Source organism: Ahaetulla prasina, chromosome 4, assembly GCF_028640845.1.
Source record: "Ahaetulla prasina isolate Xishuangbanna chromosome 4, ASM2864084v1, whole genome shotgun sequence".
Lineage (NCBI taxonomy): Eukaryota > Metazoa > Chordata > Lepidosauria > Squamata > Colubridae > Ahaetulla > Ahaetulla prasina.
This window is the reverse complement of record NC_080542.1, coordinates 150,008,179-150,122,734: the sequence shown is the minus strand read 5'-3', so window position 1 is coordinate 150,122,734 and position 114,556 is coordinate 150,008,179. Positions and strand designations below refer to the sequence as shown.

General features: G+C 46.2%; 3 protein-coding genes across 6 annotated transcripts; 2 read left to right on the top strand and 1 right to left on the bottom strand.

The window, feature by feature from the left end:
- Window positions 1-26,284: 26,284 nt before the first annotated feature.
- LOC131196502 (uncharacterized) lies at window positions 26,285-88,559 on the top strand. 4 transcript variants are annotated; one of them, XM_058179286.1, is made up of 6 exons: window positions 26,285-26,421; window positions 51,907-52,026; window positions 55,409-55,540; window positions 80,912-84,132; window positions 86,161-86,215; window positions 86,343-88,559. In XM_058179286.1, the coding sequence occupies exons 3-6, from the start codon at window positions 55,444-55,446 to the stop codon at window positions 86,963-86,965; spliced, it is 3,996 nt and encodes a 1,331-aa protein (XP_058035269.1). In that variant the 5' UTR covers window positions 26,285-26,421; window positions 51,907-52,026; window positions 55,409-55,443; the 3' UTR covers window positions 86,966-88,559. The 4 variants fall into 4 exon arrangements, with proteins under 4 accessions (XP_058035269.1, XP_058035270.1, XP_058035267.1 ...); XM_058179284.1 differs by having other exon boundaries at window positions 26,297-26,421; window positions 51,774-52,026; XM_058179285.1 differs by lacking the exon at window positions 51,907-52,026 and having other exon boundaries at window positions 26,297-26,421.
- Window positions 35,879-38,058, top strand: LOC131196543 (GTPase IMAP family member 9-like). The gene is made up of 3 exons (XM_058179401.1): window positions 35,879-35,983; window positions 36,608-36,662; window positions 36,787-38,058. Exons 1-3 carry the CDS (start codon window positions 35,966-35,968, stop codon window positions 37,389-37,391), a joined length of 678 nt encoding a protein of 225 aa, XP_058035384.1. The 5' UTR covers window positions 35,879-35,965; the 3' UTR covers window positions 37,392-38,058.
- A 9,818-nt stretch (window positions 88,560-98,377) lies between the features above and the next one.
- Window positions 98,378-105,119, bottom strand: LOC131196528 (uncharacterized). Its single transcript, XM_058179372.1, has 3 exons — window positions 103,694-105,119; window positions 101,627-101,666; window positions 98,378-100,314 (listed from the first exon to the last, which is right to left on the bottom strand). The coding sequence occupies exon 1, from the start codon at window positions 105,080-105,082 to the stop codon at window positions 104,054-104,056; it is 1,029 nt and encodes a 342-aa protein (XP_058035355.1). The 5' UTR covers window positions 105,083-105,119; the 3' UTR covers window positions 98,378-100,314; window positions 101,627-101,666; window positions 103,694-104,053.
- Between the last annotated feature and the right edge of the window lie 9,437 nt (window positions 105,120-114,556).

Below are 114,556 nucleotides of genomic sequence, written 5' to 3'. Positions count from 1 at the left end.
TCACCAATGGAGATTAAATGAGAAGGGAAACGTCTTCAAGGAAAAACAATCTAGGTGCATTTTGAAAAACAGCAACTTTGGGAGAACTAACAACTGTAACATCTCAAAATGAGAAGCAGATGGATGCAGGAACTGTTCATAACAAATCTCGCCACAACACTAATTGAAATTGCACTTTCAAACATAAGGAACACGTAATTAGTGACCGAGTAGCCCTTAAACCAGGTTTTGTGTTTCAATGCTGGACAGCTTAATGCTGTAAGTGGATTCTATTAAAAACAAAACAAACTGAAAGCATGGAAGGACAATATAAAGAACATAATGTAGTTACCATGTAATCAGATATCTCCCACTTTGCTCGGGAGACCAGCCATAATGTATCACAAGAGTTTATGCTCTTTGCTTCTTCTGGGTCTTTTCAATTTAAAGAAAGCCAAAGAAGGGATACACTGTTGCTGCTTTCTAGCCCCATCTAGTGGCCAGAGGGACAATGTGCCTTAACATACAATCTTCACATACGGTTGTTGTCCTCTAGCCCCATCTAGTGGCCGGAGAGACAAAATATCAAGTATATTGTTTGAAGCTGACTCAACCCATTTTACCCGTCAGGCTGCGCTCTCAAACCAAGTATGTGCTGGGAAGCCAGGCTCCATTTCCTTTAGCATTTCAGGAAGGCAGGAGCACGAAGAAGAATCCATCTTAAACTGCAGCATCATGCGGTCATCCAAGGACAAATCCACGTCCCACACACAGAGCATCCCTGGTCAGATTTAAATTGCTTGTATTTATTAATTGTTCTGTTCAGCACTAACTTAATTCTGCCTATCTTGTACTTGGTTCTTATTGTATGTATCCCTATTTTCCTCCTTTTCACCGTATCTTGTTCTCCTAATAAGGCATTCAGATCTACAGACAAAGTCTGTTTTATTGGAGGATAGGTGGGTTTAGCTTCATGTCGAGCTGCACGTAGATTAACGTGTAGTGAGGAAAGAATAGGTGGGTGTTTCCTTTATGGTCAGGGTGTCCTGTCTGACGGTGGTCTTCAGCCCCCGGCTGTGGATCAATACCGGTCTGCAGCCTATTAACAGCTGGTCCGCACAAGTGAGCAAAGTTTCATCTGTGCATCTGCAGGAACTAGAGAGCGTCCATCCTCCTACCCCGTCTCCCCTGGTCCATGGAAAAATTCTCTTCTATGAAGATGGTCCCTGGTGCACAAAAGATCAGGGACTGCTGCTGTCTGCTCTCTGTGATTTTTCTCATGATGTTCCTGCTGTTTTGGTTTACTGAACGGTGCTCCTGGTTGCCTCTCTTATTTACCAACAAGATAAGCGGTGTGGCTCAGGCTGTAAGATAGCCTGTTATTAAACACAGCTGCCTGCAATTACTGCAGGCTCGAGTCCCACCAGGCCCAAGGTTGACTCAGCATCCATCCTTTATAAGGTAGGTAAAATGAGGACCCAGATTGTTGGGGGGGCAATAAATTGACTTTGTAAATATACAAATAGAATGAGACTATTGCCTTACACACTGTAAGCCGCCCTGAGTCTTCGGAGAAGAGCGGGATATAAATGTAAATAATAATAAAAAAAAAGATATTCATTTACACAAAACCATGTTCAGTGTCAGTGTCTCTGACTCCATTTGGACGCTGGTGGCGCAATTCCCCAACAGAAATCCCCTTCCTCGAACTCTTTACAGGAGCGGTCTTTGAACCCAATGGCCTTTTCTTGGAACTGCTTTTGGTGTTGGATACGGGGGGAAGAAACCTGGGGAAGGGGCTCCAGGAAGGGGCACAACTCATAGAGACATCGGTCAGTCACGGCCTCCTACGGATTGTTCTCGTCTCTTGCAGGTCAGTAGAAGAGTCAGCGACACGCAGGAACCGAGCAAGGCCCTGGAAGACGACGCCAAAGAGATAGCAGTCCTGGGCCGCCCCTTCCAGCTGGGGATGCTTTACGGCTGTCATCCCAGGTGGGAGCTGGAGGAAAGGTTGATGGGTCTCGGGAGGAACGGCAGGAAGGAGATGGGCACTGCCAGAGATGTGCAGGCTCAGGCCAGGGACAGAGTTGAGCTCCTGGGCACATGGCCTATGTTAAGTTCGGGAAGTAACGAGGCTAGAGACCAGGGTAGTGACAACAGCTCTTTAATATATGGTGAACCCAGCAACAAGCTGGGGAAAAACAACCCTTTATATACTGTTTGACCGGCGGCTTCAACCAATCAGCAACGTGCTTGTTTCCCGCCAAAACATTTAAAGATACATAACACTCCTCCCCTCCCAGAAAACACTTTACCACTATTTACATATTATTTACATGTTATTTTTCGACGTAGTCACGCAAATAACCTGGGCGTCTCCTAATTCTTTCGGACCTGCGCGGTTCAGTCCTGGGTGGTGTTTTGAGCTGGTCGGAGGGGCTGTTTTCTCCTCCCAGCTCTTCCTCTAGGCCATCGGGCCCTGGATTATCTGCAGACTCTTTTTCTTGGCCATCCGGCCCTGGATTACTTTTTGAATTTTCCCTGCTGTTTCCATCGGGAACCTGATGGCGTCGCTGGACCTCCGGGACCTCAGCTAAGTCTTGCGCCTCCCCCGGGTTATGGTCAGCTGTGGAATCAAATAATGAGTGATCATGATCTGTCTCATTTAGCTCGGGTCGTTCAGCTAGTCGTTTCCTTATCTGATCTATGTGACGCCTCCATACTCGGTTGTCTTTTAACTCAACTAAGTATGATTTTGGACCGGTTGCTTTTATGATTTGCCCTGCTAGCCAACTTGGGCCGTCCCCATAGTTGCGGGCCCATACTCGGTCGCCTATGCCCATTTCTCTCATTCTTTCTAGTTCCCCCTTGTAACCCTCTGGTGTGTAATGGGGATTCAAACGGTCAAGTGGGCACCGGAGTTTCCGTCCCATCAATAATTCGGCTGGGCTTCTGCCTGTAGCCATGCTTGGGGTTCTATGCTGAACGGCCAGAAAGAAATCTATCTTTGTTTGCCAGTCACCTGGCTTGAGCCTGGACAATGCCTCCTTAGCGCTCCGGACGGAACGCTCTGCAAGGCCATTCGACGCAGGGTGGAAAGGCGCAGAGAGGGCATGTCGGATGCCCTCCTCTGCCAAGTATTCCTCAAACTGGGCTGCCGTGAATTGCGGGCCGTTGTCGGATACCAGCGTGTCAGGCAAACCGTGGGTTGCGAATAGGTGGCGCAGGGCTGCGATTACTGCCTCGGCTGTCGTGGATTTCATGAGTATGATCTCCAACCATTTAGAGAAAGCGTCGACAACCACTAGGAAAGTTTGGCCGTGGAAAGGGCCAGCGAAATCAATGTGGATTCTCGACCAGGGCCCTTGCGGTTTTTCCCATTCCCTGACTGGGGCCGTTGGGGGTAGAGGTCTGGACTCTTGGCAAGCCTGGCATTTTCCTACCCTCTCAGCAATCTCTGCGTCCATGAGTGGCCACCACACATAGCTTCTTGCTAGCCCCTTCATCCTTACGATCCCTGGGTGACCCTCGTGGAGGAGGTCCAATACCCTTCCCCTCAATTTCTCCGGGATTACCACTCGATCACCCCATAGCAGGCACCCCCCTTGAGCCGAGAGCTCCTCACGTTTTTTTACAAATTCCTTAAACCGTGCCCGCAGCGGCCACCCTCTTTGTACCCAACCGAGTACAGTCCTTAGCATAATGTCCCGGTATGATGCCCGAGCCACTTCCTTAGATGTGACTGGGCCAGAGTCCAAAGAGTCAATCAGCAGGATGGGCGTCCCCGGAGTGGGGTCTTCGATCGCCCCTGGCAGTGGGCATCTGCTTAACGCGTCCGCATGCCCCACTTCTTTTCCCGGTCGATGCTGCAACTTGTATGAATAAGCGGCTAGGAAAATAGTCCATCGGGTCAATCGTGGCGAAAGTGCCACAGGCGTTGGGCGGTCGCCTGCCAGTATTCCTAACAGCGGTCTGTGGTCAGTCACAATTTCAAAGTCTCGCCCAAAAACATATTCGTGAAATTTTTTTACCCCTGACACAATTGCTAGCGCTTCCTTATCTAACTGGCTATAGTTCCTCTCTGTGGAGGACATCGTTCTGGAGTAGAAGGCTATAGGGGCTTCTGTGCCGTTTGGAAGTCTGTGGCTGAGCACAGCCCCCACCCCGTAAGGGGATGCATCGCAAACCAGCACTAAGGGCAATGAGCTATGATATTGGATGAGCAGGCTATCGCTCGAGAGCAGGTTTTTTACTGCTTCGAAAGCCCTACTTTCTGACTTTCCCCAAGACCAAACAGTATTTTTTCCTAGAAGCTTATGCAGCGGTTCAGCAACGGTCGCTTTGTTTTTTAAAAAAACCGCGTAAAAATTCACTAGCCCCAGGAATGCCTGTAGCTCTGTTTTGTTTTTGGGCGCTGGAGCCTTTCTGATTGCCTTGACCTTGCTCTCAGTGGGGTGAATTCCTTTCTTGTCTATTCGGTAGCCCAAGAATTCGACGGATTCTACCCCTATCTGGCATTTGTTCACTTTAACCTTTAGTCCGGCTGACCGGAAAATGCCCAGAACCTTTCTCAACCGCTCCCCCAATTCCTCTACGTTTTCGGCTGATATCAATACATCATCGAAGTAGGGAACTACCCCTGGGAGCCCTTGCAGAAGTCGTTCCATTAAGTTTTGGAACAGCCCCGGTGCCACACTCACCCCAAATTGTAATCGGGTACACTTGAATGCACCCCTGTGAGTTACAATCGTTTGGGCTTCGGCTGTGTTGGCGTCTACGGGCAGTTGCTGGTAGGCTTGGGCCAAGTCTAACTTTGCAAAGACTTGCCCTTGCCCCAAAGAGTGCAGCAAGTGTTGCACCACAGGAACCGGGTAAGCGCTTTTCTGTAAGGCTTTGTTTAGCGTCGCCTTGTAGTCAGCGCAGATTCTGATTGACCCATCTGGTTTTACTGGGGTGACGATTGGCGTCTCCCACTTTGCGTGATCGACTGGCACCAAAATCCCCTGATTTATGAGCTTATCTAGCTCCTTGTCAATTTTAGGTTTGAGGGCAAAAGGAACTCTCCTTGCCTTTAACCTAATGGGGGCTACCTGGGGGTCTAAATTGAAGGAAATAGGGGTCCCCTTGTACTTGCCCAGGCAGTCCTTGAAGACATCTTCGAACTCATTCATGAGTATGTCTTTCAGGTTACAGTCACTTCTGTAGATGCCAGTCACGCCCATGCCCAGTGCGCGAAACCAGTCTAGTCCCAACAAGCTAGGTAGGGTCCCCTCGACGATCGTGATGGGCAGGGTCTTCTTGTGTGGTCCGTACTCGACTCGGACAGAGGTGGTCCCTCGAACAGGGATTCGATTCCCTTGGTAGTCGTGGACTCGTAGCCGTTGAGTTTGCAGGTGGCGCTTCGCGACTGATGGCAGTGACTTCGCCAAAGTGTCCCAGTACATGATGGTGATTGCTGACCCGGTGTCCACTTCGAGTCGGCACCGTACTCCTTCTATTTTGGGTTTGGTGAAGATCTTCTTCTCCACTCGGGTTGAGGCGCGGCCTATGACCACAGTCGTTTGGTTCGAATCCGCGCCTTTTTTGTTTGAGCCAATCGCGGGTCGCCTTGCCGATCCCGCCTGATTGGCCGATTTGAATTTTCGGGAAGGTTGGGGAGCTCGACAGACTTGAGCTAGGTGCCCTTCTTCTCGCACCGCCGACATGTTGCGTCCTTAAACTTGCAGCGTTGGCGCTGGTGTTGACTTCCGCAACTTCCGCATTCGTCCCGGTCCTCTTTGCCGCTTTCGGTTCGGCAGACCCTTCCTCATCCTCTCCGCCGGATTCGGTCTGGATCTCTTCTTGGTGCACCGGGGTTGACTTTGTGCTCGCCTTTGGTGTGAGAGGCTTTGCAATGTCTCCGCCGCTTGGGTGGACATTTCATGCACTCTGGCTTCGCCCAGGCGCTTGCCAGCGCCAGATTGCTTTTCGATAGCAGCCGCCTCCTCAATCGCATGTCTCAACCCCTGATGAGTTGCTCCAGCAGCACCTCGCCCAGGTCTCGTACCCACAGTCTTTGGAGGCTTTCCGCAGGGCGGCCATGTAGTCGCCGATGGATTCGCCTTCTAGCTGTCGGCGCTCTCCAAATTCAAAACGCCGCACGTATTTGGACGGCGTTGGCGCGAAATGGTTTTTTAGCAGGGTTTGCAGAGTTTGCCACGATACTGATTGTATCGGCGTTGGCTCTGCCAGGGCTTCCGCGATGTCGATGACCTCGGGACCGCAGTGGCTCAAGAAGTATGCCCTTTTGCGGTTGTCTGGAACTCCTTGCAGTTCGTTGGCTTCTAGAAAGCTTTCGAAACGGGTCATATACGTTCCCCATTTCTCTCTAGCCGGGTCAAACGGTGCGGGCGGAGTGTAACTGGCCATCTCCGCTTTTCTGCCCTGTGTTTGCTGGGTTCGGTTCTTTCGTGCGTCAGCTCGGTTCTGGTGCTCCTTAGCCTCGAGATCCCATCCTCGTCGCCAGTGTTAAGTTCAGGAAGTAACGAGGCTAGAGACCAGGGTAGTGACAACAGCTCTTTAATATATGGTGAACCCAGCAACAAGCTGGGGAAAAACAACCCTTTATATACTGTTTGACCGGCGGCTTCAACCAATCAGCAACGTGCTTGTTTCCTGCCTTTATGGTCAGTGTGTCCTGTCTGACGGTGGTCTTCAGCCCCCGGCTGTGGATCAATACCGGCCTGCAGCCTATTAACAGCTGGTCCGCACAAGTGAGCAAAGTTTCATCTGTGCATCTGCAGGAACTAGAGAGCGTCCATCCTCCTACCCCGTCTCCCCTGGTCCATGGAAAAATTGTCTTCTATGAAGATGGTCCCTGGTGCACAAAAGATCAGGGACTGCTGCTGTCTGCTCTCTGTGATTTTCCTCATGATGTTCCTGCTGTTTTGGTTTACTGAACGGTGCTCCTGGTTGCCTCTCTTATTTACCAACAAGATAAGCGGTGTAGCTCAGGCTGTAAGATAGCCTGTTATTAAACACAGCTGCCTGCAATTACTGCAGGCTCGAGTCCCACCAGGCCCAAGGTTGACTCAGCATCCATCCTTTATAAGGTAGGTAAAATGAGGACCCAGATTGTTGGGGGGGGCAATAAATTGACTTTGTAAATATACAAATAGAATGAGACTATTGCCTTACACAATGTAAGCCGCCCTGAGTCTTCGGAGAAGAGCGGGATATAAATGTAAATAATAATAATAAAAAGATATTCATTTACACAAAACCATGTTCAGTGTCAGTGTCTCTGACTCCATTTGGACGCTGGTGGCGCAATTCCCCAACAGAAATCCCCTTCCTCGAACTCTTTACAGGAGTGGTCTTTGAACCCAATGGCCTTTTCTTGGAACTGCTTTTGGTGTTGGATACGGGGGGAAGAAACCTGGGAAGGGGCCCAGGAAGGGCACAACTCATAAAGAGATAGCAGTCCCTTCCAGCTGGGGATGCTTTACGGCTGTCATCCCAGGTGGGAGCTGGAGGAAAGCTTGATGGGTCTTGGGAGGAAAGGCAGGAAGGAGATGGGCACTGCCAGAGATGGGCAGGCTCAGGCCAGGGACAGAATTGAGCTCCTGGGCACATGGCCTACTAGTAGCAGTTAAAATGTGTATCCATCCCTTGGCCAGGCACACAGCAGGCCCAGCCTTGCCTGCCAATCAGAGGGTCGGTTTCCAAACCAAAGTCTGTGAAATGATTTGGAAAATGGTATAAAAAAAGGAGAATCCAGAGGGCTGGAGTGGGAGGTGTAATTCTCAGGTTATGGTCTTGGTGCTTTTCTCAGGGGGGGAAAGGCCTGGAGAGAGAAGAAGCCTCTGAATCCCTGATGAAAGACATGGCTTCTCCAGGGATCTTGGACATCTTTCTGGAAACCAAGAGGTTCATAGAAATTCCCTTTCCTCTCTACTCTGTCAAAAGCCTTTCGACTTTGCAGTATTTTGCAAAATGGGAAGGAAGCTTCTCTGGTGATGACCAGACAGAACAAATGAGGGAACCCTCCAGGGGAAATGATGCCTTCCTTGTCCCATCTCTCTGGAGGTCCTCTATCCAGCTGCAGGTGTTTGGAAGATGGTCTTCAATTTATGACCTTATTCTTGTGTTTCTTGCAGGAGTCACCCTTTGGGATTACAGCTCTCTTCAGAAGGACCTGACCATCAAGCCTCAGCCCAAGACAGAATCTGAAATCATTGCATCCGACAGCATAGATGATAAGGCTTCTGCCCTGGACATCTCAGCCTCCCTCAAGGCCAGTTTCCTGGGAGGGTTGGTTGAAGTGGGGGGGGGGGTTCGGCCAAGTATCTTCGTGACAAAAAGAAGTCCAAGCAACAGGCCAGAGTCACCCTTCAATACAAAACCACCACCAAGTATGAACAGCTGACCATGAGCCACTTAGGAATCCAGAATGTCTCTTACCCAGCAGTCTTTGAGCAGGGCACAGCCACCCATGTGGTCACTGCCATCCTCTACGGAGCCCAGGATTTCTTTGTCTTTGACCGAAAAGTTTCTTCAACGGAGTCGGTGAAAGATATTCAAGGAAGTCTCCAGCTTACAGTCAAGAAGCTGATATCCATCACGGGAGAAGCAGAGCTCAAACTGACTGAGGAGGAGAAAGAGAATGCTCTGAGGTTTAGTTGCAAGTTCCACGGAGACTTTTCTTTGGACAAAAATCCAGTCACTTTCCAAGATGCCATGAAAGTTTATGAAACTCTCCCAAAATTGTTAGGGGAACATGGGGAGAAGGCTGTTCCTATGATGGTCTGGCTCTACCCACTGACCAAACTGGACACCAGAGCAGCTAAACTGGTCCGTGAGATCAGCCTAACATTGATCTTTGATGCTGAAAAGATCTTGGAGGAACTCAACAAAATCCAGATGCAAAGCAACGATCTAGCCAAGAATCCCATGGCTGAGACCTTCCCTGAGATCAAGAGGAAGATCCAGCAGCTCAAGCATCTGTGCAACAACACAGGCAGATTTTCCAGAAACAGCTGGCCAGAGTGTTGCCTTCCATCCGGGGAGGACGAAAGGAGGAAGGGACCCTGGGGGACATCTTGATGTCCGTCAACCAGTCACCTTTCAGCAGCCAAAGACTCCATGAATTTCTGGACAGCAAGAAAAAAGAAATTAACTTTATCAAATCTTATCTGACTATTCTAAATAATATAGAAGTTATCTCATCTCAGAACCAACTGGAAGAAATAGTTCTGAACCCTCAGAATGTATATGTGGTCTCTTTTATATTCACCTCTTTATGTAAAAAGGAGCCATTTCTTTTGAGCTTACAGGACCGGCTTCAGAAACAATTCTTGCAAGAATCAGTGAAGTCCACAAGGTCCACTCCTGGACAGAAGGAAGACACGGCCTGGTTTGAGGACAAGGGGTGGACCCGCAATGCTCGCCAAGCTGCCAAATCCATCAAAGACTTTCTCAGTGTCAATCAATCCAATGAGAAGGTCCGCTTTGTTGTGGCCTCACTGCCAGATGTGGACAATCCAGGAGCCTCAATATACCTTTATGAAGATGGAGAACTGGTCAGCAAGAACTTTGAGTTGCCCTCAAAACCTCTCCCTTTCCTGATTCCTGAACTCAGACACGACAGCATTCAGCTGAAGTTTCAACCAGCTGAATATGGAAACACTACAATCTCCAACTATGTGGTAGAGTTTAAGACTGCAGGGGAGGAACATTGGCAAACCATGAGGACAGAGGACACCAGGGAGACGTTCCTGTTGAAAGATCTGCCTCCAAACACGGAGTACCAGTTCCAGTATGCTGCTTGTTGCAAGCTTGTATTTAGTAAATCCAGTGACCTGAGCCCACCCATAAAGACCCTTCCCACCAGCCCTCCTGAGAAATTAAGAATGCATCATCTTCTGTCATCTCTGTGGCCTGGATGAGCCCCAGCATCATTGCCTCAGGAGTTGTGGTCAAGGAGTACAAGGTGGAGTACAGAACGATGGAAGTTGAATACGGAAATGGCCAATGGACTGAAAAAAGAACTGGGAGAAAAACAGAGTTTTTCAGCATTGAAGACCTTAAGTCCCAGACGGCATACAGAATACTGGTGTTGGCCATGTGTGATAACGGAGCTCTGGGTGTCCCCAGTGAGGAGATGAAGGTCTCCAAAACACTGGAGGAAGAAACTGCAGACAATGTAACCCACCAATTCCTTCAGGAAAGCTCCCTGGTGGAGTACAGACAGCCATTAGTGTTTGCCCTTCCTCTGCAGAAAGTCCCATCAGATGCCTCCACCTCTTCTCTCGTGTATCAGCTTGGAAAGCAGAATCCAGAAGTGCCCAACAAAGTGATCCTGATGATGGGAGCAACACTGTCTGGGAAAACCGCTCTGATCAATGGGATGATCAGTTATATCCTGGGTGTCCAGTGGGCAGATAATTTCAGATTCAAACTCATTCATGAAACCTCCCAGAAATGTGAAGCTGGAAGCAGGACGTCTGAAGTCAGAGCCTATGTGGTGAACAATCAGAAGGGCTTCCGAATTCCCTATTCTCTCACTATCATTGACACTCCAGGATTTGGAGGCACAAGAGAGCAAGACAAACTGGTTGAGGAGCAACTCCTGGAGTTTTTCTCCACCCCAGGGGGCATTGACCATGTGGATGCCATCTGCTTGGTGGCCCAGGCCTTCCTTGCCCATTCAACTCACATCCAAAAACGTGTCTTGATTCCATGCTCTCCATGTTGGGAAAAGACCTGAAGGAAAACATCCAACTCCTCATCACCTTTGCTGATGTGGGGACCCTACCTGTCCTGGAGGCCCTCAAGGAGGCTCACCTGCCATGTGCTCAGGATGAGTCGGGAATCCCTCTGCACTTCAGATTCAATCATTTGCTCCCCAAGAAAATGGAGGAAGTCCTAATGTGCTGCTGAAATGTTCTGGAAAATGGGCACCAAGAGCATGAAGGATTTCTTTGACTCATTAAAGATGGTGGAGACCAAAAGTTTAACCTTGACCATGAAGGTCCTCAAGGAACGTCAGGAGCTGGAAGCTGCTCTTAGAAGACCTCCCCCACCTAAAGTTGAGCAAGTGCACCATGCATAATATGACATGCATTCATATTAGGGGACCCCTTGGAAACAGGAGAAAAGCTCTTACAAGAAATAGAAAAAATTGGAACTATAACAGGCCTGAAAATAAATAAAAACAAAACAAAGATAATTACAAAGAACCTCATGAAAAAACAGGATAAGAAATTAGAGGAGAAACCAGGAATTATCAAAAAGGTAAAGTACCTGGGCTTACAGCAAAAATATCTTCAATAAAGGAAGACAATTACTCTAAATTATTGCAACAAATTCAAAAAGACTTAGAAAATTGGGCAAAACTACAAATTTCATTGATTGGGAGAATCACCACGATAAAGATAAACTATAAAATTGGGGAAAATATTTTTTGACAAATTGAATAAAATTATTAGTAAATTTATTTGGCTAGGGAAAACCCCCCGAATCAAATTTAAAATGTTACAAGATGACAGAAGTAAGCGTGGATTGGGGAAATATATCACCAGGCTGCAGTATTGTCATGGCTTAGAGAATGGATAAACTTGAAGAATGGAAGAATTTTAACAATAGAGGGCCACGACTTGCAAAAAGGTTGGCAAACCTTTATCTGGGATGGAAAAGACAAAGCCCATAAATATTTCCAGAGGCATCAAGTGAGAGAAGTACTATTAGAAACCTGGACAAAAATTAAAAGGAATTTCTATCCAAAAATTCCAAGATGGATGTTGACAATGGAAGCCTTGGTCTACCCTAACTTAATTGACCTGAATAAAATAGTAACATACAAGGAACTGTTAGATAGATTAGGGAATTTGAAATCTAGACAAAAATTATTAGAAGAAGGAATCAAAATTGACTGGTGGCCCTATTTACAAATTCAAACAAAATACAAAAAAGACAGTAGTATATGGATTCCAAACTGACCAACAGGAAATGGATAAAATATTAACTGGGTCTGAAGAGAAAATAATTACCAAAATATATAAATGCCTCCTTCAGTTTAAAATGGAGGAGGAAACGATGATAATTTGGGCAATTTTTGGGAGGTATAATATTGAGTTAGAGGATTGGGAAAAATTATGGAGAACAAATTATAAGATGACATTGTTGGCCGCCTACAAAGAAAATACTTACAAAAGTTTTATAAGGTGGCATTTACCCCAGTGAGATTGGCCAAGATATCCCAGAAAAATACACTGTATTGCTGGAAATGCAACTATCAACATGAGACATACTTGCACATGTGGTGGACATGTCCCAGTGCAAAAACATATTGGTTAAAAGTCCAAAATTGGATAGAGGAAATGACAGGGGGAAAAATTGCTATTAAACCCGAATTATTTTTATTGGGAAACAAAAGATTAGAAAAGAAATTTACTACCTCATATTACATATAATTGCGGCCGCCAGAATTTCATTTCAACAAAATTGGAAGCAAAAATTTGCTCCATCAAACTCGATGATAATTAAATAGGTGCTAGAATGTGCAGAAGCAGATAAATTAACAGGGAAATAAAAGACCGAGAGGAAACGATATATTACGAAACATGAGAAAGAATCTAAAATTAGTTTAGTTTAGTTTAGTTTAATTTGATTTCTATACCGCCCTTCTCCCCAAGGACTCAGGGCGGTTTACAGCCAGATAAAACACAATTATACATATAACATAAAAGTTTAAAAAACCTGTTAAAAAACTAATTCAATTTGGCCGAGTTAAGACTTAAAAACAATAATAAAAGTACAATAAAACCCCTATTAAAATTACTATTACTTCAAGCCAGCCCTGCGCGGTAAAACAAAAACGTCTTCAACTCGCGATGAAAGGTCCGGAGGTCAGGGAGTTGTCGTAACCCTGGAGGCAGCTCATTCCAGAGGGCAGGTGCCCCCACAGAAAAGGCCCTCCCCCTGGGGGTCGCCAGTCGACATTGTTTGACGGACGGCACCCTGAGGAGGCCCTCCCTATGGGAACGCACAGGTCGATGGAAGGCTATTTGTGGCAGCAGGCGGTCCTGTAAATAACCCAGTCCTATGCCATGGAGCGCTTTAAAGATGGTAACCAACACCTTGAATTGCACCCGGAAGACCACAGGAAGCCAGTGCAGCTTGTGCAGGAAGGGTGTTATATGGGAGCCTCGAGTTGCTCCCTCTATTACCCGCGCAGCCGTGTTCTGGACCAACTGGAGCCTCCGGGTGCTCTTCAAGGGGAGCCCCATGTAGAGAGCATTGCAGTAGTCCAGGCGGGAAGTGACGAGGGCATGAGTGACCGTGCATAGGGAATCCCAGTCTAGAAAGGGGCGCAACTGGCATATCAGGCATACCTGATTAAAAGCTCCCCTGGAGACGGTCGTCATATGTTCTGGAAAGGACAACCGTCCATCCAGGAGGATGCCTAAGTTGCAAACCCTCTCCATTGGGGCCAATGACTCGCCCCCAACAGTCAGCGATGGCATCAGCTGGCTGTACCAGGATGCCGGCATCCACAGCCACTCAGTCTTGGAAGGGTTGAGTCGAAGCCTGTTCTTCCCCATCCAAACCCACATGGCCTCCAGACTCCGGGACATCACTTCAACGACTTCGTTGGGGTGGTTAGGGGTGGAAATGTACAGCTGAGTATCATCAGCATACAGATGGTATTGCACCCCAAAACCACAAATGATCTCGCCCAGCGGCTTTATATAGATGTTGAACAGGAGAGGCAAGAGAACCGACCCCTGTGGCACCCCACAAATGAGGTGCCTTACGGTCGATCTCTGCCCTCCTGCCAACACCATCTGCGACCGGTCAGAGCGATAGGAGGAGAACCACCGAAAAACGGTGCCCCCCACTCCTAAACCCCCCAGCCATCGCAGCAAGATACCATGGTTGATGGTATCAAAAGCCGCTGAGAGATCTAATAGGACCAGGGCAGAGGAAGAGCCCCTGTCCCGAGCCCTCCAGAGATCATCTACCAACGCGACCAAAGCCGTCTTCGTGCTGTACCCAGGCCTGAAACCAGACTGGAACGGGTCTAGATAGACAGTTTCATCCAGGTACTGGGGGAGCTGTCGTGCCACCACACTCTAAACAACCTTCGCCACAAAACAAAGGTTGGAGACCGGACGATAGTTCACTAAAACAGGGAGGGCTTCTTGAGGAGGGGCCTCACCACCACCTCTTTCGGAGCGGTAGGGACGACACCCTCAGTCAAAGAAGCATTGACAATTCCCTGGAGCCAGCCTCGTGTAACCTGCTGTGTGGCCAGTACCAACCAGGAGGGACACGGGTCCAATAAATATGTGGTCGCATTCAGCCTCCCCAGTATCTTGTCCATGTCCTCGGGAGCCACAGTATTGAAGTCTTCCCAGATAATGTCATCAAGACTTACCTCTGTCATCCTGTCCGAATCTACCCAATTTGAGTCCAAACCATCCCGGATCTGAGCGATTTTATCATGCAGATATTGTCCCAAATCCTCAGCACGCCCTTGCAAGGGGTCATCCCGCGGTTCCTGATGAAGGAGGGAGTGGGTTACCCTAAACAGGGCGGCTGGGCGATTATCTGCCGATGCAATAAGAGCGGAAACATAATCACGTTTTGCCGCTCTTATCGCCACTAGATAAGTCTGAATATAAGACCTTACTAGTGTTCGGTCGGATTCAGAACGGCTGGCCCTCCATCCACTCTCTAGGCGTCTTTTCCGGCATTTCATCTCTCTCAGCTCCTCAGAGAACCAAGGAGCCAGTCAAGATCGATGCCGGGTCAGAGGCCACAAAGGCACGACACGGTCCAAAGCCCCAGCCGCCGCCCTTTCCCAGGTGGCGACTAGTTCTTCAGCCGAGCTGTGGGCTAGATCCTCAGGAAATGGCCCAAGCTCCATCAGAAACTTCTCTGATCCACCACTGTTGGACAGAACCAACGAATCGGTCCCGTTCCCTGCGGTGTTGCATGGTGGTACGGAAGTCGAGTCGAAGGAGCAAATGATCTGACCATGACAGGGGTTCAATAACTAAATCCCCTAATTCTAGATCATTCAGCCACTGCCCAGAGACAAAAATCAGATCCAGCATGCTTCCCCCAATGTGAGTGGGGCCATTAACTAACTGGGTCAGGTCCATGGCCGTCATGGAAGCCATGAACTCCCGAGCTGCCGTTGATGCTTCACCGATCGACGGCAGGTTGAAATCCCCCATAACCATAAGTCTGGGGATATCAACCGCCATCCCGGCTATCACATCTAACAGCTCAGGCAGAGCTGCTGTCAGGCAGCAAGGAGCCAGGTACATAATCAGCAAGCCCACCTGCATCCTCTGACCCACTTCACATAGAGAGACTCACAACCGGTTATCTGTGGTACAGTGGCCTCCCTCGGATCCAGACTCTCCTTAATAATAACCGCCACCTCCCCACCCCTACCTTGGGCCCTCGGCTGGTGAAATGCTCGGAAACCCGGTGGGCACATTTCCACAAGGGGCACCCCCCCCTTCCGTGCCTAACCAAGTCTCCGAAATGCCCATCAGGTCCGCACCCCCCTCTTGTATAAGATCAAAAATAAGGGGGGCTTTATTCACCATGGACCTGGCATTACACAGCCTCAGCCAAAGGTCCAGGCTCTGGGGATTCCAGCCACTCGGGGAACGAGGGAAGTCAGAAGGACCGGAGTGCGTGATTGCTCGCAAACAGCGGGTGCGCACTCCCCGAACAAGATGAGGGCCCCTGCTTCCGCCATATCTGCCCCTCCCAATTACCGTGCCAATGGAACAGCCCCCATAGAATTTAGATCCAGCCTCCTCCTTCGCCTCCGAACCTAATACAGCTATGCCTCGAGCCCTCGCAGGGGCTGGCCCTCTCCCTGACAGGTTTCCCCCAACACCCATCCTTACCCTCCCACCTTTTAAAAACCCTTTATTTAAAAAGCCCCGAAGACTCTTCTTTGCCGCATGCCACCTCTCGGGATTCCACAATCAGTCATCGAGGTAGGCCCTCGATAAAGTGGATGGCCACATCTGCGAGAAGGGGGAATCTCGCAGACCAAGGAGTTCCGCTGCCGAATACATGTGATTTGAAGAATGGCGAGTGTTCTCATCCCAGCCAATCCAGATGGTAAATCTCCCATTAGGAACAAAGTTAGATGACATTCAATCCAAGGCCTAAATCGGCAAGTCACACCCACTCGGCTTCAGAGCGGCCCCAAGGGGAAAAGATATCACCAACGCCACCAACGCCAACGCTGCCTCAAGAGCGCCGCCGCCGCCAAAAGACGTTGCCGCCGCCATCGCTGCAGCTGCCACCCAGTCCAGCCATTCGGGTCTCCGGGAGGCCCCCTCCATAGAGGAGGGGGGCTTCTTGGGGCTCCAAAAGGGCGGGGGACATCACCGCCGCTGCCACCACCGCAGGAACAGCGCCGCCATCACCAGGAATGTCGGGGATATAACCACCGCCGCCAGATGACACCACCGCCGCCGCTGTGGCCACACCCCCGAACCCCTGAGAGGGTTCCTCAAGGGCTCCGTGAAACTCCCTCCTAGGGGGGGAGATACCGCCGTCGCCGCCGCTGCCGCCACCTCCTCCTCCGCCACTGGAAAGCAACACCGCCGTCGTTGCCAGGAACGCAGGGAACACCTCCCCCGTGGCCATCAAACGGCCCCACCAACAGAGTCACAGCTTCCCTCGACTTCCCTCGACCTCGTTCGTTGCCAGCCCTGCTCTCCCCGACTGGCGAGTTGTTCAACTAGTCGGGCAGGGGGACCAAAAGAATTGAAACAGTCTCCCCCCGTTCGGGCTGGCCAGAAAAGGACCACCATTCCCCTTCACTCTCACAAACGCAGCGCCATCTTGAGCATGCGCTGTTGATTCACATATAAATGTATAAACATAAGAGAAGATATTATAGAGAAATGAAATAGATAATGTGTAATGGATAGCTATAAAATGTAATGAATATAGAAATTAGTTAGCAATATATAAAATGTATACGTATATAGTTTTGTTAAAAGATTAAATGGATGTTATTAAAGATGCCGGTAGCGGAAAGCTGCAAAAATGTAACAATGATTTTGACTCCCTCAGGCTAATTTCTCTATCTTTCCCTCAGGCTAATTTCTCTACCTTTCCTCAGGCTAATTTCTATCTTTCCCTCAGGCTAATTTCTCTATCTTTCCCTCAGGCTAATTTCTCTGTCTTTCCCTCAGGCTAATTTCTCTGTCTTTCCTCAGGCTAATTTCTCTGTCTTTCCCTCAGGCTAATTTCTCTATCTTTCCCTCAGGCTAATTTCTCTACCTTTCCCTCAGGCTAATTTCTCTATCTTTCCCTCAGGCTAATTTCTCTATCTTTCCCTCAGGCTAATTTCTCTGTCTTTCCCTCAGGCTAATTTCTCTGTCTTTCCCTCAGGCTAATTTCTCTACCTTTCCCTCAGGCTAATTTCTCTATCTTTCCCTCAGGCTAATTTCTCTATCTTTCCCTCAGGCTAATTTCTCTACCTTTCCCTCAGGCTAATTTCTCTATCTTTCCCTCAGGTCTCTTTGTCCATCTTTCCCTTAGGTCTCTGTCTATCTTTCCCTCAGGCTAATTTCTCTACCTTTCCTTCAGGTTTGCCCCACCCAAGGCCTCCTCTGACCCAGTGAGTTACCTCATGTTCCCTCTCCTGGGGTTGCCACAATTGATCCCTTCCGCCATCATGCTGTGCCAGGTCACTTTCCTTATGAAGATGTAGCGAGCTGTCCCCTCTCCATCCTCCGTGCCGCTGTTTGTTGGGGATCATTATGGCAATGGTCAGATAATTCTGTTTTGCATCAGCCATATAATCTCTTAGATAAGCAACATAAACTTGTAGATGTAAATTCTTCTAAGAATTGGATCATGTACAAGAAAAAGTAGCAAGCAGACAAAGTCACCATTGTATGTGTATTTCTGCATACCCTGTTCCAACCACATAACCATAACTGTGATGTTTCCATGTCTCGCTACATTTGAACATTCTGTAGAAATGTATCCACACCTGCTGTTGCAAACTGCTCAGAAACGCTAATCACAGAGCCTGTCCGGGTAACACCGGACATGATAAGAAAACTGCTTTGCACACATAAAATATTCATCCTGCTCAGCTGTGCTTGCAACCATATTGCCACAATATGCATATCCAACCCAATGTGTCAATTTATGTGTGGTTAATCAGGATCACATGCTTGCCTTCTGAAGCTCTGTAACCCACCCCTAAACAATAAAAGAGTTTGTCTCGGGCTAGCTCGGGGCTCGCTCACCCCGAGGAGAATTGGACTCCGTGTCTTCATTCTCACTCCGTCCGGCGCGGGGACTGCCCGGACCCTCTCATGGCGAGCCCGCTGGCCGCAAGAAAAGCCACAGCTGTTTCTTTGCCGGCTTGCAATCTTGGTGCAAAAAGCCTTTGCAAGCCAATCAGGCTCTGGGGCAGCGAAACCACATTGCTTCAAGCCTGCCATAGGCTTGCAAACAAACGCTTTTCGTGCCAAGACTTGAAGCTTGTTTATCTTGAACTATAGTACTTTAGGCCTCTATTCTCTGCAAACCTAGGCCTGCAGGAAATCTATGGCAAAAGGCTTAGAAAATGCATTTTGCCACGGATCTCATGCAGGTCTTGATTTGCAGACAACAGAGGCCTAAAGTATTTACTTGTGTAAGGTTCACTTATTAATATGTCTAAGCTCATAACTGCCAATCAAGAGACTTAAACAGAGGCTTGAGTAAAATAGCATTTAATCCTGATCAGGTTCAAATGGATAGTCGTTCCAAACACATAGATGATACATGCAAGAAAGGAAGCTACCAAGCTCATGAGAGAAAGCAATGTCCTCTTATACCCAAAAGGTCATAAATTCCCTCGCATCCTGGACATAAACTGTTTCAACTCCTACCCTCAAAACGACGCTATAGAGCACTGCACACCAGAACAACTAGACACAAGAACAGTTTTTTCCCGAAGGCCATCACTCTGCTAAACAAATAATTCCCTCAACACTGTCAGACTATTTACTGAATCTGCACTACTATTAATCGTTTCATAGTTCCCATCACCAATCTCTTTCCACTTATGACTGTATGACTATAACTTGTTGCTGGCAATCCTTATGATTTATATTGATATATTGATCATCAATTGTGTTGTAAATGTTGTACCTTGATGAACGTATCTTTTCTTTTATGTACACTGAGAGCATATGCACCAAGACAAATTCCTTGTGTGTCCAATCACACTTGGCCAATAAAAAATTCTATTCTATTCTATTCTATTCTAATTCTCAACTCTGGCATCTGCATATTCTGGAATCTGGTTTGTATATTCCCATAGTAAAAGTCAGTGAATGTAATCTAACTCCAGATTTACATCCCTCTGCCTTGTTTATCTTTTCCTCCTTTGTCTTCTAAATTAGCCACTTGATGCCCTGGAGGATGACATACATGTTCTCAGCCAGAGTGGGGTGGGGAGAGATCAAATGATGGGCTCTGATCAAATGATGGGATCTCTCCTGACAATTGCCAGACACTTTCGAGATGAGGTCCCAATAACAATTCAGGAATTTACTCAATGTGACCTCAACACTCCAGGACGCCAGCATGTCTGTCTTACAGCTTCAAAGGCACAAGACATCTATTGCTTTGCCCTGATCAAGATTTGTAGTCCATATGTTTTGAAGTGAAGAAGTTGTAAATTGCATGACATTTTTTTTCTGAAACCAAATTGTTTATTAGAGAGTAGGTTGGTTGTTTCTAGAGGGAGGGTAATGGATTGGTTGATGATAGATTCCATTACTTTGCAGGTGACACAACAAAGAGAGATAGGTCTGTAATTTTCAACTAGGCTGGGGTCTCTTTTTTGAAGATAGGGATGACCATGGCAAGTGACCAAAGTTTGGGAAGGGAACTGGTCGTGAAAGCTTTTTCAAAGATTATGCATAGGGGTTCTGCTATATTAGTGGAAATCTTTTTTAAGAAGTATGCACATAGTCCTTCTAGTCCAATAGATAGGGATGGTTTCAGTCTGTGAAGGGCCTTTTCAACATTATCTTCTGTGAAATCTATGTGTGTTAGGTTGCTGCACTCATGTTGGTACGATTGGGGAATGTTGGGTATAAGTCATTAGTGTTAACAAAGACTGTGCCAAAGAATGTGTTGAAGAGGTTTGCTTTAACTGTTTCATCATTATATTCTTTGTCATTTGAATCTTTTAGTGGTGGGATGGATCTCGAGTCTTTAAGTTTGTTGTTCTCAACAATTGAGATGACAGAGAGAAAGAGAATGAGAGAGAGAGAAAGAGAGAGTAGGAGAGAGAGAGAAAGAAAGGGGGAGAGAGAAAGAGAGAGGAGGGGTGGGAGAGAGAATGAGACAGAGAGAGAGAATGAGAGCACCGCCTTCTTGGAAGAAATGCGGGGGTGGGGCTGAGGGGGGATGTCTTGCATTTAGTATCGACCCCCCCCACCTCAATTTCGTGATGGCACAGCAGGCAGCAGTCCTTTCCGGCATGCCTTGTTTCACTGGAGCACTCTGCCTCCTCCTGCTTCTGCCCGCCTCCTCCTCCTCTTCTTCCTCCCGGAATCCCTGGGCTGCTTATTCAGCTGAAGGGAAAACTCAAAGGGTGCTCTGCCACCTGGCTTGCCCGCCTCCCTGGGTATGTCGCCCGGGGGGGGAGCCACTCTCTTTGCAGCTCTTGCTTGAAGCCGCCTGGCTCTGAAAGGGATGCACAGAGAATAAGAATCAGAGAGAGATAGAGAAAGAGTGGGGGGAGAGACAAAGAGAGTGAAGGAGAGAGGGAGAAGAAAGAGAGAGAGGAAGAGGGAGAGAGAGAGAAAGAGGTGGAGAGAGAAAGAGAATGAGAGAGAAAGAGGGGGAGAGAGAGAGTGTGGGAGAGAGAGTGGGGAGAGAGAGTGGGGAGAAAGAGAGAGAGAGGGAGAGAGATGAGAGAAAAGAGGGGAGAGAAAGTGGGGAGAGAGAGATGGGAGAGAGAGAGAGAGAGAGAGAGAGAGAGAGGGAGAGAGAGATGAGAGAGAAAGAGGGGAGGGGAGAAAGAGTGGGGAGAGAAAGAGGGGAGAGAAAGAGAGGAGAGAGAGAGGAGAGAGAGAAAGAGAGAAAGAGGGGGGGGACAGATAAAGAGATGAGGGAATGAGTGGGAGAGAGAGAAAGAGGGGGGTGAGAGAATGAGAGAATGAGAGAGAAAGAGTGGAAGAGAGAGGGAAGGGGGGAGAAAGAGAGAGGAGAGAGAGGGAGAGATGAGAGAGAAAGAGGGGAGAGAGAAAGTGGGGAGAGAGAGATGGGAGAGGGAGAGAAAGAGAGGGAGAGAGAGAAAAAAGGGGGGAGAGAGAGATGAGAGAGAAAGTGAGTGGGAGAAGAGAGAGAGGGGGAGAAAGAGAGAAAGAGAAAGAGAGAGGGAGAGGGAGAGAGAAAGAGAAAGAGAGAAAGAGGGGGGGGACAGATAAAGAGATGAGGGAATGAGTGGGAGAGAGAGAAAGAGGGGGGTGAGAGAATGAGAGAATGAGAGAGAAAGAGTGGAAGAGAGAGGGAAGGGGGGAGAAAGAGAGAAAGGGAGAGGAGGGACAGTGCCTGAAGGACCCCTTCCCGTCACTAGGAGTCTAGGCATTTCACCAAGTGGCACGCTGGATTCGTATTAGTGATCCCCGGAATTTAAAATTATGAACTTGGTGGTCCCTGAGGTCAAAAGGTAGGGGACCCCTGCCCTATAGTGTCGTTTTGAGGATAGAAGTTGAAACAATTTATGTCCAGGATGTGAGGGATCTGCAGATATTTTCACAGCCCTGTTTTTGGCTTGTCCAGTATACAGGTCCTCAGTGGAAGGCAATTGTTTTTTCTGCAGTTCTAATTATCTGTGGACGTCTGTGTCTGTCTTGTTGGGTTGCGGAACCAAACCAGTCAGTTATAGAGGTCCAGGTGACAGACTCAATCATTCCTCTGTAGAACTGGATCAGCAGCTCCTTGGGCAGTTTGAGCTTTCTGAGTTGGCACAGAAAGAACATTCTTTGTTGTCCTTTTTTGACAATGTTTGTGATGTTAGGTGTCCATTTTAAGTCTTGAGATATGATAGAACCTAGAATACTTGAAAGTTTTATTTTTTATTTATTTATTTATTTTGTCACACAGCATATATAAGCATAAGCATGAAATAACTATACAATATATGAGCATATATATAAGCATGAGTATGTAATAACTATATTAATTGGATATAACGAAAAGAAACAATAGGACAGGAACTGTAGGCACGCTTGTGCTACTGTGTTGTCTAGTATTGTAAGAGGTGGTAGTATAGGAGGGTTTCTCCTACAATTGACCCTCATTTCTACAGTTTTGAGTGTGTTTGGTTCAAGATTGTTCCGGTCACACTACAAGGCTATTGTTCAACCTCCCATCGATATGCAGATTTGTCGTCATCTCGAAGGAGACCAATCACTGTTGTATCATCTGCAAACACCTGTACTTCAACAGGGGGATCTTTTAAGATGCAGTCATTGGTATACAGAGAGAAGAAAAGTGGAGAGAGCACACAGCCCTGGCGGGTGGGGGCTGTGCTAATTGTGCAGGGATCTGATGTGATTTTGCTTAGCTTCACCTGCTGCTTCCTGGCTGTTAAGTTTTGTTAGTATTCCTGTTTGTCTAGGAGTTGACTAGGTTTTGCCTTGGTGGGAGACGGACCTGTTTTTAACAATTCCATCAAAGGGAGCGCAACCTCAGCAAAGGATGGGATGAATTGTCTGTAAAAATTTGCAAATCCCAGGAAGCTTTGAAGTTGCTTACGTGTTCGTGGGAGTTGCCAGTCTAGCACAGCCTTCACCTTCCCCAGGTCCATTTTGATAGAATAGAATAGAATAGAATAGAATAGAATAGAATAGAATAGAATAGAATAGAATAGAATAGAATAGAATTTTTTATTGGCCAAGTGTGATTGGACACACAAGGAATTTGTCTTTGGTGCATATGCTCTTAGTGTACATAAAAGAAAAGATACCTTCATTAAGATAGCCCAGGTAGTCTAAGGACTCCTTATGGAACTCGCATTTTGACAGCTTTGCATAAAGTTTGGCTGCTTGGAGTTTTTTCAGCACTTGTTTGACTAGCTTGACGTGTTCGTCCATATTTTAGCTGAATATAAGAGTGTCATTCAGGTAAACTAAGACTCCCTTATACAGGTGTTCATGTAGCATCTCATTTATCAGCTGCATAGATACTGCAGGGGCCCATTGAAGCCCAAAAGGTATGACTCGGAATTGGAAGCTGCCAAGCAGGCAGTTAAACACCATTTTCCATTCATCTCTCTCCTTTATGCGGATGTGGTAGTCGGCTTCCCTTAGATCTAGCTTGGTGAAGATTTTGCCTTTTGATAAGTGGCTCAGCTAGTCCTTCATTAGGGGTAGGTGTTTTGTATGCAAATTGCATTGACATAGCAAAAACCCACACATAATCTCAGCCCCCCATTTTTCTTCTCTTTAAACAATACGGGGGCGGCCACTCTCAGTTTCGCTGGCTCGATGAACCCTCTGGCTAGGCTGGTGTCCATGAACTTCCTCAGCTTGGTCATTTCAGCAGGCGTCATGGAGGACATCGTGGGATTTGGTAACTTGGCTCCAGGTTCTAATTCAATGGCACAATCCATGGCTCGGTGAGGGGGGAGGATGTTACACTCCTCCTTGCTAAATGCTTTGGATAAGTTTATATATGCGGTACTTTAGGAATCTGGGTTTTGCCTGGAGGCCTGTCTGAACCAGCGGATGCTGTTTCTGGCGGCTGGTCCTTATGGGATGGCAGCTTCTTGAGAGGAGGGACAGGGGGCAGGGGGCCGATGCCAATTATGATTTTACAGTATCCATCTTCCCATTTAATGGTGGGGGCCCATTTGTCAAGCCAAGCAAGGCCCAATATGACAGATTTTGACATCTTTGGTGCCACTATAAATCGTATAAGTTCCTGATGTATCCCAAATTCCAATCTAACCAGTTCAGTAATTTGGGTGGCTGGGACTCTCCAATTAATGTCCCATCCACCTGTTCAAACTTAATTGGTTGCTTAAAGGCTCTTGTTTTGATCCCTAATTGTTCAACAATTGGAAGTCCAATTAAACATCTGGTACAGCCTATATCTATTATTGCTGTTACTTCTCCTTGCTCCCCAGTTTCCACACAATGCAGAAGAGAAGGAGAGACTGCTCTGACTTCCTGGAGGAGGAGGAGGACATGGAATGAGTAGAATATAGGTGGGTCAGAATGCAGGGTCTCCCCGAAAGCTTTCCACTCTGGGTGGAAATCAGGCTCCTGCTGGGTCCTTCCCATCTCCTTAGTGTCTCTCAGCTCCACTCCAGATGTTTCTTCTCAGCCTTCCATTTTGTGGGCTCGAGGCTCCCAAGAAGGTCTGCAGTGGGTCTGAAAAACCTGCAGATTCCTTATCTCAGTTTCCTTCCCATTGATGGAGCCCCAAACCTGGGAAGGGGGGCACAGCCCTGCAAGGGTGCAGAGGAGGAGGTAGTCAAGGAAGCCATAAAAAAAATGTTCTCCTTGACAATTGGGAGGTGGGGATGCAAATGATGGACAGTTAGACCCTCCCCCCACCCTGTGATGCTTGAGGGCCCCAATCCCAGCTGGCTGAAAGGCCCATCCAAACCCAGGAAGCAGACATTCTCTCCTGGGGCCATTCCTCAGCTCTTCCCTGGTCCCCATCCCAAATGGGCCCTGAATCACCTCTCCAGGTGTGCCCCTGGGATAAGGGCCAAGGTGAGGGGGGAACCAGCTCATAGCAGACACCCCATCACCTGATCAGGGCTGCTGCAACATCCACCCCACCCTATGTAGATTTAGGGAAAGTTAAAGAGACCTGCGGGAAAAGTACACAGAGAAATTAGACTGAGGGAAAGGTAGAGAAAAAGGCCTGAGAGGAAAGGAAGAGAGAGACCTGGGGAAAAGGTAAGAGAAATTAGCCCAAATCAAACAGAGAAATTAACCTGAGAAAAACATAGACAAATTCATGCTGGATTTGATTTAAATCAAGTCAGTTTAAATCACGATTTAAATCACTAGTAAAAAGGCCTGATTGAAATCAGCTGGATTTTAATCATAATTTCTAAAGAGCCATTGTCATCTCTGTCCCTCAGCGGCTCCTCCTGTGACCCATTCACTTCAACGGGAGGGACACATCGAGGGGAGGGACGTGGCCGGCAGCAGGCGAGGGGACCCCTGTTAACAGGCGCTGCCAGGATGGGTCATAAATGACAGGCGCTCTTTAAATGTAAGGACTCATTCTTGCTGGTAGTTAGAAGCTCTAATATTCATAAATAAAGAAATCCTGATGTATACAAATATATAATCATTATCTGCAAAAGAAAAATGGAGTATGCATTGTTTCTAAAAGGCTTAGCATAAAATGCATGTAACTGGAAAAATTTTAAGCTGTCTTTAAAAACATGTAACAGGCTCTTCGCCTTTGAAACGGAGATGAGCACCGCCCCCTAGAGTTGGCAACGACTAGCATGTATGTGTGAGGGAAACCTTTACCTTTACCTTTTAACCCTAACCATGGGGTGGGGGAGTGGGGAGGGTCTCTAACCTTAACAAGAGAAGATAGAGGGGGAGGGGCAGTGGGAGGAAGAACTGCCTCCTTCCAGAAGACCCCCAACTCTTCTCCTTCTTGGAAAGGGGGTGCAAATTTTAGGATTACACATTCTGGGGGATGTTATATACGGCCATGTGACAAGCACTCGCAGCTGATCGGTCCGCCGGCACTGCAACCGACTGGCGGGACTTAGAAGAGTGCTGATTGGCCGAGCCACTACAGCTCCACTATAAAAGAGCTGTCAGGGCTGAGGAAGCCAGTCCGCTCCCCCGATGTTTGCAATCGGGCAACTACAGTTAATAAAGTTGTATGAACGGTTGACCCGCCTCGCCTCCGTCATTGTGTTCTAAGGACAGAACAGGGGACACCAGCCAAATTCCCTATGAGCAGAAGCAGCTCTACAGTGCAGGGGGTCTCCAAACTTGCCCATTTTTAAGGTTTGTGGACTTCAACTCCCAGAATTCCTCAGGTAGCATAGCAGGCTCTGGACTTCTGGGAGTTGAAGTCCACAAGTCTTAAAAGTTATCTAGTTGGGGAACATCTGCACAGAGAAGTGAAGGACCAAGAGAGGTCTTTGCTGCCCTCTGCTGGGCGCTTGTAGAACTCATTCCTCAAGTACATTTTCTGTTTCTTTTTTTGCAAAGAGACAAATGAGTAATTAAACAGGAAATCTGCTTGAAAAGAGGAGGGGAAAGTCGTTTTTTCTGCTCCTTCCACTTTCGTTTTCTGAACGCAATGAAGACAAAGCGGAAGAACAGGCTTTCCTTAAAATAGATCCTGCAGGGAAGCAGATCCACCTGCCACCGGGGATTCCCGATTCCCTCCAACCAGGTGAGAACCCCCAAACTGGCATTTCATGGGTCAGGGGAGTCAAACGGGGTGAGAGCAGGGCTCCTCCTGGGCATTGGTGGAGAGCAGCTCCTTTTACACCAGAACAAGCGATTCCTCTTCTCTGGGAGAGGCTGGTGGGTGGGTAGGTGGCTGGGACGGCGGAGACCCCAATATTGGGAAAGGCGATCACCAGAGGGGCATTACGTGAGCAGCGGAGACCCTCGGAATCCCGTCTTCCTTGTTAGGTAAGGCAACAGGAGGAGGGAGGGAAAAGCAGGCAACGGGGCAACAAGCCTGGCTCAGAAGCAGCACCTGTCTTGTTGGTTTTTTTGGGGGGGGGAGATTCCAGGCAGTTTGGGGAGTGGGATTGCTCCTATTCTGAAGACTGCTGAGTTCTGTCCAGGCCGCCAAAAAAAGAAAGAGCCATAATTGAGTGCAGGGAGGGTCTCCTTCGTCCTACCCCTTTTCCATTCAGATGCCAAATTCTGGCTCTCCTGGGGGGGGGGCGGGGGGGGAATTAAACTTTGTCTTCTAGTCCAATCTCCTGCTAGTCCATTGCAAACAACTGCCTGTCCAATCTCTTTTTTAAAAGCCTCCAGTGTTGGAGCACCCCCGAACTTCTAGTGGCCAGTTGTTCCACTGTTAATTGTCCTCCTTGTTAGGAAGTTTCTCCTTCATTCCAGGTTGTTCTCTTCTAGATGAGTTTCCATCCCTTGTTTCTTGTCCTGCCTTCTTCTGCTTTGGAGAATAGGTTGACCTCCCCCGCCCCCTTTTCTTTGGGGCAGCCCCTCAAATACTGGAAGACTGATATCATGTCCCCCCAATGCTTTTTTAAAAAAATGCATAAACATTTTGAATACGGTGTACAGGGGGGAAAAAAGAGCAAAAAGAAATAGTAAGATATATACTAATAATAATAGTAATGGTGCAACAAAATAAGTGTAACTAAATTTCTCTTTATATTAGCTTTTTTGTAATCCTGTTGGTTATTTTGGCATCTTTATACTTATAAAATGTCTTTATATTTACTTCATCCATAGCACCAATCTTTCTACATCTGATTCCCCTAACCCTAATCCTTCTTTTGTCCAGACTGGCTAAAGCCGTTCTTCATAATTTTTGTCTCCAGGCCTTTAATCATCTTAATTGCTCTTTTTTGTACTTTTTCCAAAGTAGTTTCAATTCCTTTTCCTAGCCCTCCCTTCACCTCCCCACAGCTCTCTCCCCCTCCCCTCCCCCGTTGCATATGGCAGGCAACTGGTGGAGCTTACCTGGTGCAACCAGCTGGCAATCCTGATGCATCTCATTTCTCTCTCTTTTTTTTTTATTGAAAGAGTTTTAAAAAACAAAAACGAAAACATTTTTCCCCCTTTTTTCCCCCTCCCTCCCAAAAAAAACAAAAAACCCTTCCCCCCTCCCTCCCCCCCCCCCCGGCTTCCCGGGTCAATCACAAGGTATTGTTATACATAAACCAAACATAGAATAAAATTTTCCCTTCCAATCCAAATAACCACATCCAAAGCTTTTCATCTCCCAACCCCCTCCCCATTACATAAAATAACTTCCTAATTATTCAAAGACAATCTGATATTTCTTAATCTGATATCTGTTTTGTAGATAATCAATCCATTTTTTCCATTCAATTAAATATCTTTCCTGCGTATTGTCTTTTAAAAACGCTGAGATTTTAGCCATCTCAGCCAAATTAATGACTTTCAGTATCCATTCTTCTATTGTAGGGATCTCTTCTTCTTCCAGTATTGTCCAATCAACAGTCTTGCTGCTGTTATTAAATTCAGAATCAATTTAGTCTCAATCCCTGTACAATCCGTTATAATTCCCAAAAGGAAAAATTGTGGCAGGAACTTTATCTTCTTCTTCAGTACATTTTGAATAATCCACCAAATTCTTATCCAAAAGACCTTAATTTTCTTGCAAGTCCACCAAATATGAAAATATGTAGCGTCATCACAATCACACCTCCAACATTTCACTTGGATATTAGGATACATACATGATAATTTTTTGGGATCTAAGTGCCATCTATAAAACATCTTATAAAAATTTTCCCTTAAATTCTGTGCTTGTGTAAACTTAACATTTCGAACCCAAATTTTCTCCCATGTTTCCAACATTATTGGTTCCTGAATATTCTGTGCCCATTTTATCATACAATCCTTTACCAAATCCTTTTCCGAATCTATTTCAAGCAACCCATTATACAATCTCTTTATATGCTCCTGGGTCTGATTTCTAATTTGCTTTATTAAATTTTCCTCCCTTTGCATTATACCAATTTTTTGATCTTCTTTCCATCTAGCACTTATTTGCCCATATTGAAACCAAGTATAATTCCTCCTTCTTCATTTTAATACCTGTAATGATTTTAATTGCAATCTACCTCCTTCAGCATACAAAAGTTCTTTATAAGTAATCATTTCCTGTTTCTGTTCTATATTTATATTCTCTATTGCATGTCTAGGCTCGCCCATATAGGAATCTTGTAATCTAATTTATAGGAATATTTTTCCAGACCATAAAGAGCACTTCTCAACACATGATTCTTAAAAGCCCTATCCACTTTTTTCATAAAATAAATCGCATGCCATCCATATAACAAGTCATAACCTTCTATATTCAAAATTCTTTCCTCTGTTAAGTTAAACCAGTCACTTATTACTGAAAGGGCTACTGCTTCATAATATAGTTTAAAGTTAGGCATTCTTAAACCACCTCTTTCCCGTGAGTCCTGTATTATTTTCATTTTAACCCTCGCCTTTTACCCTGCCATATAAATTTGTTAATCCCAATCTGCCAATCTTCCAAATTTTTATCCTTTTTAATTATTGGTATCATCTGGAACAGAAACAAAAATCTAGGTAACACATTCATTTTAATAGCCACAATCCTTCCCAATAGGGATAACTGCAATTTCTTCCAGACACTCATATCATTCTGAACTTTTTGCCATAGCAAGTCATAATTATTCTTATAAAGTTTCTTGTTCGATAAACCCCTAAGTATTTAACCTTTTTTACTACCTCAAATCCTGTCATTTCCTCTAGTTTTTGTTTCTGTTGTATAGACATATTTTTAATTATCACTTTTGTTTTATTCTGATTTATTTTAAAAAAAAATTTGTTTTGTTTACATTTATACCCCGCCCTTCTCCGAAGACTCAGGGCGGCTTACAGTGTATAAGGCAATAGTCTCATTCTATTTGTATATTTTTACAAAGTCAACTTATTGCCCCCCCAACAATCTGGGTCCTCATTTTACCTACCTTATAAAGGATGGAAGGCTGAGTCAACCTTGGGCCGGGCTCGAACCTGCAGTAATTGCAGGCTTTGTGTTCTTAATAACAGGCTTAATAACAGGCTTTACCAGCCTGCACTATTCACCGGCCCTCGGTGAATACCTGATACCTTTCCATATTTATCAATTACTTCCAACAAAAATCTACTTGAATTTATAGGATTCGTTAACGTAACCACTACATCATCTGCAAAAGCTCTAACTTTATACTCATATTGTCTAATCTTAATTCTCTCTATTTTCATTAATTCTCGTATTTTATCTAATAATGGTTCCAGAGTCAAAACAAACAATAATGGTGATAAGGGACATCCCTGTCTCGTTCCTTTCGCTATCTTAATAACGTCTGTCAAGCTACCATTTACTATAATCTGTGCTGTTTGCTCTCCATAAATCGCTTTGATTATTCTAACAAAACAATCTCCAAATTGCATTTTCTATTAATTTAAATAAAAATCCCAATGCAATCGATCAAAGGCTTTCTCTGCATCCAAAAAAATAAGTGCTGCTGAAGTATTCTTCCTTTCCAAATATTCCAATATATTAATAATCTGTCTAACATTATTCCTCATCTGCCTCCCTTTTATAAAACCAGATTGATCAGTATGAATTGTGAATGCTCCAACACTGGAAATTTTTAAGAAAATGTTGGATAACCATCTGACTGAGATGGTGTAGGGTTTCCTGCCTGGGCAGGGGGTTGGACTAGAAGGCCTCCAAGGTCCCTTCCAACTCTGATGTTATGTTATGTTATGTTATGTTAATTCTTTGTTGTAAAACTAACATTAATCTATTTGCTATTATTTTTACAAAAATCTTATAATCATTATTTAAAAGTGAAATTGGCCTGTAGTTACCAGGTTTAGAGCAGTCTTGCTCCTCTTTTGGTATCAGTGAAATAAAAGATGTTTTCCATTACGGGGGTATTCCCACTCCTAATTGTATCTGATTAAATAATTCTTTAAGTGGGCCTAATATTTCATCCTGTATTTTTTTATAATAAGTTGCTGTAAGACCATCTGTACCAGGGGTTTTCCCCATTTTTAATTGTTTAATTGCCTCCACTATTTCTCCAGTAGCTATCGGCCGATTCAGCTCCTCCCTCTGTTCTAATGTTAGAATATTAACCTTATAATCTTTCAAATAATCATAAATGTCCCTATTCAATATTTTGTCTTTTGCATATAGTGCAGTATAAAATTCTGAGAATGCCTTTTAATTTTATCCTGTTGGTATATCTCTTTACCTTTATATTCTTATTTTTGTATGACACGTGCTTCCTGTTTCTCCCTTAAATTATATGCCACCCATCTCCCAGGTTTATTTGCATTACAAAAGGTATTATGTTTAGCATATTGTATATTCGTTGCCACCTGGTCTGCCATTAACATATTGAATTCACTCTGTAATATTTTTTATAGCCTCTTTAAGTTTGTGATCTTGTGGGTTTTGAATTAATAACTGTTGCTTCCTTTGAATTCCTTCTTCCAAGTACCTACGCTGCCTTTGTTTATTATTCCTTTGCCTATTGTCCAAGTAAATCAATATCCCTCTAATAAACGCTTTGCTCGCCTCCCACACAGTTCCTATAGGTGTCCCTTTGTACATATTAAAATCAAAAAATTCTTTCAACTGTTTCTTACAATAAGTTACATTATCCTCATATCTAAACAGATTTTCATTCAACCTCCATGTTCTACCACCTTTTTTCCCTTGTAATAATTCCATCCATACTGGGCTATGGTCAGTTAAACACCTCGGAAATATCTTCGTTTTCTTCACCCTATAAAGCAAGTCATTAGAAATTAAAATAAAATCAATACGTGAAAAAGATTGATGCCTATCAGAAAAAAAAGTAAAATCTCTTTCATCTGGATTCCGTAACCTCCATATATCTCTAAACTCAAAGTCTTCCATCATTTCAAAAAAGGATTTTGGTAATTTTGCATGTATAGGTATCTTCTTGGAGGAGGTTCTCTTATCCCTTCTTGTATCAATTACTCCATTCCAGTCTCCTAATAAAATAAACGAACTATAATCCCAGAGGGTCAACCTCTCATGTAACGTTTTGTAAAACTTTTCTTGTTGCTGATTAGGTGCATAAATACCTATCAGCAAAGTCTTTTTTGCATCTATCACCAGTTCAATAGCAATAAATCTTCCTTGAATATCTGCCTCAATTAACTTAGCTGGTATATCCTTCCTGATATATACAACAATTCCATGCTTCTTTTCCAAAGCTGATGCAACAAAATGGTTACCCAATTTTGAATTAATTAAATATTTTTGGTCTGATAATTTTATATGTGTCTCTTGCAAACAAATCACATCATTTTTAAATTGTTTCAAGTAGTGAAATATTTTCCTTCTTTTCTGAGCTGAATTCAAGCCATTAACATTCCATGACAAGATTCTATTTGCCATTACTGGCCTCCTGAAGCTTTGAAGCAGACAACGGAAGCTCCTCCTCCGGTATCTTCCATCTAGCTCCTCCCACAGCTTCCATACTGGGATCCTGGCTTTTACTTTGAGACTGTTGCTCTTCTTTACGCTTAAGGGCTCCTCTTGTCACCCTTTGCTCTTGTGGTTCCTCTAATACTGGCAGCAATGAAGGCTCTTGGATCACCTTGGCTTCTTGAATCTCTTGAAGTTTTTCTATCACTTCCATTTCGACTTTCAAAACTGTAGAGAAAATCCTTTGCCTTTAAAACAGTGTCAATTCTATATCTCCTTCCTTGATAGAATACTGTCAGTCCAACTGGCACCTCCCATCTGAATTGAATCTGGTGTTTTTTAAGTTCTTGTGTAAAAAAAGCAAATTCCTTCCTATCTCTTAACATCTTTGAAGGAATCTCTTTCAACACCTTCAGCTCCTGTTCTCCAATTTTTAAAGTTGTCTGATATGAAACTTGCAGAATCTGATTTCTCATAGTCCTTTTCACAAAATAAACCACAATGTCCCGAGGAAGCTTTCTCTGTCTTGCAATCCAGGAATTAACTCTATATATTTTATCAATTTGGTAAGCTACCTCTTGGGGTTCCACTTCAATAAATTCAGCCAATGCTTCTGATATAATTTTTCTTAAGTCTTCTCCTCGCTCTTCTTGCATACCACGAATTCTAAGAGCTCCTTCCATAAGTTTATATTGTAATATCACAACCTGATCTTCATTTTGATCCACTTTTTTCTGAACACCTTTCATTTTGTCTTCTAAATGCTTATTTGACTGAGAGATCTGTTGCATTTCCACTTCCAATCCCTCAATTTTTTTACTCAGTCCTTGAACTGCCATGAGAATATCTTCTCTTATTTTGCATTGAAATTCTCCATCATCTCTTTTTGCCTATCTTCAGAAAGTTTTAATTGTTCTTTCAATATTTCCTCAAGACTTGGTTCAGATCCCCTTCTTCCAGAAGGCTTTAAAGGTTTAGCTGCCATTCTGTCTTCAAAAGAATCAGGAATTCAAACTTAATAGCTTTCCTTCCTCCTTTCAGTATAAAAACTCCGTTTGTAACAATCCACAAATAACGCTACTTCATCGTACTAAAAATTTTTTACTTTCACTTTCAGACGCCATTTTAAAAGTCAATTAATCAAAGACAAAGAAAGGTTTCAAGTTTCAAAAAGGGAGTCGGTACTTGCCGTGCTGATTCTACATCAAAGATCAAACACTTGTGAAATTCCCGTCTGCTTAGAAAATCAATCAATTTAATAAGTTCTTTTGAGCAGAAGCGACATTCCCACTCCTTTTTCCTGATAAAAACAGGAGCGTGTTGGAGGAACTCAATGAAATTGAGATGCAAAGCAATGACGTAGCCAACGGTGCTGACAAATTCCCTGAAATCAAGAAAAAGATCCAGAATTTCAAGAATCTATTAAAGCAACACAGGCAGACTTTCCAGAAACAGCTGGCCGGAATGTTGCCTTCCATCCGGGGAGGAGGGCAGGAGGAAGGGACCCTGGTGGACCTCTTGATGTCCGTCAACCAGTCGCCCTTCAACAGTCAAAGACTCTACGAATTTCTGGACACCAAGGAAAGAGAAACTAATCATGTCAACTCTTATTTGACTATTCTAAGTGAAAAAAAAGTTATCTCATCCAAGACCAAGCTGGAAAAAATAGTCCTTGACCCAAAGAATTTATATGTAGTCTCCTTTATATTCACTTCTCTACATAAAACAGAGCCATTTCTGTTGAGCTTACAGGACTGGCTTCATGATCATTTGGTGCAAGAATCAGTGAAGTTGACAAGGTCCAGTCTTGGGCAGGAGGAAGACACACCCTGGTTTGAAGACCAGGAGAAGACCCGCAATGCTCGCCGAGCTGCCAAATCCATCAAAGACTTTTTCAGTGTGAATCAATCCAGAGAGAAGATCCGCTTTGTTGTGGCCTCACTCCCAGATGTGGACAACCCAGGAGCCTCAATATACCTTTATGAAGATGGAGAGCTGGTCAGCAAGAACTTTGAGTTGCCCTCAAAACCTCTCCCTTTCCTGATCAGTGAACTGAGACATGACAGCATTCAGCTGAAGTTTCAACCAGCTGAATATGGGAAGGCTACAATCTCCAGCTATCTGGTAGAGTACAAGGTTGCAGCGGAAGAAAACTGGAAGACTGTGAGGACAAAGGATGCTGGGGAGATGTTCCTGCTGAAAGATCTGCCTCCAAACACAGAATACCAGTTCCAGTACGCTGCTTGTTGCAAGCTTGGATTTAGTAAATCCAGTGACCTGAGCCCACCCATTAAGACCCTTCCCACCAGCCCTCCTGAGAAATTAAGAATGGTTACTGCAGCATCTTCTGTCATCTCTGTGGCCTGGATGAGTCCCAGCATCATTGCCTCAGGAATTGTGGTCAAGGAGTACAAGGTGGAGTACAGAACGGTGGAGGCTGGAATTGGGAAACACCAATGGACTGAAAAAAGGACTGGGAGAAAAACAGAATTTTATCCCATTGAACGTCTAAAGCCCCAGATGATGTATAGAGTACGGGTGTCAGCTGTGTGTGATAATGGAGCTTTGAGTGTCCCCAGTGAGGAGGTGGAGGTCTCCACATCACTGGAGGAAGAAAATGCAGACAATGTAACCCATCAGTTCCTTCAGGAAAGCTCCCTGGTGGAGGACAGACAGCCATTAGTGTTCATTCTTCCTTTGAAGGAAGTCTCCTTAGATGCTTCCACCTCCTGTCTAATGTACCAGCTTGGAAAGGAGAACCTGGAAGTGCCCAACAAAGTGATCCTGGTCAGGGGAGAAACAGGATGTGGGAAAACCACTCTGATCAATGAGATGATCAATTATATCCTGGGTGTTCAGTGGGAAGATAATTTCAGATTCAAACTCATTCATGAAACCTCCCAGAGAAGAGAAGCTGGAAGCAGGACGTCTGAAGTCAGAGCCTACATGGTGAACCATCAGAAGTGCTTCCGAATTCCCTATTCTCTCACCATCATTGACACTCCAGGATTTGGAGGCACAAGAGAGCAAGACAAACTGGTTGAGGAGCAACTCCTGGAGTTTTTCTCCACCCCAGGGGGCATTGACCACGTGGATGCCATCTGCTTGGTGGCCCAGGCCTTCCTTGCCCATTCAACTCACATCCAAAAACGTGTCTTGATTCCATGCTTTCCATGTTGGGAAAAGACCTGAAGGAAAACATCCAACTCCTCATCACCTTTGCGGATGGGGGGACCCCACCTGTCCTTGAGGCCCTCAAGGAGGCTCACCTGCCATGTGCTCAGGATGAGTCGGGAATCCCTCTGCACTTCAGATTCAATCATTCAGCCCTCTTTGCTCCCCAAGAAAATGGAGGAAGCCCGAATGCTGCTGCTGAAATGTTCTGGAAAATGAGCACCAAGAGCATGAAGGATTTCTTTAACTCATTAAAGATGGTGGAGACCAAAAGTTTAACCTTGACCATGGAGGTCCTCAAGGAACGTCAGGAGCTGGAAGCTGCTCTTAGAAGACCTCCCCCACCTAAAGTTGAGCAAGTGCACCCAAATAATTTCCAGATCAGTATTGATCCAGCAACCATTGGGAAGCTTTCAGTTTCCAGGTGCCAGGCGGAATATCGGATTGCAGAGAGAATTGGAAAAGTCGCGATGCAAATGACCCTAAGGATCAATTCCCCTTTGAAGATGTCCACCCAAATCTTTGGTACCAATTCCGATGTGCAGCTGTGACTCAAGGAGGGCTCGGTCAATGGAGCGAGGCGATCACTTGCGTCTGTCCTATGAGAAGGCCGGCTGAGGTAACTGGAGGAGGAGGAGGAGGAAGAGGAGAATTAGAATAGCCTGATATTAGTTGTGGATGCTCCTTGTCTGGAGATTTTTAAGAAAAAACTAAGCAGTCAGTTGACCGAAATGATATAGGGTCTCCTGCTTGAGCAGGGGTTGAACGAGAAGGCCCCCTAAGTCCCCCACTCCCCACTGAGGGAGGAGAGCCATGGGGCTGGGGAGGTTCCCGAGTGGTTGGCCGGGAACGTAGGGGGTAACCTAGAGGAAGACAATCTGGGGGTACCCTTGGAGACAATCTGGAGCTGTAGCAGGAGCAGCTAAAGCCTCAGAGAACAGAGTCTCTTCAAGCATGGAGCTGGTTGTGGGGAGCTGCCAGCCACTTAGGACATCAACCCCCCCGTTCCTGAAACCCCCGAAGTGCAGGGTCCCAAGAATTGAAGGGCTGCATAAAAAGGGGAGTGGCATGTGGGGGGGGGGGAAGGTTCAGATGGGTCTGCCTCAAGGGCAGTGAGGCGGGGGTGGCTTGTTTTTACCCCCCCTCCAATTCCTCCCTGTGTCTTCTGGGGGAAGAGTGTTCCTGGCAACCTCCCTGCAAGGCAGCCTCTCCTTTGGCTGACTCTGTTTCGCTTCCCATGCAGAAATCCCGGGTTTTGTGCTGTGCGACTGGTCTGGAAATGCCTGGAAGCATCGGAGGTAAAGTCTTGGCCCCTGGGGGTGGGTGGGGTGGAAGATATTGTCCTGGGTGGAGGGAGAGGCTTTGATGCCTGTATGCTGCTGACTGGACGCCTTCTTCTCTCCTCTCCCCTTTGGGTTGCAGGGCCTGAACGGAGGATCGTCCTGGTGGGCGAAAGTGGAAGTGGGATAAGTGCAACGGGAAACACAATCCTGGGAAGCAAAGTCTTTCACTCTGGGTGGTCACCAAAGGTAGTACTAAGAGTATGCCAGAAGGAGGAGACGCAGCTGAATGGCAGGAAGGTTGTGGTTGTAGATATGCCTGGCTTTCTCCATACCAGTCGTGCAGACAAGTATATTGCTGCAGGAGTGAGAAAGAGCATGAAGTTTTGCTCCCCGGGTCCCCACGTCTTTCTGCACGTCATGCATCCTTTGGGTTTCTTCCGGCAGATCAAAACGTTTTTTGGCCATAAAGCCACGAATTACACGATCATCTTGTTCACCGGCAAAGATAGCCTGGAAGGTGAATCTCTAGAAAATTTTATATCTTCCAGAAAAGAAAATCTGAAGGAATATATTGCTGAATGCGGGAACCGGTTCCTGGCTTTCAACAACAAGGCCGAAGGGGCGGAACGAGAGGCTCAGGTGGCTGAACTGATGGCCATGATCGATGATCTGGTGTGGAGGAACAGATGTGCTCCTTGTTACACGGAAGACATGATGAACGTCAGCAAAAGACACAACTTCTGATTGTTTCCCTTTCCCTCAGAGACCAGAAAGTCTCTCTAATTCAGCCTCTCCTCCAGGGGTGAAATCTAAAAAAATTTGCCACCAGTTCTGTGGTCGTGGCTTGGTGGTCGTGGCTTGGTGGTTATGTGACTGGGTGGGCAGGGCCTACATGACACCAATCACATCATTCTTTCTTCTCTTTCTCTCTCCCTTTCTTTCTCTTTCTTTCTTCTCTCTCTCCCTTTTTTTCTTCCTTCCTTCCTTTCTCTTTCTTTCTTCTCTCTCTCTTGTCAGCCCCGCTTCACCAGGGCTGTCATTCTGGCGGGGACGGCAGCCGACGGAGTCAACCACTCCACATTCCAGCCATTCGGGAAGCCTCACCCTGCCTCCACTTGCTAGCCCTGCATCCTGTCGCTCGCTGGTGGCTCCCTCTCCTCGCTGATTCTGATCTTGCGTGATATTGCAGTGCAGTACTTTAGGCCTCGGTTCTTTGCGAACTGAAGCCTGCACAAGAATGGAGGAAAGGCCTCCCTATTTGCAAAGCCTTTTGCTGTGGATCTCGAGTAGGTCTCGGTTTGCAGAGATCTGAGGCCTAAAGTATTGTAGTCAGTGGTGAAATGTAAAATTTGTTGCTACCAGTTCTGTGGGTGTGGCTTGGTGAGCCATGTGATTGGGTGGGCGTGGCCAAACCCCCCTTTTTTTAAAAAGCATTTTTTTACTACCAGTTCGGGCAAATAGGTAGTAAAAAAATGTTTAAAAAAAAATAAAAAAGGTTCCGATGATCCCAGCTGTCCATGTGATCATCAGAACCTTTTTTTTTTTTTACTTTTTTAAAGCATTTTTTTCTACTGGTTCACCCAAACCAGTAGTTTTTATCATTACCGGTTCATGCGAACCGGAGGAAACTGGTAGCATTTTATCCCTGACTGTAGTGCAAGATCATGTGAGATCACGGCTCCCAGAAGCTTCCAGTCTTAGTGCGAAAAGCATTGGCAAGCCAGTGGCAATATGTGATATGATTTTTTTTTTGTCACAAACATCAACATAAATCTGCAAAATATCATATAAGCATATATATGACCAAAATATGTAATAATTGTATTAATTTGATATAATAATAATAATAATAATGAAAGGAATTAATTATTAATAAATAATGAAATGAAACATTAGGACAGGAACGATAGGCACTTTTGTGCTCTTATGCACGCTCCTTATAGTCCTCTTAGGAATGGGGTGAGGTCAATAGTAGACAGTTTTTGGTTGAAGATTTTGGGGTTTGGAGTAGAGACTATGGGGTCAGGTAATGAGTTCCAAGCATTAACAACTCTGTTACAAAAGTCATATTTTCTGCAATCAAGATTGAAGTGGTTAACATTAAGTTTGAATCTATTGTTTGCTCTTGTATTATTGCGATTGAAGCTGAAGTAGTCTTTTACAGGAAGGACATTGCAATAGATGATTCTGTGTGTTAAACACAGGAGTCGGTGGAGTTCTAAGTTTTCTAATCCCAGGATTTCAAGTCTGGTGGTAGAAGGTATTTTGTTGTTTTCAGAGGAGCGGAGAACTTTTCTTGTAAAATATTTCTGGACGCGTTCAATTGTATTAATGTCAGAGATGTGGTATGGGATCCAGACAGGTGAGCTATATTCAAGAATAAGTCTAGCAAATGTTTTGTATGCTCTGGTTAGTAGTGTAGAGTTTTTGGAAAAGAAGCTACGCAAAATTAGGTTTACAACTCTTAGAGCCTTTTTTGGTATGTAGTTGCAGTGGGCTTTGGTCACTGCTCCAATCTCTTTGGCTTGGAAAGGTAAATAAATTAGCCTGAGGGAAAGATAGAGAGCAAGGCCTGAGAGGAAAGATGGGGAAAGGAGGAGGAAGGGAAAAGAGATCGAAAGGAAGGGAGGCAAGCCGAAAGGGCACAGGCAGTGGAAGGAGTGGCCAGCAAACAGCATGAGAAGATGGAGAGAGAGAGGAAGGAAGAGCCGACCGGCTGACTGACTACCGTCCCACAGTGTGACCTCCCTGTTTGGAAGAGATGACAAGACAGCAGAGTCCAGATGACCAAAGCAGGTGGAGCTGCCTGAGCGAGGGATCAGGGTGGACTGGCAGCCATAATGACAGACAGTTGCACCTGGGTGCCTGGAGAGCAGGGCCAGGAGAACCTGGACTTTCAGGAACAGATTCTGGGGGAACATCTGCCAACACCAAACACTGCAGATCTTAAATGCAAATTGATAAATACAAGAACCAGTGTAACAAATTGCCTGAATTTATCCTCTTGTTAAACAATGGTACATTTGATATTATATTTGTTTGTGAAACATGGCTGAACTCATCCCTCCCTGACTCCATTATTCCAAACAAAGAGTATCATGTTAACCTGCAGAGGAGGTGGAGTGTCTATCTTTTACAAAAAGTCACTGAATCTAAAAAATATTCAAGTTTCGCATAAACTTTCTCTTCCTGAGACTATTGTATGCAACCGGTCCCTTAACATCACACTTCGATTCTTACTATGCTACAGAGCCCCTGACTACGACATCGCTCATGCAAACAAGTTAATCACACTACTAACATGGGCTACCTCTTGCCCGTATCCTCTCATCTTCCTGGGTGACCTTAATCTACCTTCTATTAACTGGATAACAAATGAATGTACAACTGAACCCATCCATGCTACCCTATACAACGCTGTTACAAACCTAGGCCTTGAACAACTAGTAACTAACAATACAAGACTCAACAACTGCCTTGACTTCATCTTCTGCAACAACACAAACTCAATTTATGGACTACAAATAAAAGAACCCTTTTCCAACAGCGACCAATATTACGCCCTTACATAAATCGTCATAATAATGGTATTATTCATACCATTCAAGGTGTTAGAACGTCTTTAAAGCGCTCCATGGCATAGGGCCGGGCTATCTACGGGACCGCCTGCTGCTACCGAATACCTCTCACCGACCCGTGCGCTCTCACAGAGAGGGACTCCTCAGGGTGCCGTCGGCGCGACAGTGTCGTCTGGCGACGCCCAGGGGAAGGGCCTTCTCTGTGGGGGCTCCCGCCCTCTGGAATGAACTCCCCCCAGGACTCCGTCAACTTCCGGACCTCCGAACCTTTCGTCGCGAGCTTAAAACTCACCTATTCATCTGCGCTGGACTGGGTTAGTTTTTAAACTTATGGGTTTTTTAATGGGTTTTATTCTAAATTTTTAACGGTGGCCAATTCAATAAGTTTTTTAATTATATTTTAATCGTATGTATATTGTATTATTTTGTATTTTTACCAGGCTGTGAACCGCCCTGAGTCCTTCGGGAGAAGGGCGGTATAAAAATTTAAATAATAAATAAATAAATAAATAAATTCCAAACTACAATTTCAAAAAAGCCAACTATGATCTTATAAACTATGACCTCTCATTTCTTGACTGGCAAAATCTATTCTCAACCTGCATCACTGCAGAAGACCACTATAAAGTTTTCCTACTTGAAGTCAATAGAGTCATTAATCTTTACATACCACAAACCACCACCAAAACCAGAAAAAACAAATTACCCATATCAATAAAAAAGCTCCAATCCAAAAAAAAAACCCTCTGGAGAAGAAACGAAAAGGGCTATGTAGCAAATTTCAAAAACCGCTACAGAAATATATGCAATCAAATAAAAACTGAATATACCAATTACCACACCAAGCAAGAAGGCCTCTTGCGCACAAATTCCAATTGTGCTTTTTATAATTTTGAGAACAACAAACGTAAAAACTCGAGATCCATCCCACCACTAAAAGAATCTAATGGCAAATAATATAATAATGAAACAGGTAAAGCAAACCTTTTCAACACATTCTTTGGCTCAGTCTTTGCTAACAGTAATGGCTCATACACGACATTCCCCTATCGTACCAACAATGAGTACAACGACCTAACACATATAGATTTCACAGAAGATAATGTTGAAAAAGCTCTTCCCAAACTGAAACCATCCCTCTCTATTGGACCTGATGGACTATGTGCATACTTTTTAAAAAAGCTTTCCACTAATATAGCAGAACCCCTAAGCATAATCCTTGAAAAAGCTTTCACGACCAGGTCCCTTCCCTTGCCTCACTTGCCATGGTCATCCCAGTCTTCAAAAAAGGAGACCCCAGCCTAGCTGAAAATTACAGTAATGGAATCTATCATCAACCAATCCATTACCCTCCACCTAGAAACAAACAATCTACTCTCTAATAAACAATTTGGTTTCAGAAAAAAATTATCATGTAATTTACAACTTCTCCACTGCAAAAACATATGGACTACAAATCTTGATCGAGGCAAAGCAATAGATGCAATTTACATAGACTTTTGTAAAGCTTTTGACTCAGTAGTACATGATAAACTTCTCCTAAAACTAAAACTAAAACTAAAATCCACGGCAGCTCAGGACCCCTCCAAAATTGGATAACAGTTTTCCTGTCAAACAGACAACAAGTGGTCAAAATTGGCAATGCTCTATCAAACCCTGTTCCTGTCAAAAATGGTGTTCCCCAAGGCAGCGTTCTTGGACCAACACTCTTCATATTATACATTAACGATCTCTGTGACCATATTACAAGTAATTGTGTTCTCTTTGCTGACGATGTCAAATATTTAACACCATCACCAATACAGCTACCCTTCAAAAAGACCTTGACTTTGTATCTGAATGATCTAAAACTTGGCAACTCCAAATCTCAACCAGCAAATGCTCAGTCTTACATATTGGAAAAAAGAACCTAAACACTAAGTACAAGCTCAATGGACATTACCTTGCAGATGACCCCCACCCTGTTAAAGACCTTGGAGTTTTCATATCAAATGATCTAAGTGCCAAAGCCCACTGCAACTACATCGCAAAAAAGGCCCTAAGAGTTGTAAACCTAACGTTGCGTAGCTTCTTCTCCAAAAACACCACACTACTAACCAGAGTATATAAAACATTTGCTAGACCAATTCTTGAATACAGCTCGACTGTCTGGAACCCATACCACATTTCTGACATCAATACAATTGAACGTGTCCAGAAATATTTTACAAGAAGAGTTCTCCACTCCTCTGAATACAACAAAATACCTTATGCCACCAGAGTTTAGAAAACTTAGAACTACGCTGCCTTCAACATGACCTGAGTTTAACTCATAGAAACATTTATTACAATATCCTTCCTGTCGAAGACTATTTCAGCTTCAACGGCAACAATACACGAGCACACAATAGATTTAAACTTAATGTTAACCACTCCAATCTTGATTGCAGAAAAAATGACTTCAGTAACAGTTGTTAATACTTGGAATACACTATCTGACTCTGTGGTCTCTTCCCAAAATCCCCAAAGCTTCAACCAAAAACTGTCTACTATTGACCTCACCCCATTCCTAAAAGGACTACAAGGAGCGTGCATAAGAGCACAAGTGTGCCTACTGTTCCTGTCCTATTGTTTCCTTTCGTTATATCAATTAATATAGTCATTACATACTCATGCATATCAGAACAACTAGACACAAGAACAGTTTTTTCCCGAAGGCCATCACTCTGCTAAACAAATAATTACCTAAACACTGTCAAACTATTGACTAAATCTGCACTACTATTAATCTTCTCATCGTTCCCATCACCCATCTCCTCCCGCTTATGACTGTAACCTCCACGTATGACTGTAATATGACTGTAACTTTGTTGCTGGCAATCCTTATGATTTATATTGATATATTGACCATCAATTGTGTTGTAAATGTTGTACCTTGATGAACGTATCTTTTCTTTTATGTACACTGAGAGCATCTGCACCAAGATAAATTCCTTGTGTGTCCAATCACACTTGGCCAATAAAAAATTCTATTCTGTTCTATTCTATTCTATTCTATTCTATTCTATTCTATTCTATTCTATTCTATTCTATTCTATATATATACTTATATATTGTATAGTTATTTCATGCTTATGCTTATATATACTGTGTGACAAAATAAATAAATAAAAAGAAAAGAAAAGAAGCAGCTCTACAGATCAGAGGGTCTCCAAACTCGGCAACTTTAAGCCTTGTGAACATCAACTCCCAGAATTCCTCAGGTAGCATAGCAGGCTCTGGACTGCTGGGAGTTGAAGTCCACAAGGCTTAAAGCTGTCCAGTTGGGGAAACAGCTGCGGAGTGAAGTACCAATAGAGGTCTTTGCTTCCCTCTGCTGGACGGTTGTGGAACTCATTTCTCAAACACATTTCCTGTTTTTTTTTCTTCTTCCAAAGTAAAGAGACTTAAATAAATAATTAAATAGAAAGGCTGCTTGAAAAGAGCAGGTGAAAGGTATTTTTTCCTGGTCCTTCCTCTTTCGTTTTCTGAACGCACTGAAGATAAACTTCACTGAAGTTTCACTGAAGTGAAGTGAACACTGTGTGTTCACTGAAGATGAACACACAGAATCATCTATTGCAGTATCCTCCCTGTAAAAGACTACTTCAGCTTCAACCGCAACAATACACGAGCACACAATAGATTTAAATTTAATGTTAACCACTCCAATCTTGATTGCAGAAAAAATGACTTCAGTAACAGAGTTGTTAATACTTGGAACACACTACCTGACTCTGTGGTCTCTTCCCAAAATCCCCAAAGCTTCAACCAAAAACTGTCTACTATTGACCTCACTCCACTCCTAAGAGGTCTGTAAGGGGTTGCATAAGAGCACAAGAGTGCCTACCGTTCCTGTCCTATTGTTCTCTTCATTATAGTATTATATGCATACTTTTACTTATATATACTTTTTCTCTCATGATGAATTATTCTTTAGTTGATGATTGTATATACTGTTGTGACAAAATCAAATAATAAAAAAATAAATAAAATAAAGCAGAAGACGATACTTTACAATTCCCAGGCTGAGTCTTGGACCCAGGACTGGAAGTGCAGAGTGGTGGTCCAGCCTTTGGAGCTGCTCCCCCCTCTTGCTAGAGGTTGAGGGTAGGGCAGGTGAGGGGCTTCTCAGAAGTCCCCTGCTTTGAGGAAGACCCTCCACTTCCCCCCTCCTCTCCCTCAACCTCCCAGGCTGGAGCAGACATAACATAACATAACATAACATCAGAGTTGGAAGGGACCTTGGAGGCCTTCTAGTCCAACCCCCTGCCCAGGCAGGAAACCCTACACCATCTCAGTCAGATGGTTATCCAACATTTTCTTAAAAATTTCCAGTGTTGGAGCATTCACAACTTCTGCAGGCAAGTCGTTCCACTTATTAATTGTTCTAACTGTCAGGAAATTTCTCCTTAGTTCTAAGTTGCTTCTTTCCTTGATCAGTTTCCACCCATTGCTTCTTGTTCTACCCTCAGGTGCTCTGGAGAACAGCCCAACTCCCACTTCTCTGTGGCAGCCCCTGAGATATTGGAACACTGCTATCATGTCTCCCCTAGTCCTTCTTTTTGTTAAACTAGACATACCCAGTTCCTGCAACCGTTCTTCATATGTTTTATCCTCCAGTCCCCTAATCATCTTTGTTGCTCTTCTCTGCACTCTTTGTAGAGTCTCCACATTTTTACATCTTTTTTACATTGTGGTGACCAAAACTGGATGCAATATTCCAAGTGTGGCCTTACCAGGGCATTATAAAGTGGTACTAGCACTTCACGTGATCTTGATTCTATCCTCTGTTTATGCAGCCCAGAACTGTGTTGGCTTTTTAACAGCTGCTGCACACTGCTGGCTCATATCTAGATGGTTATCCACTAGGACTCCAAGATCCCTCTCACAGGTACTACTATTGAGCAAGGTACCACATATACGGTACTGGTGCATTTTGTTTTTTGGCCTAAATGTAGAACCTTACTTTTTCACTGTTGAATTTCATTTTGTTAGATAGCGCCCAATGTTCAAGTCTGTCAAGATCTTTCTGTAACTTGAGCCTATCTTCTGGAGTGTTGGCTATTCCTGCCAGCTTGGTGTCATCTGCAAATTTGATGAGTTCCCATCTATCCCTCGTCCAAGTCATTGATGAAGATGTTGAAGAGTACTGGGCCTAAAACAGAGCCTTGGGGTACTCACTGCATACTTCCTCCATGTGGATGTAGTTCCGTTGAGGACTACACGTTGAGTGCGTTGGTCAGCCAGTTACGAATCCATCTGGTGGTGGTGCTGTCTAACCCACATTTTCTACTTTATCTAGTAGTAGGTTATGGTCTACTTTATCAAATGCTTTACTGAAGTCCAAGTAAATTATATCAACAGCATTCCTCTGGTCTACTAATTTTGTCATTTTGTCAGAGCGCCCAACCTTCCGCCGAAAATTCAAATCGCCAATCAAACGCGGAACCGGAAAGGCGGCCCGCGATTGGTTCAAACAAGAAAGGCGCCAAGTCTAACCAAACGACTGTCATTATAGGCGCGCCTCAACCAAAGTGGAAAGAAAATTTTCACAAAGCCCAAGATCGAGGGAGTACGGCAGGCTTGAAGTAGATACGGGATCAGCGATCACCATCATGTCCTGGGACACTCTGGCAAGTCGCTGCCGTCCGTCAAGCGCCATCTGCAAGCACAGCTACGAGTACACGACTACCAGGGAATCGCATCCTGTTCGAGGGACCACCTCCGTCCGAGTCGAGCACGGCCCTCACAAAAGACCCTGCCCATCACGATCGTCGAAGGAACTCTGCCCAGTCTGTTGGGACTAGACTGGTTTCGTGCCCTGGGCATGGGAGTGACTGGCATCTACAGAAGTGACTGCAATTTGAGAGACATTCTCTTTAACGAGTTCAAGATGTCTTCAAGGACTGCCTGGGCAAGTACAAGGGGACCCCTATTTCCTTCAACTTAGACCCCAGGTAGCCCCCATTAGGCTTAAGGCGAGAGTCCTTTGCCCTAAAACCAAAAATCGATAAGGAGCTGGACAAGCTCATAAATCAGGGATTTTGGTGCCAGTCGATCACGCAGTGGAGACGCCAATCGTCACCCCATTAAACCGGACGGGTCAATTAGAATTTGCGCTGACTACAAGGCGACGCTTAACAAGGCCTTACAGAAAGCTGTGACCCGGTTCCTGAGTGCAACACTTATTGCACTCTTGGGGCAAGGGCAAGTCTTTGCAAAGTTAGACTTGGCCCAAGCCTACCAACAACTGCCAGTAGACGCCCGCACAGTCAAGCCCAAACGATTGACGCACAGGGGGCATTCAAGTGCACCATTGCAATTTAGTTAGGTGGCACCAGGGCTGTTCCAAAACCTGATGGAACGCTTACTGCAAGGGCTCCAGGGTAGTTCCTACTTCGATGATGTCCTAATTTCAGGAAAACATGGAGGAATTGGGGAGCGTTAAGAAAGGTCTTGAGCATTTTCCGGACAGCCGGATTAAAGGTCAAGACAAATAAATGTCAGATAGGGGTCGAATCGGTCGATTTTTTGGGCTACCGGATAGACAAGAAAGGAATTCACCCTACTGAGAGCAAGGTTAAGGCAATTAGGAAGGCTCCAGCGCCCAAAAACAAAGCAGAGCTGCAGGCATTCCTGGATTAATTTTTACGCGGTCTTTTTAAAGAACAAAGCAACTGCTATGGAACCGCTGCATAGGCTCTTAGGGAAAAATACTGTTTGGTCTTGGGAAAGTCAGAAAATAGGGCTTTGAAGCAGTCAAGAACCTGCTCTCAAGTGATAGCCTGCTCATCCAATATCACGACTCACTACCCTAGTGCTGGTTTCGATGCGTCACCTTATGGGGTGGGGCTGTACTCAGCCATAGACTTCAAACGGCACAGAAGCCCCTATAGCGTTCTACTCTAGAACAATGTCATCCCCAGAGAGGAACTCCAGCCAATTAGACAAAGAAGCATTAGCCATTGTATCAGGGGTCAAAAAATTCCATGAGTATGTCTTTGGGCGGAATTTTGAAATTGTGACTGACCACAGACCGTTATTGGGACTACTGGCTGGCGATCGCCAACACCTGTGGCACTGTCGCCACGCTTGACTCGATGGACTATATTTTAGCCGCTTACTCATACAAGCTGCAGCATCGACCGAAAGAAGTGGGCATGCAGACGCTTTGAGCCGATGCCCACTGCCGGGGAAAGATCCCACTCCGGGACACCCATCCTCCTTATTGACTCGTTGGACTCTGGCCCAGTCACATCAAAGGAAGTGGCTGCATCATACCGACATTGTGTTAAGGACTGTACCGGTTGGGTACAGAGAGGGTGGCCCACGCGCCGTAACGGTTCAAAGAATTTGTTAAGAAACGTGATGAGCTCTCGCCTCAAGGGGGTGCCTGTTATGGGGTGATCGCACAATTCCTGTTAAGTTAAGGGGCAAGGTATTGGACCTCCTCCACGAGGGTCACCCAGGCATCGTGAGGATGAAGGGGTTAGCTAGGAGCTATGTATGGTGGCCACTCATGGACGCAGAGATTGCTGAGAGGGTAGGGAAATGCCAAGCTTGCCAAGAGTCCAGACCGCTACCTCCAACAGCCCCAGTCAGAGAATGGGAAAAGCCCCAAGGGCCTTGGTCAAGAATCCACATTGACTTTGCTGGCCCCTTTCACGGCCAAACGTTCCTAGTGGTGGTGGACGATTTTCCAAATGGTTAGAGATCATACTTATGAAGTCCACCACAGCCGAAACAGTAATCGCAACCCTGCGCCACCTATTCGCAATCACGGGTTGCCGGACACTCTGGTGTCCGGCTACAATGGGCCCCACCACGGCAGCCCAGTTTGAAGAGTACCTGGCAGAGGAAGGCATCCGACATGCCCTCTCTGCACCTTTCCACCCTGCCGAATGGCCTTGCAGAGCGCTCCGTCCGGAGCGCTAAGGAGGCATTGTCCAGGCTCAAGCCAGGTGACTGGCAAACAAAATAGACTTTTTCCTAGTCCCAGCATAGAACCCCAAGCACAGCCACTGGGAAAAGCCCAGCGAATTGCTAATGGGACGAAACTCCGTGCCCACTTGACGCTTGAACCCCCATTACACACCCGAGGTTACAAGGGGAGATAGAAAAACAAGGAAATGAGCATAGGCGACCGGGTGTGGGCCCGAACTATGGGGACGGCCCTAGTTGGCTCGCAGGACAAGTAACAAGAATAACAGGGCCAAAATCGTATGTGGTAGAGCTACCAGACAACTGGCGGGCGCCACATAGACCAGTTAAGGAAACGAATAACTGACCAAACCAACCAACAGAGACAGGAAATGACCAATACCACTTTGAATCCACAGCTGACAATGACCCGGGAGGCGCAAGACTTAGCTGAGGTCCCAGAGTTCCAGCGACGCCATCAGGTCCCGAGGAAACAGCAAGGAAAATCCCAAAATTAATCCAAAGCCGGATGGCCAAGAAAAGAGTCGGCTAATAATCCAGAGCCCGATGGCCCAGAGAAAGAGCTGGAGGAGAAACAGCCTCCGACCAGCTCAAACACCACCCAGAACTGAACCGCAGGTCAGAAAGAACTAGGAGACGCCCAGGTTATTTGCGTGACTACGTCGAAAAATAACATGTAAATAAATATGTAAATAAGACCAAGTGTTTTCTGGGAGGGGAGGAGTGTTATGTATTAACAGTTGTGCCTTTAAATATTTGAGCGGGAAATCAGCACGTTGCTGATTGGACGAAGCCTCCAGCAGAACTGTATAAAAGGAGAGGTTTTTCCCCCAGCCTGTTGCTGGGTTCACCCTATATTAAAGAGCTGTTGTCACTACCCTGGTCTCCAGCCTCGTTACTTCCCGAACTTAACAAAAGGTATTTTTTCCTGGTCCTTCCTCTTTCGTTTTCTGAACGCACTGAAGATAAACTTCACTGAAGTTTCACTGAAGTGAAGTGAACACTGTGTGTTCACTGAAGATGAACACACAGAATCATCTATTGCAGTATCCTCCCTGTAAAAGACTACTTCAGCTTCAACCGCAACAATACACGAGCACACAATAGATTTAAATTTAATGTTAACCACTCCAATCTTGATTGCAGAAAAAATGACTTCAGTAACAGAGTTGTTAATACTTGGAACACACTACCTGACTCTGTGGTCTCTTCCCAAAATCCCCAAAGCTTCAACCAAAAACTGTCTACTATTGACCTCACTCCACTCCTAAGAGGTCTGTAAGGGGTTGCATAAGAGCACAAGAGTGCCTACCGTTCCTGTCCTATTGTTCTCTTCATTATAGTATTATATGCATACTTTTACTTATATATACTTTTTCTCTCATGATGAATTATTCTTTAGTTGATGATTGTATATACTGTTGTGACAAAATCAAATAATAAAAAAATAAATAAAATAAAGCAGAAGACGATACTTTACAATTCCCAGGCTGAGTCTTGGACCCAGGACTGGAAGTGCAGAGTGGTGGTCCAGCCTTTGGAGCTGCTCCCCCCTCTTGCTAGAGGTTGAGGGTAGGGCAGGTGGGGGGCTTCTCAGAAGTCCCCTGCTTTGAGGAAGACCCTCCACTTCCCCCCTCCTCTCCCTCAACCTCCCAGGCTGGAGCAGACATAACATAACATAACATAACATCAGAGTTGGAAGGGACCTTGGAGGCCTTCTAGTCCAACCCCCTGCCCAGGCAGGAAACCCTACACCATCTCAGTCAGATGGTTATCCAACATTTTCTTAAAAATTTCCAGTGTTGGAGCATTCACAACTTCTGCAGGCAAGTCGTTCCACTTATTAATTGTTCTAACTGTCAGGAAATTTCTCCTTAGTTCTAAGTTGCTTCTTTCCTTGATCAGTTTCCACCCATTGCTTCTTGTTCTACCTCAGGTGCTCTGGAGAACAGCCCAACTCCCACTTCTCTGTGGCAGCCCCTGAGATATTGGAACACTGCTATCATGTCCCCTAGTCCTTCTTTTGTTAAACTAGACATACCCAGTTCCTGCAACCGTTCTTCATATGTTTTATCCTCCAGTCCCTAATCATCTTTGTTGCTCTTCTCTGCACTCTTTCTAGAGTCTCAACATCTTTTTACATCGTGACCAAAACTGGATGCAATATTCCAAGTGTGGCCTTACCAAGGCATTATAAAGTGGTACTAGCACTTCACGTGATCTTGATTCTATCCTCTGTTTATGCAGCCCAGAACTGTGTTGGCTTTTTAACAGCTGCTGCACACTGCTGGCTCATATCTAGATGGTTATCCACTAGGACTCCAAGATCCCTCTCACAGGTACTACTATTGAGCAAGGTACCACATATACGGTACTGGTGCATTTTGTTTTTGGCCTAAATGTAGAACCTTACTTTTTCACTGTTGAATTTCATTTTGTTAGATAGCGCCAATGTTCAAGTCTGTCAAGATCTTTCTGTAACTTGAGCCTATCTTCTGGAGTGTTGGCTATTCCTGCCAGCTTGGTGTCATCTGCAAATTTGATGAGTTCCCCATCTATCCCTCGTCCAAGTCATTGATGAAGATGTTGAAGAGTACTGGGCCTAAAACAGAGCCTTGGGGTACTCCACTGCATACTTCCTCCATGTGGATGTAGTTCCGTTGAGGACTACACGTTGAGTGCGGTTGGTCAGCCAGTTACGAATCCATCTGGTGGTGGTGCTGTCTAACCCACATTTTCTACTTTATCTAGTAGTAGGTTATGGTCTACTTTATCAAATGCTTTACTGAAGTCCAAGTAAATTATATCAACAGCATTCCTCTGGTCTACTAATTTTGTCATTTTGTCAAAGAATGCGATAAGATTAGTCTGGCATGATCTGTTTTTGACAAACCCATGTTGGCTTTTGGTTATTACTTTGTTTGCTTCTAGGTGTTCGGTGATTCGTTGCTTGATTATCTTTTCCAGAATCTTCCCCGGTATTGAGGTCAGACTGATAGGTCTGTAGTTTCCTGGATCTGTTTTTTTCTTTTTTGAAGATGGGAACTACATCAGCTCTTTTCCAGTCCTCTGGCAGCTGCCCTGTGCTCCAGGATCTTTGAAAGATATAGTTCAGTGGTTCTGAGATCACCTCTGCCAGTTCCTTCAGAACCTTGGGGTGTAATCCATCCGGTCCTGGTGATTTGAACTCGTCTAGGGTAGACAGGTGTTCACTTACCATTTTCTTCCCTATTTTAACTTGTGTTTCTAATCTGTTTTTTGTAGTGCTGTTTTTGATAGGTTGGATTGTTTTTTCCTTTTGTGTAAAGACAGATGCAAAAAATGAGTTAAGTAGATCTGCTTTCTCCCTGTTGCTTGTCATCTTCTTGCCACTTTCTCCCAGCAATGGGCCAATTGTTTCCTTGACTTTTTTCTTGTTTTTAACATGTTGGAAGAAGCTTTTTTTATTATTTTTTACTTTTGTCGCTAGCCTTTGTTCATTGTGAGCCTTAGCTTTCCTCACTTCATCTTTACAGGCTCGGGCTATTTGCTCATATTCTGCCTTAGTTATTTGCCCCTTTCCACTTTTTATATTTGTCCTTTCCAGACACTGAAGGAGACCTTCAAGAATGGAGAGAAAAAGTTGTCCCCATTTCAGAGACTCTTTTTAGGATAGAAAAACCGGAAGAGCTGATGCGATGCAGCAGGATATGCTAATTGCTTGAAATTACAATCTCTAGACTCTGTTACCATCATAAACTCCACCGGCAGTTCAAAGGACAAGGAGATCTGGCAGAGAAGCAGTGAAGGAGAGCAGCACATCCACCTGCCACCGGGGATTCCTGATTCCCTCCCACCAGGTGAGGCCCCCAGAAGCACCGAGACCCCCAAACTGGCATTTCATGGGTCAGGGGAGTCAAACAGGGTGAGAGCAGGGCTCCTCCTGGGCATTGGTGGAGAGCAGGTCAAGGAGCTGCTCCTTTTACACCAGAAGAAGTGATTCCTCATCTGTGGGAGAGGCTGATGGGTGGCTGGGACGGCGGAGACCCCAATATTAGGAAAGGAAATCAGAGGGGGATTAGCAGCTGAGACCCTCAGGATCCCACCTTCCTTGTTAGGAAGGGCAACTGGATGTGGAGGAGGGAGGGGGAGGGAAAAGCAGGGTGTGGCACAGAAGCACCAGTATTTGGGGGGGGGATTTCAGGTCATTTGATGGGGGGGGGGTTGCTGCTTTTCTGAAGGCTGCTGAGTTTTGCCCAGGTAGCCAGACAAGGAGAGAGCTGCAATTGAGTGCAGGGAGAAGACACCTTCGTCCAACCCCTCCCATCCAATCGGAGCTCTCTTCCATTGAGATGCCAAATTCTGGCCCTCCTGTGGGGATTTGCCCCCTCCCCAATGCAGGAGGGGGAGCGCAGGTGGGTGTGTTCCTGCCTGGAGGCTCCAATTGCACCTTCCAAAGAGGAAATAGCTTCATTCATCCTCCTCCTTCCCTGAAGGCTTCTGGCTGATGGGCAGAGGGCGTCTGCTGTGACCCAGGTGGTCAAGGCAAGGCAAAGGTCTAGAAAGACCTTTATGTCTCTCCACAAACCATCCAGCCAACGGCCCTCCGATGACCAGTAGGGCTCCGTCTCCATGCTACCCTGACGGCAGCTACCCTCCATCCCCCAAACAACAGCCTCTATAGTAGGAAGAACGCCTGCAGAGGAGGAGCCCACTCACAGGGCAAGGTCCAGGGTTCCAAGTCCACTCCACAAGGCAGAGTCCAGACACAAGACAAGGGGGGTCCTGAGGGCAAGAAAGTCCCAGGGAAGAAGCAGTTCCGAGGGCCCAGTGAAGCAGAGTCCGAAAGCAGTCCGCACGAGCAGGGCCAGGTCCAAGACAAAAGGCGGACAACAGTCTTCCCAGCCAGGCAAGGCAAAAGCCAGGAGTCGAAGCCAGGGGAACATAAGCCAAAGCAAACAATTGTTCCTGGCAAAGGCTAACTCCACACGGCTTCTCCTTACAAAAATGCAGAATAAATTCATAAAATTTATTCCACATCCTGCAATATTTTGAGTCTTCTTTATCTTTAACTTTAAAGTTAATCTGTCCATTTCTGCACAATCCCAAATTTTCCTAATTATGTCATCATCTGGTGGGGTGTTCACATTTTTCCAATATTTAGCATATGTAATTCTAGATGCCGTCAACATATGTAACACTAAGTAGACGGTTGCTTTGTCATAACTTTCCGACAATATACCTCAGAGGCACGTCTCTGGTCTGAACTCTATATGTTGCTCTGTTATCATTTCTAGCCATTTATGAATTTTCTCCTAGTAACTCCTTGCTTTCTTATATTCCCACCACATGTGATGCCGGAGCCTGGTTGCATTTCCAACAAATGGCGGAGGAGTTCTTATACGTTTTGGCTAATCTTGTTGGCGGCAAATGCCACCTGTAGAACATTTTGTAAAGGTTTTCTTTATATGCTGCGGCCATTGTCAGTTTGTAGTTTCTCTCCCAAACTTTTAACCATTTTTCTAATTCCATGACAGCGAAAAAATAGAGAAATAGAATTATATTTCTTTTTCTCTATATTTCTTTACAATATATTCTAAATGTGCCCTTATCCCCTCCAAAACAGCATATATTCTTGAGTAGGTTTATTCCCTTTTCCTTCCACCAACACTGATTTTATAAAATCTCCCCATATTTCATTATAATTGTTTGCTTTAATCATTCCTTTTTTAAATTTAATTTCTGTTGTTAATTTATCATTTATTGCCATGCTCCAAATTTCATTTATTACTTTGAATGTCCCAATTTCGTCCCCAGTATTTAGCCATCACTAATCTAGCTGCCATTATCAAGTTTACAATCATTTTTTTCTTTCATTTATATCCCGTTGTTCCACCAGCAACAATAATGCAATTCTTGGTGACATGTCTAAATTTACATTCAAAAGTGCTCTAATTTCTCTAAATACCATGTCCCATATTTTTTGTGCACTATCACAACCCTACCACATGTGTGTATATGTTCCAACCTCTTTCTTGCACCTCCAGCTTATATTTGTATATTTACTATTTACATCTATTTCATTTAGTTTATGTACCACCTCCATATCACTTTATATCCATTTTCCTTAATTTAGTTGACATATTCTTATATACTTGTCTACTCCAAATATTTTTCCAATTTTTGTCATTTATTTCTCCTAAATCTGATTCCCAAGTTAATTTTAAACCTTTTACCTGCTCTTCTAATTCAATTATTATTCTATATATTTCCACAATTCTTCCTTTACCTATATATTCTTCATTCACCTCACATTCTTTTATAATCATTTCAAATTTTGTCAACTGTATATCTTTCTCCTCTAATCTTTCTTCCACTTTATCCATTTCTCTAATTGTATTAAATTAAACCAATTTATTTATTTATTTATTTATTGTTTCAATTTCTATACCGCCCTTCTCCTAAAGGACTCAGGGTGGTTTACAGCCAAAGTAAAGACAGTTAGTACAATTTTTAAGACCAGTTTAAAAGGAAAATTTAGAGTTGGTTTAACTTTAAATTTACTTTAACATCTGCTAAAACGTTATTTATATGTTGAAATAAACTTTTTTAAAAATTATCTTTGACTTTTGTTGCAAGTCTTTGTTCATTCTGAGCCTTTGCTTTCCTGACTTTGTCTTTATAGGTTTTGGCTACCTGCTGATATACTGCTTTAATTATGTGTCCCTCTTTCCATTTTTTGTATTTGTCCTTTTTGTCCTTTAGTTTATTGGAGGGATCTTTGTGCAGCCATGCTGGATACACTCCCTGCACCCATTCCCCAAGAATCCCCAAGAATCCCTAACACCAAAACCAAAGCAGCTTTTTCTCTATGGGGAAATAGAGTCACAAGCCCCTGCATCGCCCTCCTCTGGTGAAGAGAGGAATTGCAAAACATTGTAACTCCCACCTGAAAGAGTAAGACCAGAAGGACAAAGATACTATTAAAAGGACAAGATTAAAATAACCTCTGCCCGAGGGGTTGCCAATTTTGGCCCCACGAAGACTTCTGCACTCCCACCAGCTGTGTGCTGTGCCCGCTGCTCCTACCCCAAGGGTCTCTGTGGAGCGTTCCTTTCTCAGCCAACCCAGAATGTGGACCTCCATCAGTGGGGGGAATGTGGCTTGTGCCCACATCCTGCATCCCCTCACAGACTCAACTGTCAGTATTTGCCTCCTCCAGATGTTTCTCCTCTCTTATAGGACAGCAGAAGCATCTTCAATTGTAGGAGCCCAACATGGCCCTGGAAGAGGACACCATAGAGATAGCAGCCCTGGGCCACCCCTTCCAGCTGGGGACGTTGTACGACTGCCGCAAGGATGCCCTCATTCCAGGTAGGAGCTGGAGGAGAGGCTGATGTGGGGAGGGGAGGAGGGAGAGAGGGGAGGAGGGAGGGAGAAAGGGACGAAGACAGGCACAGCCATCAATGCACAGGCTAAGCCCAGGAACAGAGTTGTGTTTTTTTTTTTATTGAAAAAGTTTTAGAACAACAATTAAATTTTCCCCCTCCCCCACCTTCCCCCCTCCCTCCAAAACCCCCTCCCCACCCCCCGACTTCTCAGAGCAAACACAAGGTATAGTTCATTAAACAAACAGTCATACATTAAATTTTTAAAATCTAACACAATTATAATCCTTCTCTCCCACATAACCTGACTTCTTCCATTAAAATCAAAAACAACATCCTTCATTCAAAGGCAATCCGAAATTTCTTAATCTGATATCTATTTTGAATATAATCAATCCAGTTCTTCCATTCATTTAAATATTTTTCTTGAGTACTGTCTTTCAAGAAGGCTGAAATTTTAGCCATCTCAGCCAAATTGGAAACTTTCAATATCCATTCTTCTATTGTGGGTAATTCCTTTTTCTTCCAATATTGTCCAATCAACAGTCTTGCTGCTGTTATTAAGTTCAAAATCAACTTAGTCTCAATCACTATACCGTCCGTTGTTATTCCCAAAAGAAAAAATTGCGGTAGGAACTTTATCTTCTTCTTCAGAACATTTTGCATAATCCACCAGATTCTTATCCAGAAAGACTTAATTTTCTTACAAGTCCACCATACATGAAAATATGTAGCATCATCACAATTACATCTCCAGCATTTCGCTTGCATATCTGGATACATACATGATAATTTCTTAGGATCTAAATGCCATCTATAAAACATCTTATAAAAATTTTCCCTTAAATTCTGCGCTTGCGTAAATTTAACATTTCTAACCCAAATTTTTTCCCATGTTTCCAACATTATTGGTTCTTGAATATTCTGTGCCCATTTTATCATACAATCCTTTATTAAATCTCTTTCAGAATCTATTTCTATCAGCACAGTATACAATCTCTTTATATGCCCCTGGGTTTGATTTCTAATTTGTTTAACCAAATTTTCTTCATTTTGAATAATACCAATTTTCTGATCTTCTTTCCATCTAGCCTTTAACTGTCCATATTGAAACCAAGTATAATTCCTCCCTTCTTCTTTTAATGTATCCAAAGATTTTAATTGTAGATTTTCCCTCTCATTGTATAAAAGATCTTTATAAGTAATCATTTCTTGTTCCTGTTCTATATTTATATTCTCTACTGCATGCCGAGGACTTGCCCATATGGGAATTTTATAATTTAACTTATAATAATATTTTTTCCAGACACGCAGAAGAGAAATTCTCAGCACATGATTCTTAAAAGCTTTATCTACTTTCTTATCATACAATAAATATGCATGCCAACTATATAATAAATCATAACCTTCTATATTCAAAATCCTTTCCTCCGTCAAATTAAACCAATCACTTATTACCGAAAGAACAACTGCTTCATAATACAGTTTTACATTAGGCATTTTTAATCCTCCTCTTTCCTGTATATCTTGCATTATTTTCATTTTGACTCTCGCTTTTTTCCCTTCCCATATAAATTTATTAATTCCAATCTGCCATTCTTCCAAATTTTTGTCTTTCTTAATTATTGGTATCATCTGAAACAAGAACAAGAATTTAGGCAAAACATTCTGTCAAGGTTCCAGAAATACCTCTTCTGCATAAAAGAAACTCAGAGACATTTCTTTTCCAGAGTTCTTTACTAGCATGAGGAGACTGGCACATGATGAGTGCAATTCCAAAACTGAAGTTCCGGATTCTTTTCCCAGTTATACAAACCCCAAGAGTCCCACCCCCCTGACCCCTTTGATGGTCACATGGTCCCACGTTCTTCCAGTTCATTTGAATATCTTCTTGCCACTCTTCCTGCAGACGTTTACACCATCCGACCTTGACCGGCTTGAAGAATGTTACCATACCCCTCAACCCCCCCTCCTCCCCTCAGGGGAAAAATGTGGCAGCGTCTGGAACCCTAAAGTCTAATATGGTTTCCAGGCCTGACAGGCGTCCCCCCTTGGAAAAGAAGCTATATCCTAGGAAAGAAAACAAAGAGTCGATAAAGAAGAGTGTCAGTGGTCCACAATTCCCTTCTACGCCCCCCTCCCCTCTCCAAGAGGTTTCTTAGGTTTGTCAGGGAAAGTGTCGTGAAATTGTTTAATTAAATTGTCAGCATTTACTTTCCAACTTTTGACCCAAGTAGATTCAGATAATGGGTATCCCTTCCAGTGGACTAAGTATTGTAATTGACCTCTGTAGAGTCTAGAGTCAAGAATTTTCTTGATTTCATAGTGGGTTTCACCTTGGATTATCAAGGGGGGTGGGGGAGCGGTAGGGTGAGGTCTCAGGTTAGACTGTCTAGCAGGTTTTAATAAGCTGGTATGGAATACCGGGTGTATTTTCCCCAACATGCGAGGGAGTTTGAGTTGGACAGTAACGGGATTAATAATTTTTATAATGGGGAAAGGACCCAAAACTTTTGGACCGAATTTTCTGCTGGGTATCCTTAATCTTAGATACTTAGTAGACAAAAAGACTTTATCTCCAATGCGAAAAGGGGGTTGAAGGGAACGGTGTTTGTCAGCTTGGGCTTTGTAATTCCGAGCTGTCACAGCTAAGGCCTTTTTTGTGTTTTCCCAACCTTTCTTCAACAAATTCATCCAGTCTGTTAGGGAAACCGAAGTGGGGGGTTGCACGGGGAGTTCAGGCATTGGAACGAAGTCCATGCCGCTGGTTACTTGAAAAGGGGTTAACCCCGTGCTGCTGTGTACCGCATTATTATATGCAACCTCAGCAAATGGTAACAAGTCGGACCAGTTTTCTTGTTGGTAATTTACGTAACACCATATGTATTCCACCATCGAATTTAATTTTTCAGCCGCTCCGTTAGTCTCCGGATGGAATCCAGAACTAAGTCCTTGAGACGACCCAATGGAACGTAGGAACTATCTCCAGAACTTGGCTGTGAATTGAACACCCCTGTCGGATATTATCCTTTTAGGACTCCATGCAGTCTGTAGATGTGTTTGAGGAAGAGCTTTGCTAATTTTCTAGCTGATGGCAATCCGCTGCACGCAGTGAAGTGGGCCTGTTTAGAGAACAAGTCCATTACGGTCCATATCACTGTATTTCCCCCACTAGGTGGGAGTTCAACAATAAAATCCATGGCAATCTCTTCCCAGGGTCTGGTGGGTTCGGCTACGGGTTGTAGGAGTCCAGGGGGTTTACCTGGTCTGGACTTCATGGTGGCGCAGGTAGCACAGCTCCTGACATAGTCTTCGACATCTGATTTCATTTTCGGCCACCAGAATTGTCTTCTAGCCAAGTGGAGAGTTTTTAAAAATCCAAAGTGACCTCCTAGGCGAGAGTCGTGGCTTCTCTGTAGTATTGGCAACCGCATAGCGACGGGTACATAAATTTTGGTGCCCTTCCAGGGTATCCCATCCCTTAAGGTGAGGTCTGGGAAGTTTTCTTTAAACCAAGCATCGTCAGTTAGTGCTGATTTTAAGTCCGCTAGCAGTTTATTTGGTGGGATGTTAGTACTGCGGCGTGATCGCGGTCGAGTAAGTGCTTGGCTGGCCGGTTCGCTATCGGGGATCATCGCATGTATCACCTCTTCGTGTTGGCTGTCAAATTGTGGTTTCCTAGATAGGGCGTCAGCCAGTAGATTTTGGTCGCCTGGGATGTATTTGAGGGTGAAATGGAAGCACTTGAAAAACTGAGCCCATCGAACTTGTTTGGGAGAAAGCTTTCGGGGTTTTTTTAAGTATTCGAGGTTTTTGTGGTCCGTCCACACCTCGAACGGTTCTTTTGCCCCTTCAAGGAAGTGTCTCCAGGAGAGGAGTGCCCAAAGTACCGCAAAGGCTTCTTTTTCCCAAACTGCCCATCTGCGTTCAGTGTCGGTCAGTTTTTTAGATACGTACGCGCAGGGCATAAGGTTGTTCTCGGTATTCCGTTGTAATAAGACAGCGGCTACTGCTACATCACTTGCATCAGCTTGGACCACAAAAGGTTTATTTGGATCCGGGTGTTGAAGAATCGGTTCCATCGAGAAGAGGCGTTTCAGGTGTTCAAAGAACGTTGGCAGTCCATCGTCCAAGGTAGGGGTTGGTTAGGTTTGGGTTTGGTGGGTAATGGCCCAGTTTTTAGTAATTCTGTTAATGGTAGAGCTACTTCTGCGAAAGAAGGAATGAATTTGTGGTAAAAATTTGCGAATCCCAAGAAACTTTGAAGTTGCTTACGTGTGCGTGGCGGTTGCCAGTCCAACACTGCTTTTACTTTGCCTGGGTCCATTTCGATAACTTTGTTTGATATCCAGTAACCTAGGTAGTCCAGGGATTCCTTATGGAATTCGCATTTGGAAAGTTTGACATATAGCTTGGCGGCTAGGAGCTTTTTAAGAACTTGTCTGACCAATTTGATGTGTTGTTCCATATTGTCTGTGTAGATAAGAATATCATCTAAGTAGACAAGAACCCCATTGTAGAGATGGGGGTGCAGGGTTTCATTAATTAGTTGCATAAAAACAGCTGGAGCCCCTTGGAGGCCAAAGGGCATGACACGGTATTGGAAACTACCCAAGGGGCAGTTGAAAGCCGTTTTCCATTCATCACCCTCTTTGATGCGGACCCGGTAATAGGCTTCCCTTAAATCCAATCTGGTGAAAATTTTGCCTTTTGATAGGTGGTTCAACAAATCGTGCATAAGTGGTAAAGGGTATGTGTTTTGTATGCAAATCGCATTGATATTTTTGAAGTCAATACATAATCTAAGCGAACCATCTTTCTTTTGTTTAAATAGCACAGGCGCAGCTACAGGTGATTTTGCTGGTTCAATGAACCCTCTGGCTAGGTTAGTGTCAATGTATTTTCTTAGTTCAGACATTTCTGCTGGTGTCATTGAGTACATTTTGGGTTTCGGTAACTTTGCCCCTGGGTGCAATTCAATTGCGCAATCAGTTTGCCGGTGGGGGGGTAAGAGGTTACATTCATCCTCGCTAAAAACGTCTGATAAATCCATGTATGCTTTAGGGATGCGGGGTTCATTAAGAGATGGCTTGGATATGGTGGTTGTTGGTTCCCTCTGGTGGTCATTTTGGATAAGGTTTTTTTTGTGGGTGGGGGGTATTGGGTCTAAGGGTCCGAAAGTCCATATAATTTTCCTGAATCCATCCTCCCATTTGATTGTGGGTTCCCATTTGTCCAACCAAGCTAAACCCAGGATGATGGATTCTGACATTTTGGGAATTACTATGAATCTTATAAGTTCATGATGGGCACCAATTTCTAAGCGAACCAGTTGTGTGATTTGGGTTGCTGGAACGCCACCAATCAAGGTTCCATCTACTTGGTGGAATTTAATTGGGTGTTTCAAGGGAAATGTTTTTACATGGAGTTGGGCGACTGTGGAGGTTGAAATTAGGCATCTGGTGCATCCTGTGTCCACAATAGCGTCTAAAACTTTTTTGGCCCCTCCCCCTGGAATTATTAAGTTTACTTTGATGGCAAAAGGAGGAATAGGTGCACTCACCATTGGGTCGTTTTCTGCTTGGTTTGAGTCGTCGGGAGGCGAATCAGATGACGGAAGGTCAGGAGGGAGGTCTATGGCTTGTCTCGCAAAGCGACTGGTATTAGGATTCTTTTGAGGGGGGTTGCGTGGTCGGGTAGCAGTTGGTGGCCGATACTGTGGGAGGGGCATTGGGGCTAGGCAAACTGACGCCCGATGTCCTAGTTTTCCACAACGGTAGCATTTGATTATTGTTGAAGGTTGAAAGGTGGAGGGTGTGGTTGGTCTTGAGAGAGAGGATCTTGTAGGTGGTCGTTGTGGAGTTGTAGTTGGTGATTGGCTTTGGAGGGGGTTGAATTCTCTGTCCAGAGCAATGGACACGTTGTACCAGGCATTAAGTTGTTCTGGGATTCCTCTGGTGGAGCAGGCCTTTCTGATGTTTTGATCAATCGCGTCTTTGAAGTAGTGGAGAATAATTTGTTCTGGCCAATGTCTAAGATTGCCAGCAACTCTTCTGAAATCCCATACAAATTGTTTTAGCGGCTTGTTACCTTGTTTCATTGTTTTTAAGGAGGTTTCACATTCTGCAATTAGGTCATCATCTTGAAACCGGTTGCAAAGCAGTGCCATAAATCTGTGAACATTGTTTAGTTCTGGTGCATGTTCATTGTATAGCTGAGCTATCCACTCTGAGGCTAGCCCTACATTCATACCATCCGAGATGGCGTTGATTAGGCTTCTTTCTGATGGGTATTGATGTCTATATTGTTCAACGTAAGCCTCAATTCTGCTGAGAAAGTAAGCCAGGTGGTGTGGATTCCCATCAAAGGTTGGTTTGAAAGGGGGAGGGGTTGGGGGAGGGGGTGCAGGGGGGTTTAGCTGGCCTGCTTGCGGCTGAAGAGGGATTTGCGGGGGCGGGGCCGTTGCTGTTGTGGCTGGTTGTTGAGCTGTAAAGGGGGGTGGAATTCCCCCTGGCTGCTGAGAAGGAAGTTCTTGAAATGCTTCAGCTGATGAAACAAACATCGGCGTGGGGCCCCCAGGAAAGAAAGGTGCTGAATTGGCTGGTTGCCATTGGTATTGGATCCACCCTTGTCCAGGATAAAATGCCCAGCCAGGAGGAATAGAAGCTGCTGGAGGCAGCGTAGGCCTCTGTTGGCGGGAAAGGTCGATTGGAGGGGGGAGTTGCGATTCCCCCCAAGCTCCTGGTGCTGCCTGAACTCCCTGCCATCCGAAAGAGGGAAGGGAGGTCCTTCTACGTTCATCGGAACAGCTTCGAGCTTCAGTAATTTCTTTCTCTCTGGTGGGAGGGAAGGTGAATTTAGGCTGAGCTAAAGGCCTTCGAGGTAGGTGGGCTGAGCTTATGCGGGGCCTCACTTCCAGACGCTCAAAAGTTTCAGGGAGGTCTAATAGGGACTGGGATTTAGGGGGTTTCTCAGGTCCCAATCCAGTGACTCTCCCGATTCTCCAGGTTTTACTGTCCTCCAGTGAGGTTGAGAAGAGGGAGGGGGCTCTCCATTCCGCCCCGGGGAAATGTTTTCTCCCGACTGGCAGCTTACCCATGAATCAGAGTCCTTGGGCCGTGCTCCAAGCTGACAAGCAGGCTCTACCACTTCGGGGCTTCGAGTCCTCTCCTCCGATGGGAAATAGGTGACTTCAACTAAATCGTTAGATTCATGTTTCGGCGCTCCTTCTACGCTTTCAACTTGCTGCTCTTCCATCTTCACTGGGTCTTTGCACCGCTGTGGAGGTTGCGGAGACTGGGGCCCAGCACCCCTCTAACGGGCCCCCTCTGAGAGGAGGAGAGGGTACCGTTAGCAAAAGAAAGTTAAGAGTTTTGGAATCATGTCAAGGTTCCAGAAATACCTCTTCTGCGTAAAAGAAACTCAGAGACATTTCTTTTCCAGAGTTCTTTACTAGCATGAGGAGACTGGCACACGATGAGTGCAATTCCAAAACTGAAGTTCGGGATTCTTTTCCCAGTTATACAAACCCCAAGAGTCCCACCCCCCTGACCCCTTTGATGGTCACATGGTCCCACGTTCTTCCAGTTCATTCGAATATCTTCTTGCCACTCTTCCTGCAGACGTTAACACCATCCGACCTTGACCGCTTGAAGAATGTTACCATACCCCTCAACCCCCCCTCCTCCCCTCAGGGGAAAAAGTGGCAGCGTCTGGAACCTTAAAGTCTAATATGGTTTCCAGGCCTGACACATTCATTTTTATAGCTGCTATTCTCCCCAACAAAGATAATTGTAATTTTTTCCAAGTATTCATTTCCTTCTGAATTTTTTTCCATAACACATCATAATTATTCTTATACAATTTTACATTTGATGAAGTAAGAAAGACTCCTAAATATTTAATTTTTTTTACAATTTCAAATCCTGTTATTTCCTCTAGTTTTTCTTTCTGGTTCTTAATCATATTTTTGGTTAACACTTTTGTTTTATTTTGATTCACTTTAAACCCTGAGACCCTTCCATATTGATTAATTACTTCCAACAAATATACACTCGAATTTATAGGCTGAGTCAACATAACAACCAAATCATCTGCAAATGCTCTAACTTTGTATTCATGTCTTCTAATTCTAATACCCTCTATCTCCCTTAACTCCCTTATCTTACCCAATAAAGGTTCCAAAGACAAAATAAACAATAAAGGTGATAAAGGACACCCCTGCCTTGTTCCTTTCGCAATTTTAAAACTATCTGTCAAACTACCATTAATTATTATCTGAGCTGTTTGCTCTCCATAAATTGCCCTAAGTATTCGTATAAAACGATTTCCAAATTGCATTTTGTCTGTTAATTTAAATAAAAATTCCCAATGCAAACGATCAAAAGCTTTCTCTGCATCCAAGAATATAAACGCTGCCAGAATCTGATTTTTCTTTTCCAAATATTCCAATAAATTCACTATCTGCCTAACATTATTCCTCATTTGTCTCCCTTTTATAAAACCAGACTGGTCAGTATGAATCCTTTGTTGTACAGGTTCCATTAACCTATTTGCCATTATTTTCGCAAAAATCTTATAATCATTATTCAAGAGTGAAATCGGTCTATAATTCCCAGGCTTAGTACAATCCTGATCCTCTTTTGGTATCAATGAAATAAAAGTAGTCCTCCATGATGGTGACACTCCTCCTCCCATCAGTATCTGATTAAATAACTCCATAAGTGGACCAGCTATCTCATCCTGTAACTTTTTATAATATATTGCTGTAAGTCCATCTGTGCCCGGGGATTTCCCTACTTTTAATTGCTTTATTACCAAAATAATTTCCTCAGAAGTTATAGGCCGATTCAACTCTTCCCTTTGTTCATTAGTTAAACCTTTAACCTTATATTCTTTCAAATATTTATCAATATCCATATTCAATATTGTATCTTTGGCATATAGAAATTTAAATAATAATAATAAATAATAATAATAATAATATAAATTTGTATAATATTCCAAGAAAGCTTTTTTAATTTTATCCCGTTGAAATCTCACTTTACCCTTATATTCAATTCCTTCAATAGTACGTGCTTTCTGTCTTTTCCTTAACATATAAGCCAACCACCTCCCTGATTTATTGGCATTACAAAAAGTATTATGTTTAGCATATTGTATGTTGGTTGCCACCTGATCTGCCATTAACATATTAAATTGACTCTGTAATATCTTTATCGCCTCAGTAGTTTTTAAATCATGTGGATTATATACCAATAATTGTTGTTTCCTCTGAATTTCCTCTTCTAAATCCCTACGCTGTTTTTGTAATTTTCTCCTCTGTCTACTATTAATATATATCAAATTTCCTCTCATAAAGGCCTTGCTAGTGTCCCACACCATTTCTATCGAAGTTCCCTTACCCAAATTATAATCAAAAAATTCTTTCATTTGTTTTTTACATTGATTTACATTAGCCTCATATCTAAACAAATTTTCATTTATTCTCCATGATCTTCTTTCACCTTCATATTGCAACTCCATCCATACCGGACTATGATCAGTTAAACACCTTGGTAATATCTTTGTTTTCCTAACCCTAGAAAGCAAATCATTGGTAATTAATATAAAATCAATACGTTAAAAAGATTGATGCCTATCCGAAAAATAAGTATAATCTCTATCATCAAAATTCTGCCTTCTCCATATATCTTTCAACTCAAAATCTTCCATCAAATCAAAAAAAGATTTAGGCAGTTTTGCATGCGTAGGAATTTTCTTAGAAAGAGTTCTTTTATCTTTTCTAATGTCCATTACACCATTCCAATCCCCTAATATAATAAATGTTTTATAGTCCCAAAGAGTCAATTTTTCATGTAACAGTTTATAAAAATTTTCTTGTTGTTGATTAGGTGCATATATGCCAATCACAAGTATCTTTTTTCCTTCTAAAATCAATTCAATAGCAATATATCTTCCTTGAATGTCCGTTTCAATTAATTTAGCTGATATATTTTTCTTCAAATCTATAACTATACCATTTTTCTTATTCGGAGCAGAAGAAACAAAATGTTTACCTAATTTCGAATTAATCAAATATTTCTGATCTGATAATTTTATATGTGTCTCTTGCAAACCTATCACATCATTTTTAAATTGTTTCAAATAATGGAATATTTTTCTTCTTTTCTGTGCTGAATTTAAACCATTAACATTCCATGTCAAAAATTTATTTGCCATCACTGGCCTCTTGAAGCTTCTGAGCAATTAGCTGAAGACTCTCACTCTTCGGCTTGGCTCCTCCCACAGCTTCAGTAGTAGAATCCCGTTCCTGTCTTTGAAGTCGTTCCTCTATCTCCTTATGCCTAATAGCTCCCCTTGTCACTCTTTGTTCTTGAGGTTGTTCTTGAGGTACTGACATCACAGGTGCAGTTTCAACTTCCCCACTCTGTTTCTCTTGAAGACTTTTATCCACTGTTTCTCCATCCACTTTCAATACATTAAAAAGAAAATCTTTTGCTTTCAACTCAGTATCAATTCGATATCTCCTGCCTTGAAAAAATACTGTTAAACCAATTGGAACCTCCCATCTATATTGAATTTGATGCTTCTTAAGCTCTTGTGTAAAAAACCTAAAATCCCTTCTATCCTTTAACATTTTAGCAGGGATCTCTTTCAAAACCAACACCTCCTGTTCTGCTATTTGCAATTTCTTTTGATATGTAGCTTGCAAAATCTGATTTCTTATTGTAGAAGTCAAAAAATAAATTACAGTGTCTCTTGGGAGCTTTTTCTGCCTCGCTACCCAAGAATTAACCCTATATACCTTATCAATTTGAAAATCAACTTCTCGAGGATCCATTCCTAACATTTCAGCTAAGGCTTCTGATATAACTTTTTTAAGATCTTCTTCCTTCCGGTCTTGAAGACCCTTAATTCTCAAAGCCTTCTCCAACGCTCTATATTGCAATACCACTACATGGTCCTCATTTTTATCCACTTTATTTTGGAGCTCTCCAACCTTATTATCCAAATACTGATTTGCTTGACTAATTACTTCCACTTTATCCTCTATTACTTCCAAATTTTTTGCCAAACCTTGAAAAACCATCAATAAATCTTCTCTAATTTTTTTATTAGTCTCTTTAATTTCTTCCCTAAGTTTATTTATTTTTATTTATTTATTTTATTCAATTTTTATACCGCCCTTCTCCCAAAGGACTCAGGGCGGTGTACAGCCAAGTAAAAATCACAATATAAATATTAAAAGAAATTAAAAACAAACATATTATAAGGTGGCCGAATTTAAAACCATTTAAAACATTAAAATTAAAATGTATTTATTATTTATTTATTTTATTTATTCGTATTTTTATACCGCCCTATCTCTCTAAGGACTCAGGGTGGTGTACAGCCATATAAAAACACAGAAATATACAAAATAAAACATTCAACTAAAAAACTTATTATAAAGGCCAAATATTTAAAATCAGATATAAATAACCCCAATAAAATTTTAGGCCAGTCTCGCTTGAATAAATAGGTGCGTTTTCAGCTCATGGCAAAAGGTCCGAAGATCAGGCACTTGACGTAAGCCAGGGGGAAGCTCGTTCCAGAACGTAGGAGCTCCCACAGAGAAGGCCCTACCCCTGGGGCCGCCAGCCGACATTGTTTGGCGGACGGCACCCTGAGAAGGCCCTCTCTGTGAGAGCGTACGGGTCGGTGGGAGGCAAAAGGTAACAGCAGGCGGTCCCGTAAGTACCCGAGCCCTAAGCCATGGAGCGCTTTAAAGGTGGTAACCAAAATCTTAAAGCGCACCCGGAATACCACAGGAAGCCAGTGCAAACTGCGCAGGAGTGGTGTTACATGGGAGCAACTCGTTGCTCCCACTATTACCTGCGCAGCTGCATTCTGGACTAACTGCAGCCTCCGGGTGCACTTCAAGGGCAGCCCCATGTAGAGAGCATTGCAATAATCCAAGCGGGAGGTGACGAGGGCATGAGTGACCGTGCATAAGGCATCCTGGTCAAGGAAGGGGCGCAACTGGCGCACCAAGCGTACTTGGTGGAAGGCCCTCTTGGAGACGGCCGCCAAATGATCGTCAAACGACAGCCGCCCATCCAAGAGGACACCCAAGTTGTGCACCCTATCCGTTGGGGCCAGTAACTCACCCCCCACAGCCAGCTGCAGCTGCAGCTGACTGAACCGGGGTGCTGGCATCCACAGCCACTCCGTCTTGGAGGGATTGAGTTTCAGTCTGTTTCTCCCCATCCAGACTCGTATGGCTTCCCGACACCAGGACAGCACTTCGATAGCTTCGTTGGGGTGGTCCGGGGTGGAAAAGTACAGCTGCGTATCGTCAGCATACAGATGATAACTCACCCCGAAACCACTGATGACCTCGCTCAGCGGCTTCATGTAGATGTTGAACAGGAGGGGCGATAGAATTGACCCCTGAGGTACCCCACAAGTGAAGCGCCTCGCGGTCGACCTCTGCCCCCCTGTCAACACCGTCTGTGACCGGTCGGAGAGATAGGAGGAGAACCACCGATAAACGGTGCCTCCCACTCCCAGTCCCTCCAACCGGTGCAGCAGGATACCATGGTCGATGGTATCAAAAGCCGTTGAGAGATCTAATAGGACCAGGGCAGAGGAACACCCCCTGTCCCTGTCCCTCCAGAGGTCATCCACCAACGCGACTGTCAGCCTCCACTCCACTCGTCATTTACTTTTAAATGATTATATCAGTAGATAGAATGTAAAATGTTTATTTCTGTATTATAAACTCTTAAGATCATGAGATGTATCATACCACCGTCCGGGGTAAGGGAAAGGAGCTTATTAAGAGTGTCGGCTGACATAACAGGGAGGAGGGATGATTAATGATTGAGTGTTATCAGTGCGCGCTTTTCTAACCGACACTGCATTCCTGAGTTGACTGACATCCAGAGACCTGTGGAAGAAGATTACCACGAGGGGCCGTGAAGGAGTTGGCATTGGACCAGACCAGCCTGACCTCCTGGAGGAGGAGGGACAATTGGGGGGATATGATATGTTTGCCATATTTTGTCTCAGTTCCAGCTTTGCTTGGCTGCTATCAAGACTGTAAAAGTAAAAGTACTTGTTTTCATTCCAAATGGAGTCAAGGTGAATTCTTTCCTATTTACTGTCGGAGGTAGCCTGACATTAAGCTGGAACTCACATCATGTCTACCAACCAGGATTGCAATCGCAATACCGAGGGGGGAGAAAACCCAAATGTGATGGAAGGCCTGCTGCCGGCTGAGCTGGGGGAGGCGTCCGGAGGAATTTCTGCTGACACTTTCGACCCTGAGCTGGAAGATTGCAGAGCTCGGTGGGCAGAGCAACTAAAACTGGAAGAGGAAGGGTGGAAACCAAGCACCGAAAAGCTTCCCTCTGGAGTAACTAAAAGGAAAAAGAAAAAAGGAAAAGAAAAACTTTCGGAAACAGAACAAGAGATAAGGGACAAGCTCCAGTTGGAGGAAGCCTTACGTCTGTTCCGTGAAGTGAAAGTGAGGCAAGCAGCTCGCCAAAGGTATGAATCCCCTATTCGGTCCTCCAGGTGGGAGGGAGAAGAGGAGGAAGAGAATACAAAGGGGCCAGCTAAGGGTGATTTCCAGGGTGGTGAGATTTCGGAAGAGCCAGGGCTGGAAACTCTCTCCCCAGAGGAGGCTGAATTGGATGAGGGCCGGGCGCCACCTGCTGACCAAGCAAGGCCGCGCAGGGGAAGGAAAAAGCCAAAAATTCCCCCCATATCAGAGAAATTTGATGGAAATGCGAAGGAGTTGGGACTGTTCCTGGCGAAAGTGAATGACCACATGATAGACTGGGGGGAAGATTATTGGTCACAGGCAGCACAAGTGAGAGCTGTGACTCATAATTTGACCGGAAGAGCAGCTGCGTGGTATGTGTCGTTACATACAAACCACTCCCCCTTACTGCAAAACTACGAGCATTTTATGACTGCACTGAGGAGGAGGTTTGAGGACCCCCTGGCAGAGCAAAAGGCCAAAGGTCGGATGAAAACCATCAGGCAAGGGAGGAGGCCGGTAGCTGATTATAACCAGGAGTTCAGTGATTTAGTTCCCTTGATGAGAGGGTGGTCGGAGGTAACCCTTGTAGACATTTTCAAAGATGGTCTGAATGGAGATCTCTATGAACTGTGTCGAGCACGAGCCTCTCCAACTACGCTGTATGGCTGGTACACCCTGGCAGCAGAGATGGAAATCGAGTTAGTGAAGGACCGCGGCAGAAGACAGCGCATTGGAGGGCCATCCCTTGGCCGTTTTCCAGAAGGAACTTATAGGGACGTCCCTAGATTGGAGGGAGGAAGACCACGTTCGTCTGCGTGCTACAGATGTGGAAAAGAAGGCCACCGAGCAGCCGACTGTAGGGTTAAGTTGATACCAAGCGCGACCCCTGGTGGTGAAAAGGAACCAGTGAAGCCAGCGGCTAAGGCGCGTAAACCAGCAAAAGTGGGGGAGGGCGGTGCCAAGAAAGGCACGCCCATCAAGGAGGATGGCGAAGTGTCGACTGATACTGACGACAGCAAAACCACGTCAGAGTCCGATGAAGACCTTCTGGTGAGTTGGGCACGGGGCCCCTTGGACATTCCAGTTAATCTACATGTACCCTCTTCGGGTAATAAGGGGGAACTGCTAGCACTACTCGATTCTGGATGCACTAGATGTATGGTCAGTCCCGAACTAGTAGAAAAAATGGAACTAAGGTTGAGAACCTTAAGTAGGCCCATAGCGTTTGCCCAGTTAGATGGCTCTGTGGCAGGGGGAGGGCCCGCCCATTTCGTAACGGAACCCATAGAAATGATAATAGGAGACCACCATGAAATTCTGAACTTCATAGTAGCCCCAGGAATGGACCAACCCCTGTTGTTAGGCTTGTCATGGTTGCGGAAATGGAACCCCATATTAACTGGAGAACGGAGTCCCACGTTTCCGTTCCAAAACCTTAAAAGGGAGAAGGGAAACCCAAGAAGGGACCTACCGTGACCTTGCACCAGGATAAGTTAGGGCAATGATTGAACGGATAGACGGGAAGAGAGAATACCCAAGGAATACTGGGACTTGAGAAGTCTTTAGTGAGAAAGCATCAGACGACTTCCTCCCCATAGGCCTATTGACTGTGCCATAGACATCCTTCCGGGGGTAAAGCTTCCAAAGCCAAAAGCTTATCCCATGACCCAAAAGGAATTGGGAGAACTACGTAAATTCATAGACAAAAACCTAGAACGGGGCTTTATCCAACCGGCTAGGCCTCGCGTGGCGGCACCAGTGATGTTCCGAGAAAAGAAAGATGGCTCCTTTCGTCTTATAGTTGACTATAGGAACCTAAACGCAGTGTGCGCCGAAAACATATACCCCATGCCACTCATGAAAGACATGTTAGCACATTTAGCGAAGGGAAAATTCTTCACCAAACTAGACCTGCGAGAAGCCTACTACAGAGTTCGTATAAAAGAGGGGGATGAATGGAAAACCGCTTTCAACTGTCCACTAGGATGTTTCCAGTTTCGAGTACTGCCATTTGGACTGCAGGGGGCGCCCGCAGTTTTTATGCAACTAATAAATGAAATACTCCATCAGCATTTGTTCAAAGGAGTTCTTGTCTACCTTGACGACATACTTATCTATACAGAAACAATGGAAGAACATATTAAACTAGTAAGAGCTGTACTCAAAAAGTTATTATCTGCAGAACTATATTGCAAGCTATCCAAATGTGATTTCCATCAAACCAAAATAGACTACCTAGGATATCGCATCTCGGCTGATGGGTTAGAAATGGATCCAGGAAAAGTGAAAGCTGTTTTGGAATGGGCCCCCCCACGCACACGCAAACAGCTCCAAAGTTTTTTGGGATTTGCAAATTTCTATCGTCAATTCATCCCCTCCTTTGCTCAAATTGCTTTACCAATAACTAACCTCTTAAAAACTAAAGGAGACACGAAACCCAAACCATCATTACCCCTCGAATGGACAATGGAATGTCAAGCAGCATTTGAAAAATTGAAACGACTCTTTGCCGCCGAACCTATTTTAAAGCACCCTGACATGGATGTTCCTTTTGTAATACAAGCTGATGCAAGTGATGTAGCAGTCGGAGCCGTTTTGCTCCAAAACAATGCTGATGGTAATTTACAACCCTGTGCTTTCACTTCTCGAAAATTGACTGAAACCGAAAGACGATGGGCTATTTGGGAAAAAGAAGCGTTTGCAGTTCATTGGGCCCTACGGACATGGAGACAATTCTTAGAAGGTTCAAATCATCCTTTTGAAGTTTGGACTGATCACAAAAATCTAGAAGCGCTAAAGACTCCTAGAAAACTTTCGCCTAAACAAGCCCGTTGGGCTCAATATTTTAACCGCTTTAATTTTACTTTACATTATATTCCTGGAGGGAAAAACTTCTTAGCAGATGCTCTTTCACGTTTACCCCAATACAATTGCACTCGCTCCGAGGTGGTTCAACCAATACTTCCCGTGCAACAGTTAGCGGCCGCAGCAATAACTAGAAGCCACTCCAAAGCTGACCCCTCACTCCCAGATGAACTAACCAAATCGTTTAAAGAAGCTTTAAACACCGATGACTGGTACTTAACGCATTCCCATGAATGCACACTCCGTGATGGACTGGCTTGGATTGGAACAAAACTATATGTTCCTCTATCACTCAGAGAAACCATCCTACAACGTTGCCATGATGCTAAAATGGCAGGGCATTTTGGATTTGTGAAAACTTTGCATCTTCTTAAAAGACAATTTTGGTGGCCAAGTCTTAAAAAAGACATTCAAGCATATGTAGCAAGTTGCCCGGTCTGTGCATCATCCAAAAGGCCTCCGGGAAAACCTCCTGGACTACTACAAATGGTAGCCAGACCAGGAACCCCATGGAAAGAAATATCCATGGATTTCATAGTAGAATTACCTGAAAGTTCAGGCAATACTGTTATATGGGTAGTGACTGACCTTTTCTCCAAACAAGTCCATTTTATTCCATGTTCAAAAATACCCTCCTCAAAGTCTCTAGCAAAGTTGTTTGTACAACACATTTATAGACTTCACGGAGTGCCTGATCGCATCATTTCAGATCGAGGAGTTCAATTCACTTCTAAATTTTGGAAAGAATTTTTACGACTCATTGGTTCCGCCCAAGGATTAAGCTCCTCCCATCATCCTCAAACTAATGGAAGCTGTGAACGTTCGAACTCTGTACTAGAACAATATCTCCGATGTTATGTTAACTACCAGCAAGATAATTGGGCTGATCTCTTACCTTTTGCTGAAGTTGCCTACAACAACTCAATTCATAGTAGCACGGATTTACTCCTTTAAAATAGCTTCAGGCCAAGATTTTGTTCCTATCTCGAACTCCCACAGGAAGAAACTACTGTTTCCTCTTTATCAGAATGGATAGATCAAATACAAAGCACATGGAAAATGACTGCATAAAGGCGATCGACGACGCTCACCGTGCGCATAAAAAACAAGCAGATAAAAAAAGGTCCCCTGAGAACAAATATCAAGTGGGCGATAAGGTTTATCTTTCCACCAAATATCTTCAAACCACTCAGAAATCTAAGAAACTTGGACCCAAATATGTGGGACCTTTCCCCATAGTAAAAATCATCAACCCCGTGACGGTACAACTAGATTTACCAAAAACACTTAGGAGAATCCACCCCGTTTTCCATGTCAGTTTGCTGAAACCTGAACACACGTCTACTTTCCGTCCTAACCATACACCCCCTCCTATACCAATTCTCATAGAGGGAGAACAACACTTTGAAATAAAAGAAATTTTAGATTCAAGAAAACATAGAAATAAAATTCAATATCTTATTTCCTGGAAACACTTCCCATTATCCCAAGCTGAATGGGTGAACAAAGAAGATGTTCATGCATCGGAAAAAATAGCACAATTCTATAAAAAATATCCTGACAAACCCTAACTTCTCTTTTTTCTTTCTAGGACTGACGTCCTTGTTGCAGGAGGGCCGAATGTCAGCCTCCACTCCACTCGTCATTTACTTTTAAATGATTATATCAGTAGATAGAATGTAAAATGTTTATTTCTGTATTATAAACTCTTAAGATCATGAGATGTATCATACCACCGTCTGGGGTAAGGGAAAGGAGCTTATTAAGAGTGTCGGCTGACATAACAGGGAGGAGGGATGATTAATGATTGAGTGTTATCAGCGCGCGCTTTTCTAACCGACACTGCATTCCTGAGTTGACTGACATCCAGAGACCTGTGGAAGAAGATTACCACGAGGGGCCATGAAGGAGTTGGCATTGGACCAGACCAGCCTGACCTCCTGGAGGAGGAGGGACAATTGGGGGGATATGATATGTTTGCCATATTTTGTCTCAGTTCCAGCTTTGCTTGGCTGCTATCAAGACTGTAAAAGTAAAAGTACTTGTTTTCATTCCAAATGGAGTCAAGGTGAATTCTTTCCTATTTACTGTCGGAGGTAGCCTGACAAAGCTGTCTCTGTACTGTGACCGGACCGGAAGCCGGACTGGAACGGGTCTGGATAGACAGCTTCATCCAGGTACTGGGGTTGCCATGCAACCACACTCTCTACAACCTTCGCCACAAAGCGAAGGTTGGAGACTGGACGATAATTACCCAAAATAGCTGGGTCCAGGGAAGGCTTCTTGAGGAGGGATCTCACCACCGCCTCTTTCAAGGTGGCGGGGAAAACCCCTTCCAACAATGAAGCATTTATAATTCCCTGGAGCCAGCCTCGTGTCACCTCCTGAGTAGCCAGCACCAGCCAGGAAGGACACGGGTCCAGTAAACATGTGGTTGCATGTAACCTTCCCAGCAACCTGTCCACGTCCTCGAGAGTCACAGACTCAAACTCATCCCAAACAACCTCAACAAGACGTGCCTCCGCCATCCCACTTGGATCATCGCAATTTTGGTCTAAACTATCCTGAAGCTGAACGATTTTATCGTATAGATAACCATTAAACTCCTCAGCACATCTCTGTAGAGGGTCATCCTGCCCCTCCTGACGAAGGAGGGAGCGAGTCACCTGGAACAGGGCGGCTGGGCGGTTATCTGCCAATGCAATGAGGGTGGAAATGTAGGAACGCTTCACCTCCCTCATTGCCACTAGGTAGGTCTTAGTAAAAGACCTCACTAGTGTCCGATCAACCTCGGAACGGCTAGACCTCCAGGTACTCTCTAGGCGTCTTCTCCGGCGTTTCATCTCCCTCAGCTCCTCAGAGAACCAAGGAGCCAATTGAGATCTACACCAGGTCAGAGGCCGCAAAGGCACGACACGGTCCAAAGCCCCAGCCGCAGCCCGTTCCCAGACCGCAACTAGTTCTTCAGTCGTGCCGTGGGCAAGCTCCTCAGGGAACGGCCCAAGCTCCATCTGGAACCTCTCTGGGTCCATCAGGCGCCTGGGACGGAACCAACGCATTGGCTCCATCTCCCTGCAGTGGTGAGCGGCGGTCCAAAAGTCTAGGCGAAGGAGAAAATGATCTGACCATGACACCGGTTCCGTCACTAAATTTCCTAATTCCAGATCAAATCAAGTCTAGTGTGCCTCCCCCCGCGTGTGTAGGGCCATTTATTTATTTATTTATTTATTTGATTTTTATACCGCCCTTCTCCCGAAGGACTCAGGGCGGTGTACAGGCAAAAGTAAAAAACAGACAATACAATGTACAATTTAAAATGCAAGTTAAAAAACTTATTATAATTAGCCTAAAAACTTTAAAATATATAAAAAACTAAAACCCCATTTAAAATTAATAATAAGAAATTTAAAAGCCGATAAAATTTAAGCCAGCCCCGCGCGAGTGAAAAGATGTGTCTTCAGTTCGTGGCGAAAGGTCCGAAGGTCAGGTATTTGGCGTAAACCCGGGGGAATCTCGTTCCAGAGTGTGGGAGCCCCCATAGAGAAGGACCTTCCCATGAGGGCCGCCAGCCGACATTGCTTGGCGGACGGCACCCTGAGAAGTCCCTCTCTGTGAGAGCGTACAGGTCGGTGGGAGGCGTGAGGTAACAGCAGGCGGTCCCGTAAGTACCCAGGCCCTAAGCCATGGAGTGCTTTAAAGGTCGTAACCAAAACCTTAAAGTGCACTCGAAAGGCCACAGGTAGCCAGTGCAGTCTGCGCAGGAGCGGTGTTACGTGGGAGCTATGCGTAGCTCCCTCTATCACCCGCGCAGCTGCATTCTGGACAAACTGAAGCCTCCGAGTGCACCTCAAGGGGAGCCCCATGTAGAGAGCATTACAATAATCCAAGCGAGAGGTAACGAGCGCGTGAGTGACTGTGCACAAGGCATCCCGATCAAGGAAGGGGCGCAACTGCCGAACCAGGCGAACCTGGTGGAAGGCCCTCCTGGAGACGGCCGTCAAATGATCTTCAAACGACAGCCGTTCACCCAGGAGGACACCTAAGTTGCGCACCCTATCCTTTGGGGCCAATAACTCACCTCCAACAGCCAGCCGCGGCTGCAGCTGGCTGAATCGGGATGCCGGCATCCACAGCCACTCTGTCTTGGAGGGATTAAGCTTGAGCCTGTTTCTCCCCATCCAAACCCGTACGGCTTCCAAACACCGGGACAGCACTTCAACAACTTCATTGGGGCGGCCCGGGGTGGAAAAGTACAGCTGAGTGTCATCAGCGTACTGCTGGTATCTCACCCCGAAGCCACTGATGATCTTGCCCAACGGCTTCATATAGATGTTGAACAGAAGGGGCGAGAGAATCGACCCCTGCGGCACCCCACAAGTGAGGCACCTCGCGGTCGACCTCTGCCCCCCTGTCAACACCGTCTGCGACCGGTCGGAGAGATAGGAGGAGAACCACCGATACACGGTGCCTCCCACTCCCAATCCCCCCAACCGGCGCAGCAAGATACCATGGTCGATGGTATCAAAAGCCGCTGAGAGATCTAATAGGACCAGGGCAGAGGAATAACCCCTGTCCCTGGCCCTCCAGAGATCATCCACCAATGCGACCAAAACTGTCTCCGTGCTGTATCCGGGTTGGAAGCCGGACTGGAACGGGTCTAGATAGACGGATTCATCCAGGTATTGGGGTAGCTGTCGCGCCACAGCACTCTCTACAACCTTCACAACAAAGCGAAGGTTGGAGACTGGACGATAATTACCCAAAATAGCTGGGTCCAAAGAGGGCTTCTTGAGGAGGGGTCTCACCACCGCCTCTTTCAAGGCGGCAGGGAAAACCCCTTCCAACAAAGAAGCGTTGATAATCCTCTGGAGCCAGCCTCGTGTCACCTCCTGAGTGGCCAGTACCAGCCAGGAAGGACACGGGTCCAGTAAACATGTAGTGGCGTGAAGCCTCCCCAACAATCTGTCCACGTCTTCGGGAGCCACAGGGTCAAACTCGTCCCAAACAGACTCAACAAGACGTGCCTCCTCTCCCTCGCTTGGATCATCCCAATTTCGGTCCAGACCATCCCGGAGCTGAGCGATTTTATCGTATAGATAATCACTGTAAGCCGCCCTGAGTCTTCAGAGAAGGGCGGGGTATAAATGTAAACAAACAAAAATAAATAAATAAACTCCTCGGCACGTCCCTGCAAAGGGTCATCCCGCACCTCCTGATGAAGGAGGGAGCGGGTCACCCGAAACAGGGCGGCCGGGCGGTTATCTGCCGACGCAATGAGGGTGGAGGCGTAGGAACGCCTCGCCTCCCTCATTGCCACTAGGTAGGTCCCAGAATAGGACCTAACTAGTGTCCGATCAGCTTCGGAACGACTGGACCTCCAGGTGCTCTCTAAGCGTCTTCTCCGGTGTTTCATCTCCCTCAGCCCCTCGGAGAACCAAGGGGCCGGACGAGATCTGCGCCGGGTCAGAGGCCGCAAAGGCACAACACGGTCCAAGGCCCCAGCCTGTTCCCAGGCCACGACTAGTTCCTCAGTCGTGCCGTGGGCCAGATCCTCAGGGAATGGCCCAAGCTCCGTCAGGAACCTCTTGGGGTCCATCAGGCGCCTGGCGCGGAACCAACGTATAGGTTCCATCTCCCTGCGATGGTGAGTGGTGGTTCGGAAGTCTAGGCGAAGGAGAAAATGATCGGACTATGACATTGGTTCTGTTACTTGAATCAGGTCCATGGCCGTCATGGAAGCCAGGAACTCCTGAGCTGCCATTGACGACAAGCCGGCCGATGGCAAGTTGAAATCCCCCATGACCAAAAGTCTGGGAATCTCAACTGCCACCTCGGCAAGCACCTCCAGCAGCTCAGGTAGGGCTGTAGTCACGCAGCAAGGAATCAGGTACGTGATCAACAGACCCATCTGATTCCTATGGCCCCACTTCACAAGGAGGGATTCACAACCAGCTATCTGAGACACAGTGGACTCCCTCGGCTCTAGGCTTTCTTTAATCACAACCGCCACCCCCCCCACCCCTACCTTGGGCCCTTGGCTGATGAAATGCACGGAAACACCATGAATATTATTCATAATTATTCATAATTTCTTTAATCGCTCTTCAGAAACTCTGTTCTGTTCCTTTAACATATCTTCCAAGTTAGTTTCAGACCCCCTTCTCGTCATGGGAGCTTTTGGTGGCTTAAAAGTCATTTTAATTTGTCTCTCTGAGGGCACACATGGCTGTTTCCAACATTGAGCAAAGGCCATCCTAGCAGCAGTTAATATATGTAGTATTAAATATTTTATACTCTTCAAGTATTTTTTTTAAAAAATCCCCAATAAAAAAAGTTCAGGTTCTAGATCCAATTGTTCATTCGTAATTTCTTGTAGCCACTTTTTAATTTTTAACCAATATTTACGTGATTCGGGGCAGGACCACCACATATGATAATATGTTCCATCTTTATTTTTACATTTCCAGCATATGGGAGACATTTTGGGATACATTTTCGCTAGTCTCAAAGGGGGCAGGTGCCACCTATAGAACATTTTATATGCATTTTCTTTGTATGCTGCTGATTTTGTTAATTTATAATTTATGTTCCATATCTCCCAATTATACAAAAGATTATGAATTGCGCAGAAATGGACAAACTAACTCTGAGTCTGAAGGGTAAAGAGACATCAGTATTTTATGGTATATGGGAACGGTGGTATGGATGGATGGAAAGGAGATAGGAATATTTAGTTACTAAGCATAATCAATAGATAAAATAAGAATACAAATATGTAGAATTTAATGTTTGTCATTATTGCATGGATTATTGTCAGATGAAAAACACCACAAAGAGCTGTTAAATGATATAAGCTTTTCTTTTTCCTTTTTTTATGCTTTTAATGTAAAAAAGTTCAATAAAGTATATTTTTTTAAAAAAAGTCATTTTAATTTAAGTAAAGTCTCTAATTAGAATTGTAAAATCTCAAAATCTCAAAAAGTCTCATATTAAAGTTGTAAAATAAAAACTTTCACCTTGCCTCCTATGGAGAGCTTCTATTCAGCCAAAATCCACAAAGACGAACTTCCTTTCTCTCACAATCAGCCTCCAATCCACTTCCTCTCAGACGCCATTTCTTCCTTCACTAAGTTAAAGTGAAAAAAAGTTTTCCCCTTTTTTTAAAAAGAAGTAGAAGTCAGCTCTCTTCTTGCTTCCCCAATAATCGATCACTTGTATTTGTCCCGTCTGCTTTTAGTTATTCAAAACGGAATCAATGGAGCAGAGGTGGACATCTTCCTCTTGTCCTGCTTAATTAGCAGGATCGAGCCGAGTCTGGAGTAGGGCTGGATTAAGCAAGCACCCATCCGAGACTCTGCATAAGAAAGCAGAGCCCCTGGGGCAATCTTCTGCTATCCAGCCACTCTTCACTATTCTCTTTCACCCAGAGAAAAGCTTTGAAGCTGGCTAACAGCTGTTCTCCACTGTTTCACCAGCTTTTACAGAATCTCAGCTCGGGACGCCATTCCAGACGTCCTCCGGGGAGACGGAGCCACCGGAAGTCCCAGGAACAGAGTTGAGCTCCTGGGCACACAGCCTGCTAGTAGCAGCTAGCTAAGTAGGACCTCCTAGCTGAGAACATATATCCAACCCTGTGCCAAGGATGCGGTAGGACTGGCACTGATTAGCAAACACAGGGTGGGTTTTTTCCCCAGAAGCAAAGTCACTGAAATGGTTTGGAAAACGGCTAAAAAAGGAAGTCTAGGGTGCCCCCTAGAATGGTGACTTCACGGCAGGGGTGAAATCTAAAAATTTTCCCTACCGGTTCTGTGGGCGTGGCTTAATTGGTGGGCATGGCTTGGTGATCAGATGGCTTGGTGGGCATGGCCAATAACAATAAATAATAAAAATAATAAACAAAGTATAAAAAAACAATAAGAGGTACCAAAAACCAACTTTCACACTTTACACACACACAACACAACACAACTGACTCACACACAATGTAAAAGCAGCTGCACTTCACACTTCACACAGCCACAAAAAGCTCAAAAACCAACTTTCACACTTTACACACACACAACTAACACACACACACACACATACACACAATATGCCACATACAGCTTTCTGAGATTTTGTGTGTTTGTGTAATTAGAGTGAAACACTACAGAAACACACCAAATCTCAGAAAGCTGCACAAATATTTTATTTTATTATTTTATTTTATTTTATTTTATTGTGGACTTCAAATCCCAGAATTCCTCAGCTAGCAAAACCAGCCAGTTGATCACCGAGGAAATAGATTACCTGAGTGATAGATTCTGTCTGGCTGAAACTGAAACTGCTTTCGGGCTGTGGCCATGCGTTCATCAGTAATCAGGTAAGTGCCTTGGAATCTCTACTCTTACTTGTAGAAAACATGTTTTCTACAAGTAAGAGTACAAGTAAGGTTCTGCTGTTTTTTACTTTTAAAGGCCTGTTTCGGCTGAAGCAAAACCGGCTTTTAAAAGTAAAAAAAAAACACCTCTGCAGATGGTGGGGCTCAGCAGAGGCAGGGGGGCGAGGCCAGGGATTTTTGCTATTGGTCCTCTGAAACAGCAGCCGCCATCGCTACCGGATCACATGATCCCGTCCGATCCGGGAGCATTTCACCCCTGCTTCAGGGAGAGAATTCTGAAGCTGTGGTGCAGGTGATTGTAAACCCTTCATGAAAATACAGTTTCTCCAGGGAGATGGAGATCTTTCTCGAAATCAACAGATGCATAGCAATTCCCATTCCTCTCTACTCAGTCAAAAGCCTTTGAAGTTTTTCCTTGTTTTGCCAAACTGGCAGGAGTTTTCTCTGATGATGATTGGACAGAACAAATGAGGGAACCCTCCAGGGGGAAGATGCCTCTACTGTCCCACTTCTCTGGAGCTCCTCTATCCAGTTGCAGGTGTTCAATTTATGCCCGTGTTTTCTTCTGTTTTCTGCAGGCATCACCCTTTGGGATTACGACTCTCTTCAGAAGGACCTGACCATCAAGCCTCAGCCCAAGACAGAATCTGAAATCATTGCATCAGATAGCATAGATGACACGGCCTCCGCCCTGGACATCTCAGCCTCCCTCAAGGCCAGTTTCTTGGCGGGGCTGATTGAAGTGGGAGGGTCGGCCAAGTATCTTCGTGACAAAAAGAAGTCCAAGCAACAGGCCAGAGTCACCCTTCAGTACAAAACCACCACCAGGTATGAACAGCTGACAATGAGCCACCTGGGAATCCAGAATGTCTCTTACCCAGCAGTCTTTGAGCAGGGCACAGCCACCCACGTGGTCACCAGCATCCTCTACGGAGCCCAGGCTTTCTTTGTCTTTGACCGAGAAGTTTCTTCAACAGAGATGGTAAAAAATATAGAAGGAAATTTGCTTGCAACAATCAAGAAGGAAATATCTATCACAGGACAAGCAAATATGAAGCTAAATGAAGAGGAGAAAGAGAACGCTCTGAAGTTCAGGTGCAAGTTCCATGGAGACTTTTCTTTGGAGAGAAATCCAGTGACCTTCCAAGATGCCATGAAAGTTTATACAACTCTACCAAAAAAGTTAGGTAAAGATGGGGAGAAGGCTGTGCCTATGAGGGTTTGGCTCTACCCTCTGACCAAACTAGACTGCAGAGCAGCTAAGATGGTCCGTGAGATCAGCCTAACTTTGATCTTCGATGCTGAAAAGATCTTGGAGGAACTCAATGAAATTGAGATGCAAATCAATGATCTAGCCAACGATCCAATTGCCGAGACCTTCCCTGAGATCAAGAGGAAAATCCAGCAGTTTAAGGATCTGTGCAAGCAACACAGGCAGATTTTCCAGAAACAGTTGGCCAGAATGTTGCCTTCCATCCGGGGAGGAGGGCAGGAGGAAGGAACCCTGGTGGACCTGTTGACGTCCATCAACCAGTCGCCCTTCAATAGCCAAAGACTCCGTGAATTTCTGGACACCAAGAAAAGAGAAATTAACTTTGTGAAATCTTATCGGACTATTCTAAGTAAAATTCAACTTATCTCATCTCAAAACAAGCTGGAAGAAATAGTTCTGAATCCTCAGAATGTATACGTGGTCGCCTTTATATTCACTTCTTTACATGAAGAGGAGCCATTTCTGTTGAGTTTACAGGACCAGCTTCAGGAGCAATTCTTGCAAGAATCGGTGAAGTCCACAAGGTTCCATCCTGAGGTGAAGAAAGGCCTGGCCTGGTTTGAGTACAAGGAGACAACCCGCAATGCTCGACAGGCTGCCAAATCCATCAAAGACTTTTTCAGCGTCAATCAATCCAATGAGAAGATCCGCTTTGTTGTGGCCTCACTCCCAGATGTGGACATCCCAGGAGCCTCAATATACCTTTATGAAGATGGAGAACTGGTCAGCAAGAACTTTGAGTTGCCCTCAAAACCTCTCCCTTTCCTGATCAGTGAACTGAGACACAACAGCATTCAGCTGAAGTTTCAGCCAGCTGAACATGGAAGGGCTACAATCTCCAGCTATCTGGTAGAGTACAAGGTTGCAGGGGAAGAAAATTGGAAGACTGTGAGGACAGAGGACTCTGGGGAGATGTTCCTGCTGAAAGATCTGCCTCCAAACACAGAGTACCAGTTCCAGTATGCTGCTTGTTGCAAGCCGGGATGTAGTAAATCCAGTGAGTTGGGCCCACCCATAAAGACTCTTCCCACCAGCCCTCCTGAGAAATTAAGAATGGTCACTGCAGCATCTTCTGTCATCTCTGTGGCCTGGATGAGTCCCAGCATCGTTGCCTCAGGAGTTGTGGTCAAGGAGTACAAAGTGGAGTACAGAATGGTGGAGGCTGAAGCTGGGAAGGACCAATGGACTGAAAAAAGGACTGAGAGAAAAACAGAGTTTTATCCCATTGAAAGTCTGAAAGCTCAGACGACGTATAGAATACGAGTGTCAGCTGTGTGCGATAATGGAGCTCTGAGTGTTCCCAGCAAGGAGGTGAAGATCTCCACATCACTGGAGGAAGAAAGTGTAGGCAACATAGCCATACAGTTCCTTCAGAAATGCTCCTTGGTGGAGGACAGACAGCCATTAGTGTTTGCCCTTCCTGTTGAGAAGGTCTCCTCAGATGCCTCCATATCATATCTCATGTACCAGCTTGGAAAGGAGAACCTGGAAGTGCCCAACAAAGTGATCCTGGTGATGGGAGAAACAGGATGTGGGAAAACCACTCTGATCAACGGAATGATCAATTATATCCTGGGTGTCCAGTGGGAAGATAATTTCAGATTCAAACTCATTCATGAAACCTCCCAGAGAAGAGAAGCTGGAAGCAGGACGTCTGAAGTCACAGCCTACATGGTGAACCATCAGAAGGGCTTCCGAATTCCCTATTCTCTCACCATCATTGACACGCCAGGATTTGGAGGCACAAGAGACACAGAGCAAGACAAACTGGTGGAGAAGCAGCTCCTGGAGTTTTTCTCCACCCCAGGGGGCATTGACCATGTGGATGCCATCTGCTTGGTGGCCCAGGCTTTCCTTGCCCATTCAACTCACATCCAAAAACGTGTCTTTGATCCCATGCTCTCCATGTTGGGAAAAGATCTGAAGGATAACATCCAACTCCTGTTTACCTTTGCAGATGGGGGAACCCCACCTGTCCTGGAGGCCCTCAAGGAGGCTGACTTGCCACGTGCTCAGGATGAGTCAGGAATCTGTGTGCACTTCAGATTCAACCATTCAGCCCTCTTTGCTAACCAAGAAAACAGAGGAAGCCACAATACTGTTTCTGGAATGTTCTGGAAAATGAGCACTGAGAGCATGAAGAATTTCTTCGACTCATTAAAGATGCTGGAAACCAAAAGTTTAACCTTGACCATGGAGGTCCTCAAGGAACGTCAGGAGCTGGAAGCTGCTCTTAGAAGTCCTCCCCCTCCTTGGGTTGAACAGGTGCATCCAAATTGTTTCCAGATCAGTATTGATCCAGTAGCCATTGGGAAGGCTTCTGTTTCCAGGTACCAGGTGGAATATCGGATTGCAGAAGATAATTGGAAAAGTCTCAATGCAAAAGACTCTCAGGATCAATTCACCCTGGAAGATATCCACCCAAATCTTCAGTACCAATTCCGATGTGCAGCTGTGACTCCAGGAGGGCTCGGTCAATGGAGCGAGGCGATCACTTGCATCTGTCCCACAAGAAGGCCTGCTGAGGTAAGTTGACACCTTCTTTGGAAGAGGAAAGAGGTGGGGGGGAGAGGAGGAGGAGGAAGAGGAGGAGGAGTAGAATAGTCTGACACCTCCTGCAGGGTCCGTCCTTGGGAACCTCTGCCCCCTCCCCCAACTCCAGGGTCTAAAGCTTCCTGAAATCTGGGTCAGTAGATCTTCCAGAATCTTTGCTTATCTGGTTTGCACCTTGCACAGTTTGCAAAGTGAGTCAACCATGACAGATAAGGCTGTGGATGATGAGCAATAGAGGCAGGGCTACAAGCTCATGGTGCCATTGTCAGGCTGCCTCTGATTATATTTAGGAAAGAATACACCTTGACTTCATTTCCAAATAAAGAAAAGTACTTTTACTAAATACATCTGGATTGCAGCAGTATAAAGTTGGATCTGAGACAAAATATGGCTAACATTCCATATCCCATCGTTAGTCACTCCTCTCCCCAAAAGGTCAGCAGGTCTGGTCCAATGCCAGCTCCTTCTCGGCCCCGCATGGTAATCTTCTTCCGCAGGTCTCTGGCTGTAAATCATCTCAGGAATGCAATGTCCGTTGAAAGTCCGCGCTCTAACATTCCTGTTGAATTCAAACCATCAATCTCCCCTCCCCTTGATCTGATGTCAGACGACACTCTTAAAGGGCCCTCTCTACTTAAACTGAATCCATGAGCTATTTACATTACACATAAAAACCCCATGCAATCTAACTATTGAATATAAAGAGTACAAAAGGATGTGAGGATTGGAGTGGAGGCTGACAGCCATTTTGGAGAATGGAGGGAGCTACCACATGTATGAGGTCCATCCTGTGGAATGTCATAGATGGGAACAGGGCTGAGCAGGAGCACCACTCGGGGGAACCTGTTGGAAAGGGCCACATCTGATCTAAGGGAGCTACGTTGGGGGTGGAGAAAAGTCTGATCTGCTTGGGTCTGGCAAGGTTCTGGAGGGCAGGTCTTTCAGGGCCTCCCTGAATGTCTGTTTCACAAAGCCTCAATTGTGGAAGGGACAATTGAGCCAGCCCACACACTCCTGTGCTGGGATGTCCAGCTGAGCATCCTCAGAGGTGAAACCCCAACAGAGCCTCACTTGGGGCTCACTTGCTAGAGAAACAAAGGGGAGAAGTGGGAGCATCTTATACAAAGAAGTGAGAAGTCGTGTGTGTGGGTGGAGAGACATCGGGGCAGAGGCATTTTGCCTCCTCCTCTTCAGGAGGAGGATTCTTTAAAGGCTCTCTGCTCTGAAGTCTCTTCTGAGTTTGTGTGTGGAACTGAGACAGAAGAAATAACAATTTGCCCCATCCTTAAATCAGCCAGTGGAGAAGCCCAAAGTTCAAGGCTTCTTCCACAGGTTTAGCAGAAATTGAGGTGACCTTCCCAAAATGTGTGTGTGGAGGGGTCCTTGCACACCACTCCCCACTCAGGGTGGAGAGCCAAGGTGGGGGGAGGTTCCCAAGGGGCAAAACTCGGTGGGGGTGGGGGAGGGTATGGGTGCAAACCAGCAGTCTCAGAAGAGGCTGCTTGCCCAGGACTGCAGGAGATGCAGGAAAGAGCCCCCACCAGGAAGGATTTGATTCAGACGGCCTTGGAGGGGCAGCTGGGAGGCCTAGGAGGAGACTGGGGTGGTCAGGGGGGAACCTGGAGGAAGATGACTTGGGGCAACCCTGGGTAGCCCTTGGAGACAACCTGGAGCTGCAACAGGAGCAGCTAAAGCCCCAGAAAAGAGGGTCCCTTCGAGAATGGAGCCGGCTGTGGGGAGCTGCCAGCCGCTTTGGACACCAACCCTCCCCTCCTGTAACCCCCAAAAGGAACATTTCCAAGAATTGAACAGGTACATAAAAAGGGGGGTGGCATTTGGGAAAGATCAGATGGGTCAGCTTCACGAGCAGTGAGGAGGGGTTGGCTCTTTTTTTAACCCCCCTCCAATTCCTCTGTTTGTCTTCTGGGGGAGGCGAGTTGCTGGCAACCTCCGAGCAAGACCACCTCTCCTTTGGCTGACTCTGTTTTGCTTTTTATCCAGAAATCCCAGGTTTTGTATTGTGCAACGTGTCTGGAAATGGCTGGAAGCATCCAAGGTAAAGTATTGGCCCCTGAGGGTACAATGTGGGGTACAATGGAAGTCACTGTTGGAGGGAGAGGCTCTGATGGCCGTACGCTGCTGACTGTGTCTCCTTTTTCTCTCCTCTCCCCTTTTGGTTGAAGGGCCTGAACGGAGGATCATCCTAGTGGGCCAAACTGGAAATGGGAAAAGTGCGACAGGAAACACAATCCTAGGAAGCAAAGTCTTTGAGTTTGGGATGTCAGCTTGGTCAATAACACAAGCATGCCAAAAGGAAGAGGCGCAGCTGAACGGCAGGAAGGTTGTGGTTGTTGATACGCCTGGCTTTTTCCACACCAACCGTTCAAACACAGATATTGCTGCAGAAGTGAGCAAGTGGATAAAGCTTTGTACCCCAGGTCCTCACGTCATTCTGCAGGTGATGCGTCTTGGCCGTTTGAACCAGAAGGGGAAGGTCACGATTCAGCTGATCAAAGAGAGTATTGGCCTTAAAGCCAAGAATTACATCATCATCTTGTTCACCCACAAAGAAGACCTGGAAGGTATCTCACTTGAAAATGTCATATCTGTCCAAGATGAATACCTGAAGGAATATATTGCGGAATGCGGGAACCGGTTCCTGGCTTTCAACAACAAGGCTGAAGGGGCGGAACGAAAGGCTCAGGTGGCCGAACTGATGACCATGATTGATGATCTGGTGCACATGAACAAATATGCTCCTTGTTACACAAAAGACATGATGAGTGTCAACAAAAGAAACAGATAGGGAAACTAACAAAACTTAACAGCCAGGAAGCAGCAGGTGAAGCTAAGCAAAATCACATCAGATCCCTGTAAATTAGCACAGGGGCCTCCCAGAGCTATGTCCTCTCTCCACTTTTCTTCTCTCTATATAGCAGAGGTCACCAAACTTTCAGACCTCAGGGACCACTAAATTCATTTTAAATTTAAAATGAATTTAAAATTCAATTTTAAATCCCGCGGACTAGGAATATGATCTGCCTAATGACCGACTGGGTGGGCGTGACTAGGTGGGCATGTGACTGGGTGGGCATGGCCAATTCAATGTCACTCAGGTCGAGGGGTGCCTCGCCAGCCTCTATTCACCCCTCCCCTCCCAGCTACTCCTTGCCTCCCCACCCGGGCTCCTTAGGGCCCCAACAGGAAACAGTTGTTGGAACTAAGCAGCCACCATGAGAAAGAGTTGGCAAAAGAGCTCAGTTCAAATTGGATCTGACCATCAGTTGGTGACCACTGCTCTATACCAATGACTGTATCTTAAAAGATACCTCTGTTAAAGTACCGGTATTGTACAGTGATTGGTCTCCTTCGAGATGATGATGAATCTGCATACAAACAGGAGGTTGAACAACTAGCCTTGTGGTGCGTCCAGAACAATCTTGAACTAAACACACTCAAAACTGTAGAAATGAGAGTCAATTGTAGGAGAAACCCTCCTCTACTACCACCTCTTACAATACTAGACAACACAGTAGCAATAGTAGAGACTTTCAAGTATTCTAGGTTCTATAATATCGCAAGACTTAAAATGGACACCTTTTAAGTGTTAAAGTGTTTTAAGTGTTAAAATGGACAACATCAAAAATGTCAACAGAAAAGCACAACAAAGAATGTTCTTTCTGCGCCAACTCAGTAAGCTCAAACTGCCCAAGGAGCTGCTGATCCAGTTCTACGGAGGAATGATTGAGTCTGTCATTTGCACCTCTATAACTGTCTGGTTCGGTTCTGCAACCCAACAAGAAAGACACAGACTTCAGAGGATAATTAGAACTGCAGAAAAAATAATTGCTACCAACCTGCCTTCCGTTGAGGACCTGTATACTGCACGAATCAAGAAGAGGGCCGTGAAAATATTTACAGACTCCTCACATCCAGGACATAAACTGTTTCAACTCCTACCCTCAAAACGACGCTATAGAGCACTGCACACCAGAACAACTAGACACAAGAACAGTTTCCCCCCCCCCTTGCCATCACTCTCCTTAACAACTTAATTCCCACAACATTATTAAACTATCTAGTAAGACTGTATTACAATTCTTCTTCTCATCCTTCCTATTACCCATCTCCTTTTCCACTAATGAGTATAACTTTGTTGCTTGTACCTTTATGATTTCTATTGCTTTATTTAGTGTCCTAGTATGATTTATGCAGATTGCTTATTTAGTATCCTATGATTATCACTGAGTGTTGTATTCTTATGATTTATGATGAAGGTATTTTTATGACTGTGATTATGATTTATCACTTATAAGTTTTATGTACGCTGAGAGCTTATGAACTGGAGACAAATTCCAAATGTGTCGAATCATATTTTGCCAATAAAGAATTCTATTCTATTCTATTCTATTCTATTCTATTCTATTCTATTCTATTCTATTCTATTCTATTCTATTCTATTCTATTCAACACACGTTCTGATTGTTCCCTTTTCCAACAAGAGACCAAAATTTCTCTCTAATTGAGCCTCTGCTCCCAAGGTGGCAACTCTGCCAAAGGCCACAGCCCTTTTGTCCTGTGTTCTAATCCAGCCCTCACCATGTGACCTCTGAAGAACCAGAGTCAGAGATTCGTGAGTGAGTTCCAATTCCTTCTCCCAGAAACTGGTTGTTTCCCTCAGATGACACAACTTTCTTCAAGGGCACATGAAGATCATGTCCCCTGCCCCCATTATCAACTGGCTCCATAGCTCAATTTTCTACCAGGCTGGACACCTGTCCCTTTGAAAGCACAGACTCTTTGGAGCTTCCCTTCTTTGAGGTAGACCAGGCCAGGAAGCTGCCAACACAAGAAATATTAAGAACTTCACTTTATTGATATAGATGAAAGCAACAGAATCTTGACAGCATCTCCCTTTTGCTCCCTCGAGCACCAAAGTTGATCACGAGAGGGCAGCTTTGATGCTCTTTCTCACCCTTCATGTTTTCCTAACAGCTACCACATATTTTCTGCAAAGCCATCTCTGTAAATCATCTACACCAAGGGTCCCCAACTCACACGCTCTGGGCTGGCACCCGTCCATGGCCCACCAAGAACAGGGCTGCACAAGTGAGCAAAGCTCCATTAATGTACATGCAAGAGCCAGGCAATGTGTGAAACTACACCCCCCTCCAGTCCATGGAAAAACTGTCATCCACAGAACCGGTCCCTGGTACCCAAAAGATTGGGGGCAACTCCTGGATTCACTGGGGGGGGGATCTCTGTTTCAAGTGGAGATCTTATTAAATCTCTCTCTCTCTTTTACAAAGGAGGCTGTGTCTTTGCAGGGGAGGGATAGGGGGACTGGTGAGGCTCAGCATAGCCAGCTCTGTGCCAGGATGCACTCAAAAGGCAGAGGGGGAGAGGGATATTGTGCTATCATCTTGAGGAGGGCGACATGGAATTCACCAGCTTATACTCCAAGGGTGGGTCAGAATGCAGGGTCTCCCCCAAAGGTTTTCACCCTGGGTCCAGGGAGGGGGTCCTTGGAAATCAGGCTCCTGCTAGATCCTTCCCATCTCTTAGCGTCCTTCAACTCCACTCGATGTTTCTCCTCAGTGACTTGTTTTGGGTCTCCTGGTCAACTTTCTAAGCCAGTGTTGGGGAACCTTTTTGTCGTTGCGTGCCAAAACTGTGTGTGCGCGCCCATGATAGCGTGCCTGCATGCCAGCACCCATGACGCAATGTGTGCCCGACCTGCACATGTGTACATGCATTTCCCCACCACCATCATGCCCCGTTTTGGGCCTGGGAAGCCTCCTGCACCAAACTTTGCCGGCCCCAAGGCTCCCGCTGGGAAAGAGGGAAGCCTCAGCCCACCTGCTCCTGCTGCCACCACCAGGTAAGCAGCAGTGTGAGAGAATCCCCCGGGCGAGGGGACTGTTCTGTTTGCGAACAATACGAGGGCCCGAGGCTTGGCTTAAAAACTACTTTATTAACGACTCTTAACAACTTCTCACTGGAGGCAATAACTGGAACGCCGCCCTTGGCTCGGCAGCTGCTTAAGTATAACTCGCTATCAAGCTGCGGAACCAATCAAACAACCCCCTTTCCGGCTCTTTACACTAGCCGTGCTTTAACCAATCAGCAACAGCTAGCAACAGGCATTCTCTCCTCGGGTCGTATTCCTGAGGACATAACACCCTTCACCCTCCGGATGGCACATGCATAATCTGCGAGATATGCCGGACGCCGTCGGCTCCGCCCCAATTGTCTTAGTTCTGGAGTCGGTGGCTCTGGAGTGGGAGGAGCCAGACTGCCATCCTGCTCCGAGGGTGGAGAGTGCACATCTGGATCGGGAAAAGGCCCTGGCGACGCTGCAGCAATGGGATCCGCAGGTAAGGCAGCCGACGAGACCGCTTCGGGGGTTAAAGTACGTGGTGTGTCTGGCTGGGCCACCGGACCCCCGAAGAGATGGTCAGGTGTTGAAACAGCGATGCTTTGCTCAGGGCATGGATCGGCCGGCCCTGCGATTCTTCGGCGCAGCTGATTTATATGTCGGCGCCACTGGCGTCCGTCTCCCAGTTGGACCCTATAAGAATAGGGTCCGGTTATTTGAATGATAGTGCCGGGGAGCCACCGGGTGTCAGCCCTGAAATTTTCTGCATAGACCAGGTCCCCCACCCTGAAATTCCTATAGTTGGAATCTGTGCATGCCCAGCCGTGCCATAAACTGCTGAAAATAGGCCGATGTAAATTGGGCCCCATTGTCAGTGACAATGACATCGGGAAGTCCATGGGTGGCAAACAGGGTTTCCAGGACCCTGATGACGGCTCCAGCCGTGGGGGAAGGTGTCAATGCAATGTCAACCCACTTCGAGTAGGCATCGACTAGAATTAGGACCAAAAAAGGTCCAGCGAAGTCCACATGGACTCGCGCCCAAGGGTTTCTGGGGTTCTCCCAGTTCCTGACGGGGGCGGCGGCTGGCGCTGATCTAGAGGCTTGGCACTGGGGGCAATTTGCCACCCAGGCCTCAATCTCCTGATCCATCCCCGGCCACCAAACGTAACTGCGCCCTAAGGCTTTCATTCTTACCATTCCTGGGTGGGCGTCATGCAAACAACTCAAGATACGCTTACGCAAGTCGGGGGGTACTACTACCCTATTCCCCCACAACAGGCACCCCTTAAGGACAGATAGTTCATGCTGCCGGCGGGAGTATGGAAGAAATTCAGAAGCTAGTGATCCCCGCGGCCAACCCCTTTTCACCCAATCGATGATTTTAGACAGAAATGGGTCCTTAGCAGACAAACTCTCGATATCGACAGCAGAAACAGGAACGTCCTAGTCCTCAACAAGAAGGACAGCGGACGTCGGGGCTGGGTCGGCCTCCATTATAGGTAAGGGGCAGCGGCTAAGCGCGTCCGCGTGCCCTATAGATTTCCCAGGCTTATACAACAGTTGGTAGGAATAGGCAGCAAGGAATTCCACCCAGCGGGACATGCATGGGGATAGAATTTGGGGGGTTTGGCGGTCGCCTGCCAGCAACCCCAGCAATGGTTTATGGTCGGTTACAAGATAGAAAAACCGACCATAAAGATAGTCATGGAATCTTTTGATTCCAGCTACTGCGGCTAAGGCCTCCCGATCAAGTTGGCTATAGTTTCGTTCGGGAGGGGATAAAGTGCGTGAATAGAAAGTGATAGGAGCTTCGGAGCCATCAGGAAGAAGGTGGCTCAGAACGGCGCCCACGCCATAGGGGGAGGCATCACACGTTAATGACAGTGGCAGGCAGGGATCATACTGCACTAGGACAGCCGCCGACGTAAGGGCATCTTTGACAGCCCGGAACGAGGCGGCCGCAGCATGGTCCCATCGCCATGGGGCTTTAGAATCTAACAGCCTATGCAAGGGCTCAGCTAACATGGCCTTATGGGGCACAAAGATGGCATAAAAATTAAGAAGCCCGAAAAAAAGCTTGAAGCTCCGCCTTATTTGACTTAACTTTATTTATAAGTTGACTTTGTAAATATATACAAATAGAATGAGACTATTGCCCTATACATTGTAAGCCGCCCTGAGTCTTCGGAGAAGGGCGGGGTATAAATGTAAACAAAAAAAAAAATAAAAAAATTTGCAGGTGTCGGGGCATTCTTAATCGCCTCTACTTTGGAGAGCGCAGGGTGGATTCCTGAAGAATCCACCAAAAATCCCAAAAATTCTACCCGCGGAACCCCAATACAGCACTTCTCTTTTTTTAGCTTTAAACCCGCAGCCCGGAACTGGCTAAGGACGGCCCTCAAGCGTTCGACGAGTTCTGACCTGTCCCTAGCAGAGATCAGAACGTCGTCGAAATAGGGTACAACCCCTGGAATACCATGGAGCAATCGCTCCATCAAGCCTTGGAATAGCCCGGGGGCTATGCTGACCCCAAACTGCAGGTGGTTACACTTAAAGGCACCCCGGTGGGTGACAATCGCCTGGGCCATGGCGGTCGCCTCATCCACCGGGAGTTGCTGATACGCCTGGGCAAGGTCTAATTTAGCAAATATTCTGCCTTGCCCCAATGAGTGAAGGAGATGTTGTACAACTGGGACCGGATAAGGATTATCCTGCAGGGCTCTATTTATGGTGCATTTGTAGTCGGCACAGATCCTAATGGATCCGTCCGGCTTTAATGGAATCACAATGGGGGTTTCCCAATTAGAATGGTCTATAGGTTCAAGGACTCCTTGAGAAATAAGTTTATCTAGCTCTTTGTCTACCCTGGGACGGAGCGCTAGGGGAACCCGTCGGGGCTTAAGGCGCCTGGGAGCTATCTGAGGGTCCAGATTAAAAGCGATAGGGCGACCAGTATACTTGCCCAGACTGCCGTCAAATACATCCCCAAACTCTGAAAATAAATTGTCTGGAGTATCTAGGACATTAGCATGGACTCCGGACACTTCAAGATGTAGGGCAGCAAACCAGTCCAGCCCTAAGAGACTTGGGAGGTTATCCCTGACTACAATAAGAGGTAATTTCCCCGAGAAAGACCCATAGGCGACCCGAAAAACCCCGCATCCCACAGTAGGAATTTGTCGGCCCTGATAGTCCCTTAAAGAGATCTGACAGGGCTGAAGGCAGCGTTTAGAGATGTGGGGCATCAACTTCTGCAGCGTCGGCCACGCGATAAGTGATCTAGAGGAGCCGGTGTCAATCTCCATTGAAATTGGTACATCTTCTAGAAGAACTCTGAGGAAGATCTTTTGGGCAGGAATACCGGAAGAGGCGTGGTTGACGTCAATTGTTGCAACATCGTAGCCCTTGGAGGCGGGTTGGCGTTCGTCACGGCGGCTCGGCATTCGTCTTGCATCGCACCTCTGTTCGAGCGGGGTCGAATATGTGGTTGGGGCTGGAAGTAGGGCCCGGCAGACTCTCGATAGGTGACCCATTCGGCCACACCGGCGACAAATCGTGGTTTTAAATCTGCAGTTCGAGCGGTTGTGGTTTCCCCCGCACCCGAGGCACATCTCTGGTTTTCCCCTCCCCTCGCGATTGCACTCATTTCTTCATGCTGCATTGAGGCGACGCACAGCTTCATCAGCAGGAAACGGCGCGTCGCCATCTGCATCTTCATGGTGGACTGATAGCGGCTTGACGGCAGCAGCCGCAGCGGCTCCGACATGGAACCGCTGGATCTCTGCTGACGACCGTTCCGACATTTCAGAAGCTCGCGCCTCCTCAATAGCCACCTGGAGTGTCACTTCAGAGCGGGCCAGTAAGTGGCGCTGCAACCGCAGGTCCTTGACCCCAGTAACTAATTGGTCTAACAACATGTCTTCCAAATCGGTGAACTCGCACTGTAGCGCAACATCACGAAGGGACGCCATAAAATCATTGATAGACTCGCCCTCACCCTGGAACCGCTGTCTAAAAAGATGTCGTCTGGCCACGCGGGAGGGTTTCGGGGAATAGTGGGCCTGTAGTTTCTCCAATAGTGTGTCCCAAGGGACGGACGACACTGCTTGTGGGGCAGTGAGAGCCCGAGCCGTCGCAAAGACGTGACGGCCACAACAACTAAGGAAGTAACCACGCTTCCTAGCGCTCGAGATATCAGATAAATTGTTCGCCTGCAGGAAGCATTCGAAACGTTCTAAATACGCTTCCCAGACTTCATTAGCAGGCTCAAAAGGGGAGAAGGTTGAAATGGCGGTTGACATTTAGGAAATTTTTGCTCCTACCGCTAATACGAAAACCGTCGCCTCACGTAGAGTTCCACTCCTCGTCGCCAGTATTCTGTTTGCGAACAATACAAGGGCCCGAGGCTTGGCTTAAAAACTACTTTATTAACGACTCTTAACAACTTCTCACTGGAGGCAATAACTGGAACGCCGCGCTTGGCTCGGCAGCTGCTTAAGTATAACTCGCTATCAAGCTGCGGAACCAATCAAACAACCCCCTTTCCGGCTCTTTACACTAGCTGTGCTTTAACCAATCAGCAACGGCTAGCAATAGGCATTCTCTCCTCGGGTCGTATTCCCGAGGACATAACAGGGACACTCTTCTCTCCTACCCCACCTGAGCCAGCCGCCCTTCTGCTCCTTCCCCTGCCTGATTCCTTACTCCGGTTGCAGGTGTTTCCAATCTAATGATTGGTATTTAACATAACATAACATAACATAACATCAGAGTTGGAAGGGACCTTGGAGGCCTTCTAGTCCAACCCCCTGCCCAAGCAGGAAACCCTACACCATCTCAGTCAGATGGTTATCCAACATTTTCTTAAAAATTTCCAGTGTTGGAGCATTCACAACTTCTGAAGGCAAGTCGTTCCACTTATTAATTGTTCTAACTGTCAGGAAATTTCTCCTTAGTTCTAAGTTGCTTCTTTCCTTGATCAGTTTCCACCCATTGCTTCTTGTTCTACCCTCAGGTGCTCTGGAGAACAGCCCAACTCCCACTTCTCTGTGGCAGCCCCTGAGATATTGGAACACTGCTATCATGTCTCCCCTAGTCCTTCTTTTTGTTAAACTAGACATACCCAGTTCCTGCAACCGTTCTTCATATGTTTTATCCTCCAGTCCCCTAATCATCTTTGTTGCTCTTCTCTGCACTCTTTCTAGAGTCTCAACATCTTTTTTACATCGTGGCGACCAAAACTGGATGCAATATTCCAAGTATGGCCTTACCAAGGCATTATAAAGTGGTACTAGCACTTCACGTGATCTTGATTCTATCCCTCTGTTTATGCAGCCCAGAACTGTGTTGGCTTTTTTAACAGCTGCTGCACACTGCTGGCTCATATCTAGATGGTTATCCACTAGGACTCCAAGATCCCTCTCACAGGTACTACTATTGAGCAAGGTACCACATATACGGTACTGGTGCGTTTTGTTTTTTTGGCCTAAATGTAGAACCTTACTTTTTTCACTGTTGAATTTCATTTTGTTAGATAGCGCCCAATGTTCAAGTCTGTCAAGATCTTTCTGTAACTTGAGCCTATCTTCTGGAGTGTTGGCTATTCCTGCCAGCTTGGTGTCATCTGCAAATTTGATGAGTTCCCCATCTATCCCCTCGTCCAAGTCATTGATGAAGATGTTGAAGAGTACTGGGCCTAAAACAGAGCCTTGGGGTACTCCACTGCATACTTCCCTCCATGTGGATGTAGTTCCGTTGAGGACTACACGTTGAGTGCGGTTGGTCAGCCAGTTACGAATCCATCTGGTGGTGGTGCTATCTAACCCACATTTTTCTACTTTATCTAGTAGTAGGTTATGGTCTACTTTATCAAATGCTTTACTGAAGTCCAAGTAAATTATATCAACAGCATTCCTCTGGTCTACTAATTTTGTCATTTTGTCAAAGAATGCGATAAGATTAGTCTGGCATGATCTGTTTTTGACAAACCCATGTTGGCTTTTGGTTATTACTTTGTTTGCTTCTAGGTGTTCGGTGATTCGTTGCTTGATTATCTTTTCCAGAATCTTCCCCGGTATTGAGGTCAGACTGATAGGTCTGTAGTTTCCTGGATCTGTTTTTTTTCCTTTTTTGAAGATGGGAACTACATCAGCTCTTTTCCAGTCCTCTGGCAGCTCCCCTGTGCTCCAGGATCTTTGAAAGATATAGTTCAGTGGTTCTGAGATCACGTCTGCCAGTTCCTTCAGAACCTTGGGGTGTAATCCATTCGGTCCTGGTGATTTGAACTCGTCTAGGGTAGACAGGTGTTCACTTACCATTTTCTTCCCTATTTTAACTTGTGTTTCTAATCTGTTTTTGTAGTGCTGTTTTGATAGGTTGGATTGTTTTTCCTTTTGTGTAAAGACAGATGCAAAATATGAGTTAAGTAGATCTGCTTTCTCCCTGTTGCTTGTCATCTTCTTGCCACTTTCTCCCAGCAATGGGCCAATTGTTTCCTTGACTTTTTCTTGTTTTTAACATGTTGGAAGAAGCTTTTTATTATTTTTACTTTTGTCGCTAGCCTTTGTTCATTGTGAGCCTTAGCTTTCCTCACTTCATCTTTACAGGCTCGGCTATTTGCTGATATTCTGCCTTAGTTATTTGCCCTCTTTCCACTTTTTATATTTGTCCTTTTTGTCTTTCAATTTGTCAGATAGTTCTTTATGCATCCATGCTGGTTTCTTTTGTGATCTACTATTTTTCTTCTTCATTGGTATTGTGTTAGACTGTGCTTTTATAATCTCACTTTTCAAAATTTCCCAAGCTTCTTGAGTTGTTTTCCCCCTGAGGATTCTCATCCATTGAATCCTTCTCAAGATCTCTCTAAGTTTATTGAAATTAGCTCTCTTAAAGTCCAAGACTCTAGTTTGACTTTGTTCTACTACTTGTATTTGCTTAATGTTGAATTCCAATATTGCGTGGTCACTTGCCCCCAAGGTTCCTGTAGCTTCAACACCTTCTATCATTTCATCTCTGTTAGTGAGAATTAAGTCCAATATGGCTGATCTCCTTGTCGCCTTCTCTATTTTTTGGGAAACAAAATTGTCTGCTAGGTTTGTTAGGAACCTGTTGGATCTTCCACTTGGTGCAGAGTTTGTTTCCCAGTTGATGTCAGGGTAGTTAAAATCCCCCATTACTACTGTGATGTGCTTCCTACATACCTTAGTTAGCTGACTAGCAAAAGTTCATCTACTTCCTCTGTTTGGTTGGGTGGCCTATAGTATAGACCTATGGCAATATCGTTTTCACCCTTTTATATTGACCCAAATACATTCAAGATGATTTTCATCATTGTTGTGCTCTATTTCTGTAGAGATGTAGTTATTTCTTATATAGTGCAACTCCACCTCCTCTTTTATTTGGTCTATTTCTTTTAAATAATTTATATCCCTCTAGCTGTATGTTCCATTTGTCAGTTTCATCCCACCAAGTTTCCGTAATGGCAACAATATCATATCTACCCTCATTTACTTGGATTTCTAATTCACCCTGTTTATTCCTCATACTCTGTGCATTGGTGTATAGACATTTGAGTCCATTTGGATTGATCTTGTGTTTACTGTCTACATAACCTGTGTTGACTGCCCCTACTTTCATGCCACCTGTTGGTTTAGTGCACATGGTATGGCACTCACTGTTAAATGCTTGGTTTTCCTTGATAGCATGGTTGATAGTCTTACCCATACAGACATCTATGTTACATGCACTGATAACCCTTTTAGTTTTCGATTGCTGGGGACAGAAATTTTAGGGCAGCTTTTTGCAAGCAAAGAAGCTCTTTGTATTTTTGTACAGGTAATCCTTGACTTACAACAGTTCATTTAGTGACCATTCAAAGTTACAATGGCACTGAAAAAAGTGACTTGTGACTGTTTTCCACACTTACGACCATTGCAACCTCCCCACGGTCACGAGAGGCCAGACGAGGAGAAGCGCCCCTCGACGTGAGTGATGTTGAGTTGGCCACGGCCACCCATTCACATGGCCACCCAGCCACGCCTACCCAGCTGGTCATTAGGGCAGAGAACCAGTTGTTAAATTATCTGAATCCCACCACTGGAGGGGGGGAAAGAGAAATGCTTTTACAAAAGTTTGCTAAACGTAATGTTCCAAAAGCAGAAAAGGTCACCCCAATGGAGCCTTTGAGGGCTGAACGCTGAGGCACAGATTCCCTCTGCCTTCTGCATTCCCACCCCACACTGAAGCGAACCAAACAGGCCAGGGTCTCCCTGCTAAGCGGCCCTGCTGAGCCCCTTGCCAACTCTGCCAAGCGTGGCTCCAGATGTTCAGCCCAGACCAGCCCTGCCTGCTCTGCTCTTGCTGGCCAGAGGTAGGAAGGCCAGAGCGCCACGTTTGCTTGATTGCTGGTCACCTCTGAGTTGGGAGCTCCAGGTTTTTGAGTTGCCTTATTTTTTTATTTTTTAAAAAATAATTTTTATTCAGCATTTACATCTTTAACATCTTTGTTACATTTTTACAGCTTTCCAATACCAGCATCTTTGGTAATATCTGTTTTATCTTTTAACCAACTATATATACACACATTTTATATACTACTTATTAATTCCTATATTCATTACAATTTATACCTATCTATTACATAGTAACTATTTCGTTCCTCTATAATATTTTCTCTTACGTTTATACATTTATACATTCACTTCAGATTCTTTCTCCAACCACTTGTACCATCTATTCCATGCTTCGTAATAAATCGTTTCCTCTCATGGAGTTGCCTTATTTTGTGTGTCAGCCTCCATTCCCCCCTCCACAGCCCAGGTGGGTGGATTCACACAACCACATGGGCAGGAGAGCACAGAGATAACTCCGTATATATTATAATAATTAAAATTTTATTCTACTAAGCTTTTGTCAGCCGTCTGCTGACATTGTCAGAGTATTAAACTACCCTTTTAGTGATCTCTGCCTTTCTATGCCATTAATCAATTTGGCCTTTGCGCCAGTAATAGGCCCCTCCAGCCGCCTCCCACTTGTAATCAGCTGGGTTGTTTTGGCTGTCCTCATGCTGGTTGATGGAGGCTTAATTCCTACCGTTTCCTCCCTCCTGGCCTGCTTGTCTGTGGGGGATGATGTGAGCCTGTCAACCTTCACAATTTGCTGTCTTATCTGTGACCTTGTGGTTCCCCCCCCCCTTCCTTGCTTCTCATTAATCCTATCTGTGGTGGTTTGAGATAGCCCTGCCCGGTTCTGTCTTTGGTCAGGGCTGACGATGCCTCCTCCACAGGCTGAGTCTGCACACTCAGGGGTGCGTGTGGGGGGGGGGTCATCGGTCTCTGCTCCGTCTCTGCTCATCCTGCAGGGTCTCCCCAGGTGTCTCAACGCCTGGTAGCCCAGTGGCAGTTCAATATGCCTATTGATGGGATTGTCATTGGAGAACCAGGCTTCTTTTAGTAGGCTTCCTTCCTCCTTCAGTCCTATTGTGGGCAATAACTTCAGCTTCTTGAAAATTGAATGTGTGGCTGTACTCCTTCCTATGCGTCCAGATCTGGGAACGCTGTTCCTTCGGAAGAAGGGTCATCCAAAAAGCTGAGGAACTACTCCCAAAACAATCTATCTCAATGTTTACTTTTGATTTCTTCCCCAAAAAGAAAACAATTTTGATAACAAATTTGATAACAAATTTGTTTTTTCTGAACCTTGTGGGATGAAATAAGGTTCCCCTCCATTCTCCTCGACTATCTTATCAACCATCTCCCTCAGTTCAGAGACCTGCTTCTCCCGCTCGCCTGCCTCGGCCTTGTTGTTACAATCGCAGAAGCAATGGTTGCACTGCTTAATCAGATCACACAGATTCCTGATGTTGGATTCTTTGACACACTCCACCAGGGAATCCTTTCCCAAATCTTCCTTGCAGGTGAAGAGGATGATCGTGTGCCTGGCAGACTCGGCCCCAAAGATTTTCTGGACACGCTTTGCAGTAGCCACATCTTCTGTGGTGAAGTGGCCCATCTGGGTCACCAAAATGAAGGCATGGAGACCTGATGCAAGGCAGTTTTGCATCTCCATTTCCAGTGATTTCTCCATCTGTTTGGAATCAGAAAAGGCTGGTGTGTCGATCACAGAAATCTTCCTCCCCTTCCAACTTCCCTGCCCCCTTTGGCACCTCAGGGTGGGGGTCTTTGCTTCCGAGATGAACTCCCTCTGGCCAAGGATGGTGTTGCCCGTGGCACTCTCCCCGCCTCCGGATTTCCTAACCAGGATCAGCCACAGTTCGGCTAATTTGAAAGACAGAGAAGAAATGTGGTTAGACTGTGGGTGGCACAACAGAGGGGAACAAAACTCTGCAATTTCTAACATTGAAGGACAGAGAGCAGGAAGCTGGGACTGAGGATGGCAGGTGGTGCCAACAAAATTCTTTCCAAGTATCTCCTGGGCCCCAAATGGACCCACTCAGGGTGGCAACCCCGTACTTGTAGAGAGATGAGCAAGGCCTGCCTTACATAAGTCCTGGCTGCCATTTAAGTGTGATTTGCACTATAACAAAGTTCTTTCTTAAACAAAATTAAGATGCTAAAGGTAAAATATTTCTGGAGCTGAGCTCAACCTAGAGACCGCCCGGGTTTAGTCCAACCATGCTGGTACTTGTCCCATGGAGGGAGGGGGCAAAGGATGCTCTCATGGCTGGGGCACTTGACGAGGGACCTCCCCCCCCCCAAGATCTGGGAGTGGCAAGTTTCACTGGTCCATCTCTACAAGGTGATGGCAGCTGGAATGTGCAGCTCAGCCCTGCAAAGCCAAGGAGGCAAAATGGGGGTTTTGAGGGGTTGAGCGATTCGGTCACATTAACTGCACCCACAAATCTCCCCAAGCTTTTCCCCATTTCCACCCCCCTTGGTTCTGTTCCTTCTCTACTATGGGAAGAAACCTGTCTAGGAACCCTTAGAGTGTCACCCTGCCAAAGGGAAGGCCAGTTTGTGCCAGAGAAGAGCCAGCCAGAGGCTAGGCCTCTCCCCACCCACCAACTTCAGGGCACGGTCACAGTGGTGGGATTCAAAACTTTTTACTACCTGTTCTGTGGGCGTGGCTTGGTGGGCGTGGCAGGGGAAGGATACTGCAAAATCCCCATTTCCTCCCGATCAGCTGGGACTCAGGAGGCAAAAAATAGATGGGGGCGGGGCCAGCCAGAGGTGGTATTTGCCAGTTCTCCAAACTACTCAAAATTTCCACTACTGGTTCTCCAGAACTGGTCAGAACCTGCTGAAACCCACCTCTGCACTGGCAGGGTGGAGATGGGCAAAGAATGCCCAGCAGGTCAGATTTGGGCTTTGCCATTAAAGAGAAGCTGCAGCCGGGTGTTCCTGGTGGTGCGGAAGGGCGAGAGGCTGAGCGACTCTTTTTGTTTTGCATCAACAGTTCCTGACTCCCCACTTTGGGTTTGCAACACGGAAAGGCGGGCTAGAAAATGGATAAATCCACCCATCCCAGGACTTTGAAGTACACACACACACACACACGAGCTTTGTGCCAGGCCATTCCCCTGTGCTAACACTGGCAAGCTATGAAGCAGAATTCTTGGGGGACCCTCACCTTCTTCCTTTGCTTCAGCTCCGTGGTCCTCCAGGGATCCCTGAAAGAGAAGCAGGAAGCAGGTCAGACAGGAGACGGTGGAGTCCCAGGGCAGAGTAGCAATCAACGCTCAGACTTGATAGGAAGAAAGCTGGACTGGCTTTTTTTGTTTAAAGTCTTGGAAGAGATAAACTTTGGTGGGAAATTTATGAGGGGAATTAAGTTAGTATATACATCTCAGAAGGACCAAATTATAATCCTTGGGATTTAACTAAACCATGTGAAATCCATGTGGAGAAATTAATGCAGAGAAAAATAAGCTTTTACACCTAGGCAGGAAAACCCAAAGATACAAGGACATTTGGTTCAAGTACAACCTGGCTCAAAAATAGGAACTGGGAGAGGGATCTTGAAGTCTTAGTGGACAACCAGCTAAATATGAGCCAGCAGTGTGCAGCAGCAGCTAAAAAAGCCAATGTAATCCTAAATTGCATTAACAGAGGGATACAATCAAGATCAAGGGAGGTACTAATACCACTCTATAAAGCCCTAGTAAGACCACACCTAGAGTACTGCATCCAGTTTTGGTCACCACACTATAAAAAAGATGTTGAGACTCTAGAAAAAGTGCAGAGAAGAGCAACCAGGATGATGAGGGGACTGGAGGCTAAAACATATGAAGAACGGTTACATGAACTGGGCATGGATAGTCTAGTGAAGAGAAGGACCAGGGGAGACAGGAGAGCATCTTCCAATATTTGAGGGGCTGCCCCAGAGAGGAAGGGATCAAGCTATTTTCCAAAGCACCCAAAGGCCAGACAAGGAATAATGGATGGAAACTGACCAAGGAGAGATTAAATCTGGAAATAAGGAGGAACTTTCTGACAGTGAGAACACTCAACCAATGAAACACAAGTTGCCTTCGGAAGTTGTAGGAGCTTCATCACTGGAGGCTTTCAAGAAAAGATTGGACTGCCATTTGTCAGAAATAGTATAGGGTCTCCTGCTTGAGCAGGGGGTTGGACTAGATGACCTATTAGGGTCCTTCCAACTCTGTTAATCTGTTAAAATCTGCTTTCTAAAGCCTTAGTAAGGCCACACCTGGAAGGCTGCATCCACTTTTGGTCACCATATTACAAATATGATATTGAGACTTTGGGGGAAAGCCCAAATAAGATCAACTAAGATGATTAAAGGCATAGCGACTAAAACTTATAAAGAATGGCTGCAGGTATTGGGTATGGCCAGTCTAGAAGGACTAGTGGTGACACAATAGCACTATTCTAGTATCTGAGGGGCTGCCCCAACGAAAAGGAGGGGTCAACTTATTTTCCAAAGCACCTGAAGGCAGGACAAGAAGCAACAGATGGAAACTAATCCAGAAGAGAGGCGGCCTGAAATTAAGGAGAAACTTCCTAACATTGAGGACAATTAATCAGTGGAACAACTTCACTCTAGATGTTGTGGATGCTCCATCAGTGGAGGTTTTTAAGAAGAGATTGGACAGTATCCTGTCTGAAATGGTTGAGGGCCTCCTGCTTTAGCAGGGGGCTGGACTAGAAGACATCCAAGGTCCCTTCCAGCTCTATTCTGATTGATTGATTGACTGACTGACTGACTGATTTAGTGTGGAAGTAAGAATGGGCAACTTTGAGAAATTGTAAATTATTGGTGTTAGAAGGTCACAGTTTGAGATTTGGGTGGCACCACCAATTGTAGAATGAGAAGATCAAGATGATTTTGTGTAGATTACAAAATTACTAGGTGTGCAATACTGAGAGTTTGAAATAAAGCAAGACATTCTCCTAAAATACCTTTATGATTGTCACCCCAAGAAGCCTGAAATTTGAATTATGACAACTGGACTAATTTTTTTGTTAGATTGAGAAGTTTCACTGCTCATCCAGGCAGCTTTGTCTTCTCATTTTCCCTTCCCTCTCTCCCTTTTCCTCTCTCTGTCTCTCTGTCTCTCTCTTTCCCTCTATCCCCCTCTCCCACCTTCCCATCCCCTTTCTTTCCCTCCCCATCCCCAAGGCCTTATAATCACCTTTTCAGATTTCCCACAGCAGGTGCAAGCGATCTACTCACTTCCTTGACTGAGCCCCAGTTGAGTCACAGCAGCACATCGGAATTTGCATTCAATATCTAGGAGAACCTCTTCTAAGGTGAACTGATTCTTGGGATGTTCTGTATGGATACTTCTCCACGTCTTATCTCCTGCAATCTGATATTCCACCTGGAACTTGGAGACGGAAGCCTTCCCAATGGCTACTGGATCAATACTGATCTGCAAACTATTTGGATGCACCTGCTCAACCTTAGGAGGGGGAGGTCTTCTAAGAGCAGCTTCCAGCTCCTGACGTTCCTTGAGGACCTCCATGGTCAAGGTTAAGCTTTTGGTCTCCACCATCTTTAATGAGTCAAAGAAATTCTTCATGCTCTCAGTGCTCATTTTCCAGACCATTTCAGAAGCAACATTACGGCTTCCTCCATTTTCTGGGTTAGCAAAGATTGCAGCATGAATCTGAAGTGCAGAGGGGTTCCTGACTCATCCTGAGCACATGGCAGGTTGGCCTCCTCGAGGGCCTCCAGGACAGGTGGGGTCCCCCCATCTGAAAAGGTAAACAGGAGTTGAATGTTATCCTTCACATCTTTTCCCAACATGGAGAGCATGGAATCAAAGACACATTTCTGGATGTGAGTTGAATGGGCAAGGAAGACCTGGGCCATGAAGCAGATGGCATCCACATGGTCAATGCCCCCTGGAGTGGAGAAAAACTCCAGGAGCTGCTTCTCCACCAGTTTTTCTTGCTCTGCGTCTCTTGTGCCTCCAAATCCTGGCGTGTCAATGATGGTGAGAGAATAGGGAATTCGGAAGCCCTTCTGATGGTTCACCATGTAGGCTCTGACTTCAGACTTCCTACTTCCAGCTTCTCTTCTCTGGGAGGTTTCATGAATGAGTTTGAATCTAAAATTATCTTCCCACTGGACACCCAGGATATAATTGATCATCCCATTGATCAGAGTGGTTTTCCCACATCCTGTTTCTCCCATGACCAGGATCACTTTGTTGGGCACTTCCAGGTTCTCCTTTCCAAGCTGGTACATGAGACAGGAGGTGGAAGCATCTAAGGAGACTTCCTTCAAAGGAAGAGTGAACACTAATGGATGTCTGTCCTCCACCAGGGAGCTTTCCTGAAGGAACTGGGTGGCTACATTGTCTGCATTTTCTTCCTCCAGTGATGTGGAGACCTCCACCTCCTCACTGGGGACACTCAAAGCTCCATTATCACACACAGCTGACACCTGTACTCTATACATCATCTGGGGCTTCAATTCTTCAATGGGATAAAATTCTGTTTTTCTCCCAGTCCTTTTTTCAGTCCATTGGTCTTTTCCAATTCCAGCCTCCACCGTTCTGTACTCCACCTTGTACTCCTTGACCACAATTCCTGAGGCAACGATGCTGGGACTCATCCAGGCCACAGAGATGACAGAAGATGCTGCAGTGACCATTCTTTTATTCAAAAAGTTTTACAAAAATTTTTTCCCCCTTTCCCCAACCCCCATCCCTCCTCCCTTCACAACCCCCCCCTCCCCCCTGACTTCCCGGAAGAAACAGAAGATATAGTTAAAAATAAAACAAACATATGCTAAAACAATTCCCAAAACTATTATACCAATTTTCCCTCTCTAACTCTGACTTTCTCCTTACAAAACCAAAATCCTCCAAAAAAAATAAAAAAATAAAAAAAATTTAGCAATTAACAATAATAAAATATATAAATCAGTAAAACAAATTAATCCTAAAGTATTTAAAGCCAGCTAATGCATAAAAGTCCAATCCAATTCAGAGAATATCTCCCTTATAGCTTCTATAAACATATAATTTTCCCCCAAAATCTTTCTTACATAAGATCTTTCAAGAATATTCTATTTGCAATTCAGTAGAACACATTATATACCGTATATACTCGAGTATAAGCCGAGTTTTTCAGCACATTTTTTGTGCTGAAAAACGTCCCCTCGGCTTATACTCGGGTCTATACGGCTTATACTCAAGTTTTTTTTTTTTTAAGCCCCTCGGCTTATACTCGAGTATATACGGCTTATACTCGAGTTTTTTTTTTTTCTTTTTTTCACATTTTACCGGACTGAAGCCCTGCCGGTGCAGTGAGAGGGCGGGGCGGGGGAGCCGCCAGCCTTCTCAGCTGAGGGAGGGAGGGTTTCCCCAACCGGTAGGTGCCTCATTTCCCACCCTCGGCTTATACTCGAGTCCCCAGTTTACCCCAGTTTTTGGGGTAAAATTGGGGACCTCGGCTTATACTCGGATCGGCTTATATTCGAGTATATACGGTAATTTGAATACAAAAAATTACAGTATCTCAACTTTATATTCAAAATCCAATATAAATCCAAATATTTAGTCTTTTATGATAGATGTGAAACATGTAATCAACCCATTTCTTCCAGATCTTTCTCACATAAAGTCTTTCAGGGATGCTAATATTTTTATCTGTTAATATTTCAAAAAAAGATTCTTTCAAGGATAATACTAAATGCTAAATTTTCCTGGCTCTGCGCATGCGCAAGTATGGCGGCTGGTTAGAGGAGTCGGAATCGGCGTTGGAGGTTTCCCCGGGAATGGCGGACGTTGGGTGACTCACCTAGCTGCTCTTGTCCCTCAGGGGGCTGCATCATCTTTCTGGCCGCCGCAGGAGAGGTTTTTTGATCCTCTCGGACTTGCGGCGGCCGAGAACGGGCCGAGGGAAGAGCGGCAGATCGGACGATGGCGGCCATCTTTGGGGGTGCGAGGGAGGCCTGCTGTTTGCTGCAGGTCCCGGCAGGCTCGGGCAGGCTCCGGCTGCAGGCTCCAGTAGGCTCCGGCCTGGATTACGGCCCCGATTTCGGGCCCACCTCCAGCTGTGGCATTATCTCCAGCTGTTCCCAGCCCGTTTGCCCATTTGCCCGCTCGGCTTTGTTATGCCGGGCGAGGCCGGGCGAGGCCCTGGTGGGCCGAGAGGCGTCTTTTCTAGCGGCGTCTTCTGCTCCGCAGTTCCATCGGCGGTGGGCGTGGTGAGGCTGCAGTGGGAGATGAGGCCTGGGGCGAGGCCTGAGACATGGCTGTGTGGTTTGTTCCCCTCTATTGGCACTTTACATCGTGTTTTCCTTCTGGCCCCCCTATTGATTGATTGATGGCCTGCCTCCCCCCCCCATTGGATTTTTGAACATCGGACTTCTGACCATCGAAGGGGCAAAGGATTGTCCTTAACCTAAGTTGTCCATCCCTGACTTTTGATTATTGAAGGGACAGAGGTTTTCCCGGCCTACATTCGCCTTCCCTGCTTGGTTCCAACTATCCGAGTTGGCCCTTGCCACGTTGGGACCTGTGGCCTTCTGGAGTCAACAGCTGGCTGTGGACAGGTCTAGGTCTTAGCAGTCTGCAGCCCGCTTTCGGAGGAGCTGGGGGGGCGGTATGATAGGCTCGGTGGATAAACTAACAACGGACATTGATGGTGGGGGACTGTGATGTCATCCACTTTTTTATCCTATGGATTTCTGGACTGGTCTATGGATTGTAATTTCTACCTTATTAAGATCTTTGTAGGAACTTTATCCATAGGTTTAACCATGGAGGCCGCCGGTTTACCTGTGTTGGTTTTATCATCTCTATTATCTAGTTCCAGCTTTTATTTGTCCTATTTGACAACTGGACATCCATTGGAGGTTTTATCATCTGCCAACGTTCTACCACTTGGGACTTTGCCATCTTATCATCCTTCACCGATTCGTACTTTTCTATGCGTTATGCTGCACATGAACTCTTGCGCCTGTGAGGTGCCCCCGCCTTGCAGGAATGGCCCGCTTCGTTACCAAGGGCCGGCCTCAATGATGGGTCTTGGGACCCACAGAGGTGGCATGCGAAGAGGAAGAGCCTTTGGGGTTTTTTAGATAGGGTATTTTTAAGGGGTGGGAGGGATAGGGCGGGTGTTGGGGGAAACCCGTCGGGTGGGGGTCCAGTTCCTGCGCATGCTCGTGGCGGTGAGTTAATAGGTTCGACGGTCATGGGGGGAGTTTGTGTTCCACTGGTAGAGGGTGGTCCTATTTCCACGGTAAGGGGGAGGGGCAGATATGGCGGAAGTGGGGGCTCATATCGGTCTATGGGGGCGCGCACGCGATGTTTGCAGGCGATCGCGCGCTCCGAGCCCTCAGACTTCTCCCGTTCCCCGGATGGTCAAGACCCTCAGAGCCCGGGCCTCCAGCTGATGTTGTGCAACGCTCGGTCCATGGCCAATAAGGCCCCCCTAATTTATGACCTTATTCAGGGGGGTGCCGCGGACCTTATGGGCGTTACGGAGACCTGGTTGGGCACAGAAGGGGGCGTGCCCCTTGTTCAAATGTGCCCACCGGGTTTCCGAGCATTCCATCAGCCGAGGGCCGAGGGTAGGGGTGGGGGGGTGGCGGTTGTGATTAGAGAGAGTCTGGAGCCGAGGGAGACCACTGTACCTCAGATTGCCGGGTGTGAATCCCTCTTTGTGAGGTGGGGTCTGTTGTGACCCAGGTTCCTGGACCCAGACTCCTGGACTCGGATGATTCAGAAAATGAGGGAGAAGACCTGGCAAGCCCTGCTTCTCTTGAGCCCTCTCCCTCCCTGGCACCCACTCAAAGGGAGGGGCCGGCAAGGCCTGATTCTCCCGGGCCTTCTTCTGATTTGGCAACGCCCCAAGAACAGTTTTGGAGGGACGCAAGATTACGAAGGCTTGATCGGCGTGCGCAGCAGCGGAAGAGTTGGGACAAAGCCAAGTCATAATTGTCATGCAGTGACATCTGCAGAGACTATAAATAGGAGGCGGGACTTCCTGGTTTTTTGTCTCGGACAAAGCAATGAATTTGGCGCGAGCTAACTATTTCATGGAGGGAAGAATATATTCGTGAGTAATTCTGGCCTTATCTATAATTTCCTCGTTATCTCCAGAAACTTGGCAGGCCCGTGGGTAGACGTGGCCAGGACATGTATCTATGTAAATAAAAGGAAAAAAGGAAGGCCTCTGGCGGACTCTTTGCTGGGAGTATTGGGGGAAGGGAAACAGAACATTTTGTCCGAGACCTGACTAAAACATCTTCCACCAAAGATGGATCAGCAGCAGGTACAGCAGCAGTTAGAGCAGCTACACGCGGCTAATCAACAGCTCCAGCAGCAAGTGGCTCACTTGGCAGGCCAACTTGCTGCCAGGAATGTGCCTGCAGCCCCCCCCCATCCTCCCACTCCTCCTCCTCGTCGCAAGTGCCCGATAACCGTGCCGGATAAGTTTTCTGGGCAGCCTGAGATGTTCCCGACCTTCTTGGGACAGTGCCAGCTCTACATGGCTATGAGGCCAGAGGATTTCCCAGACGACCGGGCTAAGGTGGCCTTCGTGATTAACCTTCTTTCTGGCTCGGCTGCTCGATGGGCCACGCCCTCTTGCTCCAGGACAGCCCCTGCTGGCGGACCAACAGCGTTTTGGCAGCACCTCGCACCATGTATGAGGACCCGTTCGAATGCTGGCGGCAACCAGGCGCCTTAAGGAACTCCGTCAAGGAAACGCCCCTGCAGGAGTACATCGCCGAATTTCGTCTTTTGTGCCAGGACTCTGACTGGAATGATGCAGCACTGGTGGACGCGTTCCAGGAGGGACTCTCAGAGGAATTGCAAGACGAGCTGGCCCGCGTGGAGGCGCCGCGGACCCTCGACAACTTGGTGCCCCTTTGTCTCCGCCTCGATGCCCGTCTGCAACGGCGACCGTCCCGTCGCACCCCCCGGGACCCTCCGTCGACATCTGCACCCCCACTTCCTGCACCACCAGCACCCAGGGTCGCCCCACGTTTTGTAACCGCTGCGGAAGAGCCCATGGAGTTGGGAGCGGCCAGACCTCGCCTAACAGCCCAGGAGCGGAACCGGAGGCGCCAAGGGGGATTGTGCCTGTACTGCGGGGAGCCCGGCCACTTCGCCGCTTCTTGCCCCAGAAAGCGAAGTGGGGCACGCACGCCGGTCCCCGAATCACAGCGTGACCAATCGGGAAACGGAGCAGGCCCGACCTCGGGGAAACCCTAGGTCGGGCACGTACTAAGCCCCCACTGGACGTTGCGGAAGTAGCATCTGATTCTGGACACACGGGTATGGTTGGGGAACTGGTCGGACGGTCTCCAGGCGCATGCACTGGTGGACTCAGGAGCCACAACAAACTTTATGGACCAGGCCTTTGTGACCCAGTTTGCGGTCCCCGTGGTTCCAGTGGACCCTCCGATGCGGGTAGAGACAATTGATGGACGAGAACTGGTGTCCGGCCCCATTAAATTCGCCACCCAGCCTTTGCGCCTGGCTATTGGGGACCATGAGGAGGCGATCCAGTTTTATGTCACGGCGGACCTTCATTTTCCCTTGGTCCTTGGGTTGGCCTGGCTTCGGACCCACGATCCTCAGGTGGCCTGGTCGCGGAACGCCATCTCTTTCCCGAGTCTGCAGTGCATCGATCACATCCGCCACACCTGTGCCGGCCAGAACGTCCCCACCGCTGCCATCACCTTGCCTCCTGAGCTGACGGACTTCGCCGACGTGTTCAGCGAGAAGGAGGTGGACCGACTACCCCTGCATCGGCCCTACGATTGCCCCGTGGACCTTCTGCCCAACGCACCACTGCCTGTGGGACGCCTGTATTCCATGTCGGAGCCCGAGTTGGCCACCCTCAGGGACTTCCTGGACAAAAATCTGGCCCGAGGGTTCATCCGGCCTTCAAAGTCCCCTCTCTCGGCCCCGGTCCTCTTTGTGAAGAAGACAGGGACTTGCGCCTATGCTGTGATTACCGCCGGCTAAACGCCATTACGGTGCGGAATCGCTACCCCCTGCCGCTCATCCCGGAGCTACTGGAAAGGTTGCGGGAGGCCACGATCTTCACCAAGCTCGGTCTCCGGGGGGCCTACAACCTGGTGCGGATACGAGAAGGAGGCGAATGGAAGACGGCATTCGGCACCCGATACGGACACTACGAATACACTGTCATGCCATTTGGGTTGACCAATGCTCCGCCGTTTTCAGCACTTCATGAGCGGCGTGTTCGAGACATGTTGGATCGGTTCGTGGTTATCTACCTCGGCGACATCCTGATTTACTCCCGGTCCAGGAAAGCCACCTTCGACACGTCAGTCTGGTTCTGCAACGCTATGGAGCAACAACTCAATGCGAAGCTGGAGAAATGCGTCTTCTTCCGGACTTCCATAGAATTCCTCGGGCATATCATCTCGCCCGAGGGCATAGCCATGGACCCATGTAAAGTAGAAGCTTTGTGTAGCTGGGGAGCCCCTCATCGGGTGAAGGATGTTCAGCGCCTACTGGGCTTCGCCAACTACTACCGGACCTTCATCCCGGGCTTCGCCACACTGACAGCTCCACTTACCCAGCTCCTCAGGAAGAAGGTTGCATTCCGGTGGGGTCCCCCGCAGCAAGAAGCATTCACAGCCCTCAAGAAAGCCTTCGTCACGGAACCCGTCCTGAGGCATCCCGACCCGCTCCGGCCTTTTGTGGTGGAAACGGTCGCGTCAATGTGGCTCTGGGAGCGGTGCTGCTACAGGCTCCGACGAATGGTGGCACACTTTTCCCGCGCTTACTACTCCCGGAAACTCAACCCTTCCGAGCGCAACTACACTATCTGGGAAAAAGAGTTGCTGGCTATCAAGGCTGCATCCGAGGCTTGGCGACACCATCTGGAGGGGGCCCGACATCAGGTGGAGGTCCGAACGGACCATCGGAATCTCGAGCACCTCACCACAGCTCGGAAGTTAAACCAGCGGCAGATCCGGTGGTCGTTGTTTTGCCCGGTTCAACTTCCGCGTGACCTACATTCCCAGCGGTCACAACCGGAGGGCGGATGCCCTGTCCGCAAGCCAGAATACCTCTGCGCCAAGGACCCCTTCCTCCACGGACAGTGCTGCGGCAGAAGCCTTGGCCGCAGCACGGGAGCCAGTGGACTTGCGGGCCCAGGTGCGAGGCGCAGCGCCAGGACGCCTGGTCGCAGCAAAGGAGAGCGGAGGTGGGCCCCACGTCTCCTTGGACCTTGGAGGAGGACTTACTCAAGTTTGGGCGATTATATGTGCCCACAGGACCACTCCGAGCCCTCGTCATGACCCAGTGCCACGACAACCCTGCAGCAGGACATTTTGGGTTCTTCAAGACCCTCCACCTGGTGACACGGACCTTTTGGTGGCCCAGTGCGGCATGATATACATGCCTACGTGACATCCTGCGTACCGTGCGGCAAGCCAAGACCGCCACGGGGCCCCTCCCGGCTCCTCCAACCCTTGCCGACACCCGACAGACCCTGGGGCGATCTCTATGGATTTCCTGACAGACCTGCCGCCGTCCTCTGGGTTCACCACGGTGCTGGTGGTGGTGGACATGCTCACCAAGATGGCACACTTCATCCCATGCCGCGGACTGCCCACAGCCGCAAAAACGGCCCGTCTCTTTCTGCAGCACATCTTCCGCCTCCATGGTCACAGGGTGGTTTCGGACCGCGGAGTTCAGTTCACAGCCCGCTTCTGGAAGAGCCTGATGGCCGCGTTGGAGGTGCAGGTATGTCTGTCGTCATCGCACCATCCGGAGACCGACGGGGGTACAGAGAAGGTCATCGGTATACTGGAACAGTATCTCCGTTGCTTCATCAACCAGCAACAGGACAACTGGGCCGACTACCTGTCTCTGGCGGAGTTTGCTTTTAACAACTCTCAGCACACCTCTACTCAGATGACCCCGTTCTTTGCCAATGTGGGGTACCATCCGCGGCTCTTCCCTCTGGCACCACCGGACTCTCCTGTTCCCGAAACGCAGACCTTCCTGACGGAATTGCATGCGGTCCAACAGTTGGTACGTCAGCAGCTGAATCGGGCAAAGGAGGACTACAAACGGTCCGCTGACCGCTCCCGACGGGCAACGCCCCGCTGGCAGTTGGAGACCGGTGTGGCTCTCACCAAACACCTCCCGTCCGACCGGCCGGTAAAGAAGTTGGACCACCGATTCATCGGCCCGTTCCCTGTCGAGGCAGTCATCAACCCGGTAGCCTACCGACTGACCCTGCCACGATCCATGCGGATCCACCCCGTTTTTCACCGGTCCCTTCTGGTTCCTGAGGCCACACCGAGTCCCCTTCGGTGCCCAACAGCACCCGTCACTGTCGCCGAGGACGGGTCGGAGGAATACGAAGTCCACAGCGTACGAGACTCTCGCTGGCTAAAGGGTCGTTTCCAATATTTGATCGCGTGGAAGGGATACGGGACTGATTTCTCCTGGGTAGATGCCTCCGACGTTCATGCCCCTGACCTGGTGCAGGCCTTCCATGAGCAGAACCCAGCCCGACCGCATCCCGATCGTCAGCCCCGGGGGAAGGGCCCTGCGGTGAGGGATAGTGTTGTGACCCAGGTTCCTGGACCCAGACTCCTGGACTCGGATGATTCAGAAAATGAGGGAGAAGACCTGGCAAGCCCTGCTTCTCTTGAGCCCTCTCCCTCCCTGGCACCCACTCAAAGGGAGGGCCGGCAAGGCCTGATTCTCCCGGGCCTTCTTCTGATTTGGCAACGCCCCAAGAACAGTTTTGGAGGGACGCAAGATTACGAAGGCTTGATCGGCGTGCGCAGCAGCGGAAGAGTTGGGACAAAGCCAAGTCATAATTGTCATGCAGTGACATCTGCAGAGACTATAAATAGGAGGCGGGACTTCCTGGTTTTTTGTCTCGGACAAAGCAATGAATTTGGCGCGAGCTAACTATTTCATGGAGGGAAGAATATATTCGTGAGTAATTCTGGCCTTATCTATAATTTCCTCGTTATCTCCAGAAACTTGGCAGGCCCGTGGGTAGACGTGGCCAGGACATGTATCTATGTAAATAAAAGGAAAAAAAAAGGAAGGCCTCTGACGGACTCTTTGCTGGGAGTATTGGGGGAAGGGAAACAGAACAGGGTCATAGATGTCAGATGGGCTTGTTTGTCACGTACCTGGCTCCTTGCAGCGTGACAGCAGCCCTGCCCGAGCTCCTGGAGGTGCTTGCTGGAGTGGCGGTGGAGACCCCCAGACTTACTGTCATGGGGGACTTTAACTTGCCATCGACCGGCATGTCATCTTCAGTTGCTCGGGAGTTCACGGCTTCCATGACGGCCTTGGACCTGACTCAAGTAGTTGATGGCCCTACTCACAGTGGGGGTGGCACACTGGATTTGATTTTCATCTCTGGTCAGTGGTTGAAGGATCTGGGTTTGAGGGATTTAGTCATCGAACCTTTGTCATGGTCGGATCACTCTCTCCTTCGCCTGGACTTTCTGACCGCCACTCAACACCGCAGGGAGACAGAACCAATACGTTGGTTCCGTCCCAGGCGCCTGATGGACCCGGAGAGGTTCCAGACGGAGCTTGGGCCGTTTCCTGAGGGTCTGGCTCACGGCACGGCCGAGGAACTTGTTGCGGCTTGGGAACGGGCCGCGGCGGGGGCCTTGGACCGTGTCGTGCCTTTGCGGCCTCTGACCCGGCGTAGGTCTCAACCAGCTCCCTGGTTCTCCGAGGAGCTGAGGGGGATGAAATGCTGGAGAAGATGCCTAGAGAGTTCCTGGAGGTCCAGTCGTTCGGAGGCTGATCGGACACTAGTTAGGTCCTATACTAGGACCTACCTAGTGGCAATGAGGGAAGCGAGACGTTGCTACATCTCCTCCCTCATTGCGTCAGCAGATAACCGCCCGGCCGCCCTGTTTCGGGCTACTCGCTCTCTCCTTCAACAGGGAGAGCAGGATGACCCGTTGCAGGGACGTGCTGAGGAGTTTAGTAGTTATCTATACGACAAAATCGTTCAGCTTCGGGACGGCCTGGACCAAAATTGGGTAGATCCAAGTGGGATGTCAGAGAGCCGTCTTGTTGAGACTATTTGGGATGAGTTT

What these genes read in the sequence shown, in the direction of transcription:
- LOC131196543 (XM_058179401.1), top strand. An exon ending in AATGCCTGGAAGCATCGGAG is followed by an intron (nt 36,663 to 36,786) that starts GTAAAGTCTTGG and finishes TTTGGGTTGCAG; the next exon opens with GGCCTGAACGGAGGATCGTC.
- LOC131196502 (XM_058179286.1), top strand. Translation starts at nt 55,444, where the DNA reads ATGGCCCTGGAAGAGGACACCATAGAGATAGCAGCCCTGGGCCACCCC. An exon ending in CCACAAGAAGGCCTGCTGAG is followed by an intron (nt 84,133 to 86,160) that starts GTAAGTTGACAC and finishes CTTTTTATCCAG; the next exon opens with AAATCCCAGGTTTTGTATTG. An exon ending in AATGGCTGGAAGCATCCAAG is followed by an intron (nt 86,216 to 86,342) that starts GTAAAGTATTGG and finishes TTTTGGTTGAAG; the next exon opens with GGCCTGAACGGAGGATCATC.
- LOC131196528 (XM_058179372.1), bottom strand. Translation starts at nt 105,082, where the DNA reads ATGAGTCCCAGCATCGTTGCCTCAGGAATTGTGGTCAAGGAGTACAAG.